The sequence below is a fragment of the Pogona vitticeps genome, chromosome 5 (assembly GCF_051106095.1).
Source record: "Pogona vitticeps strain Pit_001003342236 chromosome 5, PviZW2.1, whole genome shotgun sequence".
Taxonomy (NCBI): domain Eukaryota; kingdom Metazoa; phylum Chordata; class Lepidosauria; order Squamata; family Agamidae; genus Pogona; species Pogona vitticeps.
In genome coordinates, this window is record NC_135787.1 from 5,405,307 (window position 1) to 5,549,485 (window position 144,179).

Below are 144,179 nucleotides of genomic sequence, written 5' to 3' on the forward strand. Positions count from 1 at the left end.
TGTGAAGCTTCCCTGCCTTTTCAGCTGGTTTCGATTGACTACTCTGTGTTTTCAGTCATTGTGTAGGTGCTAAATCAGGTCCAGCTCTCAACACTTGCTTGAATTAGGAGGTGTCTACTGTTCCCACCCCAAATGCTTCTCCGGCATGGCCTGTAATCTGAGCTGTATATTCACCTCCCCCCCCCCAGCATTTCATGGAATCTGCATCCCTAGAGTGGAAGCCAAATGCCCAGGGCGTTGTACGGTTGGAAGGCCGCTGTGGCTGTGCTCGGCAACATCCTAAACATACGGAGCTTTGTGTTAACAGGTAGAAAGTAGACACCTGCTAAATTAGGAATTGGGAGGTAAAAGCTTCCAGATAGTGTGCCATTTAAGGATGAAAAAAAGGTACAGTGGTGCCTCACTTAATGACATTAATTCGTTCCAGCGAAATTGCTGTAGAGCGAAAACGTCGTAAAGCGAAAATAAAAAACCCACTGAAACGCATTAAAACCCGGTTAATGCATTCCAATGGGCTAAAACCTCACCGTCCAGTGAAGATCCTCCATATGGCAGCCATTTTTGGTGCCTTTATAGTGATGAATCCGTCCCTAAGCACAGCGGGGAGCCATTTTCAGCACCCAGTGGCCATTTTGAAAACCCGACGATCAGCTGTTTTGATCGTCGTAATGCGAAGAATCGGTTCCTGAAGCAGGGAACCGATCTTCGCAAAGCGAAAAAAAAACCATTTAAAACATCGTTTTGCGTTGCATTCGCAATTGGAATCGCAAAAACATCGTCGTGAAGCGTTCATCGTAATGCGGGGTAATCGTTAAGCGGGCCACAACTGTATTCTACTCTCAAAGCCTTCAGGGGAATGTGAATCAAATCAGTAAATAAGCTAGAAGGCTCTAGTTTACGGGAAGCTATGAAGCTTTTGACTAGTTTCTATCTTCAAATTGATGGATGGATGGATGGATGGATGGATGGATGGATGGATGGATGGATGGATGGATGGATGGATGGATGGATGGATGGATGGATGGAGCTGCCTGAAACCTTTGTTTCAAAAGGTACATCTAACCCAAGAAGTGTGTGAATGACAGGTAAAAAACAGCATGGCAATATAGAGAGGGGAGTCTCCTTTCTCCTTCAGTCCCTAATGACGTTCCCGTTGAGCACCTGTCACATACAGCACTGATGGTACCTGTCTGTCATGGGTTTGGAGGGAAAGTTCCATCCTATGGGGAGTGGAAGGCGGGACATCAGGGGGGAGGAGCTGTACTGTATATATATTTGGAGCTGGTGTGGAGAAGTAGAGTTGGAGTCTGTGTGTCAGACTGGGTACAACTGTTTGTCAGATAGTACATACCTGATAGGTTCAGGTTTCTATCTAGGTAGCCAGAACTGATAGGTTCAGGGTCTGTGCGTTACCTTAAAGTGTTCCGTGGGAACCAATCTGTTGTATGTGTATGATTGGGACTATACCAAGTTCCAGTTTCCTATTTACCTGATTCTTTTATTTACCCTGTTTGTTGTTTCAATAAACCTTGTTCTTTTGTTTATTAAAATCCATTCCTGGTCTGTGTGACTCCTTATAGGGAATGGTTGGTGGCAGCATAACTACAGGGTGGGATACTCCAGTAGGTCTGGGGTTGCCACAGCACCCAAAGGCAAATGTCAACGTGGAAGTCCAAGCTAGCTTAAGTAAGTAATAGGTGGCTGAGCCAAGCTCAGAGAGGAAGCCTGATGGGAGGGGAAGCTGGTCTTGTCACCCCTGCTGATTGATGGTGAAGCAGAGCTTTGGTCTGGAGAGGTAAAGCTCTGACATGATTAGCAGAGACAGTGATTATTCTACTGCTCCTCCAGCGTCCCTTCTTCTGATCTTTGCTGCACACCTTACAATTCACTGGATCACCCCAGCAAAAGTAAAAGCAAAAGTCTTGTCGCCATTTGGAGGATGAAACTGCCTCTGAACGATGCATGTCCCTCGATTTCTGGCTTTCAGTCCCACAGGCCAGAAAGCACCCTCTTCACAGTAATGAGGGTTTTCTGCTTGCACAGGTAAAGGTTCCCCATGACATTTAGTCCAGTCGTGTCTGACTCTAGGGCGCGGTGCTCATCCCTGTCTCCAAGCCGTAGAGCCAGCGTTTGTCCATAGACAGTTTCTGTGGTCACGTGGCCAGCGTGACTAGACACAGAATGCTGTGACCTCCCCTCTGAGGTGGTCCCTATTTATCTACTTGCATTTGCATGCTTTCGAACTGCTAGGTTGGCGAGGAGCTGGGACGAGCAACGGGAGCTCCCTCCATCGCATGGATTCGATCTTACGACGGCTGGTCTTCCGACCTTGCAGCACAGAGGCTTTCAGACACAATCCAATGAGGGGGTGCACTTTAAACCAGCTGTGATCTGGGGAATAAGTAGACTCCAATGAGTACAAATTGCTCCAGATTGAATTAAAATGTGTTGCAAAGCCCTGGTTTGGATGGTAGCGATAAGATCCTGAAACGCCAGTTCAAAAATCTAATTGCTACGCTGCACTGCCTGCCACACAGATCCACATTGCTCCCGTCCTTCAGTCCAGCTTGTTTACAGTGCCTCTGTCTTCAGCGTAGCCACCTGAATGATGGTGTCAAAAAACACACCCACACCCTGCCCTTAAGGTTGGGTTTTGGATTTCTCCCACTGCCCTAAATTTAGCAATTGTTTACAGCCTGATGTGTAAAAGTAGACGTGTTTTCAGTGCGAGGAGCAGGGTGTGTGTGTGTGTGTCTGTTTAAAATAGTTACATGACCTCACGAGGTGACTTCACAGCCATATGGATTCCTGTCTCACGTATCAGAGCGATGACGGTTTGCTGCCTTTATAGTCCACTTTTCTCCCAATGAGTACCTGGGGGATAAAGGGGGAGCCGAGTCCCAGCCTGTCCGTCCGTCCGTCCGTCTATATCTATCTATCTATCTATCTGTCGGTCGGTCGGTCGGTCGGCCCGTCCGTCCGTCCGTCCGTCCGTCCCCCCCCCCCCATTCATTCATTCCATTTATATCCCACCCGTCTAGCGATAGGGCACTACTCTAGGCGGCTAACAAAGTGTCATAACCCAATACCACCCACAAAGACAATTGGAAAGCAGAAGCATCCAAAGCCTGCATTAACCATTCAGGTGAACGGTCCACACAGAATGGAAAGAGGTTGGATCTCAGATTCTATATCAGTTTCCCCCCCCCCCATGTTGCCTAATCAATAAGATTACAGGAGCAGCTTTCAAATGTTCCAAACACTTAACATTGACAAAGGGATGTATCTAGGTTGCCCCACCTTCTCTCCCACTTTAAGAAAACTTGCCTCTCCTGGCATTCATTCATTCATTCATTCATTCATTCATTCATTCATTCATTCATTCATATCCTGCCCATCTAGTGCTGGGGGACTGCTCTGGGCGGCTAACAACCATTAAAGTACCACAACCCAATACTATCCACAAAGACATAAACAGAGAACCAAGAAACATTAAAAAAAAACCCAAGGTATTCTCAAATAAAGGGACAAGAAACCTGAATAGCAACTTGAAATCAAGATCGGCTCAGGACATGGGCCACGAAGACGATAGAGGGGTGCGATATTTCCAAAGGCCTCCTTGAACAGTATGGTTTTAACCCGTTTTTGGAAGGACAAGAGGGAGGGGGCCTGGCATGTGTCTGCAGGTAATGTATTCCATAGCCTTGTGGCCACCACCGAGAAGGTCTGATTCCTGGCGGTAGTTTTCCAAGCCTCTCTTGGGGTGGCCACCGACAAACACAACATCTGGCTGGTCTGGTGGCCCCGGTGGACAATCCTGGGGAGAGATGCTCCGTCAGGAATGGGCAGGGCAGCATTTTAAGAAGAAATGTTGCACATGCACCAATCATCACGCGAGTAATTTCCCCCTCTGGGTGGAGTGCTCTGTCATACAACTAGTTATGGATTGATTTCAAAACCAGCTGGGACCAGATTTTGCAACCTGTATGTAAATGATGGATGCTAGGATGGTGCTTTTTCATTTATTTTGGGCTCAGCTCCCAGAATTCCCCAAACAGAATTCTGGGAGTTCCAGTCTACAAATATGCAGCTACAGACACCTAGAGTTTGTTCACCTGGAGCAGGGCCTACCTCTGAGCCTGCATGGCCTTGTCGATGATCATTTCCTGTTGTTAATGGTTTTTTAAAAAGCAAGCTGCCACAGTGCTTCCTGGGAATCAAAGTCTTGCTGCCCATGAGGTCCTATAGAGGACACCTCCCAAAGAACTACAACTCCCAGGAAGCACTGTGGCCGCTTCCTTTTTTTTTTTTTTTTTTACACAAACAACAGGATGCAAAAGACTCCAAAGGCCGTGTAGCCTTGGAGGTAGGCCCTACTCCAGGTGAACCAACCAGAGGAGTCTGTAGGAGTGTGTTTGTAGGCTGCAACTCCCAGAATTCTGTCTGCTGAATTCTTAGAGAATTTTGGTTGTGAGCACATCCTGCAAAAGAGGAGAGAACAGCTTGCATAAGTATTGTTGCATACATGGTCTTTTAGAACATGATTCTTGCCTTAGCTTTGATAGATGGATTAAACAGAAAGATTAGATGTGGTCTAACCTTTTTTAACTATACAGTGTGTAGGCATCCTTCAGTCTCGAGAGACTATGGTAACGTGCTCTGTATGGAGGACTTGGAACAGCATCTAGTGTGGTCGAGAAGGCCAGTTACTATACAGTAAAAGTACAGAAACCCGTAGAAGAGGATATCTATAAGTTTCCCAGAGTCTGCCCCTTTCTCATTAACTGGCACTAACTCACAGTGAGACATTTGTAGGAGGAAAGAAAAGGAAATAAACTGTTCTTTACTTACAGTTGTTTGAAACTGCAGGCTCGTCTATGCAGCTTTCTTTGCTGCACACATACTTAGCAACCCACCGAACATATCAACAGCAAGCAAACAACTGCCCACTTTCCAAGAAAAGAGAGGGAAAGAGCACTCAGCAGAGAGGCGGATCTCTCTTCAAATTCGAAGGCTAGAAGGAAATGATTGGTTAGTGCTGGATAGATTGACGCTCATCCCAGCCCAGGAAAAATACCTCCCATTCACACCAACGAGAGACAGCATGCAAGGAGGCAGACAGAACTCCACTTCCCTGGGTCTCGAGTGGGAAGCAAGCCTGAGAACAACCTGTGCAGGGGAAGAAACAGTTTGATTTTATGGCATGTGGTGACTTACAGTAAATGTATGCAAGTAACGTATATGGCCAAAAAAAACCCTCCCACCTGTCTAGGTTGTTTTTAGATTTTACTTATTTGGAGCATTTCTGTAAAGTATTTTATTGTTGTGTGTCCTGTATTTGTCTTGTTTTTGTCCTGTGCCCTGTTCTGGGTTTCTTTGGAGAGAAGAAAGACAAATAAATAAAAATAAGTAATTAATTAAAAATGAACGAATGCCTGGGTCCCATCTCCTGGCAATGCCTAACTTGCACCAGAGAGGAATTTACACAGTCTGCCTCATTTTGGTGACATGTAAACAAGGTGTGTAGCTTGCGCTGAGCTTTGTTTTTCAGGAAACGTGCGTTCCCAGATGCCCCTTGGGAACGGTGCTTCTCCTTAGAACACGCATGCATGTGATTCAAAAGGGGTGATTTATTGAGGGATCATATATCAGTTTGACATGAAGGCACTGGGCCAACTCTACCTTTCAGGAGGTGGGAGTCTGAATTCAAAAGTGGTGAAACACTGCCATCTTGTGTGTTGCGCGCATGGAGGGCAGGCGAAGCAACTGTACACTGGAGCCCTGCTTGGTGGGAGGAAAGAAGCCGAGGAGAATCGGCAAATAGCTTTTTTGTCCGTTATAGCCATTCTTTCTCCCAAGCTTGCCGGGCTTGTAATGATAACATTGGTTGGAGAGCAGACGAAACCGTGGAAAACCTTGAAGGATTGGTATTCCACGAATAAATTGATTCTGTTTATTTCAGATTCAATGAGTAGGGAATTTGGTGAGTCAACTCCTCCGTAAGTTCCACTGAGTCAAGGGAGCCTATTCTAACAGGAGCTGGCTGGATTGCTCAGTGGTTTAAGCCAAAGATTGGGAGTTCGAACCCTCCACGGTGCCTCCTGGGGGAAGAACAGTTGGAATTGACTTGACGGGATACAATTACAGTATTTATTATTTACTCTGTGACTTGCTTAAGTAGGCTGCACCCTGAGACTGAATACCCCATCTCTCTCTCTATCTCTCAATCTCTCTTACACATATGCGCGCACGCATGCACGCACCCACACCCGCACCCACACACCCGTCCATGTGGGTCTTGATCCATCTAGCAACATCCATTGGTGCGCAGGAGCAGATACTGCGATCAGAATCATGGCAGGAGGGGAAACATAGATCACATTTTTGAAAACTGTGGTGAACAGGCGGCAGGCTGGCTTGCCAGGCGCTGCCCAGGCATACTAAGTAGTTCCCACCCCCTGGCGAGCTGGCTGCTTTTTCCTGGCGCTTGGAAGCCGTTTTCTCCTTCACACACCGGATTTCACAACTAGAGCATGCGTAGTTGTGCAAAGCAGGGCCTGCCTTGGGCGGGGGAAGCCCTTGGGCGTTTGCCCTTTCAGAGTCACGCAAGAGAACAAGATCCTCTGGTTGATGAACCCTCCTCCTCTTCCTTCAAATTACTAGTTTATTATTATTTTTTTTTTTTTAAAAAAATACTCTTTATCGTTTCTCCCAGTAAGCGGAACCAAAGGGGCTCACCATGTTAAAACAAGTAATACTAAAAACACAATAATAAAGTTGTAATGTTTTTTAAAAGCAATTAAATCATCAAATCATCATCACTGAATATTTTTAAATGTTTAAAATGTTTAGAAGCAGCTTCAAAAAGCAGAAGACCAGCATTTGGGAACTTAAGGTAAAGGTAAAGGTTCTCCTTGACATTTAGTCCAGTCGTGTCTGACTCAAGGGGGCAGTGCTCATCCCCGTCTCCAAGCCGTAGAGCCAGCGTTTGTCCGAAGACAGTTTCTGTGGTCACGTGGCCAGCACGACTAGACATGGAATGCCGTGACCTTCCCACCATGGTGGTACCTATTTATCTACTTGCATTTTTTACATGCTTTCGAACTGCTAGGTTGGCAGGAGCTGGGACAAGCGACAGGAGCTCACTCCATTGCATGGATTCAATCTTACGACTGCTGGTCTTCTGACCTCGCAGCACAGAGGCTTCTGCAATGTAACCTGCAGCGCCACCACGTCCCTGCTATCTGGGGACTTAGTAATGGTTATTAAAAGGTCTACCTGAAGGTGAGGGTCTTCAGCTGTAGGTGGGGAAGGTGCCAACGGCAGCCTAAGGCATGGGAAGACTCATATGTATTTGTCAACTAATATGATTATCCCCATCCCAGCCGGACCTAATGAGGGTCTGGACTCCCGGGACTGGCTGATCCACTCATGTGTCACAGCAGCGAGTAGTACGACAAGGGAACCCATGACCTCAGGAGGTGGTGAGCTCTCCAACGCTGCAGGCCATCAAAAGAAAATTGGAGAACCACCTGGCAGATCTCCTTTGATTTGTACATTCCTGCATGGAGCAGGGGGTTGGACTCGATGACCTTCTGGGCCCCTCCAACTCCATGATTCTATGAGTCTGTGATTTCAGCCTGTGATAATCTGACCTCTAAAGCTGATGATCCCACATAGCCACGTGCTGTGACTTTGGAGGCCTTGAATTGTGTTCTGAAGGTCAATGGTTTTGGAATTGATTCATGTTCTCCTTTGGTTTACAGATCATTATGACCAACCCTAAGGCTGCAGGATGGGGGGGAGATGATGGCTGCTGTAAGCCATCATCTGTGATGGAAAACTGCTCATGTAACCCTGTGCTTAAAACAACACACCCAAATTAATTTGACACTTTAGGGACAGTGACGTTGATGGTGTTATCAGCCAGGAAGGGGAAACAAGGGAGATTCCAGCCTCCTGCTTGCGGTGATACTGATCCCACGTTTAGCAATCTGCTTGAGGGATCCTTTCACTTAATTTAATACCGTCCAAATGATTTTATTAGCTTCATCTCATTTCATGCTGTCAAGCTTTCACTCGTCATTAATATTGAATATGGCAGCAGTAGATCGATGCCTCACTTTACTTGCCAGACCAGACATAGGGAAGGCAAAAATGGGCAACCATTCCCATGCCATGGCCATAAAAGCAAAGTGTGGGCTTTTATACCATCCCGTATCACTCAGAGCACCCTCTGGGCAGTTTACAAGTTAATTATGCAGGCGACACATTGAGGGCCCCCCGTAAGATGGCTATTCAATTTACCATATTTTTCTGTGTATAAGATGCCCCCCATGTATAAGATGCCCCCACTTTTCTAATCCAAAATTAAGAAATCTAAGTGGGGCTTAGCAAATGTAGGGGGAAAGGGATCAAAGTGCTGCAGGATCGCTTGGATCCCTGCTCCCCCCCCCACTTGTTTTTTGTTCTCTCCTAAGCTTACTTCCATGTATAAGACGAACCTCAATTTTCAGTCTAAAGATTTTAGAAAAAGGTATAGTCTTTTACATGGAAAAATATGGTAACTACCTCGGGAGGCTGGGAGGCTGAGTGAACCTCGAGCCGGCTACCTAACACCCTGATATTAATGAGACCATAGTTTCCTCTTGAGTGTAGTAAGCCTTGCAGGCGAACGTCTCTGCTCACGTCTGTTTGTAGTATTAATTACAATGCTGGGGGGACATTAGAACCCTTGATCATGGTGCTGGTGCTTTGGGGTAGAATTCTAGGGCCCTGCTGAGCTGAATGGGACCCTGAATGCAGCCTGGATGGTTTACCATGTTTTGAAGGAAAAGAGGGCGCACATGTTACTGTTTAAAATTCTCTGTGTTTGTGCACACCCTTATGCATATACACATGCATGAGAAACGGAGCCTGCAGTAAGGATGTACTTGAGATTCTCATAATGTTTCTTGTCTTCAATGAAAAAGAATGCCGTGATGTACATGGGCACCTCAGTGAAAAACCTGCCATCTATTACTTCCTCCTGGTTCCTGCTAAATGAAGAAAACAAGCACATTTTCTGCCTGCAAGCAATTTTAGCCAAAAAAAAAAAAAAGGTTTTGTGTCAAGGACCCTTGTGTTTTGTGTGTTCTAAAAAAAACATTATTTTCCATACAAAATACAGTGATATAGGTGTGAAATATAGCAGCTTTTGTGTAAAATGCAGTAGTATTGCACATAAAGCAATCATGATAAGGCAAAAATAAAAAAAATTCACAGAAACTTCATCTTGCCAAGCCGAGAGGTTTTTTTTTTTTTTTTTTTTTTTTTTTTTGAAATTTATTGTTCTCCCTGGAAGAAGAAAATTAGCAAAAAGAGACTTCCCTAGTCTAGAGTGTAAAACCTGCCTCTACCGTCCTGGTGTGTCAAGATGAGCAGATAGGAAGAAAAGAGGACAACCAAATATGAGATAGACGGACTCCATTAAGGAAGCCATGGCCTTCAGTTTACAAGAGCAGAGCAGGGCTGTTGAGGACAGAAGAGTTTAGAGATTGCTCATTCCTTTGTTGTTTAGTCGTTAAGTCGTGTCCGACTCTTTGTGACCCCATGGACCAGAGCACGCCAGGCCCTCCCGTCTTCCATTGCCTCCCGGAGTTGGGTCACTTCGTTGACACTGTCCAGCCATCTCGTCCTCTGTCATCCTCTTCTCCTCTTGCCTTCACACTTTCCTAACATCAGGGTCTTTTCCAGGAAGTCTTCTCTTCTCATGAGATGGCGAAAATATTGGAACCTCAGCTTCAGGATCTGTCCTTCCAGTGAGCACTCGTGGTTGATTTCTTTTAGAATGGATAAGTTTTTTATCCTTGCAGTCCAGGGGACTCTCAAGAGTTTCCTCCAGCACCAAAATTCAAAAGCATCAATTGTTCCGCGGTCAGCTTTCTTTATAGTCCAGCTCTTACTTCCATGCATCACTACAGGAAAAACCACAGCTTTGACTATTCGGACTTTTGTTGGCAAGGTGATGTCTCTGCTTTTTAAGATGCTGTCTAGGTTTGTCATCACTTTCCTCCCAAGAATCAGGCGTCTTTTAATTTCATGGCTGCTTTCACCATCTGCTTTCACCATCTGATCATGGAGCCCAAGAAGGTAAAATCTGTCACTGTCTCCATATAATTCTGCTCGTTCCTAGGGTCACCATAAGTCAGGGGGTGTATAAGATCATCAACAACAAAGATTAGCAACTTACAGTGGACCCTTGACTTACAGAGAGCTCCACTTACAGACTTTTTGAGTTACAGACTTCTCTGGCTGCAAAATGTAGGTTCGATTTGCAGCTGTGGAATTGACCTACAGACCGGAAAAAACCAACCAAAATGGAACAAAAACGCCCAGTTACGGATGTAATTGGTTTTCAATGCATTGTAGGTCAATGGAGACTCGACCTACAGACTTTTCGACCTGCAGCCACCGTTCCAATACAGATTAATTCCGTAAGTAGAGGGTCCACTGTACTTTGCATACAGACATGCGCAGTCTCTGCCGTGTGACCGCCTACAACCAACCACACAGGGGGTGGCGGTGGACTGATATTTGATTGTATGTATTTTTATTGGGTGGGAGTTTTTATTTCCAGTCTTCAGCCATGTAAACAAACATATCCTTGCCTGTAGTAATCTAGCTGACCAACAGTAAAGATTTAGACCAGCCGTTCTCAACAGGGGGCTCTGGCACATTTGAAGGAGTCTACAGACTGGAAACAATTCTTCACACATCACCTTATAAGTTATGTGACTTACACAATCCTGATTCAGCCTATATTTCTTTCCTATTGTGTTTATGGATGTGAACAATAAATGGTTGAGAACGGCTGATTTAGAGCACAGGGACTTATAAAACTGCCTTACACCATTCCAGACCATTGGCCCACCCAGTCCAGAACTGTCAACATTGAGCAGTAGTGTCTGATCAGGGTTTTAGGCAGGAATTTTCTGTACTTGGAGATGCTGGTGGCTCTGAAGTTGGTGTTTGTGAATCTGGTTTGTCTTTTGCTCTGAACTTTCAGGAAGCTATCGGACACGATGAACCTGTTTCAAAGATATGGCTTGGCACGCCAGATAGTTCCTCTGTAAAGTTCAGAGAAAAAACTGGAGTGGAAACTTGACAACGGAGTGGCTATCAGCCTCGTCTTGCTTGCAGCGCTTCTGAAGAGTCCTGATATGCTGATTTGCCAGATGCAGAGAGACTTTTTCATGTTGGGGACTATTCAGAAGCTGATGACAGTTGATGGTGGGTGGGTTTGCCCAGAGCTGTGGAGAACGCCCTCTTCCATATGATTCCCCCCCCCCCCAGTATTATCAAATTCTTCAAGCTTCCCTTGGTAAATGGTTGTTGTAGGTTTTTTGGGATGTTTGGCCATGTTCCGAAGGTTTTTCTTCCTAAAGTTTCTCCAGTCTCTGTGGTCGGCATCTTCAGAGGACAGGAATTCTGTCTGTGCTCTGGTGCAGTTTGTTTGGGAGTTGAGTATTTATAGCTGTGGGATCAGCTTTTGTCCTTTTCAGGAGATTGGGTGATTATGGTGATCAGGGTGTTTTTTGTTTTGGGTGTATTGTTGTGATAAGGGGAGAGATGATCTGTCACTGTGATTGATGGGTGTCTTTAGCTGGTCTTTTGTGTGCAGTGATCACTGGTCCTTGTGGCTGGGTAGAGTTTATTGACCTTTTGCAGGCTGTATTTTTCAGTGCTGGGAGCCAGGCTTTGTTAATATTCAACTATCCCACAAACTACACCAGAATACAGACAGAACTCCTGTTCTCTGAAGATGCCAACCACAGAGACTGGTGAAACATTAGGAAGAGAAACCTTCAGAACATGGCCAAACAGCCTGAAAAACCTACAATAGCCATCGGATCCTGGCCGTGAAAGCCTTCGAGGATACCCTTTTTTTGATAAACTTTCAATGTTTTGTGGAAGGAGGAATGCAAACATTTATTTTGAGTTTTATCGGCAACTCCTAGAAAAAAAGAACTTCCACAGCTTTCTAGTTCTTCTGAAGGCTAGTAAATAAAGGGGAAAGCACTACACAACTAAAATAGTGCATTTTCTTAAGCAGAATTGTGGGCATATCTGGTACAAATAGACAAAGAAAATACATTCTTCTTGTGCAAAGATATACATAAATCAATCCCACAGAATTTTCATCTTTTGACAGGAAATAAATCTTCGTTCTGTCTAATAAATACACTTTTTGATTTTATAAAGGAAGGGAAAAATTAGCAAGATGTGACATATTCAAAGGGTTGTTTAGGGAAATGTACACTTACGTGCACATTTGTAAATAATAGAATAGAAAGGTTATAAAACATCACTCCAGCACAACATCAGATGATGATTCCTTTCTTTTTCGTCCATATCATTGTCAGGTTTTCGGCTGATGTGTAGAATTCGGCCAGTTTTCCTGAACAGAGATCTGTGTAACAGCAAAGCAAAACTTGGAGGTTGTATCTAAAGTCCGCCATGCTTTATGTTCTCCCCTTGAGCCAAAGACAGGGCCTTCACCGGATCTTTCTGATAATTCTTTCCGTTGAAAAGGCAAGCTTTGGAAATAAAGGAATAGTGAGCTTGCCTTTTCAGCACCGGAATTAGCTGCAACACAAAGAAGAAGAGAAATCTTTGCTGCGTGCATGATTCTCTGCTACGTATGCTTGTCTTTCTTTGAGTGAACAGCCACACAGCCTTGTGCATCCCATTCAGGTAGATTTACCCCTACTTTCAGACCCGAGTCACATCTCTCAGTAGTGTATCAACAACAGTAGTTAGCTTTAGGTTCGTGGATCTATCTGCATGGACTGTCATGTGTTCCTTTCAAAAGCCCACACTGCAATTCATTACTGCCTGGTTCCACCAACCCAGCTTGCTTGCTATTTTCCCATGTATGTTGGCCAATGTTATGTGAACACATTCTGGGACCAATCATATGATAGGCTTAATGCTATCATTTCGCAAGACGCTGCACCCTTTGCCACCTTTGACAAATACAAACAAGCAAACCACAGTTCTGTGGCTTAAGTCTGGGGGTCTACGCTTGTGAACTCCCAGCCGTAAGTTCTCCAGATGATTCCTATAACGATACCCCATGATTCTGGCCATCCAGGACAACAGAGGTATCTGTTGGGTCTGGTAATCGATGCTTATTGACATGACTGAAAAGGTGGTGTTGAGGAAAGATCACCAAGAAAACGTGACCCAGATCTTTCCTTGCCCACATCTTTGCATGCCTGCAGACACTTGACTTCTCTTTCCCATGAGATGGAAGCCTGGCATCCTAGCTTTTGGTCATAAATGGGCCACGGGGCATGTGCCTTTGTCTAGGGATGGCACATTTTCCAAGTAGGATGCTGTTGGAGCTTGGAAGCACTGGCCAGCATCCTGTGACATTATTTGATTCAGGAAAGGTGATGGTGCAAGTGTTTTCCCCACCCCGTCAGGGTCTTCCACTGTGTGTTCAGTTTAGCACTGGTTGCAAGATGGGTTGTGCAAGCCTTTGAGGGATAGGGAGAAAATCCACGTGGTTTCTTTCATGCTCCTAACGGGATATTTGCCAATACTTTTATGGACTGTGTGAGGCCTGAGTTGGGAGGACTCTTAGAGTAGCAGTAAAAAAAAAAGTAAGATGTCTATGCTCTGGCCACAGAAGAGGAACAGACGGGGATATTTTTTAATTTCTCTAGATTGGTGGTTCCCAACCTTAGGTCACCCAGGTGTTCTGGGACTGCAACTCCCAGAAACCCTGGCCAGCACAGTTGGTGGGGAAGGCTTCTGATGTTTTGGTCCAAGAACATCTGGCAACCCTTGCTCCAATAAATCTGTTTCCTTTCAGGTTATCCGTGTTTAGAGAGAACAATATGAAAGGGCGCTTGCAGTGGGAGGAGGCTGAACCAGCTTGCATTCACGAGGGTTAACCCCCATACATCAGGATGTGGCATGTCAATTTCCCAAGACGTTTTGTCGCAAAAGATGCACACAGTTAGACCTACCATCTAGGCATTCTAATATATTGCCACCCGAAGAGCTGTAAATGATGTCCCCAAATTTCAGTCACCTGCCAGGTGCAGTATGTTATTATCCTTTGCCACAAACTGGGACAAAAGAATGATCACAACAAAGCTGTTCCATTTTTTGTTGCCACTGAGCCATTGTTTCATCAAAGCCATTTGGCGGTACGATTTTCAGGGGTGGGGACTCGAGCCACGAGACTCGCTGTCCCGTCCGACTTAAGTTGTACCAGCATCTCAACTCTTTCCCCTATGGCTTGAACTTGACATGACTCAGAACCCACCCAACCGTCCCCCCTTTTTTTTCTGGGGAAGAAAGCTTGTTTTCAGTAGGGACTTGGGACTTGAGACTTGGTACCAAAGATTTGGGACTTCATAGTTCATGTTCCGTGTCTGACAAAGAAAGGCTGCTGCCAGAGGCACGGGAGAAGAGCGAGTCACCTCCTTTCTCGTGAAGGCAACCCAACAGGACCAGCAGTTGAATCTTTCTCAAATAACGGTAATGGGATTGTGTTCTTCACGGCAGGCTAGCTTAGGAGGTGCAGGGCAGGCTGTGGGTCACCTTCCAACCATGTTTTGTTTTTTGGTGCCTCAGAATACCTGCTGCCTGTGACAATGGCCTCTCTCTGCCTGATGGTAGGGATGGTGCCCCAATCACCTATGAAGACGCCAGGTGTGACAGAGAGATGCTAACTTAGGGCTGGCTTTGATGGAGAAGGTAGACTTGCCTGCTTCTTGTGATACGCTCCCAAGATGCTTCAGAAGGTAGCATGTCACTAATCCAGGACTGTGCCTTTCCTCACCCTTCAGTAACACAAGGGCATAGCCCGATTGGCTACATCACAAGATGGCATCCTTAGGTTTACAACAGAACCCTCTGAAGTGCCTTTGAGTATCTGAAACCTTTGACGTTTCTAAAGAAGTATTTCCAGCCAAACCAAAATGGCTTAAAAAGAGAGGGGGGGGGGGGAGAGAGAGAGAGAGAGAATAAAGAATATTAACTGTCTCGTTGTCCCAACAATTACTTCAGGGTCCACGAAGCATCATACACACTAGCCAGTGTGTTGCCTGGATCCTGTCCATGTTGACCCTCAGTTGGCGGAAATCCACAAAATGAACCATGAAACAGAATATTCTCCTCACCCAGGCCTTCCCACTGACTTCAAGAGGACTTTTGAACACACGCCAGGGGGATTTTGACAGCCAGTCAAAAACGTTGCCTGTGAAAACATCTAAAGGCAACGTTCAACGTCCTCTGATGCTATTTTCAGTCTCTGGGTTTGATTTGGAGTTGCTATAGGGCTCGATTCGTTGGCCTCCGTCCAAGCCCAAATAAACAAGAGAAGGGGGAAAAATACATTTTCCATCAAGATGCGCCCTTGAGAATTCTGCTGTTGACTTTATAAATTTGGGGTTCCGAGGTTTTTAACTGACTTTCTGGCTGTTTGTTTCTGAGTATTATTTGGCGGAACTGCCTGTTATCTCTAAAACACATGCAGGAATGGTGGACCAGATGGGGTTGTGCCAGTTCAGTCATGACCGGTTTTGCTTGATGTTATTGGCTGCCTGTGGGGAAAATATTTTGATAAACAGCAGAACAGCCTCCTGTAATTCATTTAGTCGCCTCATGCTTTGACTGCAATGCAAAATAGTAACAGAACATAATATTCTTTCTTTCTTCCTTCCTTCCTCCCTTTCTTTCCTTTCCTTCATCTTGTCACACAGATTTAAAGTAACTACTGTAGCTACAAGTGACAGCATCAAACGCAATGCGTTACTTTTTCAGACAATGGTACCATAACTTTCAAAAAGTAATTTTTAAGAAGCAGTTAAATGTTACTTTCTGGTGTAATGAATAATTTTTCTAGTTACTTTCAAAGTTCCTTCGAAAGACCATTCTAAGACATTTGTAGGGGTTTCTTGGCAGAACTTCTCAATTTTATGCCAACCTTCTCTCAATCTAGCACTGCCTTGATTTGTGTGTGTGTGTGTGTGTGTGTGTGTGCGCGCGCGTGCGTGCGTGCGTGCATGTGTGTGTGTGTTTGTATTTTCACAGTGCAACATCAAGATTGGTTATTAGAGACAACAAGGAAGTATTTCCTTGTATCTTTCTTGCTTGCTGGTCAGGACAACGCAACCCATTAGAAATACAAAATGCAACAAATTCTTTTTATGAATGAAAACATCAAGCCTTAAGGACTGCCCAGCTATCTCAAAGTAATGAGTAATGCAATGAGCTCCTTTAGAAAAAGTATTTCCAGGAGTTAGACGGTCTTTTCCAAAGAACGGTGGGAGAATTAGGTTCCTCAGAGGCATGCTTTCCTTTGTTCCATTTAATTTAATTTCCATCCCCTCCCTTCTTTCTTTTACATGACGAATGGAGAAAGCTCATTTTCTGCAGCTTCAAAACGTAGGACACGATGCAGTGGATTCAAATTACAAGACAGAGTCTAGGGATTGCATTTTTGGATTTCTTGAATGACAAATCCCACGATTCTTGATTCTGGCTGCTCTGCCTGACAGACCAACACCTAAACGTGGCTCGCCTAAGAGAAAAAGCTTTGAGGTTTATCTGGGCCTTGCTCCACCCTAACTCCTTTTCCTACTCCAGTGCTAGCTGGGAGCTTTCTTTCCAAATAGGAAACTAGGTAGAGCTAGGTCAAACTGAGTCTTAAAGCCTTTCTCTCAAGTGAGCCGTATTTTAGGTGTCTTTAAGGTGTCTGTCCCTCAGGTAGAACTCCGGGTAGATCCGTCAGATCTGCTTTGATTTGCATTCCTCTCTTGAGCGGTGGGTTGGACTCGATGGCTGTATAGGCCCCTCACAACTCCGTTATTCCGTGATTCTATGAACTATGGGATTTGTAGTGCAAGAAATCACATTCTGAGTAAATATTAGGAAGAACGTCCTGTTGACAGATGTTCTTTGGCAGAAGGAGGGAACTGCCTTAAAAGATGGTGGATTCTGCCCTGTTGGAAACAGAGGCTGATTGGCCTTCCGTTTGGGGTGCTCTAGATGTAGCTTTCTTGCATTGGCAGAGAGATGGGCCAGATGACCCTTCCGATTTCTTCCTATTCGACAGTTCCGCCATTCAGTTGTCCCTTCTTGCTTTTATCCTAGGTTGGTGAACACACTTACATGCGAAGCACGGCACAGATAAGGATGGGAGGGGTGCTGGCAGGCACTATCCCTGTCCTTGGCTGATGTTTTTTGACACACCATGCCTGCCTCTTCAGTAAAAACACAAGAAGGAAGGAAGAATGCAAGGAATGATGAAAGGGAAGAAATTTAATAAGCAAACCAATAGAGGTGGAGGGAGGTTCACTGGAAGGTACACTGTCCAGGATCCCCTTCCTGGCTGGTGTCAGTTCTGATCTTGATAACATGAACTGGGTCTAAAATACATCAAGTTCAAATATGTGTGAACCAAGCTCAAAGGTTGTTGCAAAGAGATAGTGCTTGCAAATGATTTCAGTGTCGGATGTATTTGCTTCCCTCTGTTTTTTAAAAAAAATCCCTTTGTTAAGTGGGAAGGGATGCATTTACCCCACGACGACGGTGTTGGCCAGAGAACCTGGGTAATGGCCATAAAAATTAAGCTTCCCGAGGACCTCAGCTTTTGCTAAAAAGAACAAGCGCTCCAGTCTTGACGGCCACAAAGATTCACCTGAAAATCGTGCTGGCAAATGGAGAAGAGCGGGGATTAAATAAGATTTCCCTCAGTCAGGGAAGGATGGGAATCTGATGCCTGCAAAGCTTTCTCTCTCTTCATTGTACAAAATGTGCAAAAAGGATGTCCATTTTCTCATTATATACAGGTTTCAGAATTTTGCTTTTCCCAGGACAGAATGGCCTTGACTTTTTGCAGTTGCCCCTGTTTCTCATTTAGCTAAGCCATATTTTCCAACTCTGATCTGTAGCCTAAATACAGGGCCACCGTTGAGTTGTTATTATTATTATTATTATTATTATTATTATTATTATTATTATTATTATTATTATTATTATTATTATTATTATTATTATTATTATTATTATTATTATTATTATTATTATTATTATTATTATTATTATTATTATTCAAAAACACCAGAATGCTGTGAACCCTTTCTGCATAACTGAACAAGTGGCTTCACTGCAATTTCAGGTACTTGAGCCTTGACAGTGGGGACATTTTTTTCTCCTCACCCCATTTTTCAAGGGCTCGTGGCAAGCGGTCCTGCACAGGGTGGCTTCTTCTAAGAAGAAGTGGAATCAGCGGAGGGTGCTGGGTGACTCCGATGCCACAGGGACAGAGAGTACACTGTGGCTTTTAGTCCAAACTTCACAGGAACTAGATGGCTCCTTTAAACTTCGGACCATAACCCGGTCTGCAGCTGGGAAATATGGTCTGGGGTTTAGCCCAAACTAAAATTCAGACTAGAATCTAGAGTTTCCCGAGATCTAGCTTTCTCTCGAGATCTGCTACCAAAAAGTTAATCGCAGAGTCAGCCTTGTTCCCGAGACCCCTTTTTGAAGGCTGAGAGTCTGAGCCCCAGGGAAATGGCCCTGTGCAAATGCAGAATGTATCCATCTCTCCACCAAGTGAATTTTGTCTGTCCATACTGGAACAAGGAGGTAGGATTTCATGATAAATAGGATATAGAGTGAGCACACAGGACCTCATATACTGGCAGTTCCCAACCTTGGGTCCCCAGATGTTCTTAGACTACAATTCCCAGAAATCCTGGCCAGCGCAGCTCATGGTGAAGGCCTCTGGGAGTTGTAGTCCAAGAACCTCTGGAGACCCAAGGCTGAGAAAGACTGCGACCATGAGCAAGCCATACAGAGAGCCAGTTGTCTGTAGCATTTATCACAGCAGTAAAGGGAAATTTATCACATTTCCCGAATCAATTGCAAACACTGGGTAGCTTAGAACTCCTATGAGGTTGTGAGGTCATTGAGGTGTCTCTGCATTCTCTTTGTGATGTGTGTACTGGTTTCTACTGAGCTTTCCTCTGTGTGGACGACTCGGGCGCCTCCCCTAGCCCGAATGAGGACAAGGCTGTCGGCTTGATGGCACCTGAGTGGAAGAATGTTTTAGTCCTTCTTTCAATGGATTTTTGTTTTTCCAAGGTTGGAACAAAAGGAAACTGTCCATGACAGTAACATTTGGATTTTCGAAACATTGAGAGACCCTCCACCCCATAAAGGAAGGGTCGCTGTTGTTGGCAAGTGGGACTATCTCTTGAAGTATCCCATATCAGTCCTGGTTGCTCCATCAAAACAACAATAACAAACAAAGAATCAAATGGAGATGCCACATTAAATTCTAATTTTTATCATTCTATAAGGCTGACGAGCCTCATTCAAACTCTCTTAATTGTCTCTCTGCGCCTTCCCGGCACTACCCTGTGGCCTCAAAACCAGAATAGGATCAAAAAAACAAGTCATTCTAGGTTTTTTTTTTGAACGAAGTTCAAAATAAAGCATGACTCCTGGGTGAGTTTAAGCGAAACCTTTCTATGAAATGGCACAATTTATTTCTGAACGTTTTGGTACACACGCTTGGCATTTTCTTAGTGCCACCTGTTAGACAGGAACATTTGCCATTGGCATCAAGACACCCACTAGAGCATCAAGTCTTCCTCATTCCTTCACTCTCTACTCTGGCCACCTTCTCTTCATTGACCCACCCGGGAATTCAGGATGCTGTACTCACTGAACCCAATGGAATGCAAGAAGCTGGTTCATACCATGTCAGACAGTCGGTCCCCCTAGCTCAGCACTGTCTACCCTGAATCTTACATAGTTTCAGACGTCTCAGGCAAAGGGAGGTACCTGCCCAATCTTGGTACCAGATACACTCCGTTGACTAGAGATGCTGGGGCTTGCCCATGAGGTCTTCTGAGTGACAACCAGAGGTTCTGTCACTGAACGATGGTCTCTGTTGACCTTAGGCAGCCTACCCATCTCACATATGGACTGCATCCACCCTTGATAGCCAACCACACGCTAAGACAGAGACAAAAACGAAAAGGGCCCCCAAAGGGTTGTTGTTATCCACATTGGCATTAAATGTCCGTTTCTTTAAGCCCACAGGAATCAGAGTCTGTCAAGTCATCGTACATCGGATAATCAATACACTCCATGAACTCATTAGGTATCCCTATGGAGACAGACTCCACCTCCGTCTCGTACGAGGCCGCTGCTCCCCCTTTGACGGACCCTCCCCGGATCTTATTTGAGAGGCTGTTCATTTTTTCTTTTAACTGCGTGGTTGGTTTTTGGAACGGAGAGAATATTCTCCACCTCTTCAAGTTCAGAGTTCTCCTCTTGCTACCGGAGGCCATATCCAGGCCGCTGGAGTTCAATATAAACGACCCGTTGATCGTGGAGACCCTCGACCGGGACTCCCTCTCAGAATTGAGGGTGGAGCCGTTGATGGAGGCCCCTCGCCAGTGGTTGCCGTACACCCTCCAGATGGGTCTCCTCCTTCGGCGGCACTGGCATTTCAGGAGACGGATGAATGCTCTCTTGAACTCTTTGCTCGAGCAAGGGTAGATGATGGGGTTCACGCAGCTGTTGAAGTACCCCAGCCAGAAGATGATCTTGAAGAGCATCCCCTCAGGTTTCACGGAAGGAAAGAAGGAACCTGAAGAAACAGAGAAGAACGTAAGAATGAGATGGTTGGGTCAAACCACCTTCCCCATCTCCTCTCCTGGTGGCAACCTCTGTACTCTGCAAAGCAAAATTTAAAGCTAGTTTTGAGAACACGCCCTGCTGTGTTTTCTTGGCCTGGTGTATGGCATGAAACCATAGACAGGTGACCATTTAAAAAAAGCAAGGTAGAAGAATGTGAAAGATGGGATGTATTGCAAGCATCTCTTGGATCCAGAGGGTGACCAATTCAACCGGGCAAGGAGAATAAAGATCAAGAAATTATGAATGAGAAGAATGCCATTCAAGGAGCCATAACTTTACTCCTGCATAAAAGAGTGCCTCAGAGAACTGCCGAGTTTTACAGAACTTGGTGTGATGAAACACGACAGGCAGCGATGGTCCGTCCTCTCTGCTTCCCAAATGGGCCACTGACTCTTTTCTGCCAGCAGGTGGCCCCCGTGGACTCCCAGTGAGCCAGGATGGCTACTGCCCAAGGGGACACTAAGAATAACTTTCTGAGTCAGCCCCAGTGTCTTTTAATTTTAGATGAATCATGACACTCCGTGACTGCGGTGTTAATTTGTATTATGGGTAAATAACAGGCGCTTTCCAAGGGACTGGAAAACAGCTCGGAGGGGAGCATTGGAGTTTGGTGGGTATGAAACCACCAAAATCCTAAAGACAAGAATAGTGAGGGGGGGGGGATTAAAAACAACCCAAACAAAGATAAAGTGCTCGCTACCTGAACATGGAGCTCTTTAAGAGAAGAACTAACATAATGGCAGGTGGTACCCCAGATTGGGAGAGACTAGGTATGCATCACACTCAGTACAAGAGTGGTTCCCAAATATTCTCGGACTAGAATTCCCAGAAATCTTGGCCGGCACAGCTAGTGGTGAAGACGGTTGGAAGGGGCCTCTGAGGCCATCAAGTCCAACCCCCCTGCTCAAGGCAGGAAACCAAATCAAAGGGTATCTGCCAGGTGGTTGTCTAAATTTTCTCTTGAATGCCTCTAGTATTGGAGCATTCACTACCTCTTGAAGTCATGGGTTCCCTTGTTGTACTGCTCTAACAGTTAAGAGGTTTTCCCAGATATTCAACTGAAGTCTGGCTTCCTGTCGCTTGAGCCCATTATTACGTGTCCTGGAGTCTGGGAAGATCGAGAACAGATCCTGCCCCTCCTCTGTAGGACTACCTTTCAAGGATTTGAATACAGTACTATCCTATCTCCCCTCAGCCTTCTTTTCTCATGCCAAAACAGGCCCAGTTCTTTCAGTCTTTCCTCCTAGGGCTTGGTTTTGAGTTCCCTAATCATCCTGGCTGCCTTCCTCTGAAATGAGTATTTTGTGTGGTTTAAATGAGTATTTCGGGTATTTAAAAGACCATCCATCTCTCCCGGAGGCTTCCAGGAATGGTTGGTCATTCCTTATTTTGCTGGAAAAAGAGGAGACCAAGGAAGAGTGATGCCAGAAACAATCTTGTCACCTAAGGACTACATGCTGCCTCCCCTTGTCTTGATTGATGATTACGAAGGATGCTTCCAGCTCTGGTTTTCTGAACTTGGAGTCTTCCATGCGTAAAAGCAGATGCTGAGCTACCACTGACTCCCCCCACCCAGCTCTAGTCTTTATTGTCTGTTCTGATTTATAGAGGAACAATGCTTCCTGGTAAAATCAGAAGTGACTGGGAGGGGCTGGTGCAGTCTGGGAGAGGTATAGGCTGGGTGGGAAGTGCTGCCTGGACCAATAATGATGATGACGATGAGGTGAAGATCTTGTAGGATTTGTGGATCTTAACCTTGAACGGAACACACCAGACATTGTAGTCATAGGAAATGTCTGGATCATTGACATTGACATTCCAGTGGATGCCAGAGTTGAAAATAAAGAATTGGAAACAAACTAACAAGGTACAGAGACTTGGCCATCGAAACATCTCGCTTGTGGATGAAAAACACCTCAGTGTTCCCCATAGTCATCGGGGCTTTGGGAACAACATCAAGAAATTTCACACAATATTACAAGCGGTTGCAGATCTCAGAAATCACACCATCATAGCTACAAAACACAGCCATATTAGGCAACAGCATACATACTGGTTTGGGGAGGCGGGACTGGGGATCCCGGTCACTTGGGTCTGGGATATTTGTATCCACACACGAACACGAATATCCCATCTCTTGTCCTAATTCCCCAAAGTAACACGTTTGCTGTGTAAACTTTTTAATAGCTAAAAATATGAAACATCCTGGGTCATGATAGAGGATGAATGTATTCCACTGGGCACCAGCTTTTGCAGATTGCAACCCCCTTCGACAGCTTGGGGAGTTGTCGGGGATGGCGGTCTTTAATAATAATAAAAGAGAAAAAGTCTTCTCCCTCCTTCATCCTCTCCCATTCCTCTCTCTCTCACACACACACCCACACCCACACCCACACGAGGCTGATTTCAATTTTGGAATATGAGGCAGGGACGCATCCATCCATATATTTTATTCAGCCGCCTAGAGTGGTCTTAACCGACCAGATAGGCAGGATAGAAATTAAATAAATAAATAAATAAATAAATAAATAAATAAATAAATAAATAAATAAATAAATAAATAAATAAATAAATAATATTTTTAGACTGCGGATAAGTCAATCAGCAGATACTGATCCTGTGAATAAGGGGGTCCCACTGCACTGCATCTCACCCATGGGGGGAAGGCTGAGCTCAAGTGGTCTGCGTGTCTGTGGACTCTTCCGTTCAAGTGAGGATCATCTCTGTACTGTACTTCAAAAGGAGGATGATCAAACAGAGAACTGGCCACCCTAAAAGAGAACAAATGGCCACCCAAATCTTGGGTCGGCTATCCAAGGCCCTCCTCCTCCCAGCTGGGCTTACCATCCCAGACATCTGCCCTGGGACTGAGTTGCCATTGTTAAGCTTTCCCATAATACCCCTGTTGGCAACGTTGATTCAGGGCATTGTGGGAAAGGTAAAATGGCGGCTCACAGCTGCCCACTGCTGCCCTTTCCAATGAGCCTAAGAAGGAGGGTATTAAAGACAGAGCGGTGCCATGGGATTCTTGACGACGAAGGGCTCTCTCTCCTGCTGGTCTCAGTGCCAGCAGTCACACACAGTGTCGGCATCCCATAATGCTAATTATTTCTGGATGAAGGATGGGTGGATTCTTGGTACTTGGGCCTGACATCATAGAATCATTGTAGGGTTGGAAGGGACCTTCGAGGTCTTCTAGCCCACCCCACCCTCTGCCCAAGGCAGAAGACCTCTGGACCCATCACCCAGAGGGGACCCTGAACCTCTTTGAATCTCCTTGCTTTTCTTTCTAGGGCCAGTCCTTTGTGCGGCCCAGATCCAGAGAGGGTGACGCCAGGAGCAGGAAAGAAATCCACATGAACCCAAGTTTCAGAAATGAATTTGTCAAACTGACAGCCTGTGAAACCATTAATAACAGCAGGCGTGTATGTTTCGGTTTCCCATTTATCAAGAAGCAATCATAAGCATTAGATTTAGGTTTTTGCTTCTCCTTTTAAAAATCATACCCTTTAAAGAGGTGCCCAAGCAGACATGCACATCTTTGAAAAGCATGCCACAAAAAGTTTGAGTCAACAGGAAAAAGTGCATAAAATGGCATACAGAAAAAAACACGTGTTCCATGTGTGTAAGCTTGGAAGGGAAGAGGGTCAATGTGCAAAACCTGATACAAAACAAGGGTGGGAAGAAGATGGATTTCGGAGAATGCAACAAAATAGAGATTGGAGATTACTGCTCCCTGGGTTATAGTGCTTGACTGTTGAGCCAGGGGCCAGGCCTGAGTGTTTCCACCTCGTGTCATGTCGGGGAAGAGAGGCCAGCTGAGATCATCCAGAGCATATGTCGCTAATGTAGTTCCATGCCCTGCCACCCGTGTAGCCCAGGGCAAGCCGCGTGGCCGTCCCACAGCAGCCCTAGAAGGAAAATACATCTAAGTACTTTACAGCCAGAACAGGGGTTCTCATCCTGGGGTCTCCCAGATGTTCTTGGACTGCAACTCCCAGAAATCCTGGCCAGCACAGCAAGGGGTGAAGGCTTCTGCAGTCCAAGAACATGCGGGGACCCCCAGTTTGAGAACCACTGAGCTACAAAACCTGACTCTGCCATAAGTTGGAATAGATGGATTGATTGCCTAAAGGAAGCCACAGGCTTGAATTTACAAGAGCTCAGAAGGGCAGTTGTGGGGAGGACAATTGGGGGATGGCCCATTTGTAGGGTTGTAGAGGAGACTTGATGGCACATCACAACAACAAGGCTGCCCCCCCCCCTCTCCTCCCTCCTTGCTTACTTACTCAAAGAAGCTCTAGCTAAAAACAGGAACCGGGAAGCTTTAGGGACGCGCTGTGGTCCGTCCTTCTGGACTACAAGCCTTGGCAGCCAACCAGTCATGTCAACCGTTGACCCTTGTGCCAAGAACAAGAACATTACATATGCCTACCTAATGAGTAATACAGTTGGTTAGGTTTAAACTTGGAACTTAGTTACTTTATGTCTCCTATTCTTTAGCTGGCAATGTGCATTTCTTCTTTCAAAACTCGGGGCATCGAGCCCTGCTGGGCGCATGGCAAATCTTGATCATTCGGATGGATCTCTGGCCTCTACTCCTGATTTAAACACACCAATACACCTCATTCAACAGGTCTAAGAACTACTAGATAGCTCTGGAGGTTGGGAGTTCAAATCCCCACTGTGTCTCCTTGACAGGGACTGGATTCAATGGTCTACAGGCTTCCTTCAAGCTTTGCAGCCCTTCGATTAATATCTAAGAGTATTCTAGCGGCCTAACATTTGCAAAGACTGATAGCAAGCTTACAGACTTAAATGTCCTCTTCCATAGCCTCACAGAGATTTACCCCTTCCTTTCCTCTCCAGCTCTGCAGACGAATGGAGTCCGTGTGAGACTTTCTCTGCGTGTGTATCTTTGCCATTATGAATCGGAGAGCTCATTGATGGATTGCTTCAGCATTCCGAAAGGGAGTGGATGCTCTCACAGCTGCAAGCCGCAGACCTCGCTGTGCGCAGAGCGATGCTCTTCTGAGCACCATTCATCCGTAAAGCAACCTCTCTGCAGTCCATCAGTTTTCACCAAAAGAGAATCTGGCCTTTGTTCTGGATCAGCCTCAGCTTTTGGGCAGATTAAGATGTCCTGTAGATGCAACATGACCAGTGAGATTTCTTACCCACTCGGCGGAATGAGCTTAATATCCTTCTCGTGTGCACGATATGGCAATATTGGCCACAGACACCTTGCAGGAGGATCCAGGTGCGATCAATCTAGGGATAAAATCCTTCCCTGTGGGGCTTGTCAGTTTGGTCCACTGCACAGCCCTAAAACAAGGATTTCGACATGTTTCTGCATTTTGGCCACCTTCTCTCATTTGAGCTGAGTCATCTGCAAAGAACTCTTTAGCTACATGCTTTCTAGATTCAGGCAAGATGGGAGCCAAGAAAACAAGCAAAGGATCAAATATATACAGTATTCCTTCCCAATCACTTGCACTTTTTGTTTCCTGCGTTTTTCTCATAACTCTCTCCGAGCTTTCAGGAGGAGCTGCTGAGCTTTGTTTATGAAGATTATGAAAGGCTGTGGCATCTACATCATTTGAGGTGAAACCTGCTACCTGAAGCAGGTTCTGAAAGGTTGCATAATCCATTTTGGAACTAAATTTAACCAAGACAGCAGAGTCAAGCTGGATGCTGAGGATTTGTCTTTCTGTAGAGTCCACCAGGAATCAGAAACTAGCCCATTTGTAAGATTTCAATGATCTAATGACAGGAGCAAGCCACTCAACTCCACTTCCTTTTGGGTTTTGCACAAGGACCCGATGGCTTTTCCGTCCTCGTTTTTTTTCTTAGAGCTTGGAAAGTTACTTTTAAGGAAAAGGAATGTAATGACCTGATGAAGGCACCTGTAACTATACACCGGTGAAAAATGCTGTATGTCCTGGGGACACATCACTCAATCAGTGGATGAATTATAAATTAAATTAAAGATCTGCCTTCTATATAGGAAATTGAAAGATGGAAATTTTTTTGATCGGGTAACTTCCTCTGTTTATTGCTCCTCCAGTCCAAGTTCTACCTCCCAGAAATTGACATTTTGCACATCATGGAGGGATGAAGCATGATGTGCTGGAGAACATAATCATCAGAGCAAATGAACTAGCTTAGTGTCACAGTTAGAGTGCTGGACACAACACAAGGAGAGCAAGATTCAAATCTCTGCTTTGTCATAAAGCTCTCTGGGTCGTTCCATTTCAGCCTTGCCTATTGCACAGATTTCTTGTGAAACAGAAAAATGAAGGAAGAGTAGGAGAGGAACCACATATGGCTCCCCCCCCCGGTGCTGCTGCAACTAAGCAGGAAGCATGGATGAGCAGCCAAGATAGGACTAGGTGAAGAAATATAAATATCCCCCCTTTTGGGGGCATTAAGATTGGTTTATAGTATGGGAAGTAAAGTTCTCATCCTCTGTGTAGTGTAGTGGATAAGAGTAATGGACTAGGACTCAGGAGGCCTGGATTCGAATCCCTACGCAGCCATGGAAACTCCCGGAAGGGGTGGGCAGGTGGGTAGAACTGATAAAAACCATTCCTTAAATATCTCACTTACTTTGAACGCCCAATTAGGGCCTCTGTAACTCAATTCTGACTTGACTACACATAACAACCAAGAAGGGCTACATTGTGCTTTGAGTGGATGTTTGTCAGTGTCAATCAAAAGGTTAATTGTTCAAAAGTCAAAAGTTTCATTGCGAAAGAGTGGCCAGGGTTGCTTAGCTCAGAAAAAAAGGGAAGTAAAAAGCAGCCTTCGAGGATACATAGAAAGTAAAAAGGTTCAACCTTTCTCTATCAGCAGTCCTATAGAATCCAAGACTCCTAGAATCACGGAGATGGAAAGGCCGTTGAGTTAAACCCCCTGCTCAATGCAGGAAACCATATATCTGGATAAACGCATTGGCAAAGCAGCTACCATGTTCTCTAGACTCACAAAGAGAGTATGGCTTAATCAGACGGCACAGACCAAGATCCAGGTTTATAGAGCCTGTGTCCTGAGCACACTCCTGTCCTGCAGTAAGTCCTAGACCCTTTGTGCATGGCGGGAGAGGAAGCTGAACACCTTCCATATGCGTTGCCTCTGGTATCACCTGGTAGGACAAAGTTCTAAATAGAGTAGTCCTAGAATGAGCTGGAATTTTTCGCATGTATACATTACTGAAACAGTGACGTCTACGTTGGTTCGGGCATGTTGTGAGAATGGCAGAATGATCTTTAGCCAAAAGATCTCCTGTATGGAGATTTAGTGCAGGGAAATCGCCCCAGAGGGAGACCACAGCTGCGATACAAGGATTATCTGCAAGCGGGATCTGAAGGCCTTAGGAATGGACCTCGACAGATGGGAAATCTTGACCTCTGAGCATTCAGCCTGGAGGCACGCAGTGCATCACAGCCTCTCCCATTTTGAAGAGACACTCATCCAGCAGGCTGAGGCAAAGAGGCAGTCCCGAAAGCAGCAAAATCAGGGAGCTGGACAGGGGACAGATTGTCTTTATCTTCAGTGTGGGATGGTCACTCTCGTATTGGCCTTCTCATCCACACTAGATGTTGTTCCAAGTCCTCCATACAGAGCATGTTACCATCCTCTCTCCAGACTGAAGGATGCCTACACACCTTGTACCCCCTAAAATAGTGGAGGTTAGGGGCTACAAGTGACCCCAGGGGTCAATTCAAGATTTCTCGAGACTTATAGAGAACCTTCTTGAAGTGTTATGTCCAAGCCATGATGTGCATTTGGTTCAGACCTGCTTGCACATTTCATGATGTCTCTCTTGGCAACTCTATGTGCTACAGGTCAAATGCCACAGATATGAATAATCACATAGCCACAACATATCTGCAAGTGTTATACATCATGGAATATGCTGAGATGCTTTTGGTTGGATCTCCCCCTTCCTGATGCTCTTTTTCCCTCCTATTCAGCTGCCCTCTGAGCAAGGCTACCGACCGCAAGGTCACGAAACTTAGTTTGCCTTTCTGTGTCCTTCCTTTAAGCAGCCCGAGAGGAATGCCTCTCCTCTTAGCTAAATTGCATTTCTTTTCTTGATGCTATTTCTTGTGACAATTTATTTATTTCCACATTACTCAAGTTCTGTTTTGCTCAGGCCACTTTGCTCTGAGTCTCTAAATATGCGTGACACAAGAAAGAAATTGCAACAGCAGCATTGACATAGAAGCATGGTCCTTCTCTTGATTGCCTCCATTTCTTGGTGGGCGTACGTCGGCGTGTGTCCGTGTGTGTGTGTATGTGTGTGTGTGTGTGTGTGTGTGTGTGTTTTTCTAGCTGAGAGACAATGCTGAAGTTGGCCTGGTAGCTGGAAAAGCAGATGGCACTCATCAGAGGCTAACGGAGTGCCGTCTGCCACCTTCTAGTACAGAACATGTCCAGCCTTGATCTTGATGCTGCACTACTGTGAAATGGTCCATATGCTCTGTGGTTTCAGTTGAGTAATAAAGACACAACACTGTCTGCCATAGAGCCATTTGCTCAGTGTTATACTCATGGTATGATGTTGTATGAAGTCAAGATTCTTTCCCATCGCATGCTGGCATGGGATAATGGAGTGGTGGCCTGTCAGATCTGGAAGAAGATGCAGCTTTGGAGGCAGAGCAGATATGGAGAAACTTGGGTCCTCCAGATGTCATGCCCCAACAGCCTCATCCAGCATGGGCAATGGCCAGGGATCATGGTACCTGTAGTCCAAAGTATCAGGGTGGTTCCCTGCTGTGGTGTAGAGTGGCAGTTTAGGACAGAGGAAGCCCACATTCAAATCATGACTCAGACACTGAAGGTTAATGAACGATCTTAGGCTCAGCGCCGTCTTACAGTGTAACCTCCTTTCCAAGGGTTTTGTAAAGTTCAAGGAAAGGGGACAGAAGTGAGAATCATGTGCCTGTCCTGAGTTCCTTGGAGAGATAGTAAACCATAAATGTAAGAAAATAGATAAATATTGATACAACCTATACTGGCTGGGGGTTTAGACCATCATATCTTTTTCAACTTCTATAGCCTTATGGTTTTACGAGATGAGCAGGCAGAAAGAGAAGGTGCCCTGTACGTTGCTAAGAGAATGAGTACTTGGTTCAGATTTCGCCCATGTTATGACTTTCCCCGAAGGCCTTAGGCAACAACTGCCGGATAGCTCAGTGGTTTAGGTACCTGGCTGCAGAGCCAAAGGTTGGGAGTTCAATTCTTCTTTGAACCTCCTTGACAGGGGCTAGACGTGATGACCCATAGGATCCTTTCAAGCTCTGAAGTTCTAAGATGATGATGACGATTAGGCACAGTTTTCTTGGCACTTGTTCAGAGTCTAATAATAAAACTGAGCTACCTCACAGGCTACTTGTAAAAAATATGGATGTGAAAGACGTTGAATATTCAAAGGTAAAGGTAAAGATTCCTCTTGACATTTTCCAGTTGTGTCTGACTTGAGGGTGTGGTGCTCATTCCCTTTTCCAAGCCATAGAGCCAGCGTTTGTCCGAAGACTGTTTCCGTGGTCACGTGGCCAGCACAACTAGACACGGAACGCCATGACCTTCCCACCGAGGTGGTCCCTATTTATCTACTCGCATTTTACATGCTTTCGAACGGCTAGGTTGGCGGGAACTGGGACAAGCAACGGGAGCTCACTTCGTCGCGTGCATTCGATCTTACGACTGCTGGTCTTCTGACCCTGCAGCACAGAGGCTTCTGTGGTTTAACCTGCAGCGCCACCCCATCCCTTGAATATTCAAAAGTGCCGTGTAAATGTGAAGGATAACAAAGTTGTTACAGGAATTACATTTGGACTTGTCCAGTCAAGAAGTGGTCACCATCATATCCTTGCCTCACATGCCCAAAGGATGATGATGGAAATTTTCTATGGCCAGTGGAAGAGACGCACACAATGGCCTTGGACGGCTAAAGCATTTCTCCTGAATGAGCAAAGGCAAACATACGTGCTACAGAGAAAGCGAGCTTTTTATGTTCTCGTTAGGATTTTGCTGGATTTTTGCCTGGAAATATTTTTGGGCTGAAAGGGGAAAGAGTTTCAGGGAACCCAAACTGCTCTCTGACAAAGTCAATTACTGTACCTTAGCTTGTGATTATGTTTATGTTTTGCTATTTGCGGCAGCTTTTCCCTGTTTCATAGAATCATAGAATAATGAAGTCAGAAGGGAGCCTCTTAGGCTATCGAGTCCAACCCCTTACTCAGGGCAGGAATCCAAATCAAAGCAGATCTGACGTGGTTGTCTAATTTTCTCTTGTACGCCTCTAACATTGGAGCACTCAGCACTTGCCAAGGAAATTTGTTCTGTTGTCCTACTGCTCTAACAGGAAATTTTTCCTGGTATTCTCTGTTATTACTTGGTCTGTTCTTCCCTGAACAATGGCAACCCATCAAGGACATGATCATCAACTTTATAACATCAGGGCAAGTCAGAACCAATCAGAGCTGGTTATGGGATGATGTCACAAAGCCAATTCAGAGTGAGGATGATGCTTCATTGCTTCTGAAAGGATAAATACTTTGTCTATCAATATTTATCTGTCTGTCCGTCCATCCTTCCATCCTTCCGTCCGTCCGTCCCTCCCTCCCTCCCTCCCTCCATCCATCACCTGGTCTTAGGACAGGGGAACTGATAGTTCTTAGCAGACTAGGGTTCTCTGGGTCAGAGCTTTTTGGGCCGTTGTCTGGAGGATTCTGGGAGTTGTGGTCCAAAACAATCTCTGGTTCCGCCCCTACAATACGTTCAGCCTGGCCCAAATGCTAGAAAAGGCTTTGTTAATGTCCAAAAATATATCACCTGAAAAGGCATGAGCCACCCAGTCAAAGGGTGGGGACTCCACACTCCTTAAGATGCTGTTGGATTCCAAAGTTCATCCTTCCCAGCCACTGCGGCCAATGGTGGGAGATGCAGTCCAGTAACCACTGGCAGAAGGCCATCGGTTCCCCATTCCTGCTTTAAATAACAGCCAGAGCTTGCACAAGGTGTGTTGGGCTGCAGGGGTGGGGTGAGCTGCGATGGGCTGGGGGTCAAAGTGTTACTGGCAAATGAATAAAAGGGCAAAAGCACCATCTACTTGGAGATTTGGGAGAGGACATGGCAGAGCTGAATTTCCCTCGATGGACTTGTTTTTCTGTTTGTTTTCCCATCTTCCAGGTTCTCCCTTTCCTTCCCTTTCCTTCCCTTTCCAAGAATGTGAACTTGGAGACTGACTCCAAGTCAGTGTGCTCCAACTCTTAGGCATATACAGAGGAGATTTGGGGACAGGCAACCCCCAAACTGCAGAGATATTTGTACTGAACTGCTAGATATTTTAGTGGTTTAGGTCCCTGGCTGCGAAGCCAGAGGTTGGGAGTTTGATTCCCCCACTGGGCCTCCTTAACTGGACTTGATGATTCATAGGGTGTGTTCTAGTTCTGCAGTTCTAAAATGATGATGATGATGATGATGATGAACTCACAGGTTATTGATACCACATCTTCAGGACCTAATGCCTTAGAGCAGGGCTGGACAACTCTCCAAAACCCAGGGGGCAAATATACCCAGTAGTATCCTGCTTCTTACTAATGGCACGTGGGACATCCCTTTCACAAGTTGCTCCTCTTTCCCCACCATTTTCAAAAGGGGAAATCCCTCTTAGCGCTTGTGCAAGGGGACATCTCCATTTATTCTCAAAAGAGCTATTGCTGGCTTGGGTAACTGCAAGCCAGAGATGGCTGAGGCAAAAATGAAATATGTCAGCCCTGTTTCTGTGCATCTTGGGTGAGTCTTGGACTATGTCTCACAGCAGTCCTGGCCAGCACAGCTAGTGGTGAAGGCTTCTGGGAGTTGTAGTCCAAGAACTGCTGGAGACCCAAGGTTAGGAACCACTGGTCTAAAGGATTATGACAGTCAACTTGAAGGCCAACCCTCTTCTTGGGCCATGATGGCCCCATTTCCTTCCTTCCTTCCTTCCTTCCTTCCTTCCTTCCTTCCTTCCTTCCTTCCTTCCTTCCTTCCTTCCTTCCTTCCTTCCTTCCTTCCTTCCTTCCTTCCTTCCTTCCTTCCTTCCTTCCTTCCTGCCTGCCTGCCTGCCTGCCTGCCTGCCTGCCTGCCTGCCTGCCTGCCTGCCTGCCTGCCTGCCTCCCTCCCTCCCTCCCTCCCTGCCTGCTCTTTTAGCTAACTCAAAAGCAACTACAGGTGACACCAGGGGGTGGGTCCTTGTGACATCCCAATCCTTCCACATCCAAGCAGAGGCAATGGAAACCCTCTAAGGGAGTGAGCCACGGGGCAGAGAGAGCCATGGGGCAGAGAGAGCCAGCTCTCCCAGACGTCAAGCAACAGCTAACTAAGCATGCTTCCAAACTGCTCCTTTTCACGGTCTTCTGCCAAAAGAACAACCCTGATTTGCCAAGTCCAAGCTATTCCTTGACCGACGCGGTGTGAAAATACACTTATAATTTCCCAGACGTTTGGGCGGCGAGAGGTGGGAGACTCTTTCTCCCTCCTCCACATTCCTTCAATGGAGAAGGAATCCACCCCCCCTCCAAAAAATTTCTGAGCTCCCACCTTCTTCGAAAGCCAGCAAAAGGAGAGCTGTAGAGGAAGCAAGCCCCAGGCACTGTGAATGGCTCTCCTTTGCTAAAACACTCCTTTCTGCCAAAGGGAAGATAGGGTGGGCTTTGTTCTCAGATGTCAGTGAGGCAGATCTATGGCTTCGTACACAATGAGCCACTTCCTCTAGGCTCCTCTTGGCCTCATCTGTCCTTGTCCCCTTTTGTCCCTCTGTTGTCCCTGCCTCCTTATTTGGGCTTTTTGTAGGCTTTGCTTTATGCAATGCTGCTCTCAACCCAACTGACCCCGTTCAGCTCAGCTAGGAAGATGGGCAGCCAGCGAAGCCGGAGGACCAATGTTGAGCTGTAGGGCAGAGACATCACTGGCCCTTTTGGCTCTGGTTGGGTGCAGCCCTACCTGGTTGAGCTTGGGTCATGGAGATGTGAGGACACAGGGGAGAATCTGGAAAGCACACCTAGGTTGGATCATGAGACAGCCATGCTTACAGGTGGTTCTTACAGGTTCCAGATTCAAGTCTCAATCTCTCTAGGCAGGGCTGAGAAAAAAAAAACTTGTGCATCCTACCAGAAATCAGAAACCAGTTACAGTTAAGTAAAGATTGAGCTAGATGGAGCAATGGACTGACCTAGACATCTACATGGCCATGAATGCATTGTAGGGAAAGTGGTATATAAATTTGAAAATGAAACGAAAGAAATAAGGCAGCTTTCTAGTGGCATCAGAGGGTTTCTCAACCATTAGCTGCCATCAGCTGACAAAACTGAAGGGGTTTCATAGAACCCTACAGTCATAACCCGGAAGGGTTCTAAAAAGTCATCTAGTCCATCCTTGCTAATACAGGAAATCCACAGCTAAAGGACCATTGACAGATTGTCATCCAACCACTATGTGAAAAGTCCCAAGAAGAAGAACAGTCCCGCATCTTCTGAGGAAGTCTCTTCTACGCCTGGCACAGCTCTCACTGTTAGGAAGTTCTTATTATTTTGTTGACATCTGCTTTCCAGTTTGTGTTCCACTCTCTGGAACAGGAGCAAACAAGCTTGCTCCACCATGCACATTTTCAAGGTGGCTGTCATATCCTCTCTCCATCGTCTCTGGTTTCTGCTCCCATTGAGCAACGGTCATTCGCTTCCCCCCCCCCCTGTGAATTCTATCAACTGGAAGGTAAAGGTAAAGGTTCCCCTTGACATTTAGTCCAGTCGTGTCTGACTCTAGGGCACGGTGCTCATCCCTGTTTCCAAGCCATAGAGCCAGCGTTTGTCCAAAGACAATCTTCCATGGTCACGTGGCCAGCGTGAACGCCGTGATCTTCCCACTGGTGTTGGTACCTATTTATCTACTCGCATTTTACATGCTTTTGAACGGCTAGGTTGGCAGGAGCTGGGACGAGCAAGGGGAGCTCCCTCCATCGTGTGGATTCGATCTTACGACAGCTGGTCTTCTCACCTTGCAGTACAGAGGCTTCTGCGGTTTAACCTGCAGCACCACCACGTCCCACCTATTGTAGGTCTCTGCAAATCAATTTATGGAACTACAGATCAAAGCAATCCTGCCCCCAAACTACAATTCCCAGGATCCTTTGAGAGAGAAGGCATGCTGGTGCAATGGAAATAGGGTTGCAACCCACACCTGTGCTTAAAGACAATGAAAATCCCAAAGCCAAAGATCCCCAATCTTCTGTCTCCAAGCTTTGCAAGAGAACAGCAGCAAATGATAAATAGGTGCCTAGAGAAAATTAAGAGACAGCTTGCATTACGTTTCCACTTCAAACCAGCACACCTGCTCCTTCCCTAATACCTTGACCTGACCCTGTCATCTCTGTGGCCTCCAGTCTTTGGAGCAAAGCCTTATCCTGGTGACCCTGAGGGGTCCACCATATTATTCCTTGCGGGAAGAGTCTGTTCCCTCAAGCAGCCCGGGATCGCTCAGACCAAAGGAATCCGGTCTGCAGCTGAGTCCGGAACAGCCTGTTCTCCCTCACGCCCGGGGAGAGTGTCGCGTCTCTCTTGAGACACCTCTTCTAATGACCCCTTTCTCAGCCGTCGTCGCCACTGCTGTCGCCACTCTATCAGCTCAGCCCTGGCTGGCTTCCCCCAAGTACCGTGTTGCTCATAAATGTGGGAAGAGACCCAAAAGATACAGCTGTGCCCAAACGAGGGGGGGGGGGTTTGCTGGCATTTACCTTGGGCCCCGTTTCTTCACACGAGGAAAGGCAGAGAATTGCAGGGCACCCCCAAAGACTCAAGCGCTCATTAGAGCAAAATCTTCCACCGACATGAATCCCCTTCATGGGATCCATGATGGGTCTGTCTTGAGAGACAGGCACGATCAAGATGACCCCTTCTTGCATCTGGCAGAGTAAATGCTAGCCTCTAGGAATGTGTGCTGTAATCAATGCATAAGTCAGGACAGAGAAAAGAAAGTATATCTTCACATAGTGTGCAGTTAAACGGTGGAACTCTCTGCCACAGGATGCAGTAAAGGCGGCCACCCTGGACAGCTTTAAAGAGTGAGATTTTTCTCCACTGTACATCTGTTTATCCTCTTATCTCTGCTTAGAGGGACCCATCCAACATCAGTCACTTTTGAATCCCTCCTAATGGCCATCCCTAAGATCTGTACACCAGGGTACGTTAACAACAGCGGCTAAGAATGCCCTATGCTCTACCTTTTGCGTTTCTGTTAGATGTCACCTTTCTTTCCTTCTATGTTTATATAGACCTCTCTCCACTAAGGCTATATTCCATGAATTTCAAGACATTCATCACAGTCCATGAAAGCAAATAAAACATATTCATCTTCAAGGCAGCACATTTTCCCTCTTGTTTCTGCTGATTTTGTCACAAATGCCTCCCCCCCCAAAAAAGGGGGGGGGGAAAGCAATCTTTGGTGTTGTCCCCATCAGAGCCCTCAAAGCAACATACAAGAGACTCACAACTTTCTAAAAACAAAAACCAGAATGAAAGATTTTGTTAAAAAAACAAAAAAACAAAACAAAACAAAAAAAAAACCACAGGCTTAAAACGGTTCTAAAAGCCAAAGCCCTCAGGCAACACAGGTCTGATTGCTCATTGAAAACCTTCAGGGTTGGAGGGAGTCTGCTTTTCCTTGGCCAGGAGTTGCAGTCATCAACTAAAATTAGCAAAGGGGGAGAGTTTGGTTTCCTTAGCTAAAATCCTTGCCGGTATTTCTCAGGAATGGGGGACTCAAGTTGTGGGACTTGTTGCCAAGTCAGATTGAAGTCACAACAATGACTCAACATGGACTCAACACTTAAAAAAATTTTTTTTTGTTTGCTTGGACTTGACTTGCAGCTTCGAACCCAGTTACCACTCCCTTTTCTTCTGGAGAAAAAAAGCTTCTTTTTAATAGGGACTCAGGACTTGGTGCCAAAGGCTTGGAGCTGGGACTTGTGACCAAAGACTCGGACTCAGATTTGGGACTTGGGACCAAAGACTCAGACTTGGGACTTGGTACCAGATTTGGACTCAGACTTGGGACTTGGTACCAAAGACTCAGACTTGAGACTTGAGACTTGGTACCAGACTTGGACTCAGACTTGGGACTTAGGACCAAAGACTCAGACTTGAGACTTGAGACTTGGTGTTACATACAGCACTGATGTTACCTGTCTGTCATGGGTTGGAGGGAAAGTTCCATCCTATGGGGAGTGGAAGGCGGGACATCAGGAGGAGGGGCTGTACTGTATATAAATGTGGAGTTTGTGTGGAGAAGCAGGAGGAGCTGGAGGAGAGCTGAGAGAAGAAGCTGGTGTGGGAGTCTGTGTGTCAGACAGGGTACTACTGTGTGTCAGTCAGTACCAACCTGATAGGTTCAGGGTCTGTGCTTTATTTAAAGGTGTTCTGTGTGAACCAAACTGGTGTATGTATGATTGAGACTAAGCCACGTTACTGTATCTTATTCACTTGATCATTTTATTTTCCCTGTGTGTTATTTAAATAAACCTTATTCCTTTATTTGTTAAAAATCCATCCCTGGTCTGTGTGACTTCATATAGGGAATGGTTGGTGGCAGCTTAGTGAAACTGTGGCATATCCCAGTAGGTCTGGGTTTGTCACATTGATTGGTGTCCAGCGTGTGGGATACGACTGGTCCAGTTGTCCAGTGGTCCAGCAAAGCCTTGGCAAGTGTGCCCAGAGCAAGGGGGGTCTAGTCAGGGAAAATCTGAGAGCGCGTAGGTAATCTTCTAGGCTTACCTCACGGGGAGGTACGCTAGTGGAAGAACGTGCCACCTCAGATTGGGGACTAGATTAGGGAGCTCTGAGGCAACCTGTTTTGGCGGGAAAAAAGGCTGAGGCAAAGCTGAGTGAAGTAGCAGTGATCTAGCTTGTCTGCTGAGAGGCCTAGCAGAGGGGGGTGGACTCTGGCTGGCAACAGTTGCAAGTTAGTGCTGAAGAACAGCAGCAATCTATAGAAGGCTGGTTCTGAGGCAAAAGAGAAAAAAAAAAGTGGTCGCTTTATTTTGAGGCTTGACTTTTGAAAGCAGCCTGTTCTGGGGGGGGGATTATGCCCTTGACTCGAAGCCAAATGGCAGAAATGGGTGAAGTGAAAGACCCACAGGTGGACCAAGGTTCTGAGGAGGAATTTGGCTCAGTGCAGGATGAGAGCACGGGAGAACAGACCTTAGAACTCAGACAAATGCTCCTAGCCCAACAGCATGAATTTAGGATGAAACAATTGGAAAGGGAAGCCAGAGAAAGAGCTGAAATCAGTCAGGCAGAGGCAGATGCCAAGAAAAGGGGAATGGCCATGAGGATAGAAGAGATGGAACTGAAACACAGAATTAGAATGGCACAATTAGAATTAACATTCCTAAATGAGAGAAATAACAATTTATCAGTTGAAGAAATTTCGGAAAGAGAAAAGTATGAGGCTCAGGTCAGACAAAGTGAGCAAGATCTTGAAAAATATAATCAGCAAAAAGACATTAAATTAAAAGAAATCAGAGATAAGACTGAAGAAAAAGTAAAAGAGATAAAAGCTAGGGCTGAGGAAGAAATTTTACAGATCAGGGCTGAGTTTGAGGCTAAGCAAAAGGAGCTGGATTTGAGAATAAAAGAGAAGAAATTGCAACTAGAAAAGAAACCAAAAGAAGGCACACAGGTTAAGGCACAACATCAAAACCTGAATTATTCTGAAGAAAACATGAGGGAAACATGGGACCCTAAGTACTCCAAAGGGTTAGTTCAGAGCCCGCCAAAAATGGGCGGCCATTTTGTTGATAAAACTTCTGGGCAGAGCCAGTCCAGGAACCAGATTTTGGAGGGAAAACCAAAACAAGATGAGAAAGACTCCAAGTACAGCAGAAAATGTTATTTCTGTCAAGGAAAGGGCCATCTAATCTCAGAGTGTGAGAAATTAAAGCAGCTAAAAGGAAATGTGCCTCATGATTTGAGTGGAACCAAGCCAAAAGCTGTGTTCTGTGTCCAGACAGAGCAAAGCTCCTTGTCACTGAGGGAGCCTGTTGCCATGGCTACTCAATCTGGAACAGTTACATCTGCTGATCAGGCTGGGGAAAATGGTCCTCTTGTGGAGGTCAAGTGCTGCTTGCTAGTGAGAACAGATTCGCAGTTGTTTGAAACCGCAGGGGTGGACGTAGGAATACTTGACCATCAGTATAGGGGGCTAAGGGATACTTGTTCCCAGGTGACCCTGTGCCATCCAGATATTATTCCTAGGGAGTATATAATCCCAAATGAGAGCATAAAGGTGGCAGGGATTGAGGGACAGGTGATCTCGCTGCCAGTAGCTGAGGTACCTGTGAGCTTTCAAGGCTGGAGGGGAGTTTGGCGGCTAGCGATTTCATCGACTCTGCCAGCAGCCGTGCTCGTGGGAAATGACCTGGCTGAACATGTGAAACGGGTGCTAGTGATTACACGCTCACAAGCTAACACAGGGACAGTTCAGGGGGGTACTGATGAGCCCGAGACGGAAGCAGAGGGAAGTTCCGAAGCTGTGGTGGAAACCTTAACCACAGACAGCCGATTTGGCCAAGAGCAAAAGGCAGACGCCACTCTCCAAAAGTGTTTTGAACAGGTGACAGACGCCCAGCTAACACCTGAAACCCCAGTGAGATTTCGAGAGGAAAAGGGAATTTTATATAGAGAGACCCTGAGGAATATCTCAAAAGGGGGAGATGGGATCAGAAGTCAGCTAGTGGTACCTGAAAAGTATCGCCCCATGATCTTACAGAGGGGGCACTCTGACATGTTTGCTGCGCACTTAGGGGTGAACAAAACACAGCAGAGAATCACACAGAATTTTTACTGGCCTGAAATAGGGAAGCAGATCAAGGAGTTCTGTAAACAATGTGATGTGTGTCAGAGGCAGGGGAATAACCGTGACAGGACCAAAGCAAAGTTGTGCCCTTTGCCTGTGATTGACACTCCGTTCAAATGCATAGGGGTGGATATTGTGGGACCTTTGCCCAAGGCCACAAAGAGGGGGAACAGGTTCATTCTCACCATTGTGGACCATGCCACGAGGTACCCTGAAGCCATTCCCTTGACTAACATTGAAACTAACACAGTGGCAGATGCCTTGGTGGGGTATATGTCCAGGATGGGATTTGCCTCAGAAATAATCACAGATTTGGGCACATCGTTTACATCGAAGCTCATGAAACGGTTATGGCAAATCTGTGGAATTAAACACAAGGAAACCACTGCCTATCACCCTGAAAGTAACGGGTTAACGAAGAAGTTCAATGGGACTCTAATGCGCATGATTAGGGCTTATTTGGCAGAGAATCCAAACAATTGGGACCAGAAGCTGCAATCCCTTTTGTTTGCTTATCGATCAGTGCCACAAGCCAGTACCGGGTTCAGTCCGTTTGAACTCTTGTTTGGGAGAAGGGTGAAAGGGCCCCTTGATTTAATCAAGCAAGATTGGGAGCAGATCACCCAGGATGACCCACAAGACATTGTGACATACATAGACTCTTTAAGGAATGACCTAAGGAGAAACCTAGAGCTAGCAGCAGAGACCCTGCAAGCTCAAAAGGTCAGAAAGAAAGCTTGGGATGACCAGGAAGGCAGGGAGGGGCACTTTAACCCAGGGGAGGAAGTGCTTTGGCCTAGGCCCTGCAAAGAGAACAAACTGCAGCTGGGTAGCCCAGAAATAAAATACTTGGGTCACATAGTAGGGGGAGGAGTGATAAAACCCCTAGAGGCCAAGATAGAAGCAGTTCGTGATTGGCCCAGACCCAACACCAAGAAAAAAGTCAAATCATTTCTTGGGTTGGTGGGCTTCTACAGAAAGTTCATCCCGAGGTTTAGCGAGATTGCGGCTCCGCTGACCGATCTGACGAGGAAGAAGACTGATGACCGCATCCCGTGGACCAGCGACTGTGAGGAGGCGTTCCAGAGGTTGAAGGAGGCCATCATCAACTATCCAGTGCTGCGTGCTCCAGACTTCGACCGGGAGTTCATCATCTACACCGATGCGTCTAACAGCGGGGTAGGAGCAGTTCTTTGCCAGGAGGATGAAAATGGTGACCAGCATCCAGTGTCCTACCTGAGTAGGAAACTCCAGAAAGGTGAGAGACATTTGGCAACCGTGGAAAAGGAGTGCCTGGCCATAGTCTACACGATCCAGAAGGCCAAGCCTTACATCTGGGGAAGACATTTTATTCTGTGCACTGACCATTCACCACTGCAATGGTTAAAGACAATGAAATCCCACAATAGCAAACTTATGAGGTGGGCTTTCAACCTGCAGGACTATGACTTTGAAGTGAAGGTGGTCAGAGGGTCAGTGAACTGTGTTGCTGACGCCTTGTCAAGAAGACCTGAAGAATGAAGACGGCGAAAGAAACATGGACTATGTATATATTTTGGTGATCCAAAGGTTAAATGTACTTGTTTATTAAACATGTTTGGTTTGTATGAATAAAGGTAACTTGATGTATTGTAAATGGTAAATGTTTAAATGCCTAATTGATATGTTTATCCTAGAGTAAGTATGGTATTGTATGTCATTGTATAACTGTGTTTGTATGTTTTGGATCCAGGTTGTTTTTTGGAGAAAAGCACCTTAGCTTTCCCCCTACAAAACAACTTATAAAGAGGGGAGGTGTTACATACAGCACTGATGTTACCTGTCTGTCATGGGTTGGAGGGAAAGTTCCATCCTATGGGGAGTGGAAGGCGGGACATCAGGAGGAGGGGCTGTACTGTATATAAATGTGGAGTTTGTGTGGAGAAGCAGGAGGAGCTGGAGGAGAGCTGAGAGAAGAAGCTGGTGTGGGAGTCTGTGTGTCAGACAGGGTACTACTGTGTGTCAGTCAGTACCAACCTGATAGGTTCAGGTGTCTGTATGGGTAGCCAGAACTGATAGGTTCAGGGTCTGTGCTTTATTTAAAGGTGTTCTGTGTGAACCAAACTGGTGTATGTATGATTGAGACTAAGCCACGTTACTGTATCTTATTCACTTGATCATTTTATTTTCCCTGTGTGTTATTTAAATAAACCTTATTCCTTTATTTGTTAAAAATCCATCCCTGGTCTGTGTGACTTCATATAGGGAATGGTTGGTGGCAGCTTAGTGAAACTGTGGCATATCCCAGTAGGTCTGGGTTTGTCACACTTGGTACCAGACTTGGACTCAGACTTGGGACTTGGTACCAAAGACTCAGACTTGAGACTTGAGACTTGGTACCAGACTTGGACTCAGACTTCGGACTTGGTACCAAAGACTCAGACTTGAGACTTGGTACCAGGCTTGGACTCAGACTTGGGACTTGGGACCAAAGACGTGGAGTTGGGAATTGGGACTTGGACCCAAATGCTCACTAACGTCCCTGATATTTGTATACAGTTCGTTTAACTTGCCATAGCAAACTGCAGCCAGTTTGTTAGGTAGAGGGATGTATCTTGGTTGCATGCCTGGTCATGTGCCTGATTGCAAAACCGAGATGTGCCCCAGTGCCGCATCAATTAGCTGCCATTAGTCACAGCAAGTCAAGCAAATGTCAGGAGGATTTCTGCCAGTGGCTGAGGTCCTGTTTGGTCTTAGCGTAGCCTGTGTAAGGTTGCCAGGTGTTATGCCAAGGCAACAGGAATTGCACAACTCAGTTGTGCTGTTGGTCAGGCAGTTTCCATCACAACTGTTGTAAGCCAAAGCGCTTTGTGCATATCACAGTGCAACTGGATCTCAGCCATGATGTTTTAGTACGTTTAATAATGTTCATTTATTACATGTCTGAGAGGGACGTGGTGGCACTGTGGGCTAAATCGCAGAAGCCTGTGCTGCAGGGTCAGAAGACCAAGCAGTCGTAAGATTGAATCCACGCAACGGAGTGAGTGCCCGTCGCTTGTCCCCGCTCCCGCCAACCTAGCGGTTCGAAAGCATGTAAATGCGAGTAGATAAATAGGGACCACCTCGGTGGGAAGATCACGGCATTCCGTGTCTAAGTTACGCTGGCCTGTGTGACCACGGAGGATTGTCTGTGGACAAACGCTAGCTCTATGGCTTGGAAACGGGGATGAGCACCGCCCCCTAGAGTCGAACACGACTGGACAAAAATTGTCAAGGGGAACCTTTACCTTTACCTTTTATTACATCTCTGAAAACAATTCACCAGCCTTTGCAAATTTCTTTAGATGAGGGCTGTAAAGAATGTTAGATTTTAAAAGATTAAAGAAGACCAAGAAAGAGCAATTATTTTAAAAAAGTGGTGATGAATTAAGAGCAAAAAAAGTTAGTGCTGTTCTGGATTGAGGTGGCAGCAATTTTGCCACACTGTGGGGTGAGGGGGAAAAAAGCTCCCTTTCTTACTATGCAGAATAGCAACACACCAACTTTTCCACAGACAAGAGTGCGGTAACTCATTTCCAGTTAAATTAATCACAAATAACAGTTAGTGGTAAATGAAACATTTTGTGTAATGAGTAACATGATGAGGAAAAAGAAAGGTAGTTTCTAGGTGTAACAAGTAACACTACATTATTGAGGTGGAACAAGTAGTGAGTTATCTTTAAGGGCCTCATTAAAGCCATTTTGACTGGAGTTTTACAGGTTTTCTTCCATTCTTTTATCAGTCCTAAGAACAAAGGATGAACTCTTCCAGTTCATCTTTTATAATTTTATCAATATTTCCAAGGTGCTATATCAGAATTGACTACTAGAGGGAAGTAGAGAGCAGTTCCCAGTATTTTTCTGGCTTCTTCGTAAAGGCAAAGCAATGCAAACATACGGTGCAATACACACACACACACACACACAGACACACACACACACACACACACACACAATGTTTGATAGGAGTAACGATAATGATATTGGCTTCTGAGAAGCAGTGAATAATGCAAAGAGGCAGTGGCCATGATTTTGGGAGCACCCAGTGACTGCCCTTTTGGTAGGAGGGAGTTAATCTATTCCTGGTTTTAGTCCAAACTTTACAAGAACTATCCAAAGTGGTTAACTATATCAACAAAATAGGTTCAGAACTTTGGACAGCTCCTTCAAATACTGTACTGAAGCCACCAGCTTCCACTGGCTGGGGGATTCTGGGACTTTTTAAAATTATTATTAAAAGAAGCATTATTTCCAAGGGGTGTTGATCATCCCAGAGCACTACAGGCATCTCATGACCAGGGGAGGGAAATGTAAGCCTAAATTTCCTCTGAAATACGGGGGTGGGGCTGTGATGCCATTGATTCCCAGCCCTGCTGTAAGGATAAGTCAGTTTGCAGGATGCATGGTGGGACGATGCCACAGAGAGACTGACGTGCCTAAAGCCAACTAGCGAGTAGCAAAGAAAGATTCGTTCAAATCCCATGATCTTTAGGTAAAAGTAAAGGTTCCCCTTGACATTTAGTCCAGTTGTGTCCGACTCTAGGGTGCAGTGCTCATCCCCGTTTCCAAGCAGTAGAACCAGTGCTTGCCCAAAGACTGTTTCCATGTTCACGGGGTCAGCGTGACTAGACACGGAATGCCATTACCTTCCCACCGAGGTGGTACCTATTTATCTACTCGCATTTTTACATGCTTTCGAACTGCTAGCTTGGCAGGAGCTGGGACAAGCGACGGAGGCTCACTCCGTTACGTGGATTCAATCTTATGACGGCTGGTCTTCTGACCTTACAGCACAGAGGCTTCTGTGGTTTAACCCACAGCGCCACCATGTCCCTCTATTTGGCATTGATTAGGTCTCATCTGGAGTACTGTGTCCAGTTCTGGACACCACACTTCCAGAAGGATGTCAACAAATTGGAACAAGTTCAGAGGAGGGCAACAAGGAGGTTCCGAGGACTGGAAACCAAGCCCTGTGAGGAAAGACTGAAAGAATTGGGCATGTTTAGCCTGGAGAAAAGAAGACTGAGGGGTGATAGGATAGCACTTTTCAAATACTGAAAGGCTGTCACACAGAGGAGGGGCAGGATCTGTTCTCCGTCATCCCAGAGTGCAGGACATGCAACAATGGAGTCAAGTTAAATATTTTGGTTGAATATCGGGAAAAACTTTCTGTATGACAATGGAACCAATAACCTCAGGAGGTGGTGAAGTGCTCCAACACTGGAGGCATTCAGGAGAAATCTAGACAACCACTTGACAGATCTCCTTTGATTTGTGTTCCTGAACTGAGCAAAGGGTTGGACTTGATGGCCTTCTAGGGCCCTTTCAACTTCATGATTCTATGATTGGCACAGGGAACTTGCACCTCAACCACTCTGTTCTTTCCCCTATTATGCTACACTGGCTCTCTCCCTACTTCTCACTGAGGGAGAAGTCCTCAGCACCAGCTGCAGCATGAAATACAGGTTCCCACACCCAAGCCACAAGTTTGCCCTTTTACTGGACAAGGTGCCTGCCCTTCGGAGGTCAGGAAGCTGTGAAATTGGTTTGCAATGATGGATCGACTTTTCCCTCCTCCCTTTATAAAACTCTCCAGCACCTGACCTGTTCCCTCCCTGCCATGACCTCAAGATCAGTCTGGCTGAAAATAAATTGGCTGGGAGGTTAGACCATCTGCTCTTTCCACTGCTCCAGAGACATCACCTGCTTTCTACACCTGTTGTTTAGAGCTCACCTTCCACTGCCATGTTTCCCTCTGAGACTGCCAAAAAGAGAAAGAGAGAGAGAGAGGAAGGAAGGAAGGAAGGAAGGAAGGAAGGAAGGAAGGAACTGATAATGGAAGTAAGGAAGGAAGGAAGGAAGGAAGGAAGGAAGGAAGGAAGGAAGGAAGGAAGGAAGGAAGGGAGGGAGGGAGGGAGGGAGGAAGAAAGACAGGGAGGGAGGGAGGGAGGGAGGAAGGAAGGAAGGAAGGAAGGAAGGAAGGAAGGAAGGAAGGAAGGAAGGAAGGAAGGAAGGAAGGAAGGAAGGAAATGGCCCGAGAAGAGGGTTGACCCTCACGTTGACTGTCATAACCCTTTAGACCAGTGGTTCCTAACTTTGGCTCCCCAGGTATTCTTGGTGTGGCAAAGGAAGCCAGACCGTCAAGAATCAAAGCAAGTTGGCAGGAATGAAAGATGGACCAGCAGCAAAGTAGGACATAAAGAGGAAAAGGACTTCCTTCTGGGGTTGGGAGAATCTGCAAGGACCCGTTGAGCACTGGTTGGAAAAAGTCCTTTCTTGGGCGACAGGATTTGAAATCCCTCAGCCAGCCTGGCCACTGTCGTGATGACTTCCGCAAGAATTTTAATGACATTTGACAGCTGAGACAAAGAGGTAGAGCCAGTGGAGAGCTCAGCGACTTAGGCATCTGGCTGCGGGGCCAGAGGTTGGGTGTTTGATTCCCCCACTGGGCCTCCTTGAGGGGGACTGGACCCAATGATCTGTTGGGGTCCCTTCCAGCACTGCCATTCTAAAATAAAAATTAAGGCAACAGATTATGTGTGAGGGACCTGCAATTACCCACCAAGTGAAACACCTCCCTCCTGCCAAAATCACCTTCTCCCTACAAAAGGCCTAAAATAGTTTTGACTAATTCAGCACCCTCCTGATGTGGTATACTACGAAACCCATCATCTCTAGCTATTGCTGGTTAGGTGGGGCCAGGCATATGAGTCCAACACAGCTGGTGTGTGTAGGCCAGACAGGAGGAGCCTGGTATTGGAGATGCCCTTTGGTCGTGGAGTTACCACAAGATAAACATAAAATAACAATTTAAATGAATAATGATTTTGTCACTTCTCTTTGCATTCTTAGCCACGGAGAAGCGAACATGTTCGTGCTCTGCCATGGGCCACCTTTCTGGTCCTATTTCCACAGGAATTCTGATCATGTAAATGGTATTTTTGGGAAAATATAAGAAACCATTGCAGTTTAGAAGGACATCTCAAAGCCTGTTTTGGGATGGTCTAACTTAAAAAGTGCTTGCTGGAAGGACAGATCCTGAAGCTGAGGCTCCAATCCTTTGGCCATCTCATGAGAAGAGAAGACTCCCTGGAAAAGACACTAATGTTGGGAAAGAGTGAAGGCAAGGGGAGAAGGATGAAGACAGAGGACGAGATGGATGGACAGTGTCACTGAAGTGACCAACATGGATTTGACCCAACTTCGGAAGGCCGTGGAAGACAGGAGGGCCTGGCGTGCTCTGGTCCATGAGATCACGAAGAGTTGGACACGACTTAACGACTGAACAACAGCAACTTAAAAAACAGGTTATGTAGCATACACAGAAATCATTTTGGGGACCCATGGGGGCATCCTAGTTAGTTTCCCATAAACCAGTTGGATGGGTTCCACCAAATCTGGAGAATATATTTCGGGTGGTGTGATGTAAGACAGGCTATGTGATACACATGAAAATTACTTTGGTTCCTCAGTCATTTAAATGGCTAGGTGGATTTTCACCCCATTTGGAGGGTATTTTTTTGGGGGGGGGGAATAGTCTGATTTAAAATATATGGGCCATAGACAAGAAAATAATTCCAGGAGAACTTCAGAGGCATTTCCGTTATTATTATTTCCCTACACAATTGTGTGATGCATCATTCGAAGAATGTAGAAGAGCAGCGTTTAGAAATTTACATTTTTTAAAATTAAGCTATGGTTCTGTAGACCAGGGTGGATCAATCAGGACCCAGGCTGACTGGGGGAAGTCTCAAGAGTTGTACTTTTCAGGTGAACAGAATGAGCACCAAGATGAAGAACGAGAGAGAGAGAGAGAGAAAGAGAGAGAGAGAGAGAGAGAAACTACACAGAAGAGGCATTGGGGTACACCTGGGAGAGAGAGAAGCCACTGAGATGAGTATGGGACTAAAGAGCAAAAGGCATGACCTTAATGAAAAAAAATCAAGACATTCCAGAATGACGCTTGCATCCCCTTCCCACATAAAAGTGGGAAGGTTTGCTTCAAAGGTAGCTACGAGGACACATTTGCTGAAGTTCCACGGCTCCCAGCAGCCCAAAGGGGGGGGGGGCGGCTGCCGCAGGAATTAGCCAGTCTCTTTCAATATTCTGAATTCTCTTACAGAGTTCATGACATGAGAGAACAGCAAACATTGCAACGTTCCTTCCGCCATCATACTGGAATGACCGTCTTCTTTGACGCACTCACATTCCATTGAAGGATTTCTTATTTTGACTAGGAGAGGTTTTTCCGACTTGGAACAAAATTCTTAAGCTTTTCACCCCCTCCCTCCAACTCTCAGCTGCTCAATGACTTCTTCTGGGCGGGCAATATGAAAAGGAGGCAGACCTCTTTGGGAAACAAGCAGCATCAGGCGTTCACATAGGAAACGGAGACGGAAGAAAAATCTGTTGGGAGTTGAACTCTGTGGAATGCTTTTTTAAAATGCCCAGTCTGTACACATCTGCAAAAGGCCACACCGATGGAAATCTGGTGATGTAAAGTTATGCTGGATTCTGAAAAGGAAGAGGCACTGGGGATCATATTGCAAACATTCATTGGCTACCGGAGAGCGTCAAAGTATTTCAGATGTTCAGTCTAGGCTGTATAGACTACAGCAAAGCCTTTGACTGTGTAGATCAAGAGAAACTATGGGTTGCTCTAAAAGAAATAGCTGTGCCTCAGCATTTGATTGTTCTTATGCATAATTTGCTTTGTGGCCAAGGAGCTTCCACTTCTGAGTGTTCTCTACCTGGAAAACCCTGGAAAGGGTCGCCATAAGTCTGAATCAATTTTATCAGTATTTCCAAGGTGTTATATCAGAATTCGCTACTAGAGGGAAGTAGAGAGCAGTTCCCAGTATTTTCTGGCTTCTTGGTAAATGCAAAGCAATGTGATTATAATGTGCAACACACACACACACACACACACACACACACACACACACACACACACACACACACACACTTTCTAAGCTGGGCTGTTAAAAGGATCCTGCCTCTAACCCTTGAGAGCTGCCACTAGTCAATGTGTTGACAATGTTTGCATGGATATGTGAAGAAGTATTGCATCCAACTCAGCAAAAGACAGCTGGCTATGTTCTAATGTTCCGGAGGCCCAGCCATGCAGGTTGATCTTAAAATGCAAAATATTCTCCTCCTACAAATCCAGAGCCAGCAATTAACTTTCCTCCTCCTTCCATTTGAAAGGAGCTCACAGATGGAACAAACAAGCAGCAGCAGCAGCTTAGGAGGCAGAACAGAAAGTCTGTTTTAAGAGAAGGAAAAGAGGGAGAAAATACAGGCTCTCCCCTGAGCATTTTCAGCTGAATGCAAAGGGGCACCATCACCTGGAAAATCAAAGAACAATATGATAAACTGATGAGAAGGTTTGGGTTGAGTTGTTTGCCAAGACCATTAAGACTTCTTGAAGCTCTCTTGACTTTCTGTTGCAAATGCCAATCATCCAAAAGAAGACTGAAATTAGCAGCCCCATTGAATGCAGGCCTGTATGGCTGTAGGTGACACCCTGCTCCAAGTATCTCATTAAGGCAGGGGAAGGTAATTGGGAGATCCAGAGGGCCATTTTTCACTGTGCCAGGATCTGCCAAGCCCCTTCCAGAAAACCTGTTCTCTCTCCCATCACTATTAATCACTTTTAAAAACAGCTAGTACCAAATATAGTCCTATTGTAGTTGCAACTCCTCTCTTGTTTCCTGAACCTCTGATAATCTCTAGTCAAGAATGAAAATTGTACAGTAGGACCCCTTATCTGTAGGACTGGTATCTGCAGTTTTACTTATCCACGGTTTGAACATATTAAATATATTAAAAGAACCCTCCCTAGAAATATGTTTTCATGATGTATTTACCAGAACTTGCCATTAGAGGGAGCCAGAGATCATGCTATGTATTCTCCTTCTTGAAGACTACACAGAATGGTCTCTGGCTCCTTCTAGTGGCCTGTTTTGGTAATACATGTGAAAATACTTTATTTCTGGGTTTTTTTCTTTCACCATGCGATGTATAGTGTTTGCTATTATCTGCAGTTTTCAATAATGGCATTACAGCAAGTCACCAAACTCGGCTGCTGAATAGGACTGAAGCACATCTCTCCATGCCCTTCCTAGATTTGAAGGCTAGAATGCAAAAGGGGTAAGGATGATGATGATCATTCCAGTCATCTTCTCCAAGTTTGATCAAATGAGTTGCCTTAAACAGGGAGGAACACTCAGGAGAGCAATGAACATCTTGGTAATGACTGGCAATTACATTACTTCTGATATAATTTCCATTATGTAAGCATAAATCGCTGACCTACAATTTTATGATAATTTTATGTTTCTCCTTTCAATTTCGTCCTCACAAGAATCCTGTGAGGTAGATCAGACTGAAAGAATGTGGCAGCCAAAGGTCACCCAGTCAACTTCCCAGCTAAGCGAGGATTTCAACCCAAGTCCATTTGAATCCAAGCACTTCAATCATTGCTGAAGAAAGGCTCAGCCAAAAGGAGGAGGATCTCAGGTTTGGTGTTCTTTCAGCTTTAACTACCAATGTAATAGCCTATTTGGGAATATCCTCTGTGTTTACGCCAACGTGGCTTTTACGTACTTACTGTATTTTTCCATGTATAAGACTATACTTTTGTCTAATCTTTAGACTAAAAATTGAGGGTTGTCTTATACACGGAAGTAAGCTGAGGAGAGAACAAACACAAGTGGAGGGGAAAGCAGGGATCAAAGCGATCCTGCAGGGCTTTGATCCCTTTCCCCCCGCACTTGCTAAGCCCCACTTAGATTTTTTAATTTCGGGTTGGAAAAGTGGGGGGAGTCTTATACATGGGGGTGTCTTATACATGGAAAAATATGGGTATTTTATTTACACTTTCATGTAATGCAATGACTGAATATTTTCTCTTTTGCCGTGATTTTATGTTGCAATGGCATATAGACAGTAAATGAGACTTGATTTACAAAAGCCGCTCTATGCATTATGCAATATGAGATAGGTCAGTTCTGGACTGTATCACATTAGCAGAGATATTTGTGCCTGCTTGATGGACAGGTGGTCCTTTCCAAAGTTAAAATAAAATAAAATAACCTGCATTTAGAAAATTGACACGAACTCTGTTAAGGACACCCAAAATGAGGTACTTCATTTTCTGCCCCTTTCCTTGAGAGTAGAACTCAGAATACAACATTTTAAGTTGTACTACTCATTGCATTACTCACTACTTCTTGGCAGCAAGATTATCTCTGTCACAATTGCTGCTCTGGTTGCGCAGGTAATTTGTTGCAGTGCATGTGCTGACTTTACCAGCAGGTAAGAAAATGCAGGGAAATACTCTCTGCTTCCCTCTAGTGGCCAGCTCTGATATTACAACTAGACCTCAAAAATATGACCTCTTCTGGAACTGATCAGGTGTTATTTCTTACACCTAAGTAACCTATGTGTTCTTGGTTAGATCTAAAAAAGTAACTGTGTGCTATGAGTTACAGTAATTGCTACCCCAAAAGGCAACTAATTGCAGACAACTAGGTACAGTTGCATAACTTGTTACTTGTGGGACATGCTGGCGCTGTGGGTTAAACCACAGAAGCCTCTGGGCTGCAAGGTCAGAAGACCCACCGTCGTAAGATCAAATCCACACGGCGGAGTGAGCTCCCGTCGCTTGTCCCAGCTCCCGCCAAACTAGCTGTTCGAAAGCATGTAAAAATGCAAGTAGATAAATAGGTACCACCTCGGTGGGAAGGTGATGGCATTCTGTGTCTAGTCGCGCTGGCCACGTGACCGCGGAAGATTGCCTTCTGACAAACGCAGGCTCTACGGCTTGGAAACAGGGATCAGCACTGCCCCCTAGAGTCAGACACAACTGGACTAAATGTCAAGGGGAACCTTTACCTTTAACTTGTTACTTCCAAGTTCTGCTTTACTGGGAACCATTTTTTCCCATTCCCACCTACAAGCGGCAGTCTGCAAGGAGGATATTTAAAAAAGGGAGGACAGAAAGAAAAAGAATAGAGGAATGCCCGGCTGATGTTTCCACATGCCACTTGACCCTGTCACCATGGTGACAGAGTCCACTGGGATTAGTGGAAGCAATGACTCACCCCTAACTGGGTTCTGTGTTGGAGTTACCACACTGCAGTGGAGCAGTCTTTTAAAAAATTCCACCCGTCCAGACAGAGAGGGGTCAGGAGATTTGTGATGTAGACAGAGGCGGCTTTAAAAGGTCTTTCCAGTTTGTGCCTTTTCATATTTCTTTTCTTGACAGAAAGGGCTATTTTAATAAACCTGGATGAACTCAGGAAAGGGTACCCATCAGAGGAGTGCCAGGGTCCGATTAAGAAACTAGACATAGAGGAATGGAGGACCCATAGAATGCTATCCTTGTGAGGTCTGAACTTAACAGCTTGAGCAAGGAGGGACACTTGAAGTTGAGAAAGTTTTCTTTTTATAGAATCACAGAATAATGGAGTCGGAAGGGGCCTATAAGGCCATCGGGTCCAAGGCAGGGATCCAAATGGAATTTTCTCTCGAATGCCTCCAGCGTTGGAGCACTTTTCAAACCACTACTTTGAGGTTTCCTCTCTTTCTAGTACTGAAGATATATAAATCCAGCAAACACATTTAGGGCCACGCCAGACAACCAGTTTTGTAAAACATATAGTGATTAATCAGGCAAAGTTGTCACGGGTCTGGAGACTGAAGTTTTTAAATATTGTTTCTTTTCTCTTTTCATTCCTCCATGCCATGCTAACAACAGAGTCGGATACATCCGCCAGGATTTCCTGCCCATATGGTTGAGGACTTCTTGGAGTATTAGTCCAAAATGTCAGTTTCTCCAAACTCTGAGTGAAATTGTGGCCCATTAGGAACTTACTGGGAAAATCCTGAGCTGGTCCAACATCCTTACCACATGTATCCAGAAAGTTCACAGATTAGGCATCCTTCAGTCTCAAGAGACTATGATAACATGCTTGGAATAGAGATCTTGGAACAGCATCTAGTGTGGCTGAGAAGGCCAATTTGAGAGTGACAATCCCTTCCACACTGAAGACAAATCCAATCTGTCCCCTGTCCAGCTCCCTGATTTTGCTGGTTTCAGTACTACCTCTTCGCCTCGGCCTGCTGGACAAGGGTCTCTTCAAATTGGGAGAGGCCGTGATGCACCACCTGCCTCCAGGCTGAACGCTCAGATGTCTCCCATCTGTTGAGGTCTATTCAGATTCCGTCTGCAGATCTCCTTGTATCACAGCTGCGGTCTCCCTCTGGGGTGCTTTCCCTGCACTCATTCTCCATACTGACCATCAGCCATTCTCATGACATGCCCAAGCTAATATACAAGTTCACAAAGAGGATGTGAAAGCAACAAGTCTATCCTTGTCATTAGCTCCTAACACTTGACGTTCACAGACAGATGGGCCCTTACCCTGGAGATTCTGTTCAGCTCTCACAGGTATAATATCTGTAGATACATCCCTCCACCATGAATCTGACTGATCCTTTTAAGATGGCATCAAAGCTAGTGGACTTTCCCATCACATGTTGGGACATCACCTCTCATAAACTAATCTCATATTGGATCAAGATGCATGTTTTTGTGGGAGTCCTGAACTTAGTGTCCAAGCCATTTTACATGGTGGCCCCAAGCTCTAATTGTTACAATAGAGGGAAATCCACTCCTCTCAATCAACAAGTTTTACCCATTCAAAGTATGAACATTTCATTTCCTTCCTTGATGATCTGTTTGGTTCCTCCCCCTTCTCCTAGCTTTTGTTGTTGTTGTTTAGTTGTTCAGTCGTGTCCGACTCGTCATGACCCCACGGACCAGAGCACGCCAGGCCCTCCTGCCTTCCACTGCCTCCAAGGGTTGGGTCAAAACCTCTAGCTTAAAAAGCCTCAAATCCTCTAGACTTTTCTTATATGAAAAGCTAACTGAATGCCATTTTTAAAAATATCTTTTCAGCTTTGGGTTATTCTTTTTAAGATGGCACTGCACGCATGAGTCCAATGTGGATGTGTCATATATTTATATAATAGTATTAGATTTGCTGTTTTATTTCTAGTCTCTTTGTTAAATAAATTCGCCTTTCGCATCGCCGCGGCAGGCTGCTTTGATGTTTTCTGTGAACTTTCTACTGCAACATCTTCAACCCCGTTGTACTTGGCAGTGACACAGGAAAAGGCGTGTTAGAAAGGGAACCCAATTATTATACTGGCATCCGAGTCCTAAACCTGAAGGATTAGGTTCGGTGCAGAGATTTGAAATCCTTCCTTGTTTTCATTAAGGATTGTTTGGTTGGGATATATTTATGCATTATCCGACAGCGTTAGCTCCCAAACCTTGGTTCCCCAGTTGTTTTGGGACTACAACTCCAAGAAATCCTGTCCAGCACAGGTAGAGGTGAATGCTTTTGGAGGTTTTCGTCTAAGAACATCTGGGGAACCATCTGGGTTCTACAGGCCACCTCCAAAAGTCAGCTGACCCAATGGTCATATGAGGCTCCTATAAATCAGCTGTCTACTTGACAGAGTCACATGATAATCTGGTAGGTTAACTGCATATGTGTCTCAGTCATATAATACGTATACAAACCAAGATCTCAGTGCTCATCATATCACTCCTTAGTAGCTGTGCCTGAAGAGAAATTCTAAACATGCAGGCAGCTGTGTTGATCCTTATCAACCACTTGGATCTTTTTTCCAATTCATCTCCAGCAGGAACCAGTCTTTTGCAAAGCCCGGTCACCCATTCAAGGCCAAAACAAGCCAAAAACACCCCATTCTCCCACCATAACTCAACTCCTTTTATGGTTTATATTGAAGTTTCAATCAGGAAGCTTGGGTGGGGAGTCGAATATGGCATCATCACTCTTGCTCATTAAAGAAAACCTGGAGCGTTGACACCAGAAGCCCTGCTTCCACGACAACAGGGGGCCTGATCCACAGACACCGATAGTCTAAGAGAGCCTTCCGCATAGATTGCCTGCCATTAAATCAAATGGAGGATTGAGCCAATTTACTTCCCTGCGACACAGGACATGTGCACAGATGTAGGCTAAGATTATAGAATCCTCTGAAGATAATGCCTTATTATTAAATCCTTCCTCTCCTCCTGCAATATCAGGCAGAGCCAACTCTATCTGAGAACTCGTCCACATAGGGCACTTGCATCAACTTTCATTACACACACACACACACACACACACACACACACACACACACACACACACACACCTCACAAGGTTTTTACACCAGCACTGTGGAGTGGTGTATTTTTTTGTTCTGCAGTGTTCCACTTCACTCCACTTGCTCATGCAGGGCCATATTAACCCATGACGAGCACCTAGGCTTTGAAGTATTTGGGGCCCTCTCCAGCACTTCTATCTTCCACCCCACTACAGGTGATAGCCTGACCCTAAGATGACAGGTACTAGACTGCAGTTGTTTGTTGTTTAGTCATTAAGTCGTGTCCAACTCTTCATGACCCCATGGACCAGAGCACGCCAGGCCCTCTTGTCTTCCACTGCCTCCCAGAGCTGGGTCAAAGTCATGTTGGTCACTTCAGTGACACTCCCCAACCATCTCGTCCTCTGTCGTCCCCTTCTCCTCTTGCTTTCACACTTTCCCAACATCAGGGTCTTTTCCAGGGAGTCTTCTCAGGAGGTAGCCAAAGTATTGGAGCCTCAGCTTCAGGATCTGTCCTTCCAGGGAGCACTCAGGGTTGACTTCCTTCAGAATGGATAGGTTTGTTCTCCTTACAGTCCAGGGGACTCTCAAGAGTCTCCTCCAGACTGCAGTACATAGCCCTATATGCATCAGTGATGGCAAACCTATTGCTGCAGCCGCCGTGCTGGTGCCCTGACAGGTGGCGGGCAAGGATCTGGAGCAGTTGGCACTGGTGGCGGATCCAGAGTGGGGTCTCGAGGAACTTCTGTGTCCAGGATTTCCCCTTCTGCCACCACTTCCACTTCCGCTTCTGCCTTCCGTAACCCACTATTTCCCCCCTCCCAGTTTGGGCACTCGGGCCCAAAAAGGTTCGCCTTATAATCCATGTTGATGGTCTCCTGAAGAATTCAATTCACAATTTTAAAAAATATATATTTCGCTGCACAGGTAGAACTCTTCAGGAAAGCCATTTTGTGATGGGCTCCCAGTCCCTGCACCGCCTCTCGGCTTCAGCCTAGTCTGCCTGATTAATCATACGGCTTTGTGCTTATGTGAACACTGGCACCATGTGGATCTGTGCTGATCCATGCAGTTTGTGGGTGTGTCCTTTCCGCGGTGGGTGTGTTTCCACCCTTCTTAGTGCCACCCCTGCTTCTTTGCTTTGTTTCTCTTTCGTTGGGTGTGCGTTCTTTCTTCCCACTCCCCACAGGAACTGGGAATCCATCTGCAGCCGCATCGGGTGCTTATGCATATGGTGCAGGAAGGATTCCCATATGTGCCGAAATGTTTGCATCCAGTCTTTACCAACAGAAGAGAATGAACTCTAACAAACAAGACGCAGCTCAAAACAGACCAGGCCTCGAAGGAACTATAGATAAAATTCCTGTAAGCAAGCAAATAAACAAACGGAAAAGGAAAGAAGCGTATAAAAAGGGGGAATACCGTCACGCAGTGGAATAGGTGGGCAGGCTAAGAAACCATGAAATTTTGGGAACAAAATTTTGAGCAAAAGAGGAGAGCTATCAGTGTTTGGAGCGAGAAGAAAGGGACAATTCCACATACAGGTATGTGCGGACAGGCGGTCTGGTGATAATAACCCAGTACATCCAGCAACAATTACCCTCCCCATTGTCAAATGGAAATACTGTTAGTACTTCCTCATTATCCCATCACACTGATATGCTCCAATTTTAATTTATGAGAGTAGGTAGCTCTCTACTCGTCTGGATCCCAATGAACCTTCTAATATATGGAATAGATGTGATCCTGGTAATGGGGGCTGGATACTGTATGTCCCCCATCGCCACTGCGCCCACCCATTGTTGCTGCAGCCTAATGTCTAAACTTGAGGCTAGAGATTTGAAGAAAATTCACAAAATTCGTTGCCCGTGTTCCTTTAGGCAGCCTTGACACAATGAAATACTGTTAATAAGCCATTTTTCAGCCTCATGAGATTCCTGGTCTCCAGCATGAGACCTGGGGCTCTCTAGTTCTTTCTCCCCAGGCCAAGTCACGGTTACTGGTGCCAAATGGTTTGATGCAAAACTAATTTCTTGGCCCCTTGAGAAGAAATGCCATGGCGCCGACAGTGTGGCGTTCACACTTTCCTGTCTTTGTCTTTCCACTAAATGTACCTACAACAAGTGCAGAAGGAGGCAATGACTGCAAAAACACAGGCTAAAATAAATTTGTTGTCGGATCAAAAGGGATCACAATCCTTTAGTTTTACTTCTTGCAGAAACAGACGAACACAGCTGATTAGATTAGATTGATCAGGTATCCTTCAGTCTTGAGATACTATGGTAACATGCTCTGAATGGAAGACTTGGAACAGTGTCTAGTGTGGCTGAGAAGGCCAATTTGAGAGTGACCATCCCTTCCACACTGAAGACAAATACAATCTGTCCCCTGTCCAGCTCCCTGATTTGGCTGCTTTCGGGACTGCCTCTTCGCCTCGGCCTGCTGGACAAGGGTCTCTTCCAATTGGGAGAGGCCGTGATGCAATGCCTGCCTCCAGGCTGAGTGCTCAGAGGTCATGGTTTCCCATCTGCTGAGGTCCATTTCTAAGGCCTTCAGATCCTGCTTGCAGATGTCCTTGTATCACAACTGTGGTCTCCCTCTGGGGCGATTTCCCTGCACTAATTCTCCATACAGGAGATATTTTGGAATCCGACCATCAGCCAGCGTAGACGTTGCTGTTTCAGTAATGTATACATGCTAAAATTTCCAGCTCGTTCTAGGACTACTCTATTTGGAACTTTGTCCTGCCAGGTGATACCAAAAATGCATCGGAGACAACGCATATGGAAGGTGTTCAGATTCCTCTCCTGCTGTGCACGAAGGGTCCAGGATCTTTTAGTAAGGATCACAGTCCTTTAGTTTTACTTCTTGCAGAAAGACACGAACACAGCTACCTCTCTGAAATGTATTCAGCAAGTGTGCATTTTAATTAACCAACCAACAACCAACCAACTCACTAACCAACCTCTTTTGAAGAACAGTCTTTTAAAACTGCTGGAAAGCTCAGTGGTTCAGGTATCTGGTTGGGAGTTCAATCCCCCATTGGGGCTCCTTAACAGGGGCTGGACTTGATGATCCATAGGGTCCCTTCCAGCTCTGCTGTTTTAAGGAGATGAGGATGATGAAAACTGCAACGTTTCTCTTTCTTATTCCTGATCTCTTATGTACAATGACTTCCATTTCAGAAAGCTGGACTGATCCTCGCTCTTCTCATTGCCACGACCAAAGTCAAACTCCTTCCTTGCAAGACTCCAGGAAATTTGCAAAGGAAAAATGGCTCAAAGGCAAACCACAATTCAAGGAGGAGTCTTTCCAAAACAACCAGCCCAATCTTGTTACGGAGGGAGGCTGTGGCCCGGCGCCAAGTCTGCTCGTCAGGCACACACTAAAAGCAGCGAGATAATTCTCTCGGAAAAGATCTGGAGAGCGGGAAGAGTAAAGTGCACAGTGTTCAGGAAAGCGAGCAAAGGCAGAACGGTCCTAAAACTTCATTAACGGAGGCTGTAGCTGAAATGGCTTCCATTTGAAAACACACAGACCAGCAAGAGCAGTGAATGGCACCATTAAGACTGAAAGACTTGTTACACCGTACGATTGGGTAGATTACAGTCTACTTCCTCAAGGAGAGAGAGGAATCCTCTTAGGTTCATATATGCATATTGAACTAGGACTCAAGAGACTTGGGTTCAAATCCCTGCTCAGCCACCGAGATCCACAGGCATTGGCAACATCTCACATAATTCGGAAATACAGTGTTGCCTCGCTTTACGATCGCTCCGTTTAACGACAAAACCGCGTTACAACGAACTTTTTGCAATCGCTTTTCCAATTGCTTTACGATGTTTCCTATGGGGGAGTTTCGCTTTGCGATGATCGGTTTCCTGCTTCGGGAACCGATTCTTCGCAAAACGATGATTTCCGAACAGCTGATTGGCGGTTTCAAAATGGCCACCGGGTAAACAAAATGGCCCCCCGCTGTTTTCTGGAACAGATTCCTCGCTGCACAGGCAGCAAAAATGGCCGCCCTATGGAGGATCTTCGCTGGACGGTGAGTTTCCAGCCCATCAAAATGCATTAAATGGGTTTTAATGCGTTTCTATGGGCTTTTAAATTTCGCTTTATGATGTTTTCACTCTACAGCGATTTCGCTGGAACGAATTAACATCGTTAAGTGAGGCACCACTGTATTAAGGTATCTGTAAGTCCAAAGCGAGTTGGCTCAATAGCTCAGTGAGTTGGCTACCTGGCTGGTAGTTGAGAGTTCGATTCCCCACTGGGAGAAGAGCCAGCCTGTGTGGCCTTGGGCAAGCTGCAGAGTCCCAGAGTATTGTCAAAAGAAGGGAATGGGGATCTTCATACTTAGAAAACCCTGGAAAAGGTCCCCATAAATCAGAATTAACAGCATGCAATTATTAACATTAAGTTAGAAGTTAGACTTGATGGCACATAACAACAATTAAATCTAGAGGTATTCAGCACAGGCTGTGTATGTGTTTATGCAAAATGTTGATTTGTACCTTTGGATAGTTAGTCGCACATAATGTTTAAGATGTGAACATAGCTGGTACATACAGCTGCACACTTACTTGCACATAAAACAGCAGCAACCACAACCAGCCTTAGAACTGCAGAGCTAAGAAAGGACCTGATGGATCATCAGCTCCAGCCCCTGACGAGGAGGCACAGATGGGGATCGAACTCCCAACCCCCTGGCTTCCCAGCCAGAGACCGAAACCACTGAGTTATCATAATAGAGCAAGGGCATTGACACTTTACATTGTCCTTGACTCCACACTGAATGTACCCTCATCGACTCCTCCATGAGAATTTCTTTCCTATGACCTATTTATTGTTTTAAGAGCAGACCAATAGGCCAACAGTTTCAGAAGAACCCCACAACAAAAAAGACACTGATCACCATAATCACCCAATCTCCTGAAAAGGACAAAATCTGATCTCACAGCTATAAATACTCAACTCCCAAACAAACTGCACCAGAGCACAGAGTTCTGACTCCTGTCCTCTGAAGATGCCAGCCACAGAGATTGGCGAAATAGTAGGAAAAACAACCTTCAGAACACGGCCAAAGAGCCCGAAAAACCCACAACAACCAGTTTCAGAACCCTTCTTCCCTTCCCTGCCAGGCTCAAGACACCTTGGTGCTTGTCATGCACAGCCTGTGCCAGGTCTGAGGTGGCTCTCGGTGCATGATGCTCTTCACACCTGCCACATTTGCACATTTGTGTTGCCCTGCAGTTTACCAGAGTTAGGAGACTGAGAGAAGCAATGGGGATGTGTGGGGTCCCTGACAGGAAACGTTCTGCGTGACAGGGCTGCGAAGCAGCTTCCTCCATATTTTATTTTCCCAGAATGCCTCGGGCCCCAATACGCTGGGGATGAGTAGACTTTCATTTTAGGGTTATGGAGTGGACTATTCTCGGGAACATGAAGCTGGTCTGTGATTCCCTGCACTAACTGCTGTGCACCTAGAGGAATTGAACCAAAAATTCAAAATTCTGCAGTGCACATTTGCCTCATCCAGAGCATGGAAACTTTGAACAACCTAACATAAAACCAACCCATACAGTGCATTTTGAATGCCCTATGAGCAAATATGCTTTGATAAGGTAATGTTCGGATATTTCCCTATTTCTAAAGCAGGCATCGAAAAGTCTCGTGACTTTCTGGCTATTTCACAGAAGGGGAAAACTGAGGTCCAGAGAGATAGTTCTAAAAGAAAAGAAGAGATTACGAATCACCTGAGCTTCCAACGTCATCTCATCCTATTAGCAAGTCAGGCCAGATATTTTCCAAGAACTTTGACCATAATTTTTAAAGCTGTGTTTTTGGAGATAATAGATAAAAAAGGAAAGAAAAGATGGGACACTACTTGTTTCATGCTAGCAAATTTTTCCCTCCCCCCCCCTCTGTGTACATCTTACTCTTGAGAGACTGCAGCGTTCTGGCTTGCAACCAAACGCATTAGTGAAAGACCGCATTAGTGAAAGATGCATATCAACACAGACCAATCCATACGGATTAGAATTAAAGAGCTGTTTCCTCCATGGAGTCATGCCTGACCTTTGCTGTGCCAATAAATCATAGGGCATTATGAAACGTTGATTTTTCGTTTTCTCCGCAACAGGCTTCGTTTGGGTGGAATGGAGACATCAGGAGACAAAGTGAGAGGGCATTGTCCTCCTCTAGAGTAAGAATGGCGGTGAGTTAATGTAAAGAAGGGATTGCCATGTCGGATGAGGACTGGAGAGGACACAGCATCAAATCTTCCCTGTGGTTGTGAAACAGTCCGGGAACCTGAGCTAAACTGGACCACGCAGCCATGCATCAGGCCATTAGATCAATGAACAACCCTGCAGGGGTGTTGTAGAGATAAGAGCAATATTCCTTGTGGAGTGGAAGGCGCGCTTGCCCGTGGGGGGGGGAATGACACATGACAATTTCATGAAATATCTTCGGGGAAGGAGAACTTCTCCAACGGTTTTTCAAGGATGGGCAGTGCCAGTGCAAACTTTCCCGTCCGCTGAGGTGGAGGACGGCAGTCATGGTCTTCTCCGTATTGCTGACCAATCCTGGCTACCCCTTAGCCAGCTCTGGGAAGAACGCCTCGGTCCCCTTCTGGCGAGTTTTGGAGGATGCTCCCCACTGGCGAATGCGGGAGGGTGGTGGCATCAAGGAAGAGGCTATCGCTGCTGGCTGACTCAGGCAGCAGAGAATTGGTGGCAGCAGCACCCTGGTGGGTACCGGACTAATTGTGCAAGCTTGAGAAGAACTTGGTTGTGGTTAATTGCCCACATACTATTCCCTTCAGTGCAACCAGGTCACCAGGCTACCGTTCCTCTTGTTGTTGTGTTGCTATGTGCCGTAAAGTCACTTCTGACTTAGGGTGACCATATGAACGAGTGACTTCCAACATGTCTTCTCCTCGATACCCTTTCTTAGCTCTTGCTAATTCAAGCCTTTATGGAATCAATCCATCTCATATTTGGTCTGCCTGTTTTCCTGTTGCTTCAGCTTTTCCTAGCATTATTGTCTTCTCCAGCCTTCCCCTGATGTGCCCAAAACAGGACAGTCCCAATTCCTCCTCACTTGGCAGAATGCTGGCTGCAGGCCTGTGTTAAGAGCCCCTGCCAGGGGACTAAAAACTCTTGTAGGGTAAACAAGAGGGATGTAGAACCTGAAGTTAGCAATCTGATTTCAACAGAGACAACACAGCCCAAATTTCAGCTGGACCTCTTTTCTGTTACCTGGGAATAATGATACTGGCCTTCTGTGTATAGTTGTTTAAAGCATAACAAAGTACCTCAAACACTTTTTCAGCACTTAAAGAAAGAAGTCTATAAATCTCAAACGTTATTATACAGCCCTCAGAATCCTAGGCAGGAAAAATCAAGAACATCCCCTTTTCTTGGCTTGCCTGGGTATAATCAAGTATTAATGTAGTATGCAATGTGCCCAAATTTAATTTAATTACGCCCTGACACAATCAATGCCTTGCATTTAAATGTTTTAAAGAGGACATTCTGTTTCTAAAGTGTAAGGCAATAAATGGCTCCGACAGGCAGCCACATTTCATTGGGCACAATAGCTCCATCAAATCAAAGTCCCGACTTAGCTGGTAATATACTCAGCCTGTTTTTGTCATCCTGCGTTTGTCTATTTCTGTAACAATGCGAGGCGAATATATTCACGGTGGAAAACAGCCGCACAATTAGAAATCTATGGGCTTTTCAACTGCAGGAGCATGTTTGTTTATTATATTTAATCGGGGGGGGGGGAAGAGAGAATAAATTAATGTTTTGGATCATTCTGTTTGTTCCTGCTGAAGCAATTAAGAAATGGATGGGTGAGAGTGGGCAACCACAAACAGCTGCCACCCCCTGCTTAAATTGTTTTAAGTCTTCTAATTAAATATATTGCTCGCGGGCAGAGCAATGCAAAGACACAGACCTTTGAGCCGGAAGGGGTTCTAATGAGGCAGAAGTGCCCCTTTGCTAACAAAGATATTTGGGAAGGGGGATGATAAATAATGTAACCTTAGAACTGCAGAATTGAAAGGGACCCTATGGATCATCGAATCCACCCCTTGCCAAGGAGACCCCGGTGGGACTCGAACTCTCAAACTTTGGTTCTAGACCTAAACCACTGAGCTATCTGGCAGTTCATGGAGGCCCTGGCCTATTTCCTAGGTTGGTGTTGTTTCCATTGACAGGTAAAGGTTCTCCTTGACATTTAGTCCAGTCGTGTCCACCTCTAGGGGGCGGTGCTCATCCCCATCTCCAAGCCGTAGAGCCAGTGTTTGTCTGAAGACAGTTTCCGTGGTCACGTGGCCAGCGCAACTAGACACGGAATGCCGTGACCTTCCCACCAAGGTGGACCCTATTTATCTACTCGCATTTTTACATGCTTTTGAATTGCTAGGTTGGGGGGAGCTGGGACAAGTGACGGGAGCTCCCTCCGTCACGTGGATTCCATCTTACGACTGCTTGGTCTTCTGACCCTGCAGCACAGAGGTTTCTGTGGTTTAACCCGCAGCACCACCACGTCCCCATTGACAACAGGTCCCCAAATTGAGTGTTCTGGAAGGGGGGGCTCAGTGGTGGCTTTGGGCCCCCTGAATCCAAACCCACACCATTGTGCAATGGTGGCAGCTGTGTGACGGGACCACTGGGCGTGAACTGCAAACCCAACCACAAACTGGTTCGGTTTTCCAGTTGGCTTGTGGTGGTTTGTGGTTCAGTGTTAACCACCTACCATGAACCCTCATGAACTGCAAATTTTCAGGTTTCTGCCCAACTCTACAATTCCGGCACATTGCACCTCACCCGAATCCCTTACTTTCCAGTTATTTCCTTTTAAATCAGATGTGGTCCGGGCCACCTAATCTGACTCGAAGAGTGGGTGTTTTTCAAAAGGAAAGCAAAAAAGCAAAGCGTGCTGCTTATGTACCGCCCCATAGTGCTTAAAACACTATTTGGGTGGTTTTCAAGTTAATTATGCGGGCTACACATTGGCCAACCCCACCAGCGAGCAGGGAACTCAGTTTAGTGACCTCAGAAAGATGGAAGGCTGAGTGAACCTTGAGCCGGCTACCTGAGATGGAACCTCAGGTCGTGAGCACAGTTTTGGCTGCAGTACAGCAGTTTTAACCACTGTGCCACAAGGCTCTGCACCAGACTACAACTCCCATAGTCCCCTGACTTGGGGATTCTGGGAGTAACAGTCCAAGAATGGACTCCTCCCCAGTTTTCATCTGGTTCCTGAAATACATCAGCCTTGTCAATCCCGATTCCTTGGAACGAAGAGCAGATTTTGCAAAAAAGGAAGAAGAGTCGGTGGGATTATGGAATGAAAAGTGCCCCCCCCGGCTTCCTGTTCCAGCAGAGACATGGAAATGCTGAATTATCTGCCACTTCATTCCCCCAGTTCTGTCACTCATTATTGCTTTCCTCATTATCAGACACCGGGGAGAGGGGAAAAAAATCACAGTGCTTATATCTTAGGTTTTCTTGATGAATTTTTATAGCAATCACATGATGTAAGTCCTTTTGAGGTTCGGTATATGCCGGATTCCTTTCCAGTGTTTTCAACCCATTAAAGCAGAGAGAAACTGGATTATCAGAATACACATTTTATACAGATAATCAGCAAGCCATTTCAGCTAGCAGCATCTGCTGGAGGAGGTTTCTGATTTCTTAGAACCCGGATACATTCCGGACCTGCTGCTCCCAATCAAAGCGGTGAGGGTTGGCTGGGCGGGCTTTTTTCTGGAGCTGTTCTGGACAGGAAGGGCTGTTCAATCTATGGCTGATTTCAAATGAAAGAAAGAAGGAGGTTGGGGACCTTGAAGCCACCCATTCACCGACCACATGAAGCCAGCAGTTTCAGCGGGTGCTAGCAATGGGGGGGGGGGGGCTTGAGTTGCAGGGTCCACTGTCAAGTCAGAGTTCCGGCAACTCACATCTCGTTCCCCCCCCAATAACTTGGACTCAACTCAGAACCCACCCACTCCTCCCTTTTCTTTATGGGGGGGGGAAGCTTGCTTTTAATAGGGACTCACGCTTGGGACTTCGAGACCAAAGACTCAGATACGGACTTGAGATATGGACTGAAACACTGGCCAACATCCTTGGTCAAGAGTCCCTTTTAAGAGGGACTCAGATTTGGGGCTTGGGACTCCGGGCTTGGTACCAATGATTCGGACTTGGGACTTGACCCCAAAAACTTGCCAACGGTGGGCACACCGTTCGCCTGCTCACCTTTTAGTTTTCCCCACTAAAGGGAGATGTGCTGGAATTTTAAAAGCATAAAACATAATTTTTCCGCTGTACATACAGACTCGTTTATACAGGGTTATACAACCCAGTGTGCTTTATTTCTCCTCCTTGTTTTGGTGTTGGGTGGCCAGCCTACGGTCAGTCTCCATCAGGGTTGGGGGCAGGTTTGATGTGGGGCTGGGTGGCCATTGTGCCCTGCTTCATAGTGGGGGTCCTTGATTTGAGAACAGGCCTCACCTTGAAAAATTCTCTCTTTTTCAAGACAGGGTGTTTTTAGTGCAACAGGGATTCCAAATTTCTGTGGCCACCACCCTCCCACCAGGCTTGGCCATGGCCAAGAGGGGGCCAGAATTGCAAACACGAGCAAAGAAATAACTACAGTACATATAAAAAGCAAAACTGGAAGTGAACAGATACCCATTTCTGATTTCGATGTTTGGGGGCTTGGCATTTTACTGTGATTTTGGGACATTCAACATCCCTGTGATCCTGAGGACTTCGAAGGACAGAGAAAAACATATATATTTGACTTTGCAGAATATATTTGCCCTGGTTCCCAGTTTATAATTTGACTGAGCAGGGGGGACAGTACTGCTGAATTATGGGACTTGGGGGTTCTCTCCCCCCCAAATCCCATCTCTAGTCAGAAATTGTAGCGTTGTTGACTCTGGTCTCCTTCCTGTTTTCAATTTTGGAAAAATTAATTTGTGATCTCAGACTGAGCAAGGGGTTGTCCAAAGAGAAGACGCTTTCAGTCCAAGGAGATTCTCTATGAAATAAGACACGTGGCCATCCTAGGGCTGCTCATTATTGCCCCAAATATTCCTGCACATCCTGGCCCTCCCTGAACGAGGAAACTAGCAGCCCAAACTGTACACTATTGAAAACATTTTATTAGATGCTGGCATCCAATATCCTGGATGTCCAGCATGGTGGAGTGGGTAGGGAGAGGGATGGATTTAGGATTCTGGAGACCTGGGTTTGAATCCCTGCTCTGCCATGGAGCTCACTGGGGGTGCGGAACTGGTAGAATCACTCCTCAAATACAGTATCTCTCTTGCTTTGAAAGCCTTATGACAGCCACTAAAAGCCGGTTCCGAATCGATGGCATGGAACAGCATCGAATATTCTGGAGAGGTAATTCCAGCAAGCCCTTTTATGCTTCCACAGTCAAATATGCTAATAAGATCCGTGTTTACCTCTAGATGACCCATGAGAAAACAAAACAGGTGAACAGGAAGGATGGTGAACTTTTCCCATGGCAACCAAGCATCTTTTTAAAGGATCCCTGCCCCCGCCCCAAGGGTGATGCAATCTGTAATATTTAGCTTGATCCTGAGAACAGAAACACAAAATCAAAAGTTAACAGCTTTGCAGGAGGTCAGTGTAGCGGCCATTTGGACCATGTTGGTTTCCAGATGAGCTGGTGGCAGCCCCGTGGGCCTCTCGCCACCCACAGTAATGGCATCGAGGGGTAGTAATGACTATGGGAGTAACTTTCCTCCTATCATGGTGACAAAGACAGGGAAATGTCCATGACCCCGTGCAGTGTAGCATTTCTCAATCCTCTTCTCATTTGCCTTTTGGCTATTTTGAGGAGCTTCATTTTCCCCGACTCAGATCTCTTAGTCCTTACTCAAGATAGGTAAACGCTGAGTCATGTCCGCTGAGCCGGACTGTGTAAAAATAGCCAAGTCATTTTTACCTCTTTTCAATCAGATAAAATGTCTATGTTAAATATATCTGGCAGAACCCTAGACGAAGCAGAAAGATTCTAGATAATCTCCCTTCCCCGGTTTTTTAAATTAAAGCTGACACAGGCCAGGATTACCAGATGTTTGACTTCCCCTTTTCTGCTCCTGTCTCCTACCCAAAAAAAGCACATTTTTTGCCCTGGATTTCCAGAAGGCAACTGCCATTTTACAGCTTCTCTGGGGATTTGCAAGGGTTTGTGGAAATGTAAACACATAAATCTGCATAATCAGTTGATACCTCATGGATGATGGCATCTGTTTAATATCTTGCTCTGATGGTGTTGTCTTTTCTGAACCAACCATTCCCCCCCCCCTAAGTTTTCCCATGTGAAAATTCTCCTCAAATTAAAAAAATTAGCATATAAGGGAGAAAGCAATCTGAGGTTCTTTCCCCTCATGTGCTACTATTCTAGATGCAAGGATGACTTTATGCCCAAGGTAGGAGGAGCATGCAAATTTATGCAACACAGTGCACAGCCTCCCAATGTTCAGAAGACATGCATGCCTATCCCTGGTTCTCAGAGTCACACAGGCACCTGCTCCCACTCTTGTGATCCCCCCCTTCTCACTTTTTTAATCATAAAATGGCCCTTTGTCATCTCTAGTTGTCCAAGCCATTTCAAAAGAATGTAAATTTTGGTGGTGCTGGGTAGTTGTGGCATTCTCATGTGCTCGATCTCTCTAAAAAATATTTCACATTGCCCCTTCCAGCACTTCCTAGAGAGTCCAAAGGGACATTTTTGGTTGGAGTTTTTACAACCTCGCATGCTGCCTGCGGTTTTTACAACCTCGCAAGCTGCCTGCGGTTTTTACAACCTCGCATGCTGCCTGTGGTTGGAAGGGTCCTTTTTGGAATGGGGCAACTGTCCATCTATGCAGCACGAACCAATCGTTCCATTCCTGCCTCTGATTTCAAAGAGAGGACTCTTTGCTAAGAGTTTTCTTCCCTCTCCTCAGTTTGTTAGAAGCAGTCAGTCTGTTGATGTGTGTTGGTGAAAGTCAGTCAGCCATGTTTTTTTAGCTTCCTGTTATCTGTTCATTATGAGTGAACGAAACCTTCTTATGCTTTCTCCTAATATTGTCTCAGAGTGAGTTATTGAGACCATAAGTGCCCGCTGATGAGTAAAAGGGGAACTTGACGTTAATTCTGCTCTGTGAATCCATGCATATCAGCTGCACAACTAGAGGAATTTTCCCAAACAAATTCAAAACTCTGAAACATATCAAAGACATTTCTCCCCAAAGTTTAAAGAAATTAAGCATGTTATAGGTCTGGGTGGTCTAAGTTTGAGTCCTTGGGAGACCCTGATTTACAGTATGAAATAACCCCATGCAGAATTTTAGAAACCCTCTCTTCTTTTTCTGCGTAGTTTGTCATTTACAGGTCATGCACAGGCTTCAGCACTCAAAATATGCTATCCTGCTTGCTCCTGATTACTCCATAAATCTGGCTTTTATTTCCCACCTACAGTCACCTCTTGTAAATAACTCACAATTGCCCTTGTAAAACTGTATGGAAAGGTTAAAATCCACAATAAAAATTTAGCACAGTCCTACTCTCGGTACGCCCATTTACTACAACCTGGGTGGAGAACGACCACATCATGGGCAGATGGTGGGAGAATCAAGGGAATGAATTTGGACCGATTCAAAATGCAGATGGGAGACGGTATTTCTGAACGTTCCCCCACAATCCAAAACCAGAAGGACAACTCCCACTGGGAAGAAAATGGAAACAGTCAGGTGAAAGCTTTAGTTGCGACAAGCTCGTTTACTTTATGCTAGGATTATCCTGCCAATAACCACACACTTGCAATCTAAATGGTATGATGTGAAATTTTAGCCCAGTATGATAATTGAAGTATCCCCAGGTATGGTGTAGATTAGGCTACACATGTGTTCTACAGATGTGTTATGAACACCTTAGACAAGCAGGCTAGAGATGTCTCTCAATTGCCAGGATGCAGCAGACTGATAAATAAGGTGTGTATTGCTTTAAAGCAGACAACAAGACCCATAAAGCAATGTTTTGACTCGAGGAGTCATATGGCATGAGTTATGAGCAAGGTTAATGTGGGTGATGATTTTATACCCATCTGTTCGGCAGGTATTCTGAGCATATATTGCAACAAGCATTTAACCCTCAGCCTAGGGAGGAGCCTCGCACCTAATCAGCATGTTCTTCCTTGTTGAACAAACAACTTTTCTAAATTGCCTCATTAGCCATGCAAACGCGCCTGATTAATTGCACGGGTATTTCTTGATGACTGCATCATTACGCTTGCAAAGAAAGAGAGTCAGCCGGAGCTGACGAGGAAACAGCGTTGCTCGCTCATCTCCTAGATCGAAAGAACGCTAAAGCATCCTTCACAGGTGGGCTTTTATTTTGAATAGCCTTTTCTTCGAACGCACCCGGAAAAATTCTCTGCAGATTTCTCCAGGAGCTCAGATCCGCCTCCATTTGGGATAATCATTTATTGTTTTTATGCATTGAAAATGTTTTCTACCCTGCCGAGAACCCAAAGTGGCTTCCATCATTGAAAATGCAGGAGATGCTGCAACCCAGCGCTTTCTGATCCCTGGGAAGGGATAAACCCTGGCTCAAGTGGGAGGAGCCGGCACTGATGCCCCGCCTACATGTCCACATGCTCCGCCCAGAAGCCGAGGTGTGTCAAGAGAAGGTGAGCTGCTCTCTCATTGGTTCCACTCAACTGGCTTGTAGCTTCCACTGATGGCTAGGCTGGAACAGTTCGCACACAAAACTTGGGAAAGTGTGGGTTCTCGCACCCCATGCTGTTATTTCCTCAAATCCCCCAGGCAAAATGGTGCTGGCTGGAGGGCTCTGGAGCCCACCAGCCAGGAAAACTGATTATTTCTTAAGATTGGCACAAGATACTTCATAAAAATGGACATTTGCAACTACTGGGCTGGAACATGAAGTTTTGTGTATGTGTGGTTTTTAATGGAATTTTGGAATTCTCACAAGGCTGCACTCTACAAACACCACTGAAATTCTGGGGATGTTTATTTTGAAGATTGATTTGCTACACTGACAAATGAGGCTAAAGATATACTTGACAAAGAAGGATAGCCATTTATTTCTGCCGTTGTATTAGACTGGTATATACTGCCCTGGTTCCATCCTTCTTTATCTCTATACTATTCCCTGATTTCTTTCCCACGACTCTCAACTCTTAAACGTTTATGTAAGGCTAATTTTTATGCTGCATAATTTTTTTTCCTTTCAAAAACTGGAAAAGAATTAAAAATGTGACAGCCTGAACTTAATACCAAACCATATCTGAGGGTTTTTTTTTTAATGGATTGTTGCGCCGTGTTGCTTTTAAATGCATTTTTAGTATTGATTTTATTTACCGTTTTGAAGATACTATAATCTTAGAACTGCAGGGCTGGAAGGGACCCCGTGGGTCATCCAGTCCAGCCCCTGCTAAGGAGGCCGAGTAGGGGAATCAAACTCCCAGCCAGAGACCTAAACTACTGAGCTATCCATTTGCTTAATTCTTTTAAAAATATTTATATACTTACAGTTTTAGCTTTTAAACATTGTCTGTTAAATTAGGTAAGCTGCCTTGGGTCTTTTTTTTTTAAGGAGAAAGGGAGGGTAAACATTTTTAAAATAACTAAATAAACAGTTTTCTTAACAGCTGTCCGCCAAGAATTATGGCACGCACACTGCAAAAACCTCCATTTGCCCACTCTTAAAGAACATCATTATGTGACGTGCATGAATTAGCAAAGGATTGTGTGAAGTTCTGCATGCTGGAAATTTGGGGAAGATGAAACTCATTCTCTTCCCCCTTTGTCACTTCAGTCCCCCCCCCCCGCAAATGGAGAACCTGCCAACACAGCTCTTATGCAGCAAAAAAGACACTGACATCATTTGGGACACATGACAGAATGCATGCAATGTCTGAAACACCTTGACAAAACCATACACTATGTATGTTGATGCTTTCCCTGTGCCACCAGTGTAAACAAGTTCTGAGTGCATTGGATTGTCAGAACTTCCAAACATGAAAACTTGGGGATTATAGCCCCAAACTGCTAATTCTCATCATGGTTTAGGAGGAGAGGGTAGTAGGGTAGGCTACGGTACTATCTGTGTCTTGGTATCCTGTCCAATGTGCCCACACCATGCCAGACTATCCCCTTAATGGCCAAAATAAAGGTAACATTTTAAAAAAATGTACAAAATTTTTATGTATTCAGTTGTTCTGGAGATTCTGGTTCACAAAAGTAACTTTTCCAACCTCTGGATCATGAACATCAATCCGTGATAGCATGGCAGTGCTGGTGGGGAATTCTAGGAATTTTCATGTCTAAAAGTAACTTTTCCAAACTTTGTACGCAGACTGTGAATAATCAGCAAATATTGGGTCTGGAGTGGCCCAGTTTGAATGGGTATCTTTTTTTTGGGGGGGGGGATGCAGAAACCTGCCTAATACTCAGATTTTGGCTCCTTCAGCATCCTGCTCTCCCTGTCTTTCGAGCCGTGCCTTGCCAAGCATTTTCGGAGAAACTTTTCAGCAGGAAAAAGGTCCCTGTTTACAAACCTGTCATGGACCTGGACTGAACGGGGTTCAGGGTGCAAAACCTGTGAAGCCTGTAATGAGGATCTCTCTCCTTCGTGCTGCTTTGCCACCCTGACTCAGAACTTGCACACTTTGGGGGGGAAAAATAAAATTTTAAAATTAATTTAAAATTAATATTTAAAAATTTAAAATTATTAATATTTTAAATTTTTTAAATTAATATTTTAAAACTAATAATCACATGCACCTCTGTTGTCTTGGATATGCACCCCCCCGGATGAGTTAATCCCAGAAATACACAGGAAGCTGAAGAAGACAAGAAAGGGCCGCATGAAAAATGGCACCATAGCCTGAGAGACTCATGCCAGCCCTGGCACAGATGCCCATCTGGCGCTGTGCCGTCCCCAGAAAGTTGTCAAGGCGCCCTAGGCTGCAGAGTCTGAAACATCAGCGTTGTGTCCAATTCCTAATGGCAATACTATAATTAGGACCTCTTGTGTCCTGGTGGCAGGAGACTTTTTCTGGAGGACGACAACTTGTCAGTGTGGTGGAATGGATAGAGCAGTGGACTAGGACTCTGGAGAACAGGGTTCAAATCCCCCGCTTGGCCCTCGGGAACTCCCTGGGCAAGTAGAACTGGTCAAGCCATGCCTTAAACGTCTCACCTACCTTGAAAGCCCTCTTAGGGTTGATAGAAGTCAGTTCTGACTTGACGACACACAACTGAAACCAAGACAGGACAGAACATACAAATAACCACTTCCCCCCATGTTTACCTTCCTGTTCTCCACAGCAGACTCAGAGCAAAGGGGCTCCTATGGGCCAAAATGGGTTGGAACAGGGACACCGAGCTTTAGACAGGGTGGCTTGGAGGGAAGCTTGGGGTCTGGATTGGCAGGTACCTGCCTGTCCAGTTAAAAATCACCACCATCATCATCTTAGAACTGCAGAATTGGAAGGGACCCTACTCCAGCCCCTCTCAAGGAGGCCCAGTGGGGAATCGGATTCCCAACCTCTGGCTCCACAGCCAAAGACCTCAACCCCTGAACTGTCCAGCAGCTCATCTCCAATTGGGTCAAATGTTCCATGTGCCTGTGTCTGAATCATCTTACAAACCAACAGCGGTCTGCTCCAAAGTGGCACGAGCTTCTCCTTTATCAGAATGAACCCGGATCGCTGTGTCCAGCGGATAAAGCCCAGCGGTTTATGGCTCTGGTATTGCACAAGCCGCCCCAAGCTGGGCTGTATGGAGTAGCCATAGACCTTGGGCAGCTGAGAATCCGTTGGCGGTGTGAAGCGTGCAAACCCAGTACTCTTTGCCGCCAGGGGATGCCTTGGCGCGCTTTTTGGATTTCTCAACTGCAAACGATCTTTGCACATACTCCTTCCGGTGCGTGGCCTGGGGGCAGCCACACGCTGTAGCCACGTGTGCCACCGGTGTAGGAGCTGAGCCAGAGTTTCAGGGACTTAGCAAAAGGAGCCGGAAGCTGCTCTGCACGGCCACCTTCGGGTGAAATAACACACCCTCCCGTCTTCTAAACCACTGATTCTTAACCTTGGGTTACTCAGGTGTTTTTGGACTGCAGCTCCCAGAAGCCTTCACCACCAGCTGTGCTGGCTGGGGTTTCTGGGAGTTGCAGTTCAAAAACCACCTGAGTAACAAAGGTTAAGAACCGCTGTTCTAAACTCCTAGCCTGCAATTTGTGATTCTAAACAGGGTCCTCCATTCTACGAGACCGTAAAAGCTAGAACCAAAGTTGGCATGGGTGGCCTCAGAAATTCTGGCAGGACCCTTTTTTGCCTGCCAGCAGTTGCACCAATCCTTCATGGCAAAACCGGAAGTGATCAGAAAGACGGAAGACTGTTTTAGAGGACCGTCACCCCATCAGAGACTGCCAGAGGTGCAATTTCTCCATTTGTGTGTGTGTGATAACGCAGGGCTCTTGGGGGGGCTGCAAAATGACCTTAGGGGGGCATAACTGGCCCGCAGGCAAGGCGCTTCCCACCCTGCGTCTAACTGCCCTTCTGGCTAAGATCCATTCCCCATTGTACCCGAAGTCTCAGGACAACAGAAATCAAGCGTTACCAAGCTGCAGTGCCGGATAATTGGCGTTTCCCATTTGTAGCTGCTGGCTGCTCAGAATGTGGAACTTTTATTATTATTATTATTATTATTATTATTATTATTATTATTATTATTATTATTATTATTATTATTATTATTATTATTATTATTATTATTATTATTATTATTTTGGACTGCAGGTCTCTACATTGCCACCTAAATGCCAGGTTTTGAAACAGGAGATGGAAGTGAAGACGGCTAGATACCACTCTTGTTTTACGCACGGACACAGATAACTGGGTTTGTCTAACTTGTTAAAAATACACCCCACTTCACCTTTGGATGCAAATATTTTAACCTGGTAAGCAATGACTCAGGAATGAATGAATCTCCTCATCTCATTCGGACTCAGAGCTGTGAGGTTTGGTGGGAATCCCTGTGACTCCGGAAGAGAAGCGACAGCTACTCAGAGTGGACAGAGGAGGCTGAGAGCCGGCGGCAGGCCAAACGCTGACCAGCAGCTCCAGAACCAAGTTGGAAGTTCAAAGCCAGGTGTTAGGTCTACTTGACAGTCCAACACTTGAGCTGACCATGCCAACCACCATGAATAGGTGAGAATTTGAATTCTAAGGAAACATGGAAGAACAGCCCAAAGAGGAGGGAAAAACCCATCTCACTCAAACCCCAACGGGAAGAATTAAGAGTTCACAACTCCGAGTGTGAACATCAAGCCGAAGTGTCTCACTTACCGAAAGAGAGAACGAAAAAGAAAGGCAGCCAGCAGAGAATGAAGACTCCGACCACGATGGCCAAAGTCTTGGCCGCTTTCTTCTCCCTGGAGAACTTCAACAGGCGCACGGAGAGGGAACTCCGGAAGGTGTGCCCTTTGCCCTTGGCGCTGGCGGCCGAGTCCTCCACGACGCTGCGGCAATGGATCCTGAGCACCACCTCCATGGACTTGCCCCGCTCTTTCTTGACCCCAGCCTCGAGGCTCTTGGTGGTCCTCCTGGCCACCACGTAGATGTTGAAGTACATCACCAGGATGACGGCCAGGGGCAAGTAGAAGGAGAAGAGGGAGGAGAAGATGGCGTAGCCGGGCTCCTGGGTGATGTCGCAGTGTTGGTCGTCATCAGGCGGCGCTTCCTTCCAACCCAAGAGAGGCCCGACGGAGATGACCATGGAGGAAAGCCAGACCGCCACCATGATGACCACCGCCTTCTTCTCGGTCATAATGGTGGGGTATTTGAGAGAGTATTTGACCCCAATGTACCGATCCACCGAGATGATGCACAGGCTCATGATGGAGGCCGTGCAACACAGGACATCCACGGCGGCCCAGATGTCGCAGAAGATGCGGCCGAAGATCCAGAGGTCCTCCAAGACCTCCAGGCTGGCCGAGAAGGGCAGGACGGTGGTGCTGAGCAGCAAGTCAGCGATGGCCAGGTTGATGATGAAGTAGTTGGTCACCGTCTGCAGGTGACGGTTGCAAGCCACCGACAGGATGACCAGGATGTTGCCCACGATGGCCGAGAGGATGAAGACGGCCAGGAAGATCCCGACGCCCACTGACTGCAGGGTCAGCCTCAGGGTCAAGGGGGTGCTGCTGTTAGCGTGGACCTCCTCCCCGGGGAAGGACCCATTGGCACCCTCAGCCTCTCCCGTGTGGTTCCCATTCAAGCTGGCATTAATCCGGTCAGAGAAAGTCATTCTTTTTCAACAAGCGCCGGGCTCCATGGGAGGGGAGGGGAGAGCTTCAGCCGGAGAGGGAAGCCAAGGGGGAGAAGGTAGGACCAGCACTGCTTCTTCACATCGAGCCCAGCGACCCACCTGCCCCCCCCAGCCCGCTGCAAAGGACCTGATGCTTTTGCTGCAGCGGTCCACGTTCTCCAGAAGAGAAGACAATAAAAACCTTTCCGGCGATCCAAGGAGTTGGCTCTCTCTCCCCCCCCCCCCCCGGCGCCTATCTCCCCCTCCTCTGCAAACCTCTTGCAAACTCAACAACTCACGCCTTCATACTCCTCGCCCCCCCTTCCCCAAACACGCAGTGGCCGCGGATTCCTTTGTTCAAGCTGCTAGATCTCAAGGAGTCCCCCAAAGCCAGCAGAACAACGCCAAGCTCCTGTAGTGGGAGAAGCAAAGGGGGGGGGGAGAAAGAGAAATATGGCCCCCACTCATCTATTTCCCCTGGATCCCTGACCCCTCCCCGACCATCAGGTGTGTGGCGCCCGGAGCCCTCCTCTTACCTGCCCCCCCCTTTCCTGGGATGGAAGTATTTTTAGAAACTGCCCTCCCGGCGCCTCTCCAATTTTCGTGTTTCTTTAAAAATAATCCTTTGGGGGGGGAAATGCAAAATTAATAATCCGGGTGGGGGAGGAGTTAGGGGGATGGGAAGCAGCCGGTGAGCCCCCCCTTCCTCCCCCGTCCCCCTTGCTTCAGCCCAAGCGGCGGGTCGGTCGGGGCTGGCGCGTCAATTTCACCCGGCGGAGCGTCAATTTCACGGGCATCCTCCTCTTGCCCCGCTGGGTCCCCTCCTCCGGAGGAGGCGATCGGGGCGGGTCTCCTTCGCCGGTGGTGGAAGCCTTGGCGGCGACATCCAGGTCTCCCCGAGAGGAGCGACGAGGCCGGCCCGACCCTCGCCTCCCGCCCAAGTCCGCGATCCTTGCCGGCGCGCAAACTTTGCATTCAGTTCGCGGCGGGGCTGGCGAAGGCGAGGATCTCCGCGCGCCTCGAGCTCAGCGGCGGCAACAGCATCAGCAGCAGCAACAGCGAGGATCCGCAACGCGCCTCCCCAAAACCTCTCCCCGGGGGGCTGCTTGGTGGGTGGAGGGGGAACCTCGGTGGCCCCGATCAAGTTTGGCTACCCGGGAGAAAAAGAGAGAGACAGATAGAAAGGAGGGAGGAGCTGGAGGGATCCGAGGGAGAAGATCGGAGGGAAGGATTTTTTTTTAAGCGGGGGGGGGGGATACGTCCTGAGTCGAGGAGGGGGGGGAAGGATCGCGTAGGAGGGGGAGGGAGAGAGCGGCGGAAAGGCGGGGGGAACAAAATGCTACCGAAAATAGATTCATTGAAGGATTTCCAGTTCTGCGGCGAAGCGCCCGAGGGACGCTAGGGGGCAGCAAAGGGCCGGCGCGCCTGGAGGCTCCCTCGGCGGAGCTACCGCAGCGCGGCGCACGCTCGCGACCGTGGCCATAGCAAAACCCATCACCATCATCATCACCATCATCCTTTCCCGTAGATTCCAGCAGCCGGTGATCTTGCAGCGATTGTTTACCTCGCATAAACACACACACACACACACACACACACACACACACACACACACACACACACACACACACACACACACACACACACACACACTCTCTCTCTCTCTCTCACTCAAAAATCCGGGGCTTCCTGCTTGCTGTGTATGCGTCTTCACAGGGACGGGTGTCCAGCCACTGGCAGGGTCTGGCATGCCAAGCCAGTGTTTGCGGGGAGGCAGGGTGCGGGGGGGGGGGAAGAGGCGAATCCAACCCCAACCACCCAACAACGATCGTGTTGGCGTGTCCATAAGCCAAAAAAAGCTCGTTGGTGTGTATCGATCTTGCTTGCGTGTCTCCCCTGCTCTCTCTCCCCCCCCTCCATCCCGCAAGTGCGTCAGGCGGACGGTGCCTTAGGGCGATGCCTTCGGGCTGGAAAATGCTTGTTCCGGAACAGGGGCTTCGGAGGGCGCATTTCGGGACTGAACTTGCCCTAAAGCTTTCATCGAATGGGGATCATGGGAATTGTAGTCCTCGTCTCCCTCGGAAACTCCCCAAGCGCCGGGTTCTGGGTTCTGGAATCTAGCGGGAGTGGGGTTAAGAGGATGAGACGTGGAGGGCCGAAAGAGGGAGACCTCATCATTGCCATCATCTTAGAGTGGCAGAGCTGCAGGGGACCCAATGGATCCCTTTATTCCAGCCAAAAGCAAAACAAGGATCTCCCTCCGCAGCAGGAGTGCCAAAAATCTCCAGCCGTGCCCCATTGGTAAAGACCTGGCAGGCCCGTCTCTGCTCAAGACTTTGCCCCCAAGATGGGCTTCCTATGTTTGGGGATTCCTAGGTGATCCAAAGGGATGCTGGAGGAGAGCTTTGTGGCTATCTTGGACTGCCCAGAAAGACGAACAAGGGGGGGTCCTAGATGAAATCAAGCCTGAAATCTCTCTGGAGGCACAAAGGTTGAAGCCGAAGTTGTCCGACTTTGGGCACCTCGTGAGGAGGCAGGATTCTCTGGAAAAGACAACAGCTTTGGGGAAAGGTGGAAGGTAGCAGGAAAAGAGGAGGACCAAATACGAGATGGACTCCCTCCCTCAAGGAAGCCACAAGCTTGCGTTTACAAGAGCAGGGCCATTGAAGACACAGGGTTGATGTAAGTCAGAGGCAACCTGACCACCAGCACCACCACCATAGGTGATGAGAGTGGAGGCAGGAGGAGGGAGGCAGCCCTGGGTATGCCAAACACCATCCCTTCTTCTTCTGGCTTCTTGTGTCCTATGGTTGGTCTTTTCCCTGATGGCACCGGGTCGCCCAGGAGAACTCTAGCCTGCGCAGGGAGGCCCCCTTGTGACGTGAAATATCTTTCCAGGCTCTGGAGATCATGTCAGGATTCTGGCCAGGATTCTATCCAGAACCTAAAAAACTATTTGGGACCACAACACCCAAAAAGATGAAGTCCAGCCTCTGGATGCCTCGGTCTCATCGATCTCTTTTGTTCCTCTGGCTCTGAACATAACCAGAACTACAAGTGGATTTTATTATTTTTGGTTCAGGAAAGGAGAAAAGCCTGAGTTTTTGTATCAACCTTCCCCCACCCCTCTATTTTCTTTTTTGAACAATTTTTGAAATGCACACGCACGGACAAAGGGTGACCAAAGAAAGCTGGCGGCGGCAGCAATATTGCACGGCGGATGGGACAAAGTGTTGGGATGCTCGGGGGGGGGGGAGGAGAAGAGTAAATCCAAACCAGCCCAGGGACCTGCAAGGCATGGCGAAGGATGGGAGGTGTAGTAGCAAGAGGGGGCCTGGGCAGAATATCCCTAAGTGGGGGTGGGTGGAGGTGGAGGAGGCGTCGGGAAGAACTCATGGAATCTCAAACTCTGGTTCTGCAGCATATCTTATAACCATATCATCATCATCATCAGTGTCACATCTCATCTGTGAATGTCCAAAGACTGCACAAACAAATTGCAAAGTCAGACACGACAAGCGTGGCAAAGTTAGTGCCATAGGCATTATGCAAAAAATATAACTTGCTGGCCTCCAAAAACCTGTGGGAGCATCAGATAGGGAAGGTGTCAGAAAATGTGGAAGGCAAGATCTTGTGGGATTTCTGGATATCAATGGACGGATACCTTGAACAATAACACACCAGACCTAGGAGTGATAGAACGAAGACATGTCTGGATCATTGACATGGCCATTCCAGGGGATGCCAGAGTTGAAAATAAAGAATTGGAAAAAATGAACAAAGGACAGAGACCTGGCCATCGAAACATCCCGCCTGTGGATGAAACACACTTCAGGGGTCCCCGTCATCATTGCGGCTTTGGGAACAACATCAAGAAATTTCACACAATGTTATAAGCAGTTGCAGATCTCAGAAATCACACTGTCAGAGCTACAAAAAATGGCAATTGTAGGAACAGCATACATCATTGCCCTGATATTTAACAGATACTTAGGTTTTTGGTTAAAACTTGTATCTGTTATATAATACCAGCAAATGTTTTTATAATTTTGATTGTACCTGGTGTTTTTGAATGCAGTAGTAATAATAATAATGTGCCATCAAGTCAGTTCCGATGTATGGAGACCCTTTTCAGGGTTTGCTAGGTAGAGAGTACTTAGAAATGGTTTATCATTCCCTTCTTCTGTGGGCAACTTGAAAAGCCACACAGAGCATGGACAGAGCTCCTACTCCAGTTCTCTGAAGATGCCCATGGCCACAAAGACTGGCGAAACGTTAGGAAGAACAACCTTCAGAACATAGCCAAAGAGCCCGAAAAACCCACAACAACCATCAATACTTAGAAATTGTTTACCTTTCCTTTTTTTTCTGGGGGTGCCCTGGAACTGTGCAGCTTGCCCAAGGCCATCCAGGCTGGTTCTTCTCCCTGAAGGCACCATGGGGGAATCGAGCTCCCAATCTTTAGCTCCGCAGCCAGACACCTGAACCACTGAGCTATCAAGTATGCTAATTAAAAAAAATATATGTGCCTTCAAGTTAATTCTGATTTATGCCAATTCTTTTCAGGGTTTTGCAGGGAGAGGATGCTCAAAAGAGTTTTACCCTTCTCTTCTTCTGGGGTTGAACCCTGGGGCTGCACAGCTGGCCCAAGGCCACCCAGGCTGGCTCTAATTGCAGGAGGCACAATAGGGAATCAAACTCCCAACCTCTGGCTCTGTAGATGTCTAGGCCACTGAGCTAACCAGCCAGACAAATCACGCAGAGAGATTTGTGTATCGTGTTCAGCTGATTTTTAAAAAGGACAAATGAAGATGTAGAAAATTCTCTGGGAATTTGTCCTGTCACAGTGAGCCCTGACAAAGAATCCCTGTGACTCAGCCGTGTTGAGGTACTTTGCAAGACTTTCTGATATGAAAGCGATATTTGATCTTGTTTCACGATCAGTAGCTCTCTTTGCCTCTGCCCAGTTGCTGGCCACGTGGAACATTTACTCAGCTATGCCTGGGCGCCTGCTGTCTTATTACCACAGCGTCCTTCAACTGGCTGCTGAGTGGTTGTCTTTGAGTATGAATCTCAAGAAGCCTCGGAAAAACGGCCAGCGTTGCAAAGTACGTATAGATAATCTTTGGCTTGATAGGGTCATATATTCCTGACCAGGTTACTGTTGGAATTGTTTTCAACCTCATAGATTGCTGTATGTTTATGAGGTTTGCCTGGGAGGGAGCGTTCTGGGCTGGGGTGAATGTTAATCAGTTCAGCAGAACCCTCTCTCGCTCTGATTTTGAAGAGAGCCACACCTTTCTCCTTAAGAGTGCTTCTCCTTTCACCTCATTTCTGTTCACTGGCAGTGAGTGTTATGCTGCTAGTTGTATAGTTATGAGTCAGTGAAGGCCTTTTCATGGAACCAGACTTTTTTCTACAACATGCTGTTTCAGATCTGTTCCGAACTGTGAGTAAATGAGATCTTTTATTCTTTCTCTTACCAATGTCTCAGAGTGAGTAATTGAGACAGTATGTGCCAGTTGATGAGACAACTGGACCTTAGAGTAGCACCTTCCCCCTAACTCTCCTGATTCCTAAACTGGGTAGTTTCTAGAAAAGGACTTTTAGGGCCTAAAAACAGACCTTAAAGAAGGGGTAAAATTGTGTTTTGAGGGCAAAATTTAGAATTTGAGGAACTGAAAAAATATTTTTCTGGGAGTCAGAGGCTGGTGGGACCTGAAGGCTCCTCTGGCCATCCAGGTGACCTGCATACAATCCATGGGGACAACCCTTCCCTCTGCTGTTGTAGACTAAAGGAAATTAAGCACTAGGGCATCGCCAACTGATAGTATCTGCTTGAAGACCTCTGAAATGTAGACTTGCCAAGTCTCGGGCCAGTGGTTGATGTCTGAGGCAATTGCTATGCTTCTCCAGCTCTCCAGATGAGGAGACAAATCTCAGCATAAGCAACACCGGAAGAAGACCTAGTTGGACTTTTCTCTGTGTGTTCTGTGATGTCAAGTCAGAACCAACTTATATATGCCCTACTTGGGCTTTCAAGGTACCTGTGACATTTGAGGAATGATTCAACAAGTTCTGCTCCCTTCTGTGAGTTTCCATGGTTGAGCAGGGATTCAAACCCAGACCTCCTGAGTCCATCCTTCTGTCCACTACGCCACGCTGTATATCCCAATGAGGTAAGGTGAGGCATGTGGCGTGGCTTTAATGTGTGGACACTGAACTGTGTTCTAGTGCCACCCGCCAGGGCCTCACCATTCTCTCTCTCTCTCTCTCTCTCTCTCTCTCACTCTCTCTGTGTGTGTTGCACTTGCACAATGTTGATGCACCAGAAAGCCAAGACTGAGAGAGGGGGCTGGGGAAAGAGTGCAGTACATGCACCGGGAACTCTTCTGTCATTTGGAGAAATGCTGAGAGTGGAGCACCAGCATCATGACTTCTGAGTCATCTTGTTGCAAACGACGTAGCAGCAATGAAGCAGGAGACTCCGGAAAAGATCCAGCCTTTGCCCTTCATTCATAGAATGAATGTTTTTTCATTCTTAACCATAAATCCGAATTACTGTAATCATCATCTCTCTCAACCCATTATCCACCTTCCTTTAGAAGGATAAATTCAGGGCCACAGACTTCTCCAAAATTTTTACTAGTTTACATGTCAGAGTGGACTGCACAATCCCAAGTGAGCCTTTGTGTAGCATGCTGAAAACACACCGATCGTGATGGTAGAATCCAGTTTACATTGTTCCATCTTCACTTTTGACTCTGGATTGTGGTCCAGCTTCCATTGGGGGTGGAAGTGGGGCAGAACTGGGCTCCATCCCTGTAACGTGCCTCTGTGTGTCCCCAGATTATTTCACTAACAACCAAGGCCAACACCACGTCCTTGCCTTTTATGTTGCCACCGTTGATCTCTGTCAACAATATTGATTTAGAAAGATGGCGGTCCATACTGCGTGTAGAGTTTAACAAAACAGGTTTATTGGTTAACAGGCTTATTGTTCGTGCAAACAAGTTCCTCAAAGGCCTTAAAGTATTCACACTTAACTTGTTTCACACTTAACACTCTACAAGTTCCACACTCTCAACTGCCTCCTTTAACTCCTCACAGACTCACTCCCCTTTCTTGGCTCTCTAACTGACTTCTTATGTCAGACTCTCTCACCATCTCACTCTAACTGACCAACTGCTCTTCTCTGCCTCACCCCTCCCTTCTAGTTTCTCTGCCTCCGCCTCCCAACAGCTACCCTTGATGCATGCAAATCCTCACACATGAGCAAACGCAGGGTGATCACTACAATCCCATGATAGAATCAAAGTGATGAAAGCCACTTTGTAGGCGGCTCCATGCCACAGGACACTCTTTTTCTTATGAATATAGTCCTCTGATTCTCAGGGCTACCTCCCTTCCCCTTTTCCATCTCAACCAGCTTCTCCCATCCTGGCTCCCCCTGGTTTACGCCATGATACCCATCCATCACTTCCCTGCTTTGATCTAGATCAGGGCTGACAACCTCCGGCTTGCCAGGGACACCACAGCCATTATCTCCAATCAGTGCATGTTGGCTAGCGGGCGGATGGGAACTGCACTCCATCACAATTGACAGGCGTTGGGTTGGGGAAAGCCAACGGAGAGCTCTCGACAATTTCTAATTGGCCACAAGACTTTGTAATGTCAGATTGGAAGGGGAAAAAACATTAGGCGTTTTGTTGGCACCTTGTTTACACAAACAGCTGCATTTCCCACACACTGAGAATTACGTTAAGTGGTTTTCTTTCTAATGAGGTATCTTTAATGTCGGTGGCTGTTGCCTCATCCCCTTGGGGCTACATTCACCACCAGGATTTCTAAACCCCATTTTTAAAGCACATTAAGCACACCCCCTAAGAACTGCACATTTACCCCCTGCTGATAAAGCTTCTTTATGAACCAAGACATCCTTGTATGTAAAAGACATGATGCAAATATATAATAATTCTGTAAACTGATTTGGACCCAAACAGTTTTGTTTGGAACCAGAGGGATATTTTCTTTTCAGTTTTTGCAGAAGAGGTATATTCAGGACAAAGTTAGAAATAGGAAAGACATGTCGGGGGTCATCGCCCGGTAAGTCTGCAGTGTAACTGGTTCAGCTGGATATAAATGAATCTGAGCCGGAAGGGATGATGGTGTCCCCAGGGTTGTGCAAACCCAAATTGGTGGAGAAATCAAGGACTCTGCCAGCTCAGGAAAGAGATGCTTTAAGGAATGGCCCCATCAGAGGAAAGGTGGACCCAGCCGGGTGCACAGCTGTAGAGGTGAATTAAAAGACAAGGAGGAAGGATTCCCTTGGAATTCACTTCAATGGAGCACAATGGAATGAATCAGGATGTTAAGGCCAAAATTGGATTTTTCGTTCTAAAAGAGGGCCCATGAAATCAATGGGATTTGCATAAACATTGACATACCAAGTTCTCCAGCTTCGCGTGCAGTGTCAAAATAACATGGGAAGCTGCAGTTACTGGTTATAAGTCTTTGCTTGATTGGCGTAGAGCAGGGGTGTCAAAGACAAGGCCCGCGGGCCAAATCTGGCCCGCCAGACCTCGTCTGATGGCCCGCGGAGCCGCCGCCAGCCTTACAGATACAACCGGCCCTTTGATGGGGACAGGGCCACAGGGCCTGGAGCTTGGCGTGCGACTCCTTGGGGAACTTGTGGCTCTCCAGGATGTGGTAGCGCTCGCGGTAGTGGCCGCCGTGGAAAGCCACAACGGTGCGGGCGCGCAGCACCGACTCGTTGTGGTGGACCGCCTCGCCGGCCTCCGGCGCCACCGGCAGCGACCACAGGAAGCACCCCAGGCGCTCCACGTCGCCGCTCTCCTCCAGGGTCTCACACAACCCGGCCACCTGCTGAGGGCTGAAGTTGAGGAGGGGCAGCTGAAACATGGGGGCGGCCGAGTTGAGGCGGGGGGTCAGAAGCACGGCTGAAGGAGAGGCCGGAGAGGCGGCCGGGCGCTGCCCTCCGCCTCGCCCTCCCGTCGGGCTGAGGCGTCCCTGAGGAGACCCGCTCGCCCACGGAGCGCTGAGGCGACGGACCACGGGTCCCCCCCGCTCGTCCCTCCCGGGTGCCCTCGCCACCGCCCCGGCACCACCACCCTTGGGTCCAAATCCCCGGAGTGAAAGCAAGCAAGGGGGCTCGCCTCCTTCTCGCTTCGCCCCCCACGCCGCCCCTCGTCTTCTCCCATCACCCCTCGCCTTTCTCTCTCGGGGCTTTTTTTTCCTCCCCCCCTCGCAAACGCAGCCGGAGCCGCCCGGCACGGGCACTGCGCGGAGGCGCTGGGAGGCAGGACTGCGCCTCGGCACTCGGGCTGCGTTGCCTCAAGTGGTCGAGGGCGGGCGGGAAAGGGCGGGAGGCGTGAGGGGAGTGGGGGAGTGGGGGGGAGGAGGGGGAGGATGATGACTTGAGGGGGGGAAGAGAGAGAGACACACAGAGAGAGAAAGAACAAGGGAAAACCCCGGACGTCCTCCTCCTCCTCCCTTGGCGCGCATCTCCCGCCCGCTCCTGATTTGCCGCGGAGGGAGGGCCCCCCCCGCCAGATTGGCCGCCCCCGCCCTCCCTCGGCTCGGTTTCCATGGAAGGGCTCCTGCCCATCACTGTCAAGCGCCCGCCAATCAACAGCGCCCGCCCGTCCAACGCAAGGAGCCGCTCAGCGCGCCGGGCGCAACCCCACCGCGCAGGCCTCCCTCCCCCCATAAGGGTGCCCTACAGATAGAACCAGCCTTTTGATGGGGACCAAACTGCTGATGCGGCCCCCGATGAATTTGAGTTTGACACCCCTGGCGTAGAGCATGATGCCGGGAGCTACTTCTGACAGTGGGAGAGGTCATTGCACCTCACTAGGTAGCTACCACCCGCCTTAAGTTGGGCAGCCCCTAGCCAGTAAGGTGCTACCTCACCACGGTCTGTTCACCTCACGGGGTGCGTGGGGTTTAGGGTGAAAGTCGACAAGCAGATTGATAACCCTGCACAGGTAACATCGAGGGAATTTATTTATTTATTTATTTATTTATTTATTTATTTATTTATTTAACTTCTGTGCTGCCCACTCTACCCAAAAGTCTCTGGGCAGCTTACAACAATTACAATACAATTAAAATGCAATAAAAGATAAAACGATTAAAATACAATTAAAATAGATATTCTAAAAATTACCATCAGGACCCACAGTTGATGTTATTTCAATTAAAAAGCCTTCTGGAACAGGTCCGATACAGAAGGAAGCTGTCCCTTTGAAATCTGGTACAGTATGGGCATGATCATCCAGGACCGAGCACAGCAGATGGAACGCTGGGTGCAGCACTACTCTGAGCTATATTCCAGAGAGAATGTAGTAACCAAAGAGGCACTAAATAACATCAAGTGCCTGCCTGTCTTGGAAGAGTTGGACAGCAAACCAACTTTAGCAGAAATAAAAGTGGCCTTGGATTGCCTCACCTCCAGCAAGGCACCTGGGAAGGATAACATCTCTGCTGAAGTGCTGAAGTGCTGTAAAGAGATCATTACCACCGAGCTGTATGAAATCTTCTGTCTTCGCTGGAGGGAAGTCGGTGTACCACAGGACATGAAGGATGCAAACATCGTCACAATGTATAAGAACAAAGGAGACAGAGGCGACTGCAATAACTACCGTGGCATCACTCTTCTCAGCGTTGTAGGGAAGCTGCTTGCCCTTGTTGTGCTGAAGAGGCTCCAGGTGCTTGCAGACAGAGTCTATCCAGAATCACAGTGTGGATTCCAAGCTAATAGATCCACCACTGACATGGTATTCTCCCTCCGACAGCTGCAGGAGAAATGCAGGGAACAACAACAGCCACTCTTTGTGGCTTTCATAGATCTCACAAAGGCCTTTGATTTGTTTAGCAGCTACGGCCTTTTTAAAAATACTTCCCTAGTTTGGATGTCCTCCTCGACTCCTTAGCATCATCAGGTCCTTTCATGAGGGAGTGAAGGGCACGGTAGTTTTTGATGGCTCAACATCAGATCCCTTTGACATCCAAAGCGGAGTGAAACAGGGCTGTGTCCTCGCACCAACCCTTTTTGGGATCTTTTTTGCTGTCATGCTGAAGCATGCCTTTGGAACTGCAACCGAGGGTGTCTATCTCCGGACTAGATCAGATGGAAAGCTCTTTAATCTCTCTAGATTGAGAGGGAAGACCAAAGACCAGCTGAAATGCACGCAATACTTCCTCTGTCCTGAGCACACTCCTGTACTGCAGTGAGTCCTGAATCCTTTTGTGCATGGCAGGAGAGGAAGCTCCTGTATGGAGAATTAGTGCAGTGAAATCACCCCAGAGGGAGACCACAGCTGTGATACAAGGAGATCTGTAAGCAGGATCTGAAGGCCTTAGGAATAGACCTCAACAGATGGGAAACCCTGACATCTGAATGTTCAGCCTGGAGGCAGGCGGTGCATCACGGCCTCTCCCAATTTGAAGAGACCCTTGTCCAGCAGGCTGAGGCAAAGAGGCTGTCCCGAAAGCAGCCAAATCAGGGAGCTGGACAGGGGACAGATTGTCTTTGTCTTCAGTGTGGAAGGGATTGTCACTCTTGAATTGGCCTTCTCAGCCACACTAGATGCTGTTCCAAGTCCTCCATACAGAGCACGATACCATAGTCTCTCGAGACTGAAGGATGCCTACACATACCAAGTTCTCAGTGATTCAGCAAGTCTGTCCTAGTTGGGACTAACAATTGGATTGGGGCCTTAGGATAATAAAAAAATTATCTTCAGTCCAAGTCTAAGACATTTTCCTGCAGAAGGAAATATTTATTTATTTATTTATTTATTTATTTATTTATTTATTTATTTATTTATTTATTTATTTATTTATTTATTTATTTATTTATTTATTTATTTATTTATTTATTTATTTATTTATTTATTTAATTTATATCCTGCCTATCTGGACTATAAGTTGTTTTTCTCCTTATTCCGCATACCAATGGCGAGTGTATGGATAGCTGATGGAATACCTGAAAGTGTAGACTTTTTTAGGAGCAGAAGACAGGCCATGAGGCAAATACTACTTTACCCTTCAGGATTATAACTGGACAGGCCAGGAGGAAGAGTTGGCTTCCAACTTCTTCTGCTTTGGACACTTGTTGTACAACTTTGTCTAATGGTAGGGATGGCTTAGCCCAGTAACCAATAAGGTTACTTGCTTCCATCTATCAGGCCAGCAGGAGATTGTGGAGTTACTTCAGATATGTTCTAGAGGTTCCAGTTTAGGACTACGGCTGAGAATATATCCCTTAGCACATGAACTTTGGGTTTTTTAAATATATATTTTAGTTTTTACCTTGACAACAATAATTGAAATTGGACGACTTCAGTGTCTAATCAGGTCTTCCTTGGAAAATTGACTTTTTTGAACGCTAACACTCAGAAATTCCAGGCCAGTAGCCATACTGCCTGGGCGATGTAGTGAAAATGCTAAGCTTTGGCTCTGCTCTGTTGTGATTCCTGCTCAGTGATCATGCCATATGGGGATGATAGGATTTGTGATCCAGAGGGGAACTTTCAGAGGGGAATTTATTCCAGGAGGCTGGTTTAATTGACTGCTCCAGTGAAAAGATGTCCCTGATTAAATAGGTGGCAGATTCTTCTTAAAAAATTAAGAGCTTTAAAATCTGCAAAAGAGGCGTTCTCGCAGGTAAGTTGGATGCCTCTTTTAAGATGTTATCCGCCACAAGATATGCAAGGTCTCTGAAAAAAGATAGAAAAGTGCGAGTCATATTTTAGAAATCCTGTGTAATAATGCTTGCAGAAGGCAAGTGGCATAGCTTCTAGAGGCTTCCTGTTGGCAATTAAAGAGTCTCAGCTTAGATTGTGACAACTGGTGTATGCCTGAAATTCTATGTAGGATCTATTAATTAGCTCCAAGAAACTGCTATAAGTTTTGTTGTTTGACTTCCTCAGGTGTAACTAAGCGACAGGATTTTGGTCTCTGGCTAGGATCCAGTTAGCTAAACATGGAGCAGAAAAGGAAATATCATATGCGTTTCCCCACCATATTCTGGCAGACTTCTCATTGCATGGCCTATGCCACAGCCAGTGTGAGAACAAGCACATGAGGAAGACGTACCAGAGTAGAGGGACTGTTCATGTGATCTCTCTTCCATTCTGCACCTAAACGATAGGATTCCAGCCCTAGTATACACTTTTTGCCACACTCAGACTTGTAAAATCTTTTTTTTTTCTGTCTGAGATGTGAAGCAATGTGTTAATTTTAATAAATAGCTATGGAAACTGAATTGAAAAGAAGTTCCCAGCTGGAGAAACTGGCCTAATTCAATCGGCAGTGATCTTTCCATGTGGGAAACTTCTGCTTAAAGGCTGTAGCTGCATTCTGTTCCAGTGATGTGCACACAATTCTGGCAGGGAGCAGCAGGTCCTGGCTGGCGGGGTAACCCCTTATTCTGCCCTTTTGCTTAGAGGTAGAGCATAAGATCAAAGGGTTATTTCAGCCAATCCTAGTTACGATTAGGTAACTAGCATCCTATCTGAATTCTAACAACATACTATGTAACTCATGCTAAGTCTATAAAAAGAGCTTTCAGGGCGTTGCCTGTTGGCTCCGCTGGCTCGGACATCTGCGCTGTCGAATCCTTTGTTCCAAGGCAATTAGCCTTCCTTTGTTCCGTGATCACCCACATTCCCACATAACATTGATCTGTTATAGTGGTGCTAAAGAAGAAGAGCGTTTCAGAAGAAAAGAGGAAGAAGCCTTAATTCTGCACCACAAACACTGTTGAAAATCCAGTGATTTTCGACCTAGACTTTTATGAGCAGCCCATTCAAAGCTCTCGGCTTGGATGGATGAATCCATCAGTTTTAAATCTGCATCCCTTTCCTATCCCTTATCCACTTCTTCAAATAACTTAAGGTCTAGGATACTGTTCTATATTTGTGTGCATGGAATGCTAATGATGGAAGCTGCCACAGTATTCTGATGTGTCGGCTGAGGGCCTAGTCATGTGCAAGGGGCATCTGGCTGGATTACTGCAGGAGCTTCTTCAGCTGGAGCTCCGTGCGCAAGTAAATCTGGATACTGGCCATTATTATTAAAACTCTGGTGGCATCGGGAGCAATGTTTTCATCTAGGATCATAGAATCACTTAGTTGGAAGGGGGCCTCTAAGGCCATTGAGTCCAACCCCCTGCTCAAGTTAGGAATCCAAACCAAAGCAGATCAGACAAAACAGTGGTCAACTTTTCTCATGAATGCCTCCAGTGTTGGAGTGCTCACCACCTGCCAAGATAATAGTTCCCATTGTCTTACTGCTCTAACAGTGAAGAAATTTTTTTCTGATATTCAGCCTAAATTTGACTTCCTGTTGCTTGAGCCCATTGTTGCATATCCTGTAGTCTGGGATGATCGAGAACAGATCCTGCCCATCCTCTGTAGGACTACCTTTCAAGTATTTGAAGAGTCCTATCTTCCCTCATTCTTCTTTTCTCAAGGCTCAACCTGCCCAGTTCTTTCAGCCTTTCCCCATAAGGCTTGGTTTCCAGCCCCCTGATCATCTTTGTTGCCCTCCTCTGAACTTGCTCCAGTTTGTCAGCATCCTTCTTGAAGTGCAGTGTCTAGAACTGGAGACGTATTCTAGATGAGGACTAACCAGTGCTAAATAGAGGAGAACTAGTACCTCATGAGATTTGGAGACTATACTTCTCTTATCTTGAGAGAGGGCTATAACCTTCTCTACTGTCACACACAGTTAAAATCCAGAGGCAGAATTAACCAGAAGACAACTTCTGATTTATTTATTTTTTAAATAAATATATTTTAGCAGAGCTTTGAAGTCCAAAAATATAGCATTTCTGAGTTCTGGTCTGACCTTGTATTAGTTCCCTGTGTCATTTTGCAGCTGAGTGTTTTCAAATAACTTAAAATACTAGACCTGACGTATTCTTTCCTAGGAGGGTGATTTATTTATTTTTTGAAGGGCTTCCTAATTTGCTGATGGTTTGGAGGGACATTTCATCCATTTTTACACAGAGACAGACAAAGAGAGAGTGCCCAGAGAAGTGATTTGTTTGGTTTTATTTTAAGCTCAGCCTGCACTGCTGTGTATGTTTGCATCTCCTATGTATTGGGTCAAATGGCCACCACCTGAAATCTCCATATGTTCTCATAACCAACCAAACACAGAGCTACAAGATGCTGACAGGGGTTGCTATTTTTATATTTGATTATGCAATTCACACTTTTGTCATCAGAGTTCATCAAGTAAAGAATTTACTCCTTCCAGTCTCAGCACAGCAAACGGGGTGGTGGTGGTGGGACCACAGTAGCTTAAAGCCAAGTAATCAATTATAATTGGTTTGCCAGTGCAGTCTTTTCAGTATGGGACTATGAACCAGCTTGAGGGCACAAGCAGTAGTTTTGTTTTCCAGGAGAGCACAATCTCCATGCTCTTGTGTCTTTCTCCTGTCTCCATCTCTGTGGGAGAGCAATAGATTTTTTTTAAAAAAAATGGTAAGTCACGTAGCATAGAATTGGCTGTTGCCTAAGTGACATAGCGCTGATTCCAGGAAAAAAAAGGAAAAATAGAGGAAAGATTCCTCCCCGCCCCCGTCCTCTGCTGTCTCATCTCCTGCAGGGGAGTGGGACAAAGCTAGACTAAAAAAATTACTAGAAATTGGCACAGCGCTTTGAGTTTTTTTGGAAGTGGCATAGCACTGCATTGGCTTGAGATGCCCAAATGGCCCATGCTGGAAAATGAACTCAAAACAGAGCAACTAAAAACAACAACAACAAAACAAAACAAAATCAAAGCAAGTTCCTGCCAGTGATGCAAAAAAGTGTGGATGGCCATGGAAAAGGGTTGGGCTAGTTCATGGCTGCCTAAATGTTGTGCAGCCACTGTAAAATGCTAAGTTTCCCTGAAAACAAGACAGGGTCTTATATTAATTTTTGCTCCAAAAATGCATTAGGTCTTATTTTCAGGGGATGTTTTAATTTTTTTCATGTCCAACCATCCACATTTATTCAAACACAGTCATGTCCTCTTCTTCTGGTTGCTGCACAAGGATGGAGGGTGGGCTTTCACTTAACTGGGGCTTATTTTTGGGGTCGAGCATCCTGAAAAATCATATTAGGGCTTATTTTCAGGTTAGCTTGATGTGCCCCACACATTTAATTGTGAGAATAATATGGAGGAGAGCCATGCCCACCACACTGATTTAATGGTGGAACTATGAGAAACACTTATCTTCTGAGACAGGCTGGCAACAAATCCATCTCCCCTCAGCTCTTAAAATCAAGGCAATTGTTGGTGCTTCAGAGAACCCCAGTTTGATTCGAGCACAAGGACATGGTGTTTCCGAACACTGTGCACACCCCTACAACTTATACCAAGTGGCATAATTTCCATGTGTCTAAAATATGCATGTGCACTGAATGGAAGTGCAGCTAGCATTTCAAACTGGAAGTCATAGTGTATGGTGGCAAGAATTATGGCATGCCATTGGAAAGAATCTGTTGGAGAAACTAACAATCTAACACTGGGTTTCAGCTGGAAGGCCTAACAAAGTTATGCTTTGCCACTAATCTCTTAGCAAAGTCCTTTTTCCTGGACTTGAGGGAAGTCCCCACCCCTTCTTCCTGTTTGTTTGCTTCTGTTTGTTTTTTGTTTTTTTGCTCTCCTCTGACTTTTGATATAAGCAGATATGTAATTTTTTTTCTTCCTGACCTCTCACCATGTGGCGATCAGGGTGGATTTTAGTCTCCCAGCATCGTTGAAAGTCCAATTTCTTTCTTTATCCTCTTTATTCTTCTGATTGTAACTGAAGTTCCACAACCGTAAATAAACATGTTTTTTTAACAAGCTACTTGCAGAGTGATTTTGATATATATTATAAAGGGCTGATCACTGTGAGAACATAAGGTGTGTGTGTGTTTAGTCGTTTAGTTGTGTCCAACTCTTCGTGACCCCATGGACCAGAGCACGCCAGGCCCTTCTGTCTTCTACTGCCTCCCGGAGTTGTGTCAGGTTCATGTTGGTTGCTTCGCAGACACTGTCCAGCCATCTCATCCTCGGTCGTCCCCTTCTCCTCTTGCCATCACACCTTCCTAACATCAAGGTTTTTTCCAAGGACTCTTTTCTTCTCATGAGATGGCCAAAGTACTGGAGCCTCAGCTTCAGGATCTGTCCTTCCAGTGAGCACTCAGGGTTGATTTCCTTTATAACTGATAGGTTTGTTCTCCTTGCAGTCCAGGGGATTCTCAAGAGCCTCCTCCAGCACCACAATTCAAAGGCATCAATTCTTCGGCGGTCTGCTTTCTTTATGGTCCAGCTCTTACTTCCATACATCACGACAGGAAAAACCATAGCTTTGACTATTCGGACTTTTGTTGGCAAGGTGATGTCTCTGCTTTTCAAGATGCTGTCAAGATTTGTCATCGCTTTCCTCCCAAGAAGAAGGCGTCTTTTAATTTCAGGGCTGCTGTCTCCATCTGCAGTGATCATGGAGCCCAGGAAGATAAAATTTGACACTGCCTCCATATCTTCCCCTTCTATTTCCCAGGAGGTGATGGGACCAGTGGCCATGATCTTAGTTTTTTTGATGTTGAGTTTCAGACCGTTTTTTGCACTCTCCTCTTTCACTCTCATTACAAGGTTCTTTAATTCCTCCTCACTTTCTGCCATCAGAGTAGTATCATCTGCGTGTTGGAGGTTGTTGATATTTCTTCTGGCAATCTTAATTCCGGTTTGGGATTCCTCCAGTCCAGTCTTCCGCATGATGTATTCTGCATATAAGTTAAGTAAGCAGGGGGACAATATACAGCCTTGTCGTACTCCTTTCCCAATTTTGAACCAATCAGTTGTTCCATATCCAGTTCTAACTGTTGCTTCCTGTCCCACATATAGGTTTCTCAGGAGATAGATAAGGTGGTCAGGCACTCCCATTTCTTTAAGGACTTGCCATAGTTTGCTGTGGTCCACACAGTCAAAGGTTTTTGCATAGTCAATGAAGCAGAAGTAGATGTTTTTCTGGAACTCTCTGGCTTTCTCCATAATCCAGTGCAAGTTAGCAATTTGGTCTCTAGTTCCTCTGCCTCTTCGGAATCCAGCTTGTACTTCTGGGAGTTCTCGGTCCACATACTGCTGAAGCCTACCTTGTAGGATTTTGAGCATAACCTTGCTAGCGTGCGAAATGAGTGCAATTGTGCGGTAGTTGGAGCATTCTTTGGCACTGCCTTTCTTTGGGATTGGGATGTAGACTGATCTTTTCCAATCCTCTGGCCACTGTTGAGTTTTCCAAACTTGCTGGCATATTGAATGTAGCACCTTAACAGCATCATCTTTCAAGATTTTAAATAGTTCAACTGGAGAACATAAGGAGCTGGTGGAAACTGGGACTTTCAGTTATTCTCCTTCACATTTTCCCTGTGCTGAAACTGACTTTTGTATGCTCTCCTAACTAAAAGGGAATTAATCCAAAAAATTTATCTATTGGGACCAAGAAACAATAAGCCATAGTTCAGCTTTACTGAATGTGTTGTGCCTGGTGCCTGGAGTAATCGAGTTGGCCACTAGGGATGTAGACTACATGGCCCATTTTTTCTGATCCACAACCTCTCTCTCTCCTTATATTCTAATGTAAATGAAATAGTGGCTTAGCCAGAAGTCCTATTGAAAGAAATGTAGGTAAGATATGAGGCAACAAAGCCAAGCTGATATTTCAAAGCTCCTCCACTTACTTCCAGCAGGGCAGAATTCACAAAATGGGACAAGAGAAACTCTGTACTGCTGGCCAGAGTGATTAACCGCCTGAAGGGAGATAATAGGCCACACAGCAGGAAGGTAAATCCTAAAAGAATAGTTATACAGAAAGCTTATCCACAGTTAAAGCTGTATAGGCTGCTGCCCGCTTTGATCCTCAGCTCTCTTGACTTGTCACGGGTCAAATACAGCTGCTGAAAATTGCCTTCCCCCAGGTAAAGGGTGATCCCTTTGTTTCCACATGGGACTTCCAGCTCTCCTCATCAGGAGGATCACAGCCTGACCGGTCTCTGCATAGGACAGAGTGGTTCGCGTGGCTTGTCACCATGCTGACAAAGTCATCTCACAAAGAGCTGCTCTGTGTCACCGACATTTTTCAAACTCTGGGCGGGCGTGAAGAACGCTGAAGGTGCTCTGTTTGGCAGAGGGACCTGCTGCTTCAAACGTTGGCAGGGTCAAATTCAACGTGCCAACATCAGGATTGGAAGGGTGGCGAAATTAGAGTCCCTGGTAACCAGATAGAGGACTCCTTCCAGCTGTGGGGGAGGCATACGCTGGAAGCGAGACAGGCCCTTTAGAGCAGTGGTTCCCAGTCTTGAGTCACCAGATGTTCTTGAACTACAACTCCCAGAAATCCCGGCCAGCATAGCTAGTGGTGAAGGTTTCTGGGAGTTGTAGTTCCAAGAACATCTGGGTGGCCACTACGAGGGAGGCCAGGAAGTCAGCCTAAAGGAGCCGGGCCTTCTTCGCAGTGGCATATTTATTTATTTATTGCATTTATACCCCATCTATCTAGTCAATCTACTACTCTGGGTGGCTTTGGAATATACGCTTTGGAAGCAGCTGTTGATGAAATGGCGCCTGGCTCCCTTCCCTCCTAACATTCAAAAGGCTTCTGAAGACATTTTTATATAGAGAAGCCTTTCTATGCAATCTTACGCCTCCTGCCATGTTCCCACATTTGTAGTGGTATTTGATCTTATTCGATTTAGGAGTTGATTTTAATGTTAATTCTGTTTTAGATATTTTATATTGTTAACCACCCAGAAGAGTGCTATGCACTAATGGGTTGGTATATAAATGTAAGGAATAAACAAACAAACAATGGAGCAAAAGCAATTTTAAAAAAAAGTCCTATACTTCATGAAAAGTGGCCGTAATCCTACTGGAGATTTACACCACTGTACGTGTAACTGCACAAAAAATTCAGTGCTGAGTTGCTTTAATTCACAAATTGCTGCTTGCATTCCGGGTCAGAGGCCGATCCTGTGAATGAGCACACGCCCTGGAATGGGAGCTCTAGCTGTTAATCAGTGGCTATTCAATGCTGACATTCACCCAATTACATCTACCCTATCATAAATCCTTGAACTCGGTGTGGTGCAGTGGATATAGCAGTGAACAAGAAGACTGGAAACCAGGGTTCGAATCCCCACTTAGACATATAAACTCACTGGAGGTGTGGAACTGGTAAAAACCACTCCTAAAATATCCCACTTACCTTGAAAGTCCTCTTAAGCCAGTTTCGACTTGACGGCACAGAACACACAAAGCAAAAATCCTCTGTCGGATCCTGGCCTATACACAGATTTGCACATGTATATGTAATTTTTCATTACCTTCCAAACCCACTTAGATTTATTGAATCCATTATAGAACAGGTTTAAAGCAGCCTTGAAAACCCAGCATTTTAAATTGCCTTTCCTGGAGTACCAGCAACAGCAGGAGCAGCTCCTTGCTGTTTAAATAAGAACAGAGGATTCCCTGCAATTGAGCTTAACTGATGAGGGCTAGCCTCTTGAAAAAGAGCAACAACAAGCAATAGAAGTTTAGGAGAAGTGGCATTTAAAAAGGACTATAAGTAGAAGTCATTTCCTCTTCCTCTAAGCAGCAATGGGGAGAAGCCTTGTAAAGATTGCTCATGGACACAGTGGGAAGGGCAGAAAGGGGGTTGACACAGGGTGTGACCTACTGCTGCTTTAAAGCTTAGGGCAGGAGTGGGTGAGCATCAAGGGGTTCACTATTTGGATCCAGCTTGCAAGCCAATTTTGGGGCTCACAAGACCCCCCTCCTTTTTGTTTTTGAAATGATGCTCCTAAGAACCCACCAGGTGATTTGCTGATGAAAAAAGAACAGCACAACTCTTAGATTTGGCCCAATCCTACTTACAGTGATTTAAAACCTATGAATTGCATGCCACCAAGTCAATTATAGCTTATGGGGACCATTCCCAGCTTTTTCTAGGTATAGAACACTCAGAACTGTTTTTTACAGTTTCTTCTTCTGGGGGGGGGGGTGACCTAAGAGTGGACAGCTTGCCCAAGGGCTACACAAGTTGGCTCTTCTCCTGAGATGCACAGGGAGGAACCGAACTCCGAACCTCTTGGTCCCGATCTGGATACTGAACTCACCGAGCCAGCCGGCCTTTAGGTTTATTCTGTCTTGTGTAAACATGCTTAGTGGTTCTCTATAATGCTTATATTGTACTTTTTTGTACCTTAATTGAGTTAGTTGATTCAAAAAGTCTTCTCCTGGGCTAAATGCTGTTGAAGAGTTTTGAATCTTGGTGACGTGTCACTGGCTGTGTCACAGAAGTGCAGGGACTCACAGAATAGAATAGCTTCAAGTTCTCCAATTCAGTCCACCCCTTTTTGTTTTCCAGCTTGGCACTTACAGTCTCAATAGCTCACTCTGAGACATTACTCAGAGAAAGAATAAAAAGGTTCCATTTATTTACAGTGACCAGACCCTGTATTGCAACCAACATTTTACTACGGATGCTAGTGTCCCTGTTACCATCCTATAAAAGGGTATAAAGCGGTTCTCCCTCCCACCCCTGTATTTTCCTATAGCCAGATGATGTGTTCCAGAAAACTGGAAACTTAGTAGGGAAAAAAACACTTCATTCACTTGTAAGAGTGACTTCATTTAAAAAACAAGGAAAGAAATGTGATTGAGCCATTAACACTGTTTGTTGAAAGAAACACAACAGCCTGCTTGCTGTGCGAAAGAGTGTGGTGGGGACTCATTGTGGCTTTGTTTGCCAGTTTTGTTTACCGTCTGTCAGTCAAGTTCATTAGCAAACCTTTCAAACCCATTATACAACCAGTCTCCTTAATTTCCACCAATAAGGATCCTGAGAACCCATGAGTCAGCTTGACACGGTTGCTCTCAAAACATGTCACATTGCCAAACAGACTTTGATAACACACAGCGCTGGCAGGATGGAGGCATTGAGAACGATTCAGAAAGAATGAGGGAGAGAGAGAGAGAGAGAGAGAGAGAGAGAGAGAGAGAGAGAGAGAGAGAGAGAGAGAAAGCTTACTTGTTTTAGGGAAAATCTCTTACGATTTTCAAGTCAATTAGGCAAGGAGCAAGAACTGACACCATAACACCGGAGGTGTCACCTATAATGTGGCGAGTCCGCCATGCGATAATTACTTAATGCCAAGGAAGCTGACAAGACTCTTGAACATTGCTTGAGTTTCATTGCGGACTTGGTAAAAGTGAGTAGTAGTAGTAATAATAATAATCATGTCCCATCAAGTCAATTCTGACTTATGAGGAACCACAGTTTTCCAGGTAGAGGAGACTCCGAAGTGGTTTCCACCTTCCCTTCTTCTGAGGGGATCCTGAGTCCACCGTGCAGGTCTTGCTGAAGGCCACACTAGCCGCCTATATTTGCAGGAGGCCCCGTGGGGAATTGAACTCCCAACCTTTGGTTCTGCAGCCAAATATTTAAACCACGGAGCTCTCCAGCCAACGAAAAGTGAGTAAGCTGACATCAAATCTTGACCATAGGATCATAAAGATGATCCGCTTACACCACTAAAACCCAATATTTAAAGCTAAGAACAATGAATATAAAAGGGAGGCTACAGCATTAAAAGGCAATATTAAAGCTATGAATAATATTGTTGTTGTTTTGTCGTTAAGTCGTGTCCGACTCTTCATGACCTCATGGACTAGAGCATGCCAGGCCCTCCTGTCTTCTACTGCCTCCCGGAGTTTGGTCAAATTCAAGTTGGTCGCTTCAATGACACTGTCCATCCATCTCGTCCTTTGTCGTCCCCTTCTCCTCTTGCCTTCACACTTTCCCAACATCAGGGTCTTTTCCAGGGAGTCTTCTCTTCTCATGAGATGGCCAAAGTACTGGAGCCTCAGCTTCATGATCTGTCCTTCATGAACAATATACAGATATTCCATAGGCATCCTTCAGTCTTGAGAGACTATGGTAATATGCTCTGTATCGAGGAGTGTCCTCTCCAGAGCATGAAGCCTGGGTAAAGTAATATGGAGGATAGGCTGTTACCTAAGCAGCAGATCCCCCCTCTCCACGTTGCTGAAATGGTCCAATGGAAAGGCAAGAGCCAATACAACTGGTTCCAGCAACGTTGCAGGAGTTGGCAGAATGACACGAACTGCCTTCAGGACTCCAGCTCCGGAGCTGGACAGATATTAAAAAAGAAAAAAAACCCCAACAAAACCAAAAACACAATATTGTGGATACTGGAGACTTTTTCTAGAACGAGTTTGGGCAGCAGAAGAACAGGGCCCAGGCAGGGAGAGGCAAAACCCCTACAGGTGGGTGGTGAGATTCCCACAAGGTCGGGCAGCTGTGTAGTCTGGTGGAATAATCTGTATATCATATATGTTGCAGTTGAAGCCATGGAGGATGCATGCCGTGTCAGGAAGGTGGAAACTTCTGGGCACATTTTACTGCCCACCCAGATTCCAGAAGTTGGCTTTTCCTCCCAGCTGTGGATGGGTTGCCTGTTCCCTGGCTGGCTTGCTCGCGCCCAGATCCCGGGTCCATTGAGCTGGGTGGCCTTTGTGCCCATTTCCACAGACAAACTGGCCAAGGGTGACTTGGGCCCCCTTCCCAGCTTTTGCTTGCTCTGTTCCTGTAATGTCACAACGCCTGTTCCTGGCCTCCCAGGCCATCTGCAAAATCTCAGGGAAGGGTGCTGGACTAGCCATGGGAGCAGAAGGCTAGCTGGAGTTCTCGTTCTGCAGGGTTCTTCTGATGCTCTCCCCAAACACACACAAATACACATGGAGACGTCTAAGAAAAGGTATAAAAATGCATTTCTTCCATGATGCAAATAAGTCTGCTAGGAGGACTGGAGTCAGGAGAGTCACTAAAAGGGAGCAGATGATGGGCTTTGAACTTGTGCTTATTATAGCCTGCAGGAAGATAGTGGTTTGGGGAACTTATTAGGACTGTGCCATTTATTGCAGCTGAGAAGGCACAGAAAAGCAAATAATTTCACTGCACAGCTTGAAAGTCAACCAACTCATAAAATCCTCCACTGATAATGCAAAGATTTCTGTATGGTGAGGGGTTCAGGTGTTCTGGCATGTATAATAAACATTAAATAGCATTTGACCAGTTGCCCCGCACTGTGGAATGAACATGTCCTTCCGGCTGTTGTTCTCAGTAATGCATGTTATTTAACATGTTATTTAAGTTGGATTTTGTAAGCCGCCCCGAGTAGACGCTGTCTAGGAGGGTGGGGTATAAATCAAATGAATGAATGAATGAATGAATGAATGAATAAATAAATTGTGTAGATATGATGTTAGCAGGATGTTGTAACTGGAAGAGCTAAAGGTTTGTGTTAGGAGGCCTTGGGAACAGCCAGGGATGGAGACTTGAGTCATTCCACTTGCTGTCAAGTCAGACTTAAGTCACATCAGTGGCTTGACTCAGACTCAACTTGTGTCTCACTTCCCACCCCCAATGACTCGGACTTGACTCACAATGCAGAAACCAGCCATCCCCTCTTTTTCTTCAGGGGAAAAAACTTTATTTTTAATAGGGACTTGGGGCTTTGGACTCTGGACTTGGTATCAAAGGCTTAGATTCAGATTTGTGACTTGGGACCAAAGACTCAGATTTGGACTTGGGACCAAAAACTTGGACTTGGGACTCGGGACCAAAGACTCGGACTTGGGACTTGAGACTTGCTGCCAAAGACTCAGACTTGAGACTTGCTGCCAAAGACTCAGACTTGGGACTTGGTACAAAAGACTCGGACTTGGGACTTGGGACCAAAGACTCGGACTTGGGACTTGGTACAAAAGACTCAGACTTGGGACTTGAGACTTGGTACCAAAGAGTCAGACCTGGGACTTGAGACTTGGGACCAAAGACTTGGACTTGGGACTCGGGACCAAAGACTCAGACTTGGGGCTTGGTACCAAAGACTTGGACTTGGGACTTGAGACTTGCTACCAAAGACTCTGACTTGGGGCTTGGTACCAAAGACTTGGACTTGGGACTTGGGACCAAAGTGTCGGACTTGGGACTTGGGACCAAAGACTTGCCAACATCCCTGGGTGCAGCCAGGCTGAGCATCTTGGATTTCTTTCCTTGTTGAGGCAAGAACACCCACAATGCACATCTGACATCATGGTCTGCCATTGTTGATTGGTGGCTGATGACAGAGTCTTTAGGATGGATCACGGACAACCTACTGATGACACAAAAACAAAATTTGGTGGGAAAATAAGTAGTAATTTTGAGCTACAATCACTCAGCTGGTCAGGTTTTGAAGCTGTGTTCCAAAATGTCAGTATATAGGGATTGAATTGTCGGTGTATGGGGAAAGAAAGAAAGTGGCTGGGCAAAGCATCTTCTAAGTCAAAACAAGACTTGGAAGGAAGGAAGGAAGGAAGGAAGGAAGGAAGGAAGGAAGGAAGGAAGGAAGGAAGGAAGGAAGGAAGGAAGGATGTCCACGTGCCCATAAATCTTAGGAATGACTCCAAGTTTTGGGGAAAATGTAAATCTCTACATCTAGGCAGGAAGACTCATATGCCCAAATGTAAGATGGGAGACAGCTGGTTTGAAAATAGTACATGTGAAAAAGATCTAGGATCCTTGGTAGAGCTAAGTCCATGGTGTGATGCAACAACAGCCAAAGCAAAGCAATGCAATGCAAAGCAAAGGAATATTAGGTTGTATGAGCAAAAATACAGCATCCAGATCAAGGAAAAGGTAAAAACTTCACCTGGAATGCTTGTCTATATTGTGGCATTTAAGAAGAATTTATACCAGCTGTGATGTATTTGAAGGAGGGTAACTGAGCTGGTTCAAGCCCTATATGAAGAGTTGTTTTGCTAACTGGATATGTTTAGCTTGGAGAAGAGAAGACTCAAGGGTGATACAACAGCCATCTGTATACGTATATCTGAAGAACCGCCATGAAGAAGATGGAGCAAGCTTGTTTTGTGCAGCTCCAGAGGTTAGGACCTTAACTAATGGATTCATATGGCAAGAAAGGAGAGTTGGAGAAAACAGGAAGGAGATGTTCCAGACAGATGTTCCAGAGAGTTTGACAATGGCAGCGACTATTTTAAAAGCTATTGTGCTGCCCTTCACTGGAGGTTTTTAAAACAGAGATTGAATGGTTATTACTAATTGCTTATTTATTTAAAATATGTATACCTCACCTTCTTTCTTAAGAAGGACCAAGGCATCTTACATGATTAAAAGACAATGCTAAAGCTAACAACAGTGAGTCTAATAATACAGTGAGTCTAAAAATACAAGAAAAGATCATACCTATTCCATACTAAAATCCAGGAGCATTGTCAAAAACATATTCAAAGCAGTAAAGTGCAACAATCCAATTAACCCCCCCCCCTCAGACAATCAATCACTCAGGTTTGCCTGACGGGAAAGGTCTATTTGCTGCTTGCGGAAGGACAGTCAAGACGGGGCCAGCTTGGCCTCCAGTGGGAGGGAGTTCCAAAGTCTGGGAGCAGCGACAGAGAAGGCCCTTACTTTGTGGACTTCCTGCTTTGAAAGGGTGTTTCACTTGACAACCCTTGGGGTCCTATCCAACTCTACAATTCTTTGGTTCTACAATGCTGGCACCTGAGGACCACAACAGGATGTTGATAACAGCGATGGGGACTCACTGTGGACTTAAGTTGGACTTAAGTTGCAACTTGGACTTGACTTGGGTATTGTTTTTTCCATGACTTGGACTCAGCCTGCAGTGCAGAATCCACCCACCCCTCCCTTTTGATTGGGGGAAAGTTTGTTTTTAATATGGACTCAGACTTTAATATGGACTCAGACCCAACACTTGCCAACATCCCTGGTTGATAGTCCTTCCACACATATTCCCCCCCCTCCGCCCCACGTCCTATTTATCCCAAGCACTGTTCATTTCATTACTGTAGTTTTCTGGAAGTGAGTTTATTTCTTTAATAATTAGGAGTTTTTAAAAAATCCTTCTCAATCTACTGAGAAACACTCAGAGATCTGCCGATAAACCCGGATTTATTTTCTGCTCATCCTTCCAGTAGAGAATGTTGCATTAAACAGCAGGCCGACTTATCAGGTTGAAGACAAATTTCTCCGTTCCCAACGTGCCATATCTACAGTACATCACAGGCTCCAAAATTAAATGTCTCTGGTTTTAGTTCTCCATGAGAGATGCCTTTTTTTTCTTTTTAAAAAAGCCAACAACACATGTTTTCCTCCAGAGAGGGTAACTCTGCACAGTTTTAATTATTAAATTTTAATTGGAAACACAAAAGAAAGAGGTAGGAAGGGAAAGATAAAGAAAAGGGGAAAGGAGAAACGAGAGAAAAGGAGAGAGTGCCTTTGATTTTGTTTAAAGCTGCTTCCTATCCGCAGGGACCTCCTCTCAGATGTAATACTTTAATTTGGTGGGGGGGGGGATCTGAGTGTGTCAGGGAAGCTGGGAGCAATATCATGAGATGATCAGACTCCCTTACAAGTGTAGCACGGAGGGTCACCCCAGCCCTGGGGGGGTACATGAAGTGCAGGTACTAGCTTACAGGGCTCAAGAGCTTCCCAGTGCTTCTGGGTGATGTGCAGAGATGGATCATATCACCCGCCCTTGGTTCATCTAAAGGATTTATACCTTACGATAACATCTCTTGGGTTCTACTGGAAACAAAGCCGTGAGGGAGGAACAGAAAAGGTAGAGGAAGACAGTGGGAAGCCACTTGACACATCAAAAATTCCATGATGAGAAGCTAAGCCTGGGACTTCACTCGCTGTCAAGCCGAATCAGAGTGATTTAGCATTGCTGTGTCTTGATTCACAGCCTATTTTGACTTCTATTCAAATGAGGTGATCACACGGAGATTGTGGATTGATTTAGCGCCGCTCTCCACTCTGGCCCCTCATTCTGGGGCAGTTTGATCTGCACCACAGCCTACAACCCATTTTCCTTTGATCCTGCGCTCTATCCATCCCCGGATCTCCTTTTACAATTCATTGTCAAGCCGGTGGGCTGTTTAAATTGTGAAGGAAAAGTAACCGTTTTCCAAAGATCTCTGTAACGTACAAACACAGACATATATACCACAGAAACATGGTAGCCTTTTGTAGTTTGAGTCGTTTCTATTTGTATAGATTTTTATTTATTTTTTAGTTCTTGCAGAGATGGTCTAGCACTAAACTGGTATGTTAATGCAGCGATGAGGTGATCTAGCGCTAAACCTGGTAGTTTGTTTTTTAAAAATGAAAAATACTACGGGGTGACTAGGGAGAAAGATTGGTAACGTGGGTGTTCCTACTTTCCGAAACATCATGCCCAGCTTAATACACCACCCACGGTTATGCTCCCTGTCCTTTTGGGGAATGAAACAACGGATCACATGGGGAAAAGTCTGTTTGAATCATTCTGTCTTGAAAAAAAGTAGAAGCCCCCAGAGGCAGAGAAAGCCCCCCACCTCTGTGTTGGGAGCAAAAAGGGCTGGACTGATTTGAATTAGCCTTTGTGTTGTGAGGTCAATTAAAAATATACATCTATTTTACACACACAGCAAATCCCACCCTATTTGACTGTGTGGTTGCAAGTGACTCCCTTCATGGAAAGGAAAAAGACTCTGTACATGCTGTGGTGCTTTACCCGTATGTCCTTATTTCCCCCCCCCCCAGCAAAGACTTACTAAATCCCTAAATGGAAGGTCTTCTGCACATGTACAGAAACACTCAGCTCTAGGGGCCCATTTTTTTTAAAAGCGGAGAACCCAAACTCCCCTGCTCTTCTTAGTTGCATCTACCTTTACGCGGACAGGCTTCTGGAGGGAAAAGCAATGCTAGCTTATAACACGTCTGCAAAACAATTAGAAAAACAAGCTTTTTGTTTGCAGATCAGTCGCGCTATAGCGAAAGGACAGAGATGTCCTTTGGCGCCCGATGCAGAAAATAGGATCTCTCAGTTAAAAATTGATCACCCGGGCAGGCTGTTCGACATTCCTTTCTATCATTGATTTTGTTGTCACATGGTTTTTAAAGCCCCTGAGGGGAACTTCTGTTTTTATAGTATCTGTCTATGAGCCTGGTGATGGTTTATTCTTTGCACCCATGTTTCCCATGGTGTAGGATCTCCCTCCCCGAACATTGGTGTGGAGGGGGAAAACTGGGTTTCCCAGAAGACAATACAATGTTAAATGTGCATCTGGGCCATCAAAAGAACTTGGACGCTGATTGCTGAAGTCATCGCGTTCTGTGTACAAAGTGATTTCCCCCCCATCTGGTGCCCTCGAAATGTGTCAGGCTGCAACTCTTGCCCGGCCTTGCTCTCATAAGGCATGCTGCCAGGGATTATGGGAGTTGTGGTCAGTGTGTTCTCAGATCCTGCCTTGCTGCTGGAAGACCAGATATTTGTCTTCACTGGCTTCAGCTAACGTGGCAGCTGCACCCCTTCTTAGAGAAGGCATATTTGTCCACAAGAATCCATGCTTTAATTTCATTCCAGTTAGACTACTGTAACGTACCATATTTTTCTGTGTATAAGACGCCCACCCACTTTTCTAATCCAAAATTAAGAAATCTAAGTGGGGCTTAGCAAGTGTAGGGGGAAAGGGATCAAAGTGCTGCAGAATCGCTTTGATCCCTGCTTTCCCCTCCACTTGTTTTTCTTCTACCCTCAGTTTACTTCCATGTATAAGACGACTGTCAATTTTTAGCCTAAAGATTTTAGACAAAAGTATAGTCTTATACATGGAAAAATACGGTACTTTGTGTAGGTTGGCCATTGGAAAGGGGTGCAAAGCTACAGCATGGGATGGCCAGTCTGCTGTCAGTCCCATGTGCTCTTGAGAGCCCCGCTTAAATCCCAAATTTCTTTTTTTGTAAAGAAAAAAGGGCTGGTGACTCTCTCTGTCCCAGCATGTTGACTGCAGAATTCCCTCCCACGGGAAGTTAGGTTGGCACCATGCGGCCCCTGGATAGATTACTTTCTGGTACTGCTGTGAGAAAGATGGCTTTCTCATCTTTCCATGGCGACACTGGAGTTCCACACTTCCAGCTCGCCAAATAATGGAAACCATGATGAGCCACCACAAAACAGATGACTAAAGGAACGGAAGAAGGGACTGAGCGGCTGAGGGATGAAAGGGCAGAAAATGAAGGTCCACCCATGGAGGTAGAAAGGGAAGGGGAGAGAGAGAGAGAATATAAAGGAGGAGAAAGAGGTGGGAGGGTTAGGATGATGAGGAAGGAGAGAAGTGGAAGGATGTGATAGAGAGGAAGCTGGGACCCAGTTCATAGAACCAGGAGCCATAGATGAGAACCGACTGAGAGAAGAATGGGATGTTATAGTCAAGGAAGACCCCTGGAGCAGGGAGTTGGTGACCTTCTGGATCCCTTAGGCAGAGGCGGAAGGGTCTGTAATACCCACTTCCCTGAAAACCTTCTTACTGGGGGAGAGTAGGGGAGGTGGGAAAGATCTTGAAGGGCCCAGGAAGTGTGTCAGTTGGAGAGAAGCCAACAGAGCTGGACCAAGACCTAGGAGAAGAGCTGCCAGACTCTGAGGCTACAGGAAAATGCTCCTGGGGAGGAACAAAGACCGAGCCACAGATTTCCAGTGAGGTTATATCACTCATTCCTGTTGCGGCACCTCCTGCTACCCTTGCATATATAAAACCATTATTATGCCCCAAGAGACGTTGGGATACAGATGCTGGATTCCCAGAAAGAAATGGAGGGCGCAAAGCCCTTCTTAAGGTCTGAGTTTGAAGTTGACCAGTCTGTTGTTGATGACCCGTTTGTTACACTGGGAGATAGTACGTTAATAAAGACTGTTGTTTTGCACCCACTTTGTCCGAGTGCCATGAAGATAAGCAGGGATGAAAGTGACTTGGCGGGAATGATGGTGGGCAGAGGGAATCAGAACTACCATTTCCCAGAATCCCCTGACCAGCAAGGCCAAAAAGGCAGTGTTTTCAAGCTCTGGGTCTGAGACTGTATGGCACCCTCTTGTCTTTGGTGCTGAGAAATCGCTTTACAGCCGGCTTTGGGAGTGTTCTTTGGTTACGTTGCTCAGGAGTCTGAGGATGCTTTGCCAAACAGAGACATTATCTTCACAGATTTTTTTTGTGGTACCAAAAAATGATGGAGGATATAGCAAGTCCTGGTTGTACAATAAACGTGCCCTCTGGAATCGTCCCCAGAAAACATCTGTGTCTTCTTGCTCCCCTCTTATCTCCACTACAAACCTCCAAGGTAGGCTAGGCCATATATATATATTTCATGTCCTTGTTGAGCATCTACCACCACACCTCCAGGGCTCCTAAATTAGGTTGAGAATGGATTTCCTAGCCCTGCTCCAGCCTCTTTACTGCATTGCACTCTGCTCAACCCAGTATCTTCCACCCAATGGTTGGTTTTCTTTACCCGCACAAACTGGGTCCCGAGGTAGGGATAAACGAAGCAGCATTGGCTGAGCCCAACGTTCTAGCTTGAGTCATCATTTGTTTTAATCTTGCGCGATGCTGTCTAGACACGCTTGGCGTTCTTCTCCTCGCTCTCAGGGTGTGTTTGGTTTGGGTCACGCCAGTTAAAATAGAGGCGATTACCTTATTATCCAAACAACCCTTAATTGTCAAAATCCAGCCAGGATGGTGAGGCTGGAAAATATTGACTTGAATGTTTTCCTCTGTTTTCGAAAGGGATTAAAGGCTTACATGTACTTGACCAATCAGGCCCTTTCATGTAAGGGATGGAGCACCATACTGGCGTCCTACCTCAGCCACAGACTCCCTGGATGGACCCAAACAAGTCCCTGTCAGTCAGAGTGGCAGAGATAAACTGCAAAGTGTACATGCTTATGATCAGAGTTTGAAAACCTGATTCTTTTTATTTATTTATTTTTACTATGAATCCCCGAATCCCTAAGTAAACATTGCCAGTAAAATCGCTTTATAACTTCTGCTCATCCGTGTAACTTGGAAAAGTCCAAAAATACAGGTATCTGGTTTGATTGGTACAAATTACTTTCTCTCTTTTGCAGTTTTCACCTCCATTGGGAGCAGGATTTTTTAAAAAACGGGTGGGTTTTAATGTGGATTGATAGGTCAGCAGGGAAGGAAACCACAGGCTCGAGTCTACAAGAGCTGAGCAGGGCCGTTGAGGACAAGACTTTATGGAGACTGCCGGTTCTTAGGGTCGCCATGTATAAGACGGCACGTGAAAGCAAGAACAGGCCAGCAGCATGAGACTGAAAGATCAAAACCTGGGGCTATAGGGGCAGGCCATTGCGATGCCATAGAACAGGGCCCTTGGGATGCTTCTGGGCTGTTGGTAAAGGATGGAGAGGAAAGCAAGCAGAACCTCCACACAAATGGATTTGTGTTGAACTCCGGAATGAACTCAGAATAGGCTGTAGGGCAAAGTTTATGATGCATGTATATCTACTTAGCACATACTGGAAATGAAATTGGGGGAGTAGACGGGTTAACGAAGCTGGAGTCTCGGACTCCAAAGGGGGGAGGGGTTAGTTTTAGGGGTTGGGTTTTTTTCCTTTTTTTCCTTTTTTTTCTTTTCTTTTTTCCTTGTTCCTGTTTTTCTTGTTTTTTGTTTCTGTGTGAATAAAAAAAAACTTGAAAAAAAAAAGAATAGGCAGAGAGAGTTATTCAGGCTTTCAAAATGTCCCACACGTAAAAATCCATCCATCCATCCATCCATCCATCCATCCATCCATCCATCCATCCATCCATCCATCCATCCATCCATCCATCCATCCATCCATCCCTCCCTCCCTCCCTCCCTCCCTCCCTCCCTCTCTATCTATCTATCTATCTATCTATCTATCTATCTATCTATCTATCTATCTATCTATCTATCTATCTATCTATCTATCTATCTATCTATCTATCTATCTATCTATCTATCTGTCTGTCTGTCTGTCTGTCTGTCTGTCTGTCTGTCTGTCTGTCTGTCTGTCTGTCTGTCTGTCTGTCTGTCTGTCTGTCTGTCTGTCTATCTATCTATCTATCTATCTATCTATCTATCTATCTATCTATCTATCTATCTATCTATCTATCTATCTATCTATCTATCTATCTATCTATCTATCTATCTATCTATCTATCTGTTCCTCCTGAGATGCTTTGAGATTTGTTTTCATGCCTGGAAATGCACTCTACTTCCCTGGGACTTTAGCCAGTGGCCTGAAAACCTGGTGACTCTAATTAAATGACTCACTCAAGACCAACAGAGAGAATGCAGAACTGGCAGGCATACACTAGTGAAAAAAATGAACCAAAGTCTCAGATGCAGCCCCCCCATGCCAAAAATGGATCTGTCAATATGTTTTGGCCCACTCTGTCATTTTTCAAAGCCCTAGGGATGGTGTTGAGTCTGCGTTGTTCATCTGTTACTTGCTCTGTTATTTACTATATGATATTGCTTTAAAATAGGGACGTGGTGGCGCTGCGGGTTAAACCGCAGAAGCCTCTGTGCTGCAAGGACAGAAGACCTGCAGTCGTAAGATCGAATCCACGTGACAGAGCTCCCATCACTTGCCCCAGCTCCTGCCAACCTAACAGTTCGAAAACATGTAAAAATGCAAATAGATAAATAGGTACCACCACGGTGGGAAAGGTAACAGCGTTCCGTATCTAGTCGGGCTGGCCACGGGACCATGGAAACTGTCTTCAGACAAAATGCTCGCTCTACGGCTTGGAAAAGGGGATGAGCACCGCCCCCTAGAGTCGGACATGACTGGACAAATTCTCAAGGGGAACCTTTACCTTTACCTATTGCTTTAAAATGTATTTTCCGTTTTATCTTTGAGCCCATGGATGGGCAACACTAGCAGGCTTGGGGGCCACATTTTAGACCCTACACATTACCACCGGCCACTACAGGCCTAGTTGGGCCAAAGAGGCCATTTAAAAAGAAAACAGGAATTGCATGAGCAGGCATTTCCGTTTTTGATTTTTCTATATATAAATTTTGTAAGGGAGACCTTAGAAGACTCCCTGCCAGCCCCTAATGTCTTGAAGGACTTCACCATCTCAAAATGATTTTTTTAAACACATAGTGGGGGGCTGCGGTGCTCTTAGAGAGAGTGCAAAAAGGCCGTGGGGGGGGGGGGGTTGCATGCCTCTGTGCTGCAAAGTCAGAAGACTAGCCATCATAAGATCTAATCCACATGATGGAAGGAGCTCCCGTCACTTGTCCGAGCTCCCATCAACCTAGCAGTTCAAAAGCATGTAAAAATGTGAGTAGATAAATAGGTACCACCTCAGTGGGAAGGTCACGGCATTCCGTGTCTAGTCGCACTGGCCACGTGACCACGGAAACTGTGTATGGACAAACTCTGGCTATATGGCTTGGAGACAGGGACGAGCACTGCCCCCTAGAGTTGGGGACGACCGGACTAAATGTCAAGGGGAACCTTTACCTTTACATTATGGCAGTGGGGGGAGAAAGAAAACAAGACAGAAGCAAACGAACAAAACTGTTCAGAGCTAGAAGAATAAAACCAGGAATAGTAAGATATAATGAATAAGCAACAACAACAAAAAGGAGGAAGCTAGGAGTAAGTAAATAGGTCACAAGTGGTTATGAGCTCTTTAAGGAATGACCACCGAAGATGTGGTTCTTACGACTAATGATAAACTACATGCCTGAGAAGCTTGACGAAATGGTTGGCCCAGTTTCTCTGCCCATAAAAAAGGAGGAGAATTTTAAGCGGTTACTTGTGCACAGTTCTAAATCCTACTTAAAATCAGCTATCCAGTGGAAAATTAGAGCTCTGTGGTTTCCCCCCACTTCTAGTGCATTAGGGTTAAATGAACCTGAAATACTTCAATTACTTAAGTATCCAAAACTTTCTGCTGCTTTGGATTTTTTTTTTTGGTCCATAAATTAGCTGGCAGATATTGTTGGAATCATGTTCTTCCTCTGCCTTTCCTTTCCTGGAGTGGGTTGGATCATCCCTATGCTCATTTCAAGATAAAATCAGGAAGCAATGAGACAGAATAATGCAAAGAGAAAGGCTAAATTAAGAGAGAGAACAGAGCTGCTGAATAGCTCAGTGGCTTAGGTCTCTGGCTGGGGGAGCCAGGAGATGAGGGTTCGATTCCCACTGTGCCTCCTTGACGTGGCCCGGACTTAATGATCCGTAGAATCCCTTCCAGCTCTGGAGTTCTATGATGATGATGCCGATGCTTAGGACAAGGTACAAACTGTAACTGAAGCATGCTTAAAGAGGGACATAGAAGGGACATGCTCAAAGAAAACGTTGTGAGTACACAATGAGCTGTATTGGGTGATTCTGGGAACTGTAGTTCCCAGATGCAACTGGCCCAAGCCCTGATCAAATGATGGCACCTAAGATTATATATGACTAGCCATGATTTCGGGAAATGGTATAAAATGGTCACCAGTCTATCCAATAGGTATTGCTGTCTCTCAGGACTTACAGGCCAGATTTCCACCAAATTATTGTACTGTGAGTTCAGAAAATCCCGTCCCTACTAACAACGCACACGTGACAGCAGGCGATTAGAAGGACTGCTTTCATTTTGAACTAATTACAATTTACTTTTATGTCAGAACTCTAATTGTAGCTAGGGCAAACTTTGGCTGATCTGGACAAGCCAGGATTATTGATGTTGGCTTGTTTGGACACAACATAGTTAAAGCTAACCATAGTTTGTCCCTATGGAGATACGAGAAATCACAGAGAATTGGAATTGGGTAGAATTCTCTTTTCTGTTAGAGAAAAACAAAAACAAAAAACCCCCACCACATTCCCTTCCGGAGATTTAAAGGTATAAAGCAGGAGTACCTAAGTGGTCTCTGAGAATTGAAGTGGGTGCAAAGATCATCACTGTGCACAACTGAGATGCTTCAGAACTCTAAGAGTGCCTTGCTGGATCAAATACGCTGATTAGTTATTGCCAAGTCATGAAGAAAAAAAGGAAAAAAAGACACCTACTTGCAACAGATGCCTAGTGTTGGAAAAATAACCCACCTCCATGCTTGGGTGTCGGGAAGAGACTTTACGGGTGTTGTGTCAGCCACCTGGGATCCCAGTTCTGTAAGAACATGGCCTATGAGTTAGATCTGTCAAACGCATGTCAAACGATGTCAGGCAGTTTGGGGCCACTTGGCTGGTCCTCTTCTGTCCGTCTCCTCCATCCCCTCTCTTGAGGCAGAAGACCAAACTATGAGTTACAAAAAGGACATCATCATCATCATAAGAAGGAATTCCTTAAAGGATGAGAACATCTGATTGTCATCGCAAGGTGATTTTTCACGCCTCTCATAGTTCGCAAATGAACTGACCTTGCCTTGTGACTGATTGTCAAGGGGTAACCATAGCTTTCATTGGCAACTGAGTGGAAAGTGATAAACTCCAGTTATGCCTAGTCAGCAGTTAAGTCGAGTCCAGCTTTCAATATGAACAAAAGAGCTTTCCATGGTGCTGAACCTTGTTACCACAGTAAGTTCACATTTTGGTAACAAAGTTGAGCACCGTGGATAGTTCATTCCAGATCAAAACCCAAACTGGATTCACCACACCCACCGAAACTAGAGTCACCAGTCTACAATGGGCTGTCTGCTGGAAACCCATCTGTGAGTCACTAAGACTTTTCAGTTTCTAACAGTGGGATGTCTCTCCACCTTATTTTTTCTGTTTAAAAGACTCCCCCATTTATAAGACACACACCCTACTTTTCTAACCCCCAAATTAAGAAATCTTAGCTTTCAGTATTCAACCTCTGGGCTCAGAACGGCCGGACATTAGGAGTCCCGGTTGAATCTGAGCACTGCCTACAGATTCCACCTCCAATGAGGTGTGTTCCAGTTCGTTTGTTCAGCATCAGCTGAGGTCAGTTCCATAAGGCTCATGACTGGAGGAAGCTAAGTCCCCTGACTGTAGGAAGCTAAGATTGAAGGAAACCTGTTTACAGAGGCAAGGTATGGGCCATTTTGTTCTCCTCTCAGCTTACTTCCTTTTAAAAGATGCCTCTCAATTTTCAGTGTAATGATTTGAGGAAAAAGTAGTGTCATATACATGGGAAAATACCATAGTTTGGCCTTGATGATCCAGGTATGATTGTGTTTCCCTTTCCTGAGCGCTCTTCCTATTCTCTCTCAAATATATAGATGAACAGGGGGTTGGACTTGATGGCCTTAGAGGGCCCCCTTCCAACTCAGTTATGCTATGGTTCTATGATTCTTTGTTTTTCCTTAGTTGGTCTTTGGTGTTCAACCACATCACATATTTCACATTCCTCCCATGAAATACAGTTGTGATGACCTCATGAGTGTTTCAGAAATTGTCCCAAGACTTTTAATTAAACCATGGCAATGTTTTTATAAGGTCTAGAAGGGAGGCGAAGTTATAAGAAGCCCTCAGAACACATTCTTAATTAAAGGCAATTGCACCCTATCAAGAAATCTTTGCCACATTCCAATTTCATTCTTCACATGAATTGGGATGATATATTTCATGGAGATCTGGAATTGAGCATTCATCCAACCTTAGGCTGAACAGCTGGAAGGAGACCAGAAGATTCCCCCCCCTTTTCTTCCAAATTTAGCCTTTGCCACACATGAATAAACATAGCAATCTTTTTTGAGAATTCAATAATCTTAGCAAGATATTCCACGTGTGATTAAACAGATCCAGGGAGTGAAATGACACCTTCACCAATTTTGCTTCATTTTCTCAGATAAACAGTTCAATGGAACTTCTCCTAGATTAGCTAATCGTCACATCAATAAATGTATTAACGGGTGTCAGAAACAATTGAAAATGGGGTCCTGAAACCTGGGAAGTTGCAAGGCTGATTAAGATGGGAACTGCCTTTTATATTGGCTTCATCCAGCCACTGAAAGAAAATAAACCATGATGTAGAATCTAAAACGGATGTTAAAGGGAAACTGGAGAGAAGAAAGAAGTGGAAAGTGATAAGGGTATGGATGATTTTGGGTCTCTTGATGGCTTAAAGAAGGGATATTGAAACTCAGAAGGCATTGTGGGAGTTTTTGCAACCTCGCATGTGGTTGGGAGGGATCTTTCTAGGCTGGTTTTTTGTGTGTCAATCTCTCCAGCAGTAACCAATCATATTCCCTCTTACTTCTGATTCAAAGAGAGCCCCACCTCTCTGCTCTGAGCGTCTTTCTCTCTTTCTAGTCTGTCGGAAGCAGTGAGTCTGTTGAGGCCTTGGCTACAAGCTCTCATGTTTGTTTTGAGTTTACCGTTTGATCTGTTCAGTTGTAAGAAATGAAACTTTTTATTCTTTCTTCTTCAAATGTCTCAGAGTGAACTATTGAGCCTATAAGTGCCAGTTAAGGAGAAGGGAAAAAAAGGGGTGATCTACTCTGAGGAATTTAAAACTATTCTGCTCCGTGGAGCCCTGTATTTTTGCTGTGAAGCTAGAGGAATTTAACTAGAACTTCAAAACTCTGCAACAGGTATCACATCTGGATGTACCTTTTTTAAAAAAAATCTGATTTTGATCAGGAATATGAAACACAGAATTAAGGGGTGATAGGCTGCAGGGTTAGCAGACTATGCACCTCTCAGAATTAAACAAGACATGTAGATTCAACCTATGTCTGTAAGTGATGCTATATTTGCATGCATATGGGAACAACAATTAGGTGTGTGTGTTTAGTCGTTTAGTCGTGTCCGACTCTTCGTGACCCCATGGACCAGAGCACGCCAGGCCCTCCTGTCTTCTACTGCCTCCCGGAGTTGTGTCAGGTTCATGTTGGTTGCTTCGCAGACACTGTCCAGCCATCTCATCCTCGGTCATCCCCTTCTCCTCTTGCCGTCACACCTTCCTAACATCAGGGTTTTTTCCAAGGACTCTTTTCTTCTCATGAGATGGCCAAAGTACTGGAGCCTCAGCTTCAGGATCTGTCCTTCCAGTGAGCCCTCAGGGTTGATTTCCTTTAGAACTGATAGGTTTGTTCTCCTTGCAGTCCAGGGGATTCTCAAGAGCCTCCTCCAGCACCACAATTCAAAGGCATCAATTCTTCGGCGGTCTGCTTTCTTTATGGTCCAGCTCTCACTTCCATACATCACGACAGGAAAAACCATAGCTTTGACTATTCGGACTTTTGTTGGCAATGTGATGTCTCTGCTTTTCAAGATGCTGTCAAGATTTGTCATCGCTTTCCTCCCAAGAAGAAGGCGTCTTTTAATTTCAGGGCTGCTGTCTCCATCTGCAGTGATCATGGAGCCCAGGAAGATAAAATTTGACACTGCCTCCATATCTTCCCCTTCTATTTGCCAGGAGGTGATGGGACCAGTGGCCATGATCTTAGTTTTTTTGATGTTGAGTTTCAGACCGTTTTTTGCACTCTCCTCTTTCACTCTCATTACAAGGTTCTTTAATTCCTCCTCACTTTCTGCCATCAGAGTGGTATCATCTGCATATCGGAGGTTGTTGATATTTCTTCCGGCAATCTTAATTCCGGCTTGGGTTTCTTCCAGTCCAGCCTTTCGCATGATGTATTCTGCATATAAGTTAAATAAGCTGGGGGACAGTATACAGCCTTGCCGTACTCCTTTCCCAATTTTGAACCACTCAGTTGTTCCATGACCAGTTCTAACTGTTGCTTCCTGTCCCACATATAGGTTTCTTAGGAGATGGATAAGGTGGTGAGGCACTCCCATTTCTTTAAGGACTTGCCATAGTTTGCTGTGGTCCACACAGTCAAAGGCTTTGGCATAGTCAATGAAGCAGAAGTAGATATTTTTCTGGAACTCTCTGGCTTTCTCCATAATCCAGCGCAAGTTAGCAATTTGGTCTCGAGTTCCTCTGCCTCTTCGGAATCCAGCTTGTACTTCTGGGAGTTCTCGGTCCACATACTGCTGAAGCCTACCTTGGAGGATTTTGAGCATAACCTTGCTAGCGTGTGAAATGAGTGCAATTGTACGGTAGTTGGAGCATTCTTTGGCACTGCCTTTCTTGGGGATTGGGATGTAGACTGATCTTTTCCAATCCTCTGGCCACTGTTGAGTTTTCCAAACTTGCTGGCATATTGAATGTAGCACCTTAACAGCATCATCTTTCAAGATTTTAAGTAGTTCAACTGGAATGCCATCACCTCCACTAGCCTTGTTGTTAGCCAGGCTTTCTAAGGCCCACTTGACTTCGCTCTCCAGGATGTCTGGCTCAAGGTCAGCAGCTACATTGTCTGGGTTGTCCGGGATATCCAAATCTTTCTGATATAATTCCTCTGTGTATTCTTGCCACCTCTTCTTGACGTCTTCTGCTTCTGTTAGGTCCCTCCCATTTTTGTCTTTTATCATGTTCATTTTTGCGCAAAATGTTCCTCTAGTATCTCCAATTTTCCTGAACAGATCTCTGGTCTTTCCTTTTCTGTTATCTTCCTCTATTTCTTTGCATTGTTCATTTAAGAAGGCCCTCTTGTCTCTCCTTGCTATTCTTTGGAAGTCTGCATTCAATTTTCTGTAACTTTCCCTATCTCCCTTGCATTTTGCTTCCCTTCTCCTCTCTGCTATTTCTAAGGCCTCGTTGGACAGCCACTTTGCGTTCTTGCATTTCCTTTTCTTTGGGATGATTTTCGTTGCTGCCTCCTGGACAATGTTACGAGCCTCTATCCAAAGTTCTTCAGGCACCCTGTCCACCAAATCTAGTTCCTTAAATCTGTTCTTTACTTCCACCGTGTACTCATAGGGGATTTGGTTTAGATTATACCTGAGTGGCCCAGTGGTTTTTCCTACTCTCTTCAGTCTAAGCTTGAATTTTGCTATGAGAAGCTGATGATCAGAACCGCAGTCAGCTCCAGGTCTTGTTTTTGCTGACTGTATAGAGCTTCTCCATCTTTGGCTGCAGAGAATATAATCAATCTGATTTCGATATTGCCCATCTGGTGATTTCCATGTATAGAGTCGCCTCTTGTGTTGTTGGAAAAGAGTGTTTGTGATGACCAGCTTATTCTCTTGACAAAACTCTATTAGCCTTTGTCCTGCTTCGTTCTGAACTCCAAGGCCAAACTTCCCTGTTGTTCCTTTTATCTCTTGGCTCCCTACTTTAGCATTCCAGTCCCTAGAATGAGAAGAAGATCTTTCTTTGGTGTCAGTTCTAGAACGTGTTGTAAATCTTCATAGAATTGTTCAATTTCAGTCTCCTCAGCAATGCTGGTTGGTGCATAAACTTGGATTATTGTGATGTTGAATGGTCTGCCTTGGATTCGTATTGACATCATTCTATCATTTTTGAGATTGTATCCCATTACAGCTTTCCCCACTCTTTTGTTGACTATGAGGGCTACTCCATTCCTTCTATGGGATTCTTGCCCACAACAGTAGATACGATAATCATCTGAGCTGAATTCGCCCATTCCTGTCCATTTTAGTTCACTGATGCCCAGGATGCCGATGTTTATTCTTGCCATCTCCTGTTTGACCACCTCCAGCTTCCCAAGGTTCATAGATCTTACATTCCAGGTTGCTATGCAGTATTTTTCTTTACAGCATTGGACTTTCCTTTCACTTCCAGGCACATCCACAGCTGAGCGTCCTTTCGGCTTTGGCCCAACCACTTCATTAGCTCTGGAGCTACTTGTACTTGTCCTCCACTCTTCCTCAGTAGCATGTTGGACGCCTTCCGACCTGAGGGTCCCATCTTCCAGCGTCATATCTTTTAGCCTTTTGTTTCTGATCATGGGGCGTTCTTGGCAAAGATACTGGAGTGGCTTGCCATTTCCTACTCCAGGTGGATTGCGTTTAGTCGGAACTCTCCACTATGTCCTGTCCGTCTTGGGTATCCCTGCACGGCATAGCCCATAGCTTCTCTGAGTTACTCAAGCCCCTTCGCCACGACAAGGCAGCAATCCATGAAGGTAGAGTTTATTTAATTTTCTGGGAGGGGGGCGAAACATGTCCTGGTTGCTTTACGGGATTCCAGGAAAGAGGTACAATTATTCCCACCAGCTGCCAAAACCTGCCTCGGCTGCCTTGATGAATGAATGAAGATGTTTGACCCAGTGGCCTCTGCATCTCATCAGTTGAGGAGAAAGAGTCCCAATTACCTCTTAATTTGCTAAAATGTATGTCAGTGCTTCTGGAACAGCTGAGGAAAGATACTTGGCAGAGTCAGGCCACCTGCTTTGCAAGGCGTTTATCTTGTAAGACAAGTTCTGCTCATAGCTTTCACTCCAGCTTGTTCTTGAGGTACAACTTCTTTTCCATTGAGAGTCAATCAAGGCTGTGTCGAGGGATCCACTCGTCAACCTTGACCGTTTCTTGAGTCACAGGGATAGACAAAAAAACCCTGGTGGATCTGTCAGAAGGCCCGTCTGCTACAACATGATGTTTGGAAAAGTTCCTTTTTTTGACGTGAGGGGTCCCGAAACCGCCCCCACCCACAGCTGCTTGAAAAGCTTTCCAAGCTTCGCTATGACAGAATTCTGTTCTCACTGTGACAAATTAGTCACCTAGCCCATCAGAATCCTAAGAGCGGGCTGGATAGCTCAGTGGTTTGGGAGTTTGGTTTTGCACCGTTCCTCCTGAGAGAACAGCCAGCCTGTGCGGCTATGGGTAAGCTGCACAATCCAAGGATGACCACAGAAGGCGACATTTTATTGATTGATTGATTGATTGATTGATTGATTGCATTTTATATGCCGCCCATCTAGACATAGTCTACTCTGGGCGGCTCACAACATACAAGATAAAAACAATTTAAAATATACACAGTTTTACATTTTAAAAAAAACAAAACGATATAAAAATAATATCGTCAATTTACAATTAATTTAAAGCAAACAGTCCCAAGATGGCATGAGTTAAAAGGAAAGAAATAAGAAATAAGCATCACTTAATTGATGCTTAATTTTTTTTAAAAGAGCCATTTAAAAAACTGTGTTTTTAAAAAAGAAGGAGGAGGAAATGGCAAACCACTTCTGTATATTATCTATCTAGCCGCCTTGGCTTCTTTTTAAGACGAAAGGTGGGATAAAAATATTTTAAATAAATAAATAGAAAAACCCTGGAAAAGCGTTGTCATAAGTCAGAACTGACTTGATGACACACAATTATTGTTATGGATATAAAAGTCTTACAAGCCAGATGTGAATGCAACGGCCAATATTTTCTCCTTGCTTCCATGGTTCCCAATTGGATACACAACTTTATTCCCTTAAGATCAAGGACAGAGACACTCAAGGCAGAGTGCAAATTTCCGTTCCTTTTCCGAGCTGTCACTTACATGTCTGTCGATTAAGACTTTTTGGTTGCTTTGGGCAAAATATTCACTCTCAAGAGTGTTTTTCTTCTTCTTCCCACCAATAGTGTCAGTCTGACTTGAGAAGACAGCCTTGAAGGACTTAACCTTCAAGCATCTCAGGTTGGGTGAGAAGTTCGGCAGGGACACTTATATGGATAAGCATTCATCTTTACAGAAGGTTTCTGAAAATCGGAGCTCAGCTCGGCAATTATAAAAATCCCACATGTCTGAGAAAACTTGTTCCCAACCTTAAAAAAAAAAACCCAACTCAAGAGTTCTCCTCTGAAGTATAAATGGGTAGCTCTAAGAGTCTCTTGTAATATCCACTATAATTATTTCATCGTGCTTCATATTATATTGAACATTATCTTCATCATGAAGTCTAATTTTATTCTCAAAGCTGTCAAAATTTTAAGCAGCTGCCTTACAGGAGTCAAAACTATGTATTCACCTCATCTTCTATTCCCTGCCCTAGAGCTTGAAAAAATCACTTTTTGGAATTACGGCTTCCCAAATTCCCTTGTCGCCATGGCCACTAGGGGATGCTGGAACTTCTGATCTGGAAAAGTAACTGCCCCAGCCTATGATTTACTCTAATGAGCTGAGTCCAAAAATCCATGGGTAGTATCTCCAATGGATGTGCAAATATAAGATTAGAAATACAGACACCAGGTTAGACTGGAATTATAGTATATCTCACCCCAGTGCAGAATATTATGACATGCGTGCTAGCTGCTTGGTCTACTCTCCAGGTGCTCAGAGAAGATGGGTAACTGCAAGGTCTCTATTCCTCCCCTTTACAATTTCTTTGGACTGGATTGTTGCAGGGTTTTGCATTTCTGGTAAAATTCAAGTACAGGGAAGTATAGAGGTACAGAGACTCACAGAGGGAAATAACTACGAGATCCCCAGAGAGTCCACTCCCTTCTCATCAACTTAAAGTCACACAGTAACTCACTCTGCAATATTTGTAGAAGAAAGAATATAAAACCCTACTTAAAAAAAACTACAGCAAACAGGTCAACAGCAAACTAACAACTAACTTCCAACAGATTAAAGAAAGAGAAAGAGACATTCAGCAGAGAGGTGGGGCTCTCTTCGAATTTAGAGGCAAGAGGGAACGATTGGTTAGTGCTGGATAGATTGACAGCCCAGAAAAGACCCTCCCAGTCACTCCAACCGCAGGCAGCATGCGAGACTGTAAAAACTCCAACATGGATGTTCAGACAAAAGATACCTTCAAAGGGGAAGGTTGATGCTTCAATTCTGTCCCCTCTGATTGCACTTCACATTTGTCCATCCTTTAGAAAAAGACTAAGATAAAATAGAAATTGAACACTTCTGCATTTGCTTTGTTGTGTGTTACCATTTTTCCATCTCCACTGAGTAGCTGAGCCACTGTTTCTTTTCTTTGTCTTTTCCTTCCTTCCTTCCTTCCTTCCTTCCTTCCTTCCTTCCTTCCTTCCTTCCTTCCTTCCTTCCTTCCTTCCTTCCTTCCTTCCTTCCTTCCTTCCTTCCTTCCTTCCTTCCTTCCTTCCTTCCTTCCTTCCATCCTCCCTCCCTCCCTCCCTCCCTCCCATCCATCCATCCATCCATCCATCCATCCATCCATCCATCCATCCATCCATCCATCCATCCATCCATCCATCCATCCATCCATCCATCCATCCATCCATCCATCTTCAACTCCTTCCTTCCTTCACAGAAGAGAATAGCTGAATCCCCCCCGAGTCCACCCCTTTCTCATTAACCGGCACTTATAGTTTCCATAACTCACTCTGAGACATGAGGAGTAAAAAGAATGCAAATGTTTCATTACCTGCCCTTGTGAACAGATAAACAGCAAACTAACAAACAATGGACTGCTTCTGACGAATGAGAGAGAAAAGGAAGACTCTGTGGAGAGGTGGAGCTCCCTTTGAATTCAGAGATAGAAAGGAAAAATTAGTTTGTTGTTATTTAGTCATGTCCAACTCTTTCTGACCCCATGGACCAGAGCACGCCAGGCCCTCCTGTCTCCCGGAGTTGGGTAAAAAATTGGTTAGTGCTGGATAAATTGACAGTCACCCGAGCCCAGCAAGGCCCCTTCCCAGCCACACCTACTGGAAGCAGCATGTAAGATTGTGTAAACTCCAATGTTTCTCTTTTCTTTCTTCTCATCCCTTTTAGGAATCATTTTATTTCACTTGTTCATTTTAACACAGCCTCTATGATCTTGCAACCTTTTCCTTCTCATGTTTTGACGGACAGGGTCAGTTTTGTGATTCATTTCAGTTTTGATTGTTTACCTAGGTCTCTCTGCAAAGTGAATTTTGAAACTACGCAAGCATTAAGGAAGCACCGTGCCTGCACTTTATTCAGAGCAATCAAAAGTTCCCTCCAAGCACCCGAAAACCTCCCAAATCAGCCGAAACAGCCATTGCTTACGCAGCCAAACCGCCTGCTACCATTCAAAGGTGTCCATTTACGACTCTTTCATCCTTTTTTAAACCAGATCTTCCAGCAGGAGAGTTTTCATCTTGATGCGCTTTTAAAGTTCCTTGGGTGGTTGTTGGTGATGGAGGGAGAGGATCAGACACCACACAAACAGAAAGCCATGTTCTACTAAAATATGGGATAGGAGATTATCGGTGCCCGGAGGAAGCAAAGGAAAAAGTGCAAACATACTGTAGCTCCATTTAAGAAGTGCTTGAAATAGTCCCGGATGTTTCTTCTAGTTTGGGAAACTGTGTTTTTCTTCTGCCCCTTCTCTGTTTTCCTCTGCCAAGGCTCTTGGGAGAAGTCAGATCCGCTTAAGTTAGTGAGAACACGGCATATCTCCTAGTACAAATGCCTTGAAGCCACATCTGGAAAAGGATATCATTGATTGGAGATTCATATCTTTGCTTATCTTGTTTTTCACAAGCGAGAAAGAAAGAAAAAACCCAAAATTTTTGTGCCACCTAGGCAAATTTGCATAAATTTCTGTGCATTTTTCACCTTCTAGGGTTTATTTGTTTTTGGTAAAAAATTTTTTGCAGAAGTCCTGTTTTCTTTTTACACAAAACCATGCATTTTGCCCAAAAAGCACTTTGCTGATTCACTGTCGTATTTTGTGCAAATTAGAAAGAATTTAATGCAACCGCCCAAACACATACACATTATTGGAAAATACATGGGTTAGGGTGCAGAAATGTAAGGTTTTTAGTTTTTAAAAAATTCTTTTATTTTCCCCTTTAAAAAGAGAGCACCTACACGAATGAAAATCTTACTGTGATGTTTTTCCACTGGAGTTTCTCCCTAAGTCTACACACCTTGTTCTATCAATGATGGGGAAATGTACCAGAAAGGGTTAAGTAGCTGGAGCAAGTCCCTATGAGTCAGAATTGCAATGTTCAGATCTGTTACATGTGGGGAAAAGGATGATTAAAGGGGCGGGAGGGAAATGACTAGGCTTGTTGGAAAGAGCCTTTATTTTGAAAAAAAGATTTTTTATTTCTTCTGATCGTGGTGATATGCAATATATGGTAATTGAAACCTTAATTTGGGATTCTGAGAATATAAGCCTCAGGCCCTTATTCCACGAAATGACCAAGCTGGGTTTTGAACTTTTATGCAAATAAGGAATTGGGCAGAAGGAAACAATTTCACCACTGTTGAAGGCAGAGGAGTATGAAGCGATGCTCCTTTTGACCAAGTGCCCCATGATCTGCCGATTTGCAAGCTAACTAAGTGTGGACTGGATAGATCAAGTGTCAAGTGGATACACAATTGGCTACAGAATTGTACTCAGAGGGTGATGGATTAACAGGTCCTTCTCTAACTCGGAGGAGGTCAGAAGTGGGGCACCCCAAGGCCCAGTCCTGGGCCCAGTGCTCTTCAATATATATATTTTTAATGATTTGGATGAGGGAGTGCAGGGAATGCTTGTCATATTTGCAGATGATACAAAATTGGGCAGAAAAGCTAATAACCTAGAAGACAGAAACACAATTCAAAATGACCTTGATAGGATGGAAGACTGGGTCGAAAGCAACAGAATGAAATTCAACAGGGGTAAGTGCAAAGTCCTGCGCCTCGGAAAAAAGAAACCAATTCCACAGTTACACGATGGCTGGCTCAGCAAAACTATGAGCGAGAAGGATCTTGGAATGGTTGGAGATCACAAGCTAAATATGAGCCAATAGTGTGATGTGGCTGCAAAAAAGGCAAATGCTATTTTAGGCTGTATGAGCAGAAGTATAGTTTCCAAATCCCGCAAGGTGCTAGTCCCTCTCTATTCAGCACTGGTTAGGCCTCACCTTGAGCATTGTGTCCAGTTCTGGACACCACGCTTCAAGATGGATGCTAACAAATTGGAACAAGTTCAGAAGAGGGCAACAAGGATGATCAGGGGACTGGAAACCAAGCCTTATGAGGAAAGGTGGAAAGAATTAGGTATATTTAGTCTTCAGAAAAGAAGACTGAGGGGTAATATGATAGCACTTTTCAAATACTGAAAGGCTGTCATACAGAGGAGGGGCAGGATTTGTTCTCGATCATCCCAGAGTGCAGGACATGCAACAATCGACTCAAGTTAAAGGAAGTTGACTATCAGGAAAAACTTCCTAACTGTTAGAGCAGTATGACAGTGGAACCAGTTACCTTGGGAGTTTGTGATTGCTCTGACACTGGAGGCATTCAAGAAAAATTTGGATAATCACCTTGCAGATATGTTTTGATGTTCCTGCACTGAGCAGGGGGTTGGACTTGATGGCCTTGTAGGCTCCTTCCAAATTCACTTTTCTATGATTCTATGATACACAGCATGGTGAAAGCAAGCAGAGAGAAGCTTCTTTTCCTCTCTCATCATGCAAGAACCCTGGTGCATCCAGTAAAACTGGTGGGGAAAAACAAAGGAATTGACATCTACTCACAGTACATAGTTGTACTGTGGAACTCACTGCCACAAGATTCCTTGTTATTGCCATGTTGGCCACAGCTGCCAACGTGGATCACTGCAAGGAATAAGACTGCAAGGAAGAGGCGTGTAGTCATGACGGATAGTCTGAAGTCAGTGAATACCAGTTGTTGGGGTGCAGAAGCAGGTTCATGCATGCTGTTCTCCACATTTCTGGCTCCAGGGATTCCCAGAGGTGTCTGAGTGGCCACTGTGCAGATAGAATACCGAGGATCTTTTTGTATTAGGGGAGGGAAGTAGCAAAGAATACAAGCCGTGAGCCACAAACTCTGCATCAGAACTCTGAACCCTAAACCGTCAACCACCTGCAGGTAAATCCTACCTTTCCGTATCAACCGATAACAACAAATGCACCTCCATCGGCAAACATGGGAACAATAATGCCTGTCTACCAAGCAGGGGCACTGAAAGATAATTTGGTAGCTCAAAGCCATCTTGTATGTGAGGCTGGCGTTATTTTTAAGGCTCAAAAGCAATATAAAAAGGTGTACATTCCACTGTCTATGTACCCAGGCCGTTTTATAGACATGTTATATAACCTCAGTTTCTATACAAATTAAGTTTTGTGTACTTTTGGAGAGTGGTGGAATGAGATCCTTAAGCCTATTTGACCCATGATGGAGCCAAAAGGAGCAAAGATGTAAACAGACAAGTATGTGTTCTGCAGGAAATAATCCCATTTTGAACTTTCTTAAAAACTCTTGTTGGTTTCTGGAGTTCCAGAACCCATTAGGGTCATTTTCATATCCCCATTTTATTTATCGAATATTCTGTCTTGAGTTGTTTGTGCACGTGCATCTTTTAGTGCTAAATATAGTTGTGTATAATGGAATAAATCCTCCTGAGTTAATCATGTACTGAAGACCAAAGGACTAAGCTTTGTCTTACATGAAGTCACTCAGCAGGAAATCATGATTGTACAGCTGCTTTCGACATTCCACATCTGCTTTGTGGTTCATGAAGACCAGAAGATGCTTGGGATGATGAACTGGGTCTAACAAGGGAGAACAGTTAGTTCACCGATAGAGAAATGAAATCCAGTGGTGTCAATCATTTCCTTTCAAGCCCAACACTGGTTGGAGCCAGAATACTGAAGGACCATCTCCTCCCATGTATTGGTTTATCTGTTTATGAAGGCTGTGGAGTCAGAGGTTGGGGGTTCGATTCCCCCACTGGGCCCCCTGTGAGTAGAGCCAGCCTGGGTGGCCTTGGGCCAGCTGCACACAGTCCCAGGGCGCCTTCTAGAGGAAGGGAAAGTTAAAACACTCCCCTCCCAACAGCTGCTTTGCACACATGCATGCATACCAGTGCTGGCGTGAGCGCTCTCCCACCCCTTCACGCATGCCCCCAAGTGCCCATGTGAAGGGGTGGGTGCTTGCACACACAGGCAGTCATGCAGACACTCCTGTGCATGTGGGAAGGGGTGGGGGAGTGTTCACACTGGTGCTGGTGGGAGCACGCGCTCTCCCACACCACTTTGTGCATGCGCCCGAAAGTGCGGGTTCAGGGGGGTGCCACGCCTTCCTCAGAGGCTCAGCTGGTCTGCGGTCCCAGAAAGGTTGGGGATCGCTGCCCTAGAGGAACAGAAGCGTAAAGCACTTCTGAGTGTGATGGTGATTTTTGGTTGTGATATTTATGGCTGTGTACATATTTCCTATTCCAAACTTGAAGTCAATTCAAGGCTTTGAAATGTATCACAATTCAGCCTGGAGTTCCTTGTGCCCCATCTGACTTGACATGCGTCGAAAAAAATGGATTCGTGAATTCGCAAAGTCGATGTATTGACTTAACACTGGATAACCGAAATGGCTGTTCTCTGACAGATTTTTGCACAGATGTAGATTGAATTCGATGATGTGGTCAGCCCAAAGTGGGGAGTAAACCTGACAAATTTCACATAGGGTTTGTAGACTAGGCATCTTTAGAGTTTGATTTTTTCTCACCCAACGGACCAACCAACGCAACCAGCAGGCTGAAGTGATTCGTGCCCCATCCGATCCGATCTGTGCTCTGAATCTGAACTAAATTAGTAAATTCACGTTGGCTCTGCAGAAATGGATCTGCTCATTCCTCTTCATTATGGACCTCATACAAATCGGTCTATATCAGGCCAATTCAGTTTAGTACAGTATTTGGTATTTGTCTAGATCAGGTACACATATATGGCTTTTCTTGAGTTCAATGTGTCTTATGTGGCATACCTCCTCCCTGTTTCACAACAACCCTTTGAGCTAAGATAGGCTTAGGGGCTGGGCTGGATGGCATTGAGAAGAAGTATCATTTTTCTATTGAATTAATTTGCAAAAAACTCAGGGTGTTTCTCTATTTCAGTATGTATAACAAAAATAAACACAACGGCAGTAAAACGCCTTATGAAGGATGCAACCCATACTAGTCAAAATGGCTGACAGCCAACTGATAGGATGCCAGGCCAGCTGAATCTGTGCTGAATCCGAACCCTTCATATTCCAGAGATGTTTGAAATAACTTAGTTTGAGCTAGTCCTGTGCTTTCCTGGCAGCTGTGTCCCTGGACTAGGGGAAATTTCGATTTGATGTATCATAGCTCTATCCTTTTCCTCCCTCCTCCATCCCATTTTAGACTTGACTGCAGGCAGATTTTAGCCAAAAGAGCAGTTGTGCCAGCAGAAAGATCTCTTGAGATCAGCCTGCACAAGGAAATACTGCTGGTCTACTCTGAATCCTCTACAGCCAATGCGTCTTTGAGTGAGATTCCCCCCTCCCTGTGTGATCGTTCCCGCTCGTTTCTGGTCTATTTCCCAAGTGGATTGTAATCCGTCAAAACTCAAAATGAAATAAATCTAGTTTTCAAAGAAGTAGCCGTGTTGGCCTGTGTGACCATATAAGACAAACGAAATGAAACAAAACAATAAGAGTCCAAAATGTTGTGGCACCTGAAAGACTAACTACTATATTTCAGTGTGAGCCTTCATGAATCAAGTCCACTTCTTCAGGCATACGAGTGAGACTATATGACAGCAAAATTAAATATGGCCTCAGGCTGAAATAGCCCCTTTCCATCACTAACAAACCATTCTCGCCAGCTAACAACACCCATCAATCACAGTGACAGATAATCTCTCCCCCTTATCACAATAATACATCCACAACAAAAAACATGCTGATCACCGTAATCACCCAATCTCCTGAAAAGGACAAAAGCTTATCCCACAGCTATAAATACTCAACTCCAAAAACAAACGGCACCAGAGTACAGAGTGCTACTCCTGTCCTCTGAAGATGCCGGCCACAGAGACTGGTGAAATGTCAGAAAGAACAACTTTCAGAACACGTCTCAAAAGCCCGAAAAACCCACAACAACCATCAGATCCCGGTCATGAAAGCCTTCAAGAATACATTCTCACTTTGTCCATTATCTGTATCCCCACCTGGTCACGGGGCCATGTATAAATAGGACAGTCCTTTCGTCTGAAACGAAACTGTTCGCCTTGAAGGTGTTACAATACTTCTGTTCATTGTTCCTGCTGAATATCTTTCTCTTGTAGAAAGAATGCACTTTATCTCTGCCTCCTTGAGGAATACGAGAGTTATATTTTTAGAGCCAGTGATGCTTCAAGTTGGCTTGCGGCTTTTGTCCTTATTGAATTCCGAGTCAGATCCTCTCTTTTCTTCCCACCGGGTTCTGCATGCTGCTGAAACGGGCATGGTTTTGTGAATGAGCCAAGTCTCTTGGGAGTTTCGGGCAGCGTCACCAGGAAACAGGATTTCTGCATTGCCCGAGAGAAGAACCAAAGAGGGCACAGAGTGCCATTAAGCTTGTCACAGGCGGCATTAAATTGGCATCGGTTACATTATTCGCCTAGTTGCAAATTCAGACAGGATGGCCATGAGAGAAATAGGTATAGAATATATCTTATTGTAATTGGTGATGACTGGGACCGGGGGACCTGCTATTCGGTCTGCTGTCTGGATGCTAGTAACTGTGGATATGGGGCAACTGAGATGGCTGTTTGAGGATGATGGAAATTGCAATCTGTCATATTCCGAAGGCACCAGGTTTGGAAAAGCCGCTCTGAGGTCTAAAAGAGGAGGGTGAGCAGGGTGAGGCTCATGGGGGGGGGCAGGCATGTGGCCCCAGGGCTCTCCAAGGGGAAAAAACAACAACATCTCAGTTTTTAGACTCATTTTATCATATTGCAGGTATAGACAGTGGTGTTGGAGAGGCTTGCAGTATTTTGCTTTAGATTAGGGCGGGCAAGCTCTGCAGGCAGTCTGGAATCTAAAAATGGCAGGTTCGATCGATCAAGCAACCAACCAATCAATCAATCAGCTAGCCAGCCAGCCCATAGCACAAGCCTGGGCTCTTTCCTCTGATTCATGTAGAATGTAAAACTCCATCTTTGCCTTATGAAGAGATCTGTAGAACTCGACAGCTTGCTTACTTGTGACTTGCAGTTTTTGCAAGAATTTGGTAACCCAATGAAGCTATTGCTTACTCTGGCCTCTATTTTTGTTTTGTTTCGTATGTATGTAATTCTTGTGTTTCTCTTCTGTTTGTCTTTCCAACTGCTAAACCTTACCTAGTGCAGTTTATGGATTTTCCTTTCCACATGTGCTCAAATTTTGATTATCTATACTAAGATGTGCTTCTCACCCTTCAGCTATTATTTGTTAAACAAGCACTGTTGTTGCTGTTGTTTAGTTGTTTAGTCGTGTCCGACTCTTCGTGACCCCATGGACCAGAGCACACCAGGCCCTCCTGCCTTCCACTGCCTCCCAGAGTTGGGTCAACTTCATGTTGGTAGCCTCGATGACACTGTCCAGCCATCTGATCCTCTGTCGTCCCCTTCTCCTCTTGTCCTCACACTTTCCTAACATCAAGGTCTTTTCCAGGGAGTCTTCTCTTCTCATGAGATGGCCAAAGTGTTGGAGCATCAGCTTCAGGATCTGTCCTTCCAGTGAGCACTCAGGGTTGATTTCTTTCAGAATGGATAGGTTTGTTCTCCTTTCAGTCCAGGGAACTCTCAAGAGTCTCCTCCAGCACCACAATCCAAAAGCATCTATTCTTCAGCAGTCAGTCCTCCTTATGGTCCAGCTCTTCCTTCCGTACATCGCTACTGGAAAAACCATATGCTTGCATTATTCACATGTCTTTTCCACGCCCAGCTGGGAAAATGTGTGACATCTGACAGCAAGGTCGCACTCTGTAAATCTTTTTAGAATATGCACATATTATGCAATCCAGCATGTATATGTGTATATAACAATGAATGCAATGTATTATTTGCATAAGAGAACATGTGTAACCATTTGGATTGTGTCTTGTTTCAGTCAATAGGTGCAATAGAGGGTTGACTGTCAGATATAACAAAAAAGGGTCAGTTGGTATCTGTCCCTTGATAAGTTAGCTGCTAGGTATCTACTGTTCGTATGTTAATAAGGAAGATGATAGGAAACTGATAGGAAACTAAAAGAGCCTCGTGGTGCAGTGGTCAAAACGCTGTACTGCAGCTAAAACTGTGCTCACGACCTGGGGTTCAAATCCCAGGTAGCCGGCTCAAGGTTAACTCAGCCTTCCATCCTTCCGAGGTCGGTAAAATGAGTACCCAGCTTGCTGGGGGGGGGGCAATGTGTAGCCTGTACAATTAAAATTGTAAACCGCCCGGAGAGTGCTTGTAGCGCTATGGGGCGGTATATAAGTCCAATAAATAATAAATAAATAAATAAATACTGATAAGTGTCTGTTCTGAAATGGTTCTAAGAAGTCTGTCAAGCACAAACCGAACCCATACCAAGCCAAATGTTCAATTACTATTTGTTTATTCTTCAACATATCTTTAAGTAAATGTTCTTGAATGATTCTTCTTTTATCTGTTGTGAGACACCCACGCCGCACACACACATTAAGAGATAATATTAATCTTAATCTGTGTGGTCTTTTATACTCACACATAACTTGCAGGGTGCAAGCTCTCAGAACTTCAACACATCTGATGAAGTGAGCTCTCGTTTCCCCGAGACTTGTGCCAACCTTCCCTAAAACTTGGTCTTCAAGACTTTCCATTCTTTTTCTTGTGACAGACCGACACAGCAATGTCCCTCATTTTGTCTTGTCTTATTTTGCTGCTCCTTGAGAACAGGGCTATGAAGAGCCTGTTCTTGCCCATGACGAAGATGGTAAGTAACATATGGGATTTGGGGGTGCTGTGTGCACCCTCCAACTTTATTCATGAGCTGCCCCTGAGAAGAACATTCCTGCTCGCTGGGCGTCACATGAGAGCACACCGTTCTGTGAGACCAATGGCAACTGCAAAGGATACCTTAAGTAGACAACTATCCCTGGGGACAAATTACATTAAGGAGAATTTTATACGGGCTGTGGAGAGAGAGTTAGCCATCCTAGTCTGTTTCAGTAACAAGAAAAACAAAAAACAAAAATACAGTGGTACCTTCAAGGTCTTCTCCTGAGGAGGCCTTTATTCTTATGAAAAGACCCAGTTCTGCATTGATTTCTGTTGGCGTCTTTCCTGCCATCCATACGACATAAAGCTTATTTCCCTTCATTCAGTGACTTCTCCCATGACTTCCTGTACCTTTTCACTGCTGTTGAAAGGGAGATTTATTTTCAGACTTGCTTTCTTCTAGGGTATGCCTGTAAAGTTCAGCATTATGGTGCTTCTCACTTCTTTGATACTGACATTTGGTGGACGCATTCCCTTTGAAAGTTTTAACAGTGAAACAACCTCCCCACCCCAACACAAGGAGAAAAAACATCGAGAAGAGCAACTCCATTACAGAAGTGAAATTCTTAACTTTTTTTCTTTAAAAAAAGAATCCCTAAAGATGTTCTAAAGAGAAGCTGTTTCCTTTAGGTAAAAACAAGTGGCTGTTTAAAAGATTAGTTTGCATGGGAAATCTTGTAAATGCAGTGCTTGTTCACAGCTCAGTGGCAGAAATTTTGGGTAGATTAACCTTTTTTGTTCTTAGTGTGAGTTTTCATGAATTGCCAGCTTGTAGCTGAAGCAGAGAGGAACTGCCCTGAAATTTTGTGGTGAGGCACATCTTTCTCTCTGGATGTTTTTGAAACAACTCAGCATGTTTAGCCTTGAGAAAAGAAGACTGAGGGGAGATATGATACTACTTTTCAAACACTTGAAAGGCTGTCATACGGAGGAAGGGCAGGATCCTGTGAGGTACTCCGATTCCATTATTCCATAGTTCTCTGACTCTATGAAGAATCCGTCCATGCGCACAATGAAATAAATGAGTTAATCTTCAAAGGTGCCACAAGGCCTTTGGTTTTATTTTTGTTGCAGCCGTAAAAATTTTTAAAATAAACTTTGCCCTGGTATGTATGGCAAGGGTCATAGAAATAAAATCGTGGTCCCTGAGTTTCTATGCTTTGGCTTGATAGGGAAAAGGCAACAGAAAGTTGGAGGAAGGATGAGTTAATTGTAAGACTGCAGAGTGTAACAGAAGCCATACTGTATCCCTAACCACAATAAACACCACCCATAGAGGCTTAGCAGGTGGTTGCTGGCCATATGCTGGAGCCTAAAATTATACTCTGGGGTTGAGACTCTAGCTGGGTTTGCTGAAGAACACTTTTCTCACCCCAGATGTCACTCTTTTGCAGCAGGAAAGAAGAACAGATGGATTAGGGCTCTCTAAACACCCAAGGAGTGAAATTTCTTGAATAATCACCCAAAATGAACATAAAGCAAAGAAACGTCTGCATTTTAAGGTAGTAGATGTGTTAATTGAAGATATTTATGATGTTACTCTGGTGCATCAGGAGAGCTAGTGTAGTGGTTTGGCCAGAGCCTCAAAATACAGTGGTGCCTCACTAGACAGTTACCCCGCATGACAGTTTTTTTTGCTAGACATTGACTTTTGCGATCGCTACAGCGATTCGCAAAACAGTGATTCCTATGGGGGAATTTCGCTGGACAATGTTTGGTCCCTGCTTCGCAAACCAATTTTCGCTAGACGATTTTGATAGCTTCCTCCACACTCACAAAACAGGTGTTTTTGTAAGAATATTTATAATTATTTTTATTAGAAAAATAGAGTTTCATAGAATCAGTTTATATTGCTCAAGCTTTAGCATAAAGAACATACTCAAAGATTATTACAGTTAAATAAAATAACTAATCCCCATTAAAATAAAATAAAAACACTACTAATCTGGGCTAAGGTGAGTTAGCCCCACCTCCTTCTTTCTCTCCACTTACATTCTTTCTCCTTCTAGCCACATGCTCAAACCATCAAGTTCTTTTTCTCTCCCATCATCATAGAATGGAACTTCTGAACTTCTTCCACATAACCCATCGTCCATTTTCTACATTCTCTAACTCCTCCCTTCCTCTTGCCATTTCATGGCTGCTAACCAATTAGCCTCAAGGGGCTGTGACACCTTCCTCCGCCCTCAATTCCCATTGAGATCCAGCTGTTTTATCTCTTCTCCAATTAGCTCGGAGTGTTGAGTCTTTCACAGGCCTCTTTGTCCGACCTTCAGCTTTATCTTGAACCACACTGTACAGGCTTTCAGAAAAACACTCTCATAGCACTTCGAAAAATACATCCCAATGTCTCTCACATCTTCTCCACACAGAACCTGTCTTACTCCATCTTACATTTCTCTGAACACATATCCCACACTGCTTCAACTCCATCACAATCCCTATTTGTGAACACAAGAAAGCTTGGCTGTAATCAGCATTGGCTTTCTTCTTTTCTCTCTTTTACTTGGTCCTCTCACAGGTATGTTGAATCTCCTGGTTGGAAGAAAGTTGCAGGAGGCTATAGATTAAAGACATCCTCCATGGAGAGAAAAGGCAAATGAAAATAAAAGACAGAGTGCTCTACGTAATGCTGCAACATTGTAAGCACGGTCATTCGGATATAAGGAGATCTGCTTTCAGTTCTGCTTATCTCACTGGAATCAAAAGATGGAAGTTTTAATCTATTTACAGTTAAGCTGAAGGTCTGTGCTTTTCTGGAAAGCTGCCCAACAAGAATCAGCACATTCATTAACTAATTCAAAGTGATTTATAGATGCCAGCTTAATTCATTCATGACATCAATCCCTTTGACCTGACTCTGCAGGAATTTTAACACCGCAGGCTAGTGGGGAAATGAAGGGGGGGGGGGGAAACTAGTACAGAATGGATAATAGAACCTGGATGGGAAGAGTAGTAAAAAAATGAATAAAGTTGTTCCACCTGTAAATCCTTGGGAAAAAAGTTAGATGGTAAATAAGGTGGATTAAACAAAGACATTCAACAGGAAAATGTTGATTGAGAATTCCTTTTAGAGCAGCGATGGTGAACTTATGGCACAGCTGGCACGCAGAGTACTCTCTGTGGGCACACAAGCCATAAGTCGCCGGATCGCTCCCCCTGGCAGCCAAACCTGGGAGGAGGTGGCTGCAGCCACAGTGCTAGTGCCCTGACAGGTGGTGGGCCAGGATCTGGAGCAGCTGGTGCTGGCGGCGATAGGTCAGCTGAGCTATAGGTAGCAGCGGGTATGGGCATGACTGGAGGTGGATCCGGAGTGGGGTCTGGAGGCACCTCCGTGCCTGGGATTCCTGCTTCCACCACCACTTCTGCTTCCGCCGTTGCCTACCACCCGCTGGGTTGGGTTTTTTTTCCAGTTTGGTTACTCGGGCTGTTTTAGAGCTTCCCAAAGTGGTTGGGATGTATTGGTTGGAATCCTACTGGTGGCACTGTGCCGTGCGACGAGAAGGAATTTTAAAACTTCCTAAAGAGTCTCTGTTCTATGGATCCTTAAGGATCCCATTCACCTGGGGCAGCTTTTGTTGTTGTTGTTTAGTCGTTAAGTCGTGTCTGACTCTTCGTGACCCCATGGACCAGAGCACGCCAGACCCTCCTGTCTTCCACGGCCTCCCAGAGTTGGGTCAAATTCATGTTGGTCACTTCGATGACCCTCTCCAACCATCTTGTCCTCTGTCGTCCCCTTCTCCTCCTCTTGCCTTCACACTTTCCCAACATCGGGGTCTTTTCCAAGGAGTCTTCTCTTCTCATGAGATGACCAAAGTAATGGAGCCTCAGCTTCAGGATCTGTCCTTCCAGGGAGCATTCATGGTTGATTTCCTTCAGAATGGAGGGGCAGCTTTTAGGAACTGCAAAATGGGAGAAGTAACTTTGGAAAATCACCACTGCTGGTCATCACGGATCCACAAAACCTGTCGGGCTCTAGGAATTTTTCTTTTTTTGGCCCTGAAACAACCATGGCACAGTTGTGGCTGAGGATGTCATCCTTGTTGCAGGGTGTAATGGTGTGCAACAGGATGTCAGATAACAGTACAAGGGCATCCAGAGCCCTTAGAGGCCATTCACATTTTTCTACATAGGTTTACCTTTTTAGCACTGGAGAGACCTTCTCAACAGACACAATTAGCTCTGCACAACACAATTATGTGTGGTGCAGAGAAATACTTCAGAAACACACAGTTGAGCTGAAAGATTTTTTTCTAGGCATTTTAATTGGTTTGTGCCCCAAGCCATAGATACCATGAGAATGTACTGTTCTTGAAGGCTTTCATGGCCGGGATCTGATGGTTGCTGTAGGATTTTTGGGCTGCTTGGCTGTATTCTGGAGGTCAAACAGCCCAAAAAACCTACAACAACCATCAGATCCCGGCTGTGAAAGCCTGTTCGGGTCGTGTTCTGGAGGTCAATCAGCCTGAAAAAGCTACAACAACCAAGCAGCTTTATGTTTGGGTGTGAAATGGTAAACTGATGAATAAAAGGAGTCTGGGTCTGTTATTTTCTCTTGCTTGGTCTCTCTTTGTGAGCACAAGAGGGGATTCTACAGACAACCTTGACCACTGACATTGGTGTCATCAATATTCATTCGAGCACGAAATTGCAAGGCAACGTTAGGCCATTTCAGCTCAGTGGTTTAGGTCTCTAGCTGCAGAGCCAGAGGCTTGGAATTCAGTTTCCTCACTGTGCCTCCTTGAGAGGGGCTGGACTAGATGATCCATAGCTCAGCAGTTCAAAGGTTATTCAAAGGTTGTCTCCTGATATTTTGAATTGTGGATGCAGAAGCAATACTCCACAGGTGTAAGCCAGAGGTTTTTGGAAGAGCTGAATCATGCTTTGCTCTGTGATTGGTCACTGGAAAGTAAACATGGGCTTAATTTGCAAGTGTACTTGTTGAGGTATCTGCTTCTGTGGAATTCTTGTATTGGAGGGGGAAAATACATTAACCACAGGGAACATATATCTAATTCAACATATATCTAATGCAACAGCGTCCAGACGTGGCAACATACATGGTTCCTGCAACTTTTACTGAAATGTGAGGGAATGTGTCAGGTTTTTAAGTGTCTGCCCTATCAGGAACAACTCAGGAACAATCCTGGCCTTTGAGAGCTGGTACATGAGATTGTGGCTTCTTCTCGCTGAGTCCAGAGGATTGTTCTTTCCTCATCTCTTTGGTTTCATTCCGCAACCGCTGAAGAGTTTTGTTTACTGGTGTGCTGGAAGGGAGCAGTTGTCGGAGCCCTGCTTGTGTGACAGGAATGAGAAGTGGCAATGTGATTTTTGGCCAAGAAAAGCAGGATTCAATTTCTTCTCCGTTTGCCTTTCCTTTCGGAATTTGTAAATGCACCAAAACCGCATTAAGCCATCACCTTTAATGGCAGTCTTGATCGTTGACAATTCTGCTCAGAAATACAGTCTGTAATCACACCCCAAGTGGCAGGTTATTTATTTCCGATAAACATGGGATCTTTTATTTCCGCCCTTCAGTTTAACTGTATTTTATACCAGGCGCCGGACCGTCTCTGTAACACTAGCGGGCTTACTCTGGTATCTAAATAGAAGAGTTTGGTCAAATTGTGATGAAGATGGCTATGGATTCAAGGAGGCAGAAACCATCTGCACTATAAGGCAAACAACAGTTAGTATGTCTTTGGGAGCAGAAATCTCTTAAGAGCAAAAGATGTCTGTTTATCCTAACAGGAGTTCTCCTGTCCTTGTCTGCGAATCAACTTGTTTTTGGTCCTGTTAATTAGGGAATTAGGTTGGATTGTTTTGTGGTCCTCAGGATGCAAACCTGGAACATCTGGTTGCTCTGATATTGAGTTTTTAAGGAACTGTGTGTCTGGAGGGAAAACATTGTAAAAGCAGGAAACACACATTTCCCTTCAAGTAAAATTTGACTGTGAGGACTGAGTGAATTTCTTCTTGTTTTGATTGCTGTGTGCTCTATGCTAGTTTGTGCTGTCCCTTAATTCCAAGTTAATTAGGAGAATCTCTGAAATTCTGGAGCCTGCCTACTGGCCCTCCCTCCTCTTTCCTGTTCTGTCTCCAGAGAATACAAGCCCCACGATGGAATCTTACTCCAGAGCTACAGACTGAGATGAGCAAATGTTCTCATTTTATTTTCCCTCCACGATTTTTAGAATCTTATGTCCTTTCTACCAAAGCTATGTAGAAATGTGTGAACGCTAGGACATTTTATTCATATTCTTCTTCGAAAACACCAGGCACAGACAATCAAGATTATAAAAAACATTGACTGGTATTATAGAACAGGTGCAAGTTTTAACCAAAAACCCAAGTATCTGTTAAATATTGGCGCAGGATGTACAGTATACTATTCCCAATATTGCTGTTTTTTGTTGCTCTGATGGTGGTGTGATTTCTGAGATCTGCAACCGCTTATAGCACTGTGTGAAATTTCTTGATGTTGTTCCCAAAGCCCTGATGACTACAGGGACCACTGAAGTGTGTTTCATCCACAGGCGGGATGTTTCGATGGCCAGGTCTCTGTCCTTTGTTCATTTTTCCAATTCTTTATTTTCAACTCTGGCATCCCCTGGAATTGCAATGCCAATGATGATGATGATTAACCAAAACAAACAAACAAACAAACAAACAAACAAACAAACAAACAAACAAACAAACCCAAACATTTTGTACCCTGCTTTGGGCATGATGAGACTCAAGGTATTTCTTGAACTCAGCATTAGGACCTGATGCAGGGAGCAGGATGCGACTCAGCTTGTCTCTGTGCTGACCTTCTTTCCAAGGGTTGGGGGGAGAGACAGACAAACGGAACACTGCAGCAAATAACACATGTTCAGTGTTCTGTGTAAGGGTGAGGCCATAACATCCCCTTTCTTGGATTCACTTTGCTCATTTGGTATTCCTAATTTGATTCGACCCCAAGCATCTGAAGAAGAAAAGGTTCATAAGTATGCCAGCGGCAACAGTAGTACTGTGCTAGAAAAAGTATTCTAATTTCTTTCTTTTTAAAAAATATATGGCTGTGGGAAATTTGCAAAATTGAACATTGAGAATTGAACAGTGTGATGGTAACAGAGCTTGCAGGTTTGATGTTTTGGATCATTTGATTTGTGGGATCTCAGAACCTGGCCTTCTCAGGATTCCCCTCTGCCTCTGAGTTGTAGTCCTTTATTGCAGCAGGACAGAGTTTGTTTCCCTTATAGCAGTGACTCCCCCCCCACTTTGGGTCCCCTGTTGTTCTCGGACTAGAACTCCACAAACCTTCACCCCTAGCTGCGCTGGCCAGGGTTTCTGGGAGTTGCAGTCATAAGAACCTAAGAAGAGCCCTGATGGATCAGGTTAAGGGCCCCTCTAGTCTAGCTTTCTGTATCTCACCGTGGCCCCAAGAACATCTGGGGACTCAAGGTTGGGAACCACCGCCCTGTAGCCATCTGTTACGAGATATCCCTGTTGCAATGCAAACAATTTTGGGGTGGTTTAAGACCACTGCCTTCATAAACGATTGTGGTGGAGGCGTGAAACTCAAGCACCATTTTGCTGAAATGAATCAATGAGGCTGCATTCCCCTCCCCTTCTTACCCCTTGTATGATGGGGACTGTACAGATGCGCACTTCAAAATTTAACCGGCACACCATTGCTGAGAAGATGTTCCTCTCTTGTGCTTACAAAGCCAGGCATGCAAAAGCTCCTTGATCCGTTTTCATGTGCAAGAATGAATGACTGCCATTTTTTCTGCTCACCTGTGAGGCAGCAAGGCATTTTCTGTCCATCTAGGTAAGAGTCGTTGTATTTGTGAGAATAAATTGTGCACAAATGGTGCAGGTGATGCAAACCTATGCCAGCTGATGTTTTGTTTCAGAGACGTTTAAGCACTGGATGGGTTGCTTGCCTCTTTTTGAACACTCATCCAGCCCTCAGGTCCTTTCCTTCTCAAAAGGAAAAAAAATATATTAATTTTGTGCAGAGAAGTTTTTTGCAGATTGCTGAGACTTTCTGTCTCATTCTTACATTGACGGCTGAGGGCTTGAAAATTCCTCACGGAGGTATCTTGTTGTGTTGAGACTCCGTAAAGGAATAGCTACAAGGAATTTAGCCAACATTCCTTCCGTTTCTACAGGGCAAGCCGAGAAGAAAAGATCTTGGATTGTGGCTCCATCAGTTCTGTGGATCTTGAGATGAGCTGGGACAGTTTGTAAGTCACTGTTTCAAGCTCTACCCCACGAAAGGGGGTGTATGTTGGTGGGGATATAAGGATCTGCTCCTATGGCATCTCAAGGATGCATCCCTGTGACATCATAAGGACTTAGCCTCTGTCTTGAGGTCAGGGGGCGATACCCCATTCTGTCCAGGTGTGGCATGGTAGCAGAAGGATCTTTTGTTCCATGGATGATCCCGAAAATCAGCCTTCTTTTTTTGACTCAGAAGGCTGATTTTCAGGGGAGTCTTCCTAAATGAAGAGCTGATGCATAGGACTCTCTTTGTCTTGACTCTTCTGATGAGACAGATACTGATGGAGAATTCTCACTTTTCCACAGCCTCTTCTGATAGCAGAGACCTTTCGATCCATGGAAACAGGTGATAAATCTCCCCTTCTGTACCAACCAGTTAGCGCCTCTTGATGAATTTTGACAGCTTTCAACGCTTTTGATTTTTTTGATTGTTTTTTTAAAAGAAATTCTTTGCCGTTGCATAAGGCCCTCCATGTGGGCTGATCTGAGCATACTTTCCGTCGGGCTGTGAGTTAGGGGGAAAAAAAGTTGATTAGTCTAGGAAAGGCAGCTATGCTTGCTCGTGTGCTCTCCAGATGGGCATCTCAGTATGCACCCAAACCGAGATCCTCTCCATTTTTTGGCTTGCTTGTCATCTGGCAGATTTGCATTTCAGGGCTGCGGGGAGGAAGCACACTGGCAAGGGAGATGCGAGACGGATGCCAGTCTCATCGCAGGCTGCTCTGTCTGCGTGCAAACAATGGGGATGGCCAGACAAATAGGATTAAGATGGGCATATGTGGAGAGTGGCTGACATGACCCCGCGCCAAGCAGAAATGTCACGCATTATGAACAATCTACAGCAATACAAATAAACGCAGCACGAGCAGCTGTGATTTATCTTCATTTCTCTCTCGAGTCTTTTGAAGGCGCTTGAAATGATCAGGGTAGCTAGCATTTCGACTCTCAGATGCTGGTATCTTGTGACTTCTATTGCGTCGTAAACAGCACGATCCACAGGGCAGGAATCTGTCTCGATATTGATGTGACCCAGGAAAGCATTCATGTCCAGCAGAGACTGACAGATGTTTAGGTGTATTGGTACAGATCCCAGGAGGGTTTGACTTGGAAAGGTAACTTCGGCGTAGGGTGCAAAACCAGAGTTGGAATTAGCAGTTTGGAGGCCTGGGGCTTCACGACTCTGTTGGTCATGTACGAGTCACATGGTACAGAAGACTGGAGAGGAGGACCTGTATCTGAGCACATGACGGACACATTGATTCAATGCTCGGCGCACTTGTGTTTTGCTTCCTCCTGCCTGAGGAAGAGCAGCTCAATGCAGTGTACACACTCACAATGGACAGCGGATCCTAACTATTTAGACATCACACTTTTGCTCCCGCCATGAATAAAACTGGAAAGTCTGGTGCCTTAGATCAAATAATCGGTCGTCCCAACTTAGGGCACGTATTAGTTACTGGTACCACTAAGTTCTGAGCGTTCCGTGTCTAAGTCGCACTGGCCATGTGACCACGGAAGATTGTCTTCGGACAAAACGCTGGCTCTAGGGCTTGGAAACGGGGATCAGCACCGCCCCCTAGAGTCAGGCATGACTGGACATTTGTCAAGGGGAACCTTTACCTTTACCTAAGTTCCGAGCAAGTTCAGTTTGGAGCGGAACTCAGCACCATGTTGTTTCTAAGGTGAGGGCCTCTTTCAGGCCAAAGAATTTGAGCAAAATGACCTCTGTATTTCATTTAAAGGTGGTGTTGTCAATAAGTAAGGCTTAAGAAAGGCGTCAAACCACTCAGAATACAAAAGGAACTGCACAACACATAACCAGTTTGGTAGCTTCTCACTGCATGAAATGTTTGCAATATGAAAGAGCCAGCCAGGGTGGCCTTGGGCAAGCTGCACGGTGGTCCCAAGGAGGCCCCATTAGAAGGGAATGAGAAATCACTTCTGAGCATTCTTTACCTAGAAAACCCTGAAAAGGGTTGGTTGTCACAAGTCAGAACTGACTTGACAACACATTATTGTTGTTGTTGTTGTTGTTGTTGTTGTTGTTGTTGTTGTTGTTGTTGTTGTTGTTGTTGTTGTTGTTGTTGTTGTTATCATCTAGGTCAATTCTTTACAGGAAAGCTGAACAGTCTGCAGAGGAATTGTGATAATCCTGCACAGCTTGACATTCTTTCCAGAAAAAATAGGACCTCCAAACATATAGGAAATCTCATGAGATTTCCAGCAAGATTTCCCGGAATAAAACATCATCTCACAGAGAAATCTTACGGTGAGAAGAAACGAGGATTCCCTCCCAACCTTTGGTTTTGATGGTTTCTTTCTTTCTTTCTTTCTTTCTTTCTTTCTTTCTTTCTTTCTTTCTTTCTTTCTTTCTTTCTTTCTTTCTTTCTTTCTTTCTTTCTTTCTTTCTTTCTTTCTTTCTTTTTCCTTCCTTCCTTCCTTCCTTCCTTCCTTCCTTCCTTCCTTCCTTCCTTCCTTCCTCAAAGCTCAACAGATGGTGAGATTCACACCCCTGTTGCCAGGTGAGGCTATTAAAAAGCTTGTCGGAGGGTCACACTAGGTAATACTGCCAGCATGTCATTAATAGCTGATTGCTTGTTTTCTCTCCAGGGAGGTCATTCTTCAGAGCTTGACCCTGGAACAATCCACTTGCAAATGAAATGCATGTGCATTTCCAATCACAAACGACAAGTAAGGTAATTTTTTTTAATTAGTGGAGCCAAGGAAAGCCTGTGACGCTTTCATCTTAAGAGATAAAACAGGTGGCTTTTTTTATCCCCTAAGGTAAACCAGGCTGCTGTCACAGTGGCAGTTTGAATCCATTTCTGTTCAGACTTTTTAAAAATCATGTTCAAGTTATGTGGTATTTAAACCACACGCACTGAATGGCAAATTGATTTGTTTCTGGTGATTCAAACCGGTTTTGGTGTCTATACTGCTGAAACTGACTTATTTCCACAAAACCGCATTGAATGGAATCGATTTTTAGAACTGAAGCATTTAAAAAGCCCCTGCTGGATAGTCGGGGAAAAAAAACATTTTCCAGCCCATGTAAGTCGATTTCAGCTTGCATGGTGTGAATGATAAAATCCAAATTAATTTAAATGATGCTTAAGAGCTTTTTTTATTCCTGATGTGATCACAGCCTCAGTTTCTAACAGTGTCATCAACAGAGTCATATGATTTGAGCCCGAGACCTTGAACTAAGCTGTCAGTCGGTGTAAATATCCGTACAGAGCCAGATCAGGGAAGAGTTCAATGTTTTATCAATCACCCCTGCATCGCTTTCCCGAATCAACCTTTGGATTGATGAGGCATGACACGGAATGGAAAAGCAATTTGTTTTGACTGTTTATAAAAACAAAGTGATCCCATTTGCAATCAGGGAGATCATTACCCCCTGCAATTTGTGGGAAGAAGCAATAGAGATGAGAAACTTGATGAGATATCTAATTAAGTGACAATCGTTGCACTGTTTGTATGTTTAACTTGTTTTGTTGTTATTTGGCTATTGATGATTCTTCAGAATATCGATAAAGCATGCTGTTCTTCTGTGCTGTTAGTCGCCTCACACTCATTGACACGTTAACGAACTCTTTGAAGTATACGATATGAGTGGCTGCCGTCCCTTGGTGAGTTTCCCTAGGCTAGCAGGAATCTGAAATCTTGCATCATCTGAATTCTAGTCTTAATACTCTATCCATGATACCATCCTGGCTCTCCTATAAAAAATATTTAGGAAAAAAACACATGTGGGCACAGATCTTTGATTCATCCCAGCGCATGAGATTAATTTGTTTTAATTGTATTTGTTCTGTTGTTAGCCGCTCAGAGTGGTATAATTATACCAGATGGGTGGGATATAAATCAAATAAATAAATAAATAAATAAATAAATAAATAAATAAATAAATAAATAAATAAATAAATAATGGGCTGAAGCTATAGGAAGCCCAATTTAGGCTGAATATCAGAAAAAAAATTCCTAACTGTTAGAGCAGTACAACAATGGAAGCAATTCCCTCGTGAGGGGGGTGAGCTCTCCAATGCTCATGACGAGATGGCTGGACAGTGTCACCGAAGCGACCAACATGAATTTAACCCAATTCCGGGAGGCCGTGGAAGACAGGAGGGCCCGGCGTGCTCTGGTCCATGGGGTCACGAAGAGTCAGATACAACTAACCGACTAAACAACAACAACAACAATATTTCTGGATAGCTCAAGTTCATTTCTCCATGGTGCCTCCTTGACAGGACTCAATGATTCAAAGAGTCCCTTCCAGCTCTGCAATCAGAGATGATGATGATGTTCATGGTGATGGTATTAAGACATCTATGATGAAGATCTCCTGGTTGGTCTTGTTTTCTTTCGGTTTTAGGGAGTACAGAGTCATCCCAAAAGCATGGAGACAAGTGAACAAGTATGCAAAGCAGCCAATTAAATTCAGGACGAAGTGCTTAAAAAACAGCCGTTACAATTAAACCTTTGCCACTCCCCTCTTGAGCGCAGTTGGTGGGCACAGACATTTTATGTAGGAATGCAACAGCTGGCTCTCTATTTGTGTGAAAAGGGGGGGAAATTATGCCGAGATCTCCTTGCAATTAAATTCTGAGCATATCTAGCTTTTGAATAACTTTGCAGCTTCCCTGCCTTTTTCGGGGGCTATAACGTTCCTCTCTATTCCCAACTGTTCTCACACATCTACCAGGCTGTTGACACTGAATTTTACAACACTCGGTGCCTGGGCTAGGTCTTATTTCGCGTTCCCTCCCTCCCCCTCTCTCTGCATCCAAAGCCTTTGAATACCTGTAGTTTACAGTTGCTTAGTTGTTTACATTTTATAGATGAAAAAGAAGGGAACATGAATCTTTTAGGGATCTGTGTTCAAAGCATGGGCTTGTTTGATTTAGGTGTCGCTAATATTTTTCTCTTACGCAAGGCAGAAAAACATCTGCTTTGAATCAGAACATGTAATTTTTGCTGTTACATAAGTCTGCGGTGGGAGAGCTGAGTATTTGAGCTGGTTCTATGGTTAGAACACAATAAATTGTTGGAAGTCGGGGGGTGAAATCTATGCCTTAATAAAAAACCATTAGCAGTGAGGCTGGGGCATATATTTGTTGTTGTTCAGTTGTTAAGTTGTATCCGACTCTTCGTGACCCCGTGGACCAGAGCACACCAGGCCCTCTTGTCTTCCACTGCCTCCCGGAGTTGGGTCAAAGTCATGTTGGTCGCTTCAGTGACCCTGTCCAACCATCTCGTCCTCTGTCGTCCCCTTCTCCTCTTGTCTTCACACTTTCCCAACATCAGGTCTTCTCCAGGGAGTCTTCTCTTCTCATGAGATGGTCAAAGGATTGGAGCCTCAGCTTCAGGATCTGTCCTTCCAGGGAGCACTCAGGGTTGATTTCCTTCAAAATGGATAGGATTGTTCTCCTTGCAGTCCAGGGGACTCTCAAGAGCCTCCTCCAGCACCACAATTCAAAAGCATCAATTTTACATCAGAATAGTTCTCTTTGAGATGGGTGTTCAGAGCCATAAGTGGCAGTCCTTAAACTACTTGAGCTTAGGAGAGCTGAGCAGGTCTCTTGAGGGCAGGACATTTTGGCAACGGCTCATTCATAGGGTTGGAGGTGACTTGACCACACGTAACAGCAATAACAAAACTTGGTTACACCCTCTTTATTCAAGAACCAGCTAGGTTCGTGAAACTGCATTATGTTTCATGATTTTGCTTCCAACTGTGTGTGTCATCCCTGTAACAAAATGACTGCAGCAATATAAAAGTGGTCTGTGTCAGAAGAATGTGTGTGTGTTTAGTCGTTTAGTCGTGTCCGACTCTTCGTGACCCCATGGACCAGAGCACGCCAGGCCCTCCTGTCTTCTACTGCCTCCCGGAGTTGTGTCAGGTTCATGTTGGTTGCTTCGCAGACACTGTCCAGCCATCTCATCCTCGGTCGTCCCCTTCTCCTCTTGCCATCACACCTTCCTAACATCAAGGTTTTTTCCAAGGACTCTTTTCTTCTCATGAGATGGCCAAAGTACTGGAGCCTCAGCTTCAGGATCTGTCCTTCAAGTGAGCATTCAGGGTTGATTTCCTTTAGAACTGATAGGTTTGTTCTCCTTGCAGTCCAGGGGATTCTCAAGAGCCTCCTCCAGCACCACAATTCAAAGGCATCAATTCTTCGGCGGTCTGCTTTCTTTATGGTCCAGCTCTCACTTCCATACATCATGACAGGAAAAACCATAGCTTTGACTATTCGGACTTTTGTTGGCAAGGT

At 45.3% G+C, this 144,179-nt stretch overlaps 1 protein-coding gene and 1 pseudogene across 1 annotated transcript; both read right to left on the bottom strand.

The window, feature by feature from the left end:
• Positions 1-17,304: 17,304 nt before the first annotated feature.
• ADRA1D (adrenoceptor alpha 1D) lies at positions 17,305-76,442 on the bottom strand. Its single transcript, XM_020806642.3, has 2 exons — positions 74,239-76,442; positions 17,305-20,668 (listed from the first exon to the last, which is right to left on the bottom strand). Exons 1-2 carry the CDS (start codon positions 75,194-75,196, stop codon positions 20,088-20,090), a joined length of 1,539 nt encoding a protein of 512 aa, XP_020662301.3. The 5' UTR covers positions 75,197-76,442; the 3' UTR covers positions 17,305-20,087.
• Positions 76,443-83,730: 7,288 nt separating this feature from the next.
• On the bottom strand, positions 83,731-84,417 carry LOC110085978 (homeobox protein SIX6 pseudogene; annotated as a pseudogene).
• Between the last annotated feature and the right edge of the window lie 59,762 nt (positions 84,418-144,179).

What these genes read in the sequence shown, in the direction of transcription:
- ADRA1D (XM_020806642.3), bottom strand. Translation starts at nt 75,196, where the DNA reads ATGACTTTCTCTGACCGGATTAATGCCAGCTTGAATGGGAACCACACG. An exon ending in CTTTTTCGTTCTCTCTTTCG is followed by an intron (nt 20,669 to 74,238) that starts GTAAGTGAGACA and finishes CTGTTTCTTCAG; the next exon opens with GTTCCTTCTTTCCTTCCGTG.